The sequence below is a fragment of the Pipistrellus hanaki genome (assembly GCF_964339955.1).
Source record: "Pipistrellus hanaki genome assembly, chromosome: 9".
Taxonomy (NCBI): Eukaryota; Metazoa; Chordata; class Mammalia; order Chiroptera; family Vespertilionidae; genus Pipistrellus; species Pipistrellus hanaki.
Genome location: NC_140511.1, coordinates 26,112,192 through 26,223,851, shown reverse-complemented (window position 1 = coordinate 26,223,851; position 111,660 = coordinate 26,112,192). Strand labels below are relative to the sequence as shown.

At 40.7% G+C, this 111,660-nt stretch overlaps 1 protein-coding gene across 2 annotated transcripts; it reads right to left on the bottom strand.

Moving 5' to 3' along the window:
• Positions 1-29,254: 29,254 nt before the first annotated feature.
• On the bottom strand, positions 29,255-87,597 carry SESN3 (sestrin 3). Of its 2 annotated transcripts, XR_014795992.1 has the most exons (11): positions 87,156-87,597; positions 56,904-56,969; positions 54,166-54,363; positions 52,534-52,716; positions 47,804-48,040; positions 46,736-46,910; positions 40,940-41,058; positions 39,940-40,130; positions 37,591-37,735; positions 31,335-36,920; positions 29,255-31,303 (listed from the first exon to the last, which is right to left on the bottom strand). XR_014795992.1 is itself a non-coding variant. In XM_084895402.1 (10 exons), exons 1-10 carry the CDS (start codon positions 87,240-87,242, stop codon positions 36,834-36,836), a joined length of 1,488 nt encoding a protein of 495 aa, XP_084751528.1. In that variant the 5' UTR covers positions 87,243-87,597; the 3' UTR covers positions 29,255-36,833. The 2 variants fall into 2 exon arrangements, 1 of the variants encoding a protein (XP_084751528.1); XM_084895402.1 differs by having other exon boundaries at positions 29,255-36,920.
• Between the last annotated feature and the right edge of the window lie 24,063 nt (positions 87,598-111,660).

The window sequence follows — 111,660 nt, the reverse complement described above, 5'->3', positions numbered from 1 at the left end:
TGTCTCTTTAAAAATGTTATAGGAAAGCCCTAGCGGATTTGGCTCAGTGGATAGAGCATCAGCCTGCAAACTGAAGGATCCCAGGTTCGATTCCAGTCAAGGGCACATGCTCAGGATGCAGTCTCAATTCCCAGTAGGGGAAGGGGGAGGGGAGGGGACGGGGCATGTTCTAGAGGCAGCCGTTTGGTGATTCTTTCTCATCATTGATGTTTCTCTCTCTCCCTCTCCCTTCTCTAAAATCAATACAAATATTTTTTTTTAATGTTTTTGGAAAGAAATGAGCCAAAGTGGGGCTGCTTTAGCTCATTGGGAAGTCAGAGGGAAGGGTGCTTTGGAGACAGTTCAGGGGGTTGGCCTAGGATGCGCTGGTGCTGCCCATTGCTCCCCTAGGTGCAAGTCTCATGGGGACCCTTAGCGTTTAGGAGATGCATGCCTGTGGGGAAGAAGAGAGGGAAGGAAATGTGCGTGTTCTCCCCAGAGGGAGAGCACACCCAAGTCCTATTTTCTTAGAACTTAATAAATCGCATCTTCAATAGATTGCTCTGCAACACCTCATGCCCATTTGTTTTCCTCCTGTATGAGTCGGCTGAATCCCTAAAATATTAGGCATTGAATAGAGACACCAGATGAATCATAAAAGAATAAGAGCTAAAAACGAAGCAGGTGCCAGAAAGTAAAAAGTCACGGGGGGAGGGGGGGTGCGCCGGGCGGGGTCTCAGCACTGGCAGAAGTTCCCCAGACCTCTCCTGGCAGCCTGCAAACTGAAGCCAGCCCATACCTGCCACTAAGCCGTCCTTCTCCAAGGACACCAGGCAGCAGCCCCTGAGATTATGTTCTCTCAAGTGTGTGTTTCCTCAAGATATTTATTGATTGGGCAAATCCAGGTGTATCCGTTCACTGCATCTCGAATCAGACTTCTGGGGCTGTAGACATTCAGAGGTGAGGAATGAGCAGGCTGGTCAAAGGGGAGGGTGCACCTGGGACACGGAACACCCGAGTCTACTTCCTTTGAGTTACTGCACCTTTTCTGGATGTCATCATTGGCATATTGGCAAAACAGGACCGTTGTTAGCATCTTGCCAAATTGCAGGTAATACATAGTTGCTTTTGGACGAATACTTTTCTATCATTGAGGAGCAAGGTTATCAAAAGTCAGAGACATCCTCTGGGATACTATCAGGAAGGACAGTGAACCATCATCATCATCATCATCATCATCATTATTATCAGCACTCCTTCCCAGACTTGCAAAATTAATTAGCGGGGTTACCCTTAGGTAACCCGAGAACATTGAGGAAATATCCGAATGCTCCTTGCTCCCAAATAACTCCCCCAGAGGTCTGCAGTGTTACTAGAACTTTTACCCAGGGGCTCTCTTCCTTTAAAGTGTCTCTGTTTCCTATGGAAATGCAAATAGTCTGAGGCAAGTTACACATTGTGTCAGTATTAACTTAGAATGAATTTTCTTACGAAATCCTTCCCGGGAGCTGGAACACATGGTACCTTTGGCAGGTGAGAGACCTGGTGGGAAGCACCTTGCTGAGGGCCAGGGATATCCACACTAGACCAGAGCTTCCCAGAGGGCCAGAGCCTTGGCCAGGCTAGCCCTTTAATGTGAGGGCTGGAGAGAAAGCAAGGTGCCCTTTAAGAAATAACACCAAATGTTGCTCTCTCTGTGTCCATAGATCAGCCTGTAATGGATCAAAGCAGAAATACACACCTGCAAGAAGTAACAAGGCTGTTGGGCCTGCTGCCCTCATAACCAGCGGTGTGCTAGTTACTGAACAACCAGCTTTGGTTAGATTTGTAGTGTTTGCCAATTTCTCTAGTATAAATACTCCCACCACGGCAGATTTTAAGCTGCCAGTGTGACATCACTGCACACAACTTGTGCTCCTCATCACACAACCTTCTAATCCCTTGGAATGCAGTAAGATTTATATAAAAACACACATATTTCCAGCAGAAAAGGAGGTGGGTGATCAGCCATAGTATGGCAGAGGAAGAAAAATCAGTGAGGCAGACACTGACCATGCCATACGAGTCCCACCCAGGAGAGAGGAAGGCTTGGCAACTTTTATTCGCAGAGGTTACATAGCTAAGAGGTGAGTCTTGAGAGAAGAGAAACTTGGCCGTGGTGTTTCAGGGGAAGTTAGCCACGAATGTGCAGAATTCTCTTTGTTGATTTGACACCACAATCTGAGATATTTTCTCAGATTTGAAAGCATGGATATGGGCTCCGATAAGCTTCTAGAAGTTATGCGATCTAGAAAAAAAAAAAAAAAGGATTTACTCAAGGACACCTAAGAGGTTAAAGGCGACACCATAGTGATGTTTAATTAATTTACACTAAAAAATAAAAATGATGTATAGATTGAACACTTCTATTAGTATCTTAATACATTATGTTCTTAAGCTACATGGGAAACCAAAACACAATAGAAAGTTACTTCGTTAAAATTTGGTGTGATAAAGCATTGTCAAGCAGGTTTGAAATCTATATGTTCCGTGTACTCTCGAGATGGAGGTAAACCAACATAGGAAGGCAGCTCCGGATAGAAGAATGGGTTTGGGAAAAGAGTTGGTAGGTAAGTTGAGGTTTATTGGCATTGAGCTTAAAAATAATCTGATTCAATCATTTTACAGGGAAGGTGATATAGCCTTTAGAATTGGAAATATTCATAGTTCAGGGAGTGATCAGTTCAAGTGCATTCCCATGTTTGAGAGCAACTTCATCCAGATCAGCAAAAGAGGAGTGATCAGTGTGCAGATGGTCACTGGGCATCGCAGACACCAGCCGCAAACTCATCGCCCCTGCTGTTCGGCTGCTGGCATGGCACCCAGGGAAGAGGATTCAAGTCAGCAAGGAGCTTGGAGCTAAACTGGCTGCTTCCTTTGAAGTTTGTCAAGTCCATCTATAGTCATGAGAAAAAAACAGCTTCACTTGAAGCTTATAGCACTGGCCCTTCTCTTTATCTACAATTATCCCCGCTTCTGAGCAAAAGAAGATGTGTTTGCACACTGGGAAGGCCTGGTGTTCCTGAGACCACCAGTCGGGGATTACAGTGGCACCCGAGCCATACCAGCTTGGGCCGTGATGAATGGACCTGTGTTGGAGGCCAAGGACAGGAAGAGCCCAGCAGTAAGCTTTTGCAGAGACACTCAGTGACAGGCCTGCGGGAACACTGCACGTAGAAGGGCTCAGGCCAGATGAGCCCCTATGTGGAGGCCTTACCTCACTGGGGAGGCCTCAAATGTGTCTGAATATCCGAGCTCCCTTAGATATCAGCTCCTCTGTCCTCAGACCTGATGTCATGCTGTCAGCAGCAACTTGATGACCACAACCGTTTAAGGGTGATTTTGTGCCTTGCAGTTTTCCTTGCTCTGTAAGTAACCTAATCTCTCTTGCTCCCTTCAACCTTGAGGCCTGTTTAGCCGCAGACTAGAAACTGTCTATTTAGTTTTCTAGTGCATCGGCCTGCAGAGGTAAAATTGAGTCAGCTGAAGAACCTAATCTCAAGGAACTCACGGTCAAGTTGACTCTCTGATCCATCAGCTCATCAGGTGTCCTTGCCTCGTAGCTTGTTAGCTTGCACGGTCCCAGAACAATGTGACCCCGGAGAATTATTCACTTATTACCAGTTACTGTTGTGTTGTGAAGAACGAGGAGATGGGTGAACAGTGCGTGGCCCATTGCTGGGCACAGAGGACGTGCTTCCTAAATCGCCTCTGTTATGCAGCTGTGCTGTGAGCCATCCTGCCTGCTTCCTGACTCCCCCGGCGGGCTGTTGGCAGGAGGGTGTGTGTGATGCTGTTGCAAATGCTCACATGCCACAGCCCCTGGAGCCATGTTCCTGCCCAGAGAAGTGTTGGCACTGCTCTACCCAGGGCTTCACCTCCAAGCTGTGGGGCTGGACAAGAAGGTAGGGGAGGTGATGTGATCATTCACACACATCTGTCTCCAGCACATTCACCTGAGGAACGAGTCTCAGAATTACTCACTGTGAGAAGTTAGACATGGTGTAGGCATTTCTCCAAATGCTAACACTGTGTAAGGGCACGATATTGCTTTTTTCTTCTTCTTCTTCTTCTTCTTCTTCTTCTTCTTCTTCTTCTTCTTCTTCTTCTTCTTCTTCTTCTTCTTTTTTAAAGAAGGATGACTGAAAATCAATGTTAGGTGGTTGATTTTAACCAAGTCAATGAAAAGAGAAAAAAAAAGAAAAAGAAATCAACTGTTCAATAATGAAACTATATCCATCCATCCCCACTGGGGGAGGAAGTGTTTTGAGTATAACAAAAATGCAGCCAGTCAGTAAAGAAACTCCAGGATCTATTGTATTTCAATTTTTTTAAAGTATGTTATGTTATTTATTTATTTATGAATGTATGTATGTATGTATTTATGTATGTATGTATGTATGTATTTATTTATTTATTTAAGCAAGAGGAAGAGAAAGGAATAGATAGAAACATCAATGAGAGAGGAACATAGATCGTCTACCTCCAACACGCTCCCTACTAGTGATTTAGCCAGCAATCTGGGCATGTGCCCTGACCTCTTGGTTGACGGGTTGATGCTCAATGACTGAGCCACACTGGCTGAGCTGATTTATTTAAATTACTGAAAAATGTAAGCAGATCTTATCCCTGAAAACTATTTTATTCCCACCATTATCAAACAAATATTCTTTCTCTTGAGTGAGTATCTTAGTCAAGGAGCTTATCCCTCTGTCCCAAGAGTAGACAAGTGCTCCCCAACTCCCCCAAGAAGAGGTCCCCATTGCCTCTGAAGTTCCCAGAACCATTCCTCCCTCTGCCAGTTGTAAAGCTCTGCCTTTCCCCATCAATTTTTCTTTGTCTTCTGACTTCCTGTATTTTCCTCAGAGGAAAGCCTGGGTGAATTTGCATAGCCCTCTCCTTACAGCTGATTAAACAGAGTCCCTCCCCTTTCCCACTGTATGAATATCTTGTAGCAACACAAACACGATAAATTGCTAAATAAAAGATACCTTAACTGTGTTTTATAGAAACTACAATTGCAGTCATGCAGAGAAACAATACAGATGAATAAGTGATAACATTTTCAAATAAGGAGAAAGAGAATGAGGAGGAAGGATCTGACTTATGGTTAAAGGCAAACATAATAGGGAAATATGGGGGAGATAAGAGATCTACCGAAGGACTTGTATGCATGCAGATAAGTGTAACTAATGGAGGCAAAACTCTGGGGAGGGAGGGCATATATGGGTGGTGGGGGGGGGGGCAATGGTAAGATATGTACACATATAATACCTTAATAAAAAATGAAAAATAAAATAAAATAAAGGCAAACATACCTCAATGAACCAAACTTCGGTTTCTTTGTGCAAATTGCTCCTGCCCCCAACACCTGTGGGGAGTGGCCCTGGCTCCTCCGCAGGAGAGTGGGGCTGGGAGAAAAGGGCCCACTCAGGAGGCCGGTGCTCTCTCTGGTGGGTCATCCTGTCCTTCTGTTTCTCAAGAGTAGAAGTCAAGTGCTTTCTCAAATGTGACACAGAACTTGCGCTTACCATTTAGAATAAAAATTCTCCCCCCCACCCCCAGCTTCGTGTGAAGCTCATGGTATACAAACCATCTCTAAAGATAATCTCCAGAAGCCACAAAATGGCTATGTGTAGGAACCAGGGATGGCTCATACATTGGCTCTTGAACTACTGGGCTGTAGTGAACTCAAAGTGAACTCTTCTGGGGTTTTCAAAAACTGGTTTCACTCACTTATTAAAAACCCAGCCTATTAAAAACACAGGGTTGCTTGTGAAGCTTGAGGAAGCTTAAGCTGGTCATTTTCTCTGCTGCCATTGTTTGCAACAAACTTGAATTAAAGGCATGTTTGTCATTTTTTATTTTTTTTTTAACCCACACATAATGGGGTGCATATTTGAGTTGTTTTCTTCTTTAGGTTGCTCTAGGAGCTGGGGGCCCGGTGATGAATAAGACCCAGCTGTTGCCCTCAAAGAGCCTTCAGGCTGGGGTTCAAGTGCCAGGGGAAGCCCACCTTTCTGGAGCAGGGGCAGCTTGAGCAGAGATGGGTAAGTGGATGTGTAGATAGCTGACTGCAGGATATAGAACAAGAAGGAAAAGAACCCAAGGACTGCCACTCAAAATACAAGTCTGTGCACAGAAAATACACACCAGGGTTGGCCGGCAGTGAAATAACTCACCCCATTATGTGTCCCTCTCCTCTGAAGATGTCACGCTATGCAGAAACCGTCCCTGCGTTTGCCCCGGCGCTGGACTGCATTGTAATCATCTCTGTCAGCATTTCCATTCACTACACTTCTTGGCACAGAGCAGGGTTAATAAATAATTGTTGGGTTAAACAAACATTCAAGAAGGAATGTCCTCACTGGGTAAAAGGTTGAACTGGGAGAATTCCAAGATTCTTTTCTACTTGGAGATTTTATGATCCTATAGAGAGCCTGACAGGTAACAAGAGCCTGACATGTGATGCCTGTGTAGTATTGGGGTTATTTGTACCCAGGCTTTATCTCCCCATGTAATTAGCTCATCTTTTTCTGTAAAGGCAGTAATATTTACCTAGCACTATGTCAATCAGTTTGCATGCACTCTCTGATTCAATGTTCACAGTGACCCCAGGAAGCAGTGTTTTGGTTTCTGTAGCTGCATGACTATCATTTGCTGAACTGTTTCAGTGGTCCAGGTAGTTATACATTCTATTGTATACAGACCCATTTAATCCCCACAATAATGTTTTGTTTGTTTTGTTTTTTCCCCCCCAGATGAAAAGTGAAACTTAGGTTAAATAACTTGCTCAAATTCACTCAACCACTACATGCTAGAGCCAGGATTTTACAACAGGTATGTCTCAGTCTATGTCCCACGCTGTTCCATGCTGTAGAACAGGCTCAGCAAGCAGACTCTGGGATGAGATTGACATGAAGGACATTAATAAGGAAGGCTCAGGGGCAGCACCTGTGGGGGAAGTGAAGGACACAGCACTAGGCAAAGCAGAGGCTGGGCTGGGATACAGTCAGAACAAAGAGCTCAGCAGGCGCATGAGAGCTTTGAAGCTGGGGTAACCCTTCAGAGTTGTCCTGACTGGGGCGGGGGGGGGGGGGGTCTGGACTTTTATTACCAAAGCCCTGTGCCCCCAGCAGGCATCACAGTAAATAGTTGCCATATAAACAAGTGGATCAAGCAATTAATCCAGATGTCAGTTTTAAGGGAGGCAGCATTGCAGCCAGAAGGATCACTTCTGTGTCAAGGCAGCCAGCCTAGCTCTGGCCCAGGAGGGGTTTTTCCCCCACAGAATGCTAGACTATGTGGGGCCCTGACTCCCAGGCAGTCCTCAGGAGAAGCCAGATCTCTAAGCTCAAACCAAGAGCCAGATGAACACTGTGAGTCCACTCTATGACCTGCCCAAGGAGCCCTCAGCTCAGGCTGGTACATTTTTAATGTTGCTGAGTATAGGCATGGCCTCAAATAGAATCAGCTTACAGTATTGAGTTTATTTGCTGTAGGATTCCAAAGTGTGATCACACACCCAGTGAGGAGTTCCTTAAAGTAAGTAATTCAAGAGCTGGTCACTCACAGAGGCCAGTGGCGGGATATTATTAGCCGAAAGATGTTAAGAGCCAATCATCACGGCAGTCATCTTCAAAGGGTGGCGTCCAAAGAGGGAGGAATGAATCGAGGAACCGCCCATTTCCCACACCCGTTCCTCTGGGCCTGATCCAGCCTCGCCTTCAGTCTCCGTGGAGAACGGGAGGAAGGGGAAGCAGGGAGAATTGGAAGTCAACAGGGAAGAGGAAAAGATGAGATGACTTAAGGAAAATAGGACTAATGTATTGAATATGTTTATCTCACTTAATCCTTATCACAACGCTATACATTACTCCAATTATAAGCTTTTCAGATGATGAATTTGAGATTCAAAAGGACTAATTGAGATACAACGACTATGGGAAGAAACCCATAGGGGAGGGAAGAAGAAAGGGTGAAGGGAGAAAGGAGGAGACTAGAATTGGATACATTTATCAGAAAAGGGGACATTTTAAAAATTGATTTTGAGAGGGAGCGGAGAAAGAGATGAGAGGAAAAGAGAGATGAGAGAGAGGGATGAGAAAGAAAGAGAGAAACAGAGAAGCATTGATTTGTTGTTCCACTTATGCATTCATCGGTTGCTCCTTTGTGTCCTGACTGGGGATGGAACTTATAACCTTGGTGTAACAAAATGATCCTCTAGCCAACTGATCTACCTGGTCAGGGCCTAGGGGACAATTTTTTTAAATGTCACTAAAACATATTCATGCTGCCAGAGCACTGTGCTTCCTCCATCTGCACCCAAACTGAGAAACCAAAAGGCATACCAGTCCCTGAACGCTTAGTCCTCATTCTATCTCCCTTTCTCCTGTCTAAATATCTCCTGATTCTGCTGGAGGTGCCCATGGACCATTGATGGACTGTCTTTCCAAGGGTATTGACATGTGATGACAGGAATCACTTTTCACTTTATTTCTGATACAATTTTCAACAAGAAATGAACTAAGTGTACTTCTTATGCACCAGGAACTTTCAAATATGTTATTTCATTTACTCTTCACAACAACCCTGTCAAGATAAATAGTGACTATTTTCCTGTTTATGGAAGGTGAATCTGAAGTTCAGAGAGGTTGAGTAACAGCTGGTGTAAGAACCAGGATTCTAAGCCAGGCTGGAGCCCGCACTTTTCACCTGACCTTCCTGCCTCAAGGTCACTCAGGTCTGAGAGTCGTATGTTGATCCAAATATTCAGGGTCCATCAGAGATTGTAAATTTTGCATGAATCAGTTACCCTATTCCTGGGCATTTTATTTTTGTTTAATTAATTCCATTTATTTGATGATTCTTGATACCTAAATCGCATACAGGCCTCCCTCAATTAAATTAAACTTCCCACCTGTATTGAGTCTTTGGCAGGAAGAATTGGTCACAGCCGATGCAAATAGAGGAGGAGTGCAGGAAAGGGGAGGGGTGAAAGAATTTTGTAATGTATGGAGCTGTGAGTGCAAGCACCTCGTTTGTCTCCCCATCCCCTAAATAACCAGTACCCCCAAGGAGTCATTCAGTCTGTACTTTTGTCTGTGGTCCCATAGTGACCCCATACTGTGCACTTGGCAATCATCCTTGGTCTGGGACTGGCTCTAGCCTGTGTGGACAACTATGGATGCTGCCAATCATTCCCAAAGGGAGGGAGGGGGCTGGGTGACCATTATCCACTGCACCCTGAGGCCCTGCCTTTCTGCAGAGCGGATGGGAGGGCACATGTCCTCCAGGTCCTGGCAGTGCATTGAGGGAGGGCTGGCAACAAGCCAGAGCCCAGCCTGGTGTGTGTGTGTGTGTGTGTGTGGGGGGGGGGGGGGGGGGAGAGAGAGAGAGAGAGAGAGAGAGAGAGAGAGAGAGAGAGAGAGAGAGAGAGAGAGAGAGAGATTCTGGAGGCACACCCAAGTAGAAGGCACTGCCCACTCTGAATCAAAAGATGAGGCAAGGCCCATAAGTCAGCCCCCTGCCCCTCCCCTAAACCGTCATACTGTGGCCCTAAGTGCTACCATGCAATCAAGGATGTGGGCGGAGAGTGTGGGAAAATGTGATTTACTGGGGCATGTGGAAAAACTGGAGTCAAGCAAATGCCAGCTGAGTTTTGGATAGTCTAGAAAAGGAACCGTGTCAAAGGGTCAGTAATCCTCAACCCCGGGCAATGGAGAGAAAATACGTATTCATGTGTCTATGTTATGTACGTATGCATCTGTCATTTCTCTGAAACAGCGCTGGGTTTGAGACCCCCTCTGCCATTTACCAATCATGGAACCTTAACAAGGCACACACCTCCCTGCGGGTAATGATTGCTCTGGACCAGGTGTCAGGCAAGCTCAAGGGCCGGCACCTGCTCAGGGCCAGGAAAGCTCCCTTCCCCAGCGATTGGGAAGAGCACTCCGTCTCCTTCCGGGCGGCCCTCCAGCCAGTGAGGCTCCCGGCTGTCTTTGGCTCCAGGGAGCCCTGAGCATGGAGGGACAGCACCAGCCCATGGTATGGTGTGTGTGTGTGTGTGTGTGTGTGTGTGTGTGTGTGTGTGTAGGGGGAGGAGGGTTGGGGGACAAAGGGGCTTTGTTTGGGAAGGGCTGGCCGGCCAGGCGCTGCCTGGGCTGCGGGCCTGGGAGTGGGCAGCCTGCTCCCCCTGAGGGGAACTCCAGCCCAGCCCACCATGGCCAACCTCCAACAACAGTTTTGTTAAAAGTCAGGCAGGAATGCGGGAACATGACCAGGGGCCGTTTGCATTCCCCTGGGGCCGGTAGGGGAGAAAGCCGCTCCTCCTCTGGGACTGGATTGCGCCTGCCCTGCCTGTGGGGTGGTTGCAACCTGTCCCCAGGTCCCCAGGGAGGCGGCCAGGCGAGCACGCCATCCCTGGGTCTCCACGGCTGCGCTCAGCCTGATTCCTCCGGCCTTCAACTCATAGGCCCCAGCCAGGACCCCCAGGCCCCCAGCCGGGACGCACAGGCCCCCGCCAGTGACAAACTTGACTCCACTCCTACCCTCTTCAGACCCTGGAGCCTGAGCTGGGGCTCAGTCCTGAAAGCTGGCGATCCTGCAGCTCCGATTGCAGGAAAATAATTCTATTTATCCCTTGGCTCCTTTGACAACGCCCAGCCCCGCGAGGGCGCAGCGGGGAGACTCTCAGTGGGAGCGGGGCGCTGGTGCGCGAGGCTCTGCTTGGGGCTGTCTGCTGCCTCGGCGCCCCTTCTCGGGGCTCGGGTTCGGAGGAGGAGGGGATGCGGGTGTGAAAGGGTCTTTCTTCACTAGGATCGCAGTCCGCCCCGCAGACCCTGGGGTCTGCCCCGGCCGCCTGGGAAGGGCTGGGCGGTGCTAGCCAGGGAGGGTCACTTATAATTCACACCGAGAAAAGGCTGCCGGAGTCACACCTGGGCGTCCGCCTGGGGGTGCGTCCTGTCCCCGGAGTCCGGCCGGGGGGCCCGGAGCAGGCGAAGGTGCCGGGAGGCCGTGAACTCGGAGCGGGGAGGCGGGTGAATGCGCCGTGCGGTGGCGGCAGGCTCAGTCTGCAGACCCAGCTCAGTGTGCCCAGACTCTTCCGTGAGCCCAATGGGGCCCAACCTTACCTAGACCCGCGCCCCCCTCTTTTTGGGATGCCCCGCCTCTAAGATGTTACAATTCTTTGCGCAAATATCCCCGCGCTCTTCCACCGTGAGCTGGTTTTACAGGTTCACCGGCAGAGGGCAACCTCTTTCCAAGTTCTCCTAGCTGGTCTCCTCTGCCTGCCTGCCTGGGAGGTGGGACTGGTACTGCCCTGCTCACAGCCCCTTCCTCCCAGGCTGCTCTTTCCTCCTCCTCGCTGGCGTCCTCCAGTGGACACAGTGGGTCTGGCCTCTCCGTCCCGCCGTGAGGTTTAAGGGAGAGGGTCCCAGCCCATCTTGCCTCTAGCAGAGCCAGTTTGAACTGGCTGTGTCCAGGTGACTTGTCTTTTTATTCTTTAGGCCCTGGAAGCAGGGTGTGGGATGGATATGTGCAAGGGCCCAAGGCTGGTGGGGGGTGGAGGTAGGTGAAGAAGAGAGAGAGAGAGAGAGAGAGAGAGAGAGAGAGAGAGAGAGAGAGCGAGCGCGAGCAGAAGCGCTGGGCAGTCTCTGAAAGAATGAGGGAGGCTTTCCCAGTTTTCTGTTATCACCTCAGTTCCCAGTTCAGTTAGCACATGAAAGCGCCTACTCTGTGCCAGGCACTCCATTGCACACCGTCTTACTGGAACAAGCTCTGTGCTTGAAGCTATATGATCCAGCTAGAGTTCTCTTTCTATGGATTTACTCTTAACAGTAGCACATCTTGTCCATAGCACTTACCACTATGCAGCTAAACAATTGTATTATCATTTTAGGCATTGAATACATATTTATAAAGTGCCCACTATGTGCCAGTAAATGACCCCTTGCCAAGCTTATAGTCAGACAGACAATAATCAATCGATAGAATAAATCATATCCGTTGGAAGGGGACCGATGGTACAGGGCTTTGCAGGCGTTTATGGACTTCGGTCTTCATGTGAAAGAAGCGGGAAGCCATTGGTGGGCTGTGGGCAGCGCATGGCCTTCCTTGGGGACCACACCGGCTGCTGGGTTGGGAATAGCCTGGGGAGGTCACTGCGGGAAATGGAGGCCCGGGCAGTGATCCGGGTGAGAGGGGGTGCTCTGTCAGGCGGGGGCAGTGCTGGAGGTGGAGAGAAGTGGTCAGATCCTGGATTTTTTTTTTTTCCCCCCAAAGGAGAATAAAAAAGATTCCTGTTCAGTTGTGAGGTCTGAGAGAAAGTGGGATGGAAGAATGGAGCTGCTGCTGACGAAGCCTGGAAGGCTGCAGGGCAGAGGGAGAGGAGAGCTTAGCTTTGGACCTGAGGCTTCTTCTTTTTTTTTTTTTTAAATATATTTTATTGATTTTGTACAGAGAGGAAGGGAGAGAGATAGAAAGTTAGAAACATCGATGAGAGAGAGTCATCTATCAGCTGCCTCTTGCACACCCCCTACTGGGGATATGCCCGCAACCAAGGTACATGCCCTTGACCGGAATCGAACCCGGGTCCCTTCAGTCCCCAAGCCGACGCTCTATCCATTGAGCCAAACCAGTTTCAGCTGGACCTGAGGCTTCTATTAGAAGAACTAGGAAAGAGGTAGACCAGGGTGACCCTGTGTCTAGAGAGGGCTCAGCTGGTGGTAAGAGATGTGGGGTTGTCAGGATATGTATGAGCCTGGAGAGAGTGAATGGGACAGAGCCTGGGGCTCCCAACATGCACCTCACATCTGTTCCCTCTGCTCAGTCATAACTCCCATGATCCTCTCTTGCTCATGGCTCCATGCACAGAATCTACTCAGAGAACATCTATTAAGCTAACTTTGTTGTCAGGAAATAGACACTCAGTATTTTTTTTAAAACTGTAGATGGGATGATCTCATTCTCTTATTTATAGCTCAGGTTTAAAAGAACTTTACAGCTTACATAACAAGGATCTCTTCACAGTTAATTCCTGGTGCACGCAGGGCAAACACTGCTGCGGCATTCTCATTTTTGCAGGTGAGGAAAGCAGGCTTGGTGAGGTCAGGTAACTTCCTGACGGCGCCCATCTCATAGCAATACCAGTGGCTGACATATCTGAGCACGCCTGTCAGGCACTGTATTGATGATTTTGCTTGTATCTTGCAACACTCGGAGGTGGGTATTATTTTCCTCATTTGCAAATGAGGAACCTGAAGCTTAGAGAGGGTGATTAACTTAGCCAAGGTCACAGGGTGAGCAGGTAGCAGAGCCTGGGTCATGAAGCCGCCATCCTAACCCTGACTTGAATGTTCTTTTTCCAACCTTGTAGCTCCTCTTTCCCACTCACTGCTGCCAGGGCTGGGCCTTCCTATAAGTAAAGTGAGTGGCTGCTCACTTGCTTTGATGTTGGCAAAATTCTCTCCTCACACTCCCCTCCTCCCAAGCATGCCTTAGGATCTGGAAGTTCAGCCCCTCCTTGAGAACCGTATAGAGCCAGCTGGATCAGTGGTCGGCAAACTCATTAGTCAACAGAACCAAATATCAACAGTACAACGATTGAAATTTCTTTTGAGAGCCAGCTTTTTTAAACTTAAACTTCTTCTAACGCCTTTCCTTCAAAATAGACTCTCCCAGGCTGTGGTATTTTGTGGAAAAGACACTCTCAAGGGGCCAAAGAACTACATGTGGCTCATGAGCCGCAGTTTGCCGACCACGGAGCTAGATCAGAGCACTTGACTCATTGCTTCCTCTCTCTGGAATGTTCTTTCCCTCCTGTCTATACAGTGAACAACTCCTGGGTGTCCTTCCTCATTCTGGCGAACTACAGTGCATTTTTTCTAAATCCAGCCGATATGTCACTTCTATTGGGAAGCCTTCTGTGCTTGCACCAGAGTTAGTCACCACTCAGTTCACATGACACTTTGTTCACCCCTCTGTTGCAGCAAGTGTCACAACAAATTGACAGTTTCCTATGGATGTGAGTGGCCCCACTGTAAGGTTGTGATTTCCTCTGGTAGAGCTGCTGCTGCTGCTGCTGCTGCTGCTTCTTCTTCTTCTTCTTCTTCTTCTTCTTCTTCTTCTTTTTATTTTATTTTATTTTTTAAATATATTTTATTGATTTTTTACAGAGAGGAAGGGAGAGAGAGCTAGAGAGTTAGAAACATCGATGAGAGTCATTGATCAGCTGCCTCTTGCACGCCCCCTACAGGGGATGTGCCCCCAAGCCAGGTACATGCCCTTGACCTGAATCGAACCCGGGACCCTTCAGTCTGCAGGCCAACGCTCTATCCACTAAGCCAAACCGGTTTCGGCCGGGAGAGCTTCTTATTGTTTTCATGTCTTTGTATGAGACACAGGGTGTGCTTCATGAACGTCTAAATGAATGAATGGCCCATCCATCATCGCTATCAAGGCACTCTTATGGGTATGAGTACCGTTTTAGAGATGAGGAAACAGACTCCAAGAAGTGACTCTCCCAAAGCCACTCAGCCAATTAAATATTGGAGTCTGGGCTCCAGGGAGGTGATGAGGTCGTGTCTCATGAAGTCTCTTGACAACCGGTGAAACGCAAGGACTTGACACTGCTATTAGCTGCCACCCAGGGCCCTTGAACTCGCCCAAATGATCCTGCAGGTGGCAACAGAGGCCAAGAAAAGGTGCAGCATTGGGGTGGGAGCCCCTGTCTGGGTGTGTGTGTAGGAAGGCAGAGCTCCCTGAGGGCAGGAGCACGGGGACAAAAAAATAATTCAGGTAAGGGAGAACCGTCTCATGCCTCCGTCATTGTGACCCAGAGAGGAATTGTTTCCCCTTTCAGTAAACACATCATAAAGCTGCAGCCAAGAAAAGGAAAAGCAAGTAAAATAAAAGGACATCAAATAACAAAGTGGAAGCTTATTTTTGGATGGAAAAGCCAAACAATCTGTCTCAAGCCACAGAGTTAGAGAGTGGCAGAGCCCATTGCCTCATGTCACTTGCAGAGCAGGTCTCCACCTGACGGCAGAGCACAGAGCAATCAGGTGTAGGTCCAGGTAAGTTAGATGGAACCCAGAGGCCCATCGACTGATGGCCAGGAGGGTCGAAGCTTCTGGTTTGTGGGGCTCTGTCCCCAGCTCTGCCCTCCCAAACGTTTTCAGCCATGGCTCATTTAAAAAGCAGAGGAAAGGTCACCGAGATTGCCAAAGATTGGACACTGAGTAGTTCAAAGTGCCCATGCGAGAGAGTGAGGAATTGTACAAATCCAAGCGGTATGAGGGGATGGAACAAGGTGACATTTCACCCTTGGGTCCCAAATGATTGGGCAAAGTCGTCTTGGAAGAGGCCTGGCTTCAGCGGTGGAATATATGGAAAAGGACAGGCCTGGGGCCCTTCTGTCACAACTCATGTTTGTGTAGCATTTGCAGGGCATCTCCATAATCTCTTCACTCCTCAGGACACTCTACACAGGGGTCTTCAAACTACTGCCCTCGGGCCACATGCGGCTCGCAGAGGAGTCTGATCCGGCCCGCCAGGTTTTTTGGGCAGTGAGCGCAGCCGAGGTGTTACAGTAGGAATTAGTAGTTCATATAGTCCGGCCCTCCAGCTCTCTGAGGGACCATGATCTGGCCCCCACTTTAAAAAGTTTGAAGACCCCTGCTACTAGTTGGTGACAGGGAAACTGAGTCTGGGAGTATCTTAGGTGATTAAGTGGCGAGCTGTAGAGTGAGTTGTGTTTCTGTGACTCCTGGGCTACTTCTCTGCTTTTGGTCACATCTCCACGTGGAGTGCATGTTCTGCTCATTCTTTCTTCAGACCGTGTCTCACGTCCAGTCCAGCCCAGCCCGGCCACAGGGACATATTCTCCATCTCTTTGGCTACTGCACAACCTCCACGTTTGATCTCATTCTCCCTTCCCTCCCATTATTTTGATATAAGCAACATGAGTAGCATTGGGTTAAAAAACAAAACAGGATGTTCAACTAAACTTGAAATTTAAAAAAGTAATGAATAGTTTTTATTGTACGGGACCATGGTCGGCAAACTGCGGCTCACGAGCCACATGCGGCTCTTTGGCCCCTTGAGTGTGGCTCTTCCACAAAATACCATGGCCTGGGTGAGTCTGTTTTGAAGAAGTGGCGTTATAAGAAGTTTAAGTTTAAAAAAATTGGCTCTCAAAAGAAATTTCAATCATTGTACTGTTGATATTTGGCTCTGTTGACTAATGAGTTTGCCGACCACTGGTATGGGACATAGTATATTTAAAATTTTTTGTTTAACTGAAATTCAAATTTAACTGGGCATTGTTCTCTATCTGACAATCCTACATACGAGTGTTAGTTCTGAAACATTATTTTCATTATTCTGAAAATGATCAATGTCCCAATGACCCCTAGGGCTGGGGCCACACATCCAAATTCCTAAAGGGCCTAGGCAGATAATATAAATGTATAAATTGGGTGGTCAGGAATGGGGCTTGGAGCCAAATTGAAAATTGAAGAGCAAATTTTTCCCCATCCCAGACATTTAAATTCAGATTTTAAAAATATATAATAGCCCTAGCCAGTTTGACTCAGTGGATAGAGCGTCAGCCTGTGGACTTAAAGGTCCCGAGTTTGATTCTGATCAAGGGCACATGCCCCGGTTGTGGGCTCAATCCCTAGTAGGGGGTGTGCAAGGAGGCAGTTGATCAATGATTCTCTCTTATCATTGATGCTTCTCTCTCTCTCCCTTTGGTCAAAGTGCCCCTCGATACCGAGGGACAGCACTCTTGGTCACATAGTTTTCCTCCCCAGCAGTCCACGGGGAAGACAGGAAGTGATGTTGAGAGGCCCCTACCATGTGCCACGTCCTTTCTTTGCAGATATTTGCTTATTGTTGATCTCTTCTTTGTGAGATGGTGAACCACTCTATGGTAGCAACCCTGGGTCACATACCTCCAAGTTCTATATTAAGTTGTGGTATAAAGATGTGTTCTGTGTATATTTACCAAGAGGCCCAAGATCATGCAAAATCATGAACTTAGTTACTGCAGATTGGAAGCAAAACCATCCACTAGTGCTTCCCCCGACCCCACATTGCCTTACCAACCTCCTACACCTCCCAATTCTAGTTACAAGCATTTTTTTTTTAATCTGAAGCCTTTAGCACAATTTAAACCTTAGCTTAAAAATCCATTTTTTTTTTACAGAGCTGATTAGAACCTAAATTTAGAAGATGCTGGTTCTTTATTGGCCCTAATTCAAAAAAGTATTGTTCTATTGGAAAATTAGCTGTAGCACCTTCAAAGGCCTCCTCTTGTGCGTGTTGAACTGAGCCAGCTTTGGGGCTTTGAAAGGAATACCAGCTAATCTTGGCCGAGCCCCACCTTTTGTTTCTATGCAGGTGGGGGAGGGGGGAGGCTGGAGGAACACAGATGACTCAGAGCAAAGGACCAGTTGGCCCCAGATGTGGTCCGCTCCTGATGGGAAAGGGCACGGATCCTGGAAATATATGAATTAGACTCGAAGCTTGGAAAAAGCAAGGGCCAAGTGCCAGCCAGGCAGCCTTTTGGTTTTGCTAACTCCAAAGATTTTTCGAATATTCCCCGCCCTCCTCACACGATTCCTGGCCTCGCCCAGCTGCTCCAGCTGCGAGGTGCTGAGCGCAGGTCGGCTGGGCTGGCTGGGCTGCCACTCTGGGTCTGCTTTGCAGCCAGCGGTGCCTTCCTGGAGCTGCTCTCTCTTCAAGGCTTTCTCCTGCTGCATGGCGGCACCCAAGTGGCCCACGCAGGGCAGGAAGCGTGTGGAAGCACACACACACACACACACACACACACACACACACACACACACACCCGTCCTTTGGAATTTTTTATTACTCCTTTTCTTTTTAAATGGAGTCCCTTCCTTTCCATGGAAAAGGTTGTCATGACAAATAATATGTCTCTTTCTTATTATTATTAGGCTCCAAACTTCTCCATGGGGGGGTGGGGAAATGCTTTTCAAAAAATTGAAATAAACTTGAAGACGTTCTTTATATTCATCAACTTCAAAGAGACTCTACTAGGCTCCTTGGGCAGGACTCAGAGCAGAATTTCTAAATAAAAAATCAGGAACAGAGAGACAAGGAGACCAGCACACATGAGTGAAATGTACTGGATTAATGTTTTTCCTTAAATAGTTTAGTGTCTGGGGACAGGGAGAGGGAGTGTGCATGTGGGTGTGTGTGCCAGGTACTGTGCTGGCAGCTGGGGATGCAGATGCATAAATGAATGAAATAGTCCCTGGCTTTCCATGCCTGATGGAGGAACTGGACTTAGGCGCCCTGTGCCCAGGAGAAGCAGTGCAGTGCAGTGGTTAGGGGCACTGCCTGCAGAGTCAGAAGGTCTGGTTTGTGCATTGGCTCTACTGCTTGCTTAGGGGCTGTGTGGCATCGGGCAAGTTACTTAGCTTCTCTGTGCCTTACATTTTTTTGCATCCTAAAATGGGGTTTAACCCTACATGATGGGGCTCCTGTGAGAATTTAGAGTTACAATAGTTAAAAGTACCTTGAAGCACAGTGCTTGGCACTTGTGTTTATTACCCTCGGTTAGAAGGTGTGGAGAAGTGTGTGGGAGCACAGAGGAGGGGCAGCTGACTGCCTACATGTGGCAGGGAGGCTGCAAAGAGCAGGTGACAGCGGATCTGTACCCTGAAAGGTGAGCAGGAGTTTGGTAGACAAAGCTGGTGCCAGTGAACCTGGCTGGGGTGGGTGTAGGGAGGGTGCTGGTCAGAGGCAGGAGGAAGGCGGTAGCTGTAGCAGGAGCAGAGGCCAGTGAGGCCGCAGCCAAGGATTGTATCTGGATTGGGGAGGGAGTAAAGCACAAAGGAGTCTGGAAAAGCGGGGTCAGGCCAAACTGGGAAAGGCCTGGAGTTCTTTGTAATAGGCATTTATTCATTCATGTAAATCACCTCAACTGCATCTGACAGGCTAAAGGAGAGCTTCAGTATTAGCACGGTTATTACTACTTTTATTATCCAGTTCTTTACAGCCATCACCTCACTGAATTCTCAAGGCAGCCCTGGGAGGCAGGTCCTATTGTCCCCATTCTATAAAACAGAGAAAGAACACTTAGGGAAGTTACACAACTGGCCCAGCCTCACTGAGCCAGTAGGGGGCAGAGCCAGGAGGTAGTAGAGCTGGGATTTGAACCTGAGTCTGAGTCTAGGGCCTAAGCTCTTAACCATGACTTGGTGCTTTCTCACAGTGTTCTCACTGCTGCCTTAGAACAGTGCTTCCCATTTGCCTAGTAATGGGATTGTTTGTGAATGCCATACTGTTTACTTTGAAAGATATAAATCAAAGGAATCCAATAAAGCTGTCTGACAGGGACCTTGGGTGAATACATGCACTCTCAGCCTGGGTGTGTGTCAGATAGTCTTCATGTATGTCAGGCAGCCTGGGTGTGTGTCAGGCAGCCCGGGTGTGTGACAGGCAGCCCATCTATGTGTGTCAGGCAGCCCGGGTGTGTGTGTCAGGCAGCCTGGGTGTGTGTGTCAGGCAGCCTGGGTGTGTATGTCAGGCAGCCTGGGTGTGTGTGTCAGGCAGCCTGGGTGTGTGTGTCAGGCAGCCCAGGTGTGTGTGTCAGGAAGCCTGGGTGTGTATGTCAGGAAGCCCAGGTGTGTGTGTCAGGCAGCCCGGGTGTGTATGTCAGGCAGCCTGGGTGTGTGTGTCAGGCAGCCCGGGTGTGTGTGTCAGGCAGCCTGGGTGTGTGTCAGGCAGCCCGGGTGTGTGTCAGGCAGCCTGGGTGTGTGTGTCAGGCAGTCCGGGTGTGTGTGTCAGGCAGCCCAGGTGGGGAATGCTTGGGCTATATCTTCAAGGCTCAGGCCCCAGAGGAGAGCCGTTTGACCCCCTGGTGCCCTGAGCACAAAGACCGCCATGGCAGCCCCAGTTAGCATTTCCTTGCAGACTACTTGGCAGGGCTGAGCGGTACCTGATACCCTCTGGGGTCACTTCGCTTTGAGCAAGGACGTGGCTCCCTTAGGGGTCAGCACAGGCCAGGGTGTGCAGGTCTCCGGGCCTTGGACAAGAGCCCAAACATCTTCCGATTGGACGAGGTCCTGGGATACCTTCTCTTCCACCCTCTCACGGCTGGCTGGACACTTGTGCCCTGCGTCAGTTCTGCAGTCCACTCCCTTCCTCTGGGAGACACTCCTGGGTGGAAGGCACTGAGTCAGCGGGCCCCCGGCACCTGCCGGGAAGCAGCTGGGGAGGGAAGGAGATTCTTCAGGGGGAAGCAGGCAGCAGGCGCCAGGGAGTTCCCCTGCTCCACTTCCCTGTTCTCTGTGGACTGACCAATGACTTTAGTGCCAGGGGTTAAAGGAATCACCAGGGGCTTTTTGTGTGTGTGGCAGGGGGAGAGAAGAGGGGGATGGCAGGGGCATGGGAGGATGGAGACCTTTGCTTTGTGTTTGTGGTGTGTGCAAATAACTTGATTTGGGGAGAGAGGAACCTCACCTTGCTTTTTGGCAGTGGGCAGTGCTTTCCAGGCCCTCTGTTTAACAGGGAGAGTTGGTAAAGTGATGGCACTATTTTTTGGAAGATAAGTAACTGCCCTTTGGAGTGAAAGAGGGAAGAGGAGGAGAGAAATGCACATTCTCAGGCACAGCCCCAGATCTGCGTTAGGAACTAGTAGATGAATAGAATGAATGTGCCATTGGCCAGGTGGCCCGTGGCATTGGTAAGGGATTACAGCAGGCCCCAAGCCTGGGCAGGTCTATGAAGACGACGTGGTCCTTGGACCTAGGAGGCCCAGAGGACTTTCTCAGAATGCCTGAGTTGAAAAACTGAAACTAAGATGATACTTTCATCCTCAAAGTTAGTCTTCTAACCACATGGCTGGATGAACAGAAAGCAGAAGCCCATGAGAACCTAGATGTCCTTTTATTAAACATCTGTTTCTAATGTATTTGTTTACAGCAATAAAAAAAGAAAGAAATCATCAGGGGTCCCAGGGCATTTACCCTGGGACAGGGGCCCCGCATTGGCATCCCAGTGCAGATGTCCCTCAGAGAACCCTGCTCACCTCACAATTCACTCTTATTCTCTCTCTTTCCCTTTGCAACATTCATTCCAGTTTATCTGTATATGTAAAAGCCTAAGCAACCATACAACTGGTTTACTGTATGGTGTGCACTGACCACCAGGGGCAGATGCTCACTGACCACCAGGGACAGGAGCTGCCCCCTGGTGGTCATTGTGCTACCATGGCCAACTTCCCATGGTCCCTCCCCCCAGCCAGCCGTCCTGATCAGCCCTGATCGCAGGCCAGGCCGAGGGACCCCACCCGTGCACTAATTCATGCACTGGGCCTCTAGTAATTCTATAGTTTTATGGCTTTCTTACTTAATGTCCCTGCCCCTCCACCTGACTGTAAACTCCATGCAGGGAGGGAACATGCATGTTTTATTCCCTGTTGTGCAGCCAGGTGGAGCCCATGGCTCTTTTGTCTGCATTTCTGGCTGTTCTTTCTCTCCCTCCTTCTCTGCCTTCTCCTCTTTCTGGCCTTAAATAGCGAGTTCTTCAAGGCTGTCTCTTTGGTTACCCTCATCCCTCTTTTCCCTAAGCCATCTCACCCGTGCTTCATTTCACCTACTTGATATCTTTGTCTGTGCATCTGAGCGTCACCCCAGGTTGTCAGTGACCCAGGCAAACACATGGTTTCTTTCCTAGCCCCTGGCCCTTTCCAATGTTCTCGGAGTAAGTGGCTCCATTGGGCAGTCACATGGGCAGGCCAGGCGCCTAGGAGACACCCTGACACCTCCTTATTATTTATCCTCCCCCCAAATCCAGTCACTGTTATCTCTTATCTCCTCAGCCCATCTACTTCTCGCCATCTCCACAGTCCCCATCCTGGTCCTCGCCACCTGCTCCTTTTGCCTGCCTGGCTTATTAACTAGCCTCCCCACTTCTATTCTGGTCACCTTCACTCTTCATGTTCCAGCCAGAATGATCTTGAAATGCAAATTTGATCATGTCAGTATCCTTCCTCCCCTCTTCCACACACTCACTTGAAAACTCTTGCTAGAGCTTCCATTGCTCAGCCACAGCCCAGACCACACAATGGACTGTCGCAGGAGTGTGTTCTCTGGCCTGTGTGCTGGGGGCATCTCACTCAGACGGTGTCCCTTCAAGATATCGCCAGCCTGGTTACCTTTCAATTCGTTGCTCGGTCTATAGAGAGCTTGCACGTCCTTGCCATGATGAAGGCTGGAAGAGTTGTTTTTGCTGACCCCGCCCCCCTCCCCACCAGAGTGGCCTGCCAGTGAGGGCAGTTCAAGCCACAATTCTTTCTAATTAAATCATCTCTTCCTGTCTCTTTAACTTCAAGTCTTTTTTTTTTTTTAATCCTCACCTAACGATATATTTTTTCTATTATTATTATTATTATTATTATTATTAATATTATTTAGAGAGAGATTAGAAGGGATTAGGAGAAAGAGAAAGAAAAAAAACAAAACAAAACCATAGACATGATAGAGACCCATGCACCCTAACTGGAGCCAGGGATTGAGCCCACAACATGGTGTTGGCCAGAATGGAACCTGAGACCCATCAGTCTGCAGGCAGAAGCTTTAACCACTGAGCAACTGGCTAGGGCTCAACCTCAGTCTTTTATAGCCAGGAGTAGGGTTGAGGAAAGGGTTGGTTTTGCTTGTCCTGAGCACATGGACCGTCATTGCACTTTGGGATATGGGAGCACTTTGCCACATCCCGAATCCTTTTGGGGCGACTGGCAGAACTGAGCGGAAACACTGCCAGTTACAGAATCCTGTTTTATATAGAAGGTGCTCATTGAAAGCAGTTGGTTAGGATCTATTGTTACATAAGAAGGGACATGTTCCTTTTGGGGAACTTGGGTAGGCAAAGCCCTGAGCAGCTAGCACCCCATGATGGTACCAGGAAGTGGAAAGAGAGGGGATAAGGGCTAACTTGGCTCCGTCGCTGCCATGCCTGCTGCCTGAAGTTAGAGCTCAGGGTATCTGAGGCCCTCACCCTCACCCACCTCTGCTGACCTCCTTCCCTCTCAGTCAGTCCCTGTACCCCCATGGACTCCAGCCCCCTGTCTCAGCCCAGATGGGTTCCTTGTGGAGATGGCTCTAAGACATATCCACCAGCCAGGAGATAGCAATCTTAGAAATGTGTACTAAGAGCATTGAGTGTTTTTGCCTTTTGAGTAATTCCATTTTAGTAGTTTCCAATTCAGGAGTATTTTATAACAGGTTTATGATGGGGAGCTCATTTTTCCCATGGGGAATCCTCCTCCTACTCCTTCCTCTTCTTCTTCTTCTTCTTCTTCTTCTTCTTCTTCTTCTTCTTCTTCTTCTTCTTCTTCTTCTTCTTCTTCTTCTTCTTCTTCTTCTTCTTCTGTTAATCCTTTCTGGAGGATAAATTTTTTGGCATTGATTTTTAGAAAGAGGAAAGGAGGGCGGGTGGAAGAAAGAGAGAGAAACATTGATGTGAGAGAGACACATGGATTGCTTGCCTCCTGCATGGGCTCTGACCAGGACCAGGGATTGAATCTGCAACCCAGATACGTGCCCTTGACTGGGAATTGAATCTGAGATCCTTCCGTGCATGAGCCAATGCTATAACCACCGAGCAACCCTGGCCAGTGTAGGAATCCACCTTGGAGGGAACTTCTTCTAGATTACATTTGATTTGCTGCTGTAATAAGATGTGAGCCTTCTTTGTTTTCGGTCATAGACTGAACAGAGAGGGTGAGGCAGTCGATAAGGATTTAAGCTGTCAAGGGGGCCTACTTCCAGAAGGCATCGGGGTCTGAAAAGGAGATTGCAGTGGTGCTGAGTGCACAGAAATCTGTGTGGGGAGCCTGTAAAAAGGGAAACTGTGTGAGCCCGCACCTCCCACTCTGATTCATGAAGTTTGGGTGGTTTCCAGGAACATCTATTTTTAAGAAGCTTCCCTGCAGATTCTGATGCACAGAGAAAGGGTTCTGAGAACCACAGCTTAGACCAAAACCTACCCTAGTCCATTTCGTTTTTAAAGAAATCCCCTGGGTCTTATTTTTTCATGGAAATATGGTATGTCACCATAGGATCCTTGCATTCAAGAAATATCTGAAATACCAGACAAGCATTCTTGCCACACAGATATTGGGGGAAGAGTAGTTACAGAAGACGTTATGTAAACCATATACCATTTTTAAGCGCACACACTGCTAGATACCGAGAAATCTAGAATGACTTCCTGATGCAAATGTGTTCTGCTCACAAGCAAGGATGGACACTTGGCTTCTTCTCCTGGGGGTCATGGGAAATGGGAAATGGGGTCCATGTTTCCATGATCATCTTCCCGGCATTAAGATTCCACCGTCATGTAATTTTAGAAGCCGCGGGGCATTCCTTTTTGTATCTGCCCTATCCAGTGGTCTTTTCTGCATTTGGCCTGGAGTCAGTCAGTTAGGTAAATCAGGGCTGTAGTTCTTCCCACTGTTAGGACGATAGCTATTTGGTGGGAGGTGTTATGAATTTTGCCCACTGATTCTCACAATGTGCTGGGCATTGGAATCACTAGGAAAGCTTTTCAAAACCAAAATGGCCTGTATGCGCCTTAGATGATCCCATCAGAACCTCAGGGTGGGCATGGGTTCTCAGGTATCAGTATTTTTAAAGTCCTCAGGGGATACTGGGGGCAGGGTGGTTGAGAACTATTCATTGGGTCTAAATGCCACCTGAAATAGGAATAGAAGCATAGCAAGAACTTTCATTGAAAACCAGGAGAAAAATACTTTTTTTCCTTGCCCTCTACATTTCTGACTCCATGGTGACTTTGTGTCCACTTGTCTTTCTGTGGTTGGTTTTGTTTCTTGCTCTTGTTCTTTTTTCTCTCTTCACAGCCTTCAAGTATTACCTTCCATGTGGCTCCCAGGTACCTAAGATACACACACATACACACACACACACACACACACACTAGAGGCTTGATACACGAAATAGGTGCAAGGGTAGACCCTCGAAGCCCTGGTTGCCTTGCAGCCCTGCGGCCCTGCCCTCCCATCCACTGGTCTTTTCAGAAGGTCATTTTGGAAGGTTGTTCCACCGTCCAATCTAATTAGCATATTAGCTCTTTATTATATAGGATATCAATGGAAGTTCTTGGTCTCTGCTCCATACTCGCTAAATCAGAATCTCTGAGGGTAGTTCCATAAATCTGGATTTTTAATAAGATCCTCAATGATTCTTATGTACTCTAAAGTTTAGGTGTTTGGGCCCTAAACTCACTAGTCTAGTTATGGGTCCAAAATATTGAAGATGAAGACTTAAGAACATGCTTAATAGGAATATTATATATTTTATCCCACAAAGAGGGGACAAAGAAGAATGATCAAAGGGCTGAATATTAATTTACTACTTTGACTCTAGTTTAGAGATATAAGTGAAAATCCCTGAGACTTTTTCCTATTTTTTTCTTTTATTGAGTTTATTGGATGCCATCTATAATAATAATAATAAAAGTATAATATGCTAATTAGACTGGACATTCTTCTGGATGTCCTTCCAGGACAAAGCTGGGGCTGCAGCCGTGGGATCACAGCCTGCAGCTGTGAGGGAAGGATCCAGGCAGCCGTGGCTGCGAAGGCCTGTTCTTACATGCATTTCATGCATCAGGCCTTTAGTTGGTTAATAAAACTGTATAGGCTTCAGGTGTATAATTCTACTACATCGTGTTCATCACCCTGATTCAAGTCTCCTTCTATTTATCCCCCCATACCTTCCTGTACCTCCCCCTCCAAGGCTATCCTTAATAGACTGTTATATAAGGAAGACATTTCCCAATCCTGATTCTTAAGAAGTGCCAGCCACCTGCGGCATTTACATCACGTCAGTTATCCATCGCCACAATAATGCTGTGTAATGAACAACCATAAAACCCCAATGGTGCACAATAAACAGGGAGTTGTGCTCAGGAGTCTGTGGATGGGCTGGGTGACTCTGCTGCTCTGGTCTGGGCTTGAAGAGTCATTCCCATGAGTCAGCATCTGTTGCAGGTCTGCTGAACTGATCGATACCTGGGGCAACTCAGCTTAACCAGTTGGCTCATCCTGCAGCAGGCTAGCCCAGCGTGGCAGGATTCTAGAGAGTGGCAGCTTGCGAGGGGTCTTAAAGCACAGGTCTGCAATTCGAGTCACCCATATTCAAAAAGTGGGGAAACAGATTCGTCTTTGGATGAGGGAAGTTGTTACGTTACAGTCCAAAGGGTGTGGCTGCAGGGAGGACAGTAATTGATGCCTTTTTTGCAAACAATTGACCATATCCACCCCCTAACTTCCATTCGTTTAGGTAAAGTGTGGTTAGACAGCACAGTGTTCTGAAGGCTCTCCTCTTGGCCCTGGGCATGGGGGTGGGGATCTGTGTGCACATAGCGGGAAGGGAAGGCCTTGTGTGTCAGTATTCTGCTTTACCAAGCAGAGCCTGGTGTACATCGTCAAGGGTGTGTGTGTGCTCAGGAGATTATTTCAGATGTTCCTAACACTTCCCAAAGGGGCCTTCCCAGTCACCTTGCAGATCCTGTTTCTCTCCTGCCCTGGAATTCTAGTCAGACTCTGATTAGCAAGGGGCACATCCATCCCAGTGGTAAAAACAAACAAACAAACAAACAATTGAAAGTGGCTTTTATCTTTTCCAAATGAATAAATATAAGTGGTTTAGCCCAGTGGCCGACAATCTGATTAGTCAACAGAGCCAAACAAATATCAATAGTACAACGATTGAAATTTCTTTTGAGAGCCAAATTTTTTAAACTTAAAACTTCTACTAACGCCATTTCTTCAAAATGGCGTGGTATTTTGCCCAGGCCGTGGTATTTTGTGGAAAAGCCACACTTAAGGGACCAAAGAGCCGCTGGTTTGCCGACCACAGGTTTAGCCTAACCTTGCAGATCCTGCTTGGTCTGACCAAACAACACTTTCCAAAGCCGTGTCTTAATGTGAGTCCTACACATCCGCACTATCACAGGGGGCTTTCTCCATCTGTCCTCTCTGCCTAAATGTCTTGTTCCTCAGCCTCTGCAAATCTAAATCTTAGATATTCTGTGGGTCCCTGTTTATTACCTGCTTTAAAAGCTGTCACTGATAACAGCAAATACAGTGCTCTACTTCCGTGTACTTGGCAGTGGGGAAAAGGTTATTAAAGTCACACAAATCTGAGAACAGTTCAACCATCGAATTGTTTGATCTTAGAGATTGCTTAATTGTGCTAAGCCTATAGTTTTAACTGTCTAAAATCGGGATAATACCCTCTTACAGGATGTTTATAACAAAAATAATGTGTTTTAAAATTCCTAATACTGAGACAGTTCTTGATAAATGATGGCTATTTTATGACCCCATTTTACAAGCTATTACCTTATTTTTTGCTGTGTTGGCAGATGTCACCTATCTTTTCTTCTTCTTAGCCACACTTCCCCTTCTTAAGGACAAGGGCTGCCTTCTTTCTTATTACTGTTACCTGCATTTTACAGATGAGGAAACAAAGGAACCACAATGTTTGGTGACTTGCTCAAGGTCAGGTAGTTAGCAATGGTGGCGCTTAGATTTGAATTCATTCCAGGATCTGCTTTCTACCCCCCCCCCCCCCCCCCCCACTGCCTTATCTTGGCCTCAGCTCCCAGGAGAACAAAGCCTATGATCAAGGCTGATTTGAGACCTACGGGGCAGGGCTGCAGGCCAGGGGCGCTGAAACAGGAAAGGAGGGAAGACCGATGGAGCGGGCCTGGCACTCAACTCCAGCAGACCCTTGGAGTCTCCAAATCGGGGCCTGGGGAAATGAAAGGAGGAAGCACTCACGCATTGTCTCCAGTCTCTGCTCCTGGGTTAACCACAAACTCCCTGCACTTCTGGCTGTGCACACTCAGCTCAGAGGCCGTTCCCTCTGCATCCCGCCACAGACTCCAGCAGCCCCGAGGCAGGAAAGCAGACAGCAGTGCAGGGCCACCAGGTTCTTTCCCACCGAACCTGTGAACACCTGGCCACAGCCGGCGTGGGACTGGTGGCCGCAGCAGCAGGGAGAGTTAGAGGGACCAGGTGACTGCCAAGTGGGGTCTCAGAGGCATGCACCACCTCTGCAAATGAAGGTGAAAAGTACTGCAACCAGGAGGGTCCTGTGAACTTCACCTTGATGCAAAGACAGATGATTTACTTACATTTATTTTGGGATCAGGACAGCGTAGGAGGGAATATTAAGAATCCTTGCCTCACATTCCTTTTAAAGAATTCTATGGAAAGGCTTGGACTCCACCTGCATTTTGAAACATGAAGTATGTGAGATCCTGGGATAAGAGACAGCCTCTGAGGCTGACTTCCTTCTCAACTCACAGAAAGTTAAGTGCATAAGAAACTATGACTTTGAACTGGTAACTTCCACCATGCAGCAGCATGTCCTAAAAATAACACGGCAGCAGTTGCAAGCTTTCCTAAGTCTTCTTAGCATCAGGCTTCGGGTTGGGAGAAATGGTCAGCCTTCAAATGGACAGGTCCCTCTTGTCTACACTGGTCTGTGCACCTGCCTTCCCCTGTGGAACCTTCTTCTAAATCAAAGGGCCCGTTCAGGAAAAACTATAAAAGTTGCATGTTAGCCAGAGAGGAAAGTTATCTAACTTCTGGCTGGCAGTAAAACGCCATGTTGATAGCATGGTCATTTAGATCATTAAGCAAGCCACTTGGGCTTAGCTGAGGTAATGAAGTTCGGTGTAAAAGGCGGTCACATAAAGACCGAAGTACAAGTCTTCCCCAAGCCCATTCCAGGGGCCAGCTCTCGGGCAAACAGAGTTCTTTTACATCTCAATTCCCTATAAAATATCACTTCTTTACTACTTTAGTAACAAGAGATAATACTGAAATTAATGCGTCTCTTGCTGAGTTCACAACTGATTTGTATGTCAGTTATGAAATTAATTTGTCTCTTGCTGCGTTCACAAATTTTAAAAGGTAACAATAACTATATTTTGCCCAATGTATACTATCGTAAGTCTACTAATGTAATATTGAAGGAATGTAAGAAATGTCAGGAGACAACTGTGGGTCGGGAAGAAATAAGGGGAAAAGTGACTCTTGTGATTCTGATGTCTTTTAGAATGCATGCCTCTACTCAAGCAGAAACAAAGCCAGGCAAGAATGCTACTCCAATGTAAGTATAAATACGTATATAAATACACAAGAAAGAGCAAATAATCCGGGTTCAGTTTTGCCAATTTTATTGAACCAATAAAATTCCTACTAATAACAATGAAATAAACTTTTGCAAGTATAAATGTGATACAGTTTAACAAAACCCATTGTTCTGTACCTATAAATAGATTTTCAAAATGTCATAAAAAGTGCAGTTATGAATTGTTAACATGTTAATACACAGTTCCTTTATTTCAAATGTGTTTGTCTTTACTCACTAACAGTTCCTTCTGCATCTGTTCAAATAATATTACCCATCCCTCCAAAAAAAAAAAAAAAAAAAAAAAAAAGGGCATGAAAGCACTAGAATATTACACATACACTGATCCATTCAGGTCAGCTTTAGTCAGAGTTGTAAAATCAGCAACGTAAGAAAAATAAAACCTAGTTTTACATACAAAAAGCTTTCATGGGTTCTATAATCTCCTTAACTGCTAACTCATGTGGAGGGCATAACAGTGGAGAAGGCTTATATGGGTAACTACCTCAGACTACGTATATCTACAGCAGGGTCTGGTTTGCCAGAACACGTTTAAAGTGGCTGTTTCTCAAGTTTGCTATTTTCGGAATTGAAACTATAAATATAAGACTGCCATTTGACAATGCAAATTGTGTAAATCCTAAATTTCATCAATGATCTATTTGATATGAGCTTATTCTAATGGAAAACCTTATATAGTAAGAGACTGATACATATCTAGCAGTCTTAAGATCATCCGCCTCACATTAGTCCAAAGTCACGTGCTTCGTAAAAAAAACAAAAACATTACAGTAACAAAGCACAGGACTACAAAGGCAAAACATCACAGCTTCTGATTACATTGAGTAAAAAGTACCAAGGAACGCAAAAGATAGTTCTGCATTAATACTGATGAATTAAAGAACTATAATAGACATTTCACAGCATGCTACATATATCGCTCACAACTCAAGGATAAAATGAAGTCTAATTTTGAAAGTCAAGAAGTTGGCAACCTGATTTCATGTGCAATTCAGCTACAAAGTCTTAATATATACATTCATCGTGTAGCTGCCCTGCAAAATCAGGATTAAAAAAAAAAAAAAAATTTCAAGTTCAAATCCTGTTTCATAAGCTAAAGGATACATCCAGTTCTTCCATGACCAGAAAAGGTATTTTCAGGCTTGAAGGGGCTAATCCAAGGAGCAAGGCCATGTTCCACGCCGACCTGACGGGGTCCTTGCTGCCCTCGCTCGGACTGTGCCTGTGATGTCAGTGTTCCAGTGGCACGAAGAGGCCACACTGGCTTGTGGTTTGTTTTCTGTCTCTCCTACCTTAGGTTGAGAAGAGTAAATGTGAAGAGAAACAGGGAGGGGAAAATGGTCTTTTCTTTCCAGGGAAGATGTATCAATGCAAAGGAAATATCTGCATTAGATAGAGTTCGGATAACTTTCCTTGTGAACAAGGGTACCAGTGAACTCCTGCATTTTATTTTAGAGAAGCGGTAAAATTCAGGCAGGAGAAATCAGCCTCCACATTACAAAGGAAACTAGTAGGCCACCCAATTGATGTGTTTCCTTTAGCCTACATTTTGATCCTCCCATAGCAGATTCAGAAGCCAGATGGAAAATTTGTGAAGACTGATTAAGGAAGAGATGTACAATCCATTCCATTCGGTGTCATGATGGATATGTCTAGCTAACCAGGATTCAGACATTTGCTTTTAAGAGGTTAAATTGAGGGGTAGAAGATAAGACTGTTTTTGCAAATTTATATACCAAGAATTATGTGTTACATTTAAACTTACTAATGTTTGATACTGTCCTATGAGCTATAAAATGGGATGTTTGTTCTAAAGGTTATTTTATAGTATGCATTTCATTTTTTCCAGAAATTTCCACAAGCACTGCAAAGAATTAGACATTCTTCCTTCCCCCTATTTCTTATATCTCCTTTTTCAACTCTGTACTTCATGGTGGTGCAGCCATGATGAATTTAAAGCTAGAACAAATACTTCATGACATGCGATTTAGTAAAAACCATTCCTTCAGTCTCCATTACTGTCTCATTCCTTAGCTAGGCATTGCTCTATTCCTGGGCTCTTAAAGGCATTTACTAGACTCTGCTGACAGGTTGGGTTGCTCATGAATGGGAGTGGAAAGCATCCAGATGCCACCATTGACCATAACAATCGATACTTTCAAACAGGTGGCTCGTTGGTCCCCAGGCCATGCAGCCATCTACCGAGAAACCTGACCGGGTTTCCTCTGACAGCGAGTACACACTGGCGGGAGAGGAAGAACTCCCTCCCCTGCATTTCCTGCTCCTCACAGGCCCTGCCTGGATGGACCTAAGTGCAGCCAGAAAGTACAGATGGCAAAGGCAACGCATTCCCTCTCCATCCCATAGGACGTTCCCCCCAAGAGAACAACAGGGTCGGCATGGGGTGAGCAGCTCAGTCTAACCCAGGAAAGCTTCATCAGACTGTCACGCAATTTTGTGGTGGGCTTCCGTGATCCAATAGGACCACCTAAGCATCTTTTAGCAGCTATCCTTCTATTAGGCATGTGTCTCAAGGCCCAGATACCACCAAATACAACCAATGATCTGAAACACCGCCCATTTGTGTGCCAGAAACCCCCGTTTCACCGAAGGGTTACAGACCTGTCTGGACTCCTAGGGAACTTGTACTTCACATTCAAATAACTTGGACTAATACCAGTATTAACTACCTAATACAGATCCAGGTTAGAATGGCAATTCCATCACTTTAAAATCCTGTTAAATGCTAAGTTCTGCATGGTAGAAATAGTTCACTTTCTGTATCATGTATAAATATAAAGATTCCTACTTTGTTAGAAGGCAAAAACCTTCTATGATTTATTTTAACTATGGAAGTAGTATTACTGAACAACAGAGAGTGAATCCATGAAAAGGTTGGATACTCTGAATTTACAGGCTCTTTGGGGATGAGGTAGAGGAGAGCAAGATATTTTGGCAGCTGGGAAAAGTGGAACAGTCTGGGATGGACAGGATTACACATGGTGCCGTGTAATGTTTGGTAGGGCATCTGGGGCAAGGGTGAGCAAAAATATAGCTGGATGGTTGTGGGATTTAGAGGGAGCTGGGACAATGGAGAGAAAAATGACTTGGTAAAGTAAATGCTGGTGACTTATCAGCAGGTGGCTGGTGATGTTTGGTTTGTAGTGTGACAAGGCATTCAGATCAAGATGGGCTGAGGGAGACGGAGGAGAGGGAATGAGTAGAGGTTGAGGCACTTGGAGGATGAGAAAGCAGGCGGGAAGGGGGGATGGAATGCAGGCAGGAGCTCCCACGATGGGAAATGTCCTTTGTAATGAGTGTATGATGCTGAGGACAGCCACACTCTCGGAATGATGTCCCACATGTTCTTTGAAAACTTTTTCCTTCCTCACCAGGCTCTGCCTTGACATATACCTCTACCTCTATGGTCCATTTCACCCCTGCTGTTTTTGTTCTAGGTCTCACCTGAGCAGACACTGCTAACTAAGCCACATTCGCATGAAAATAAGCTGCACATCCAGGAGGCATGTAAGTTCTGTTGACTGAGATGAATACATTCATGTTACAGTACTGCTTCGAGGAAAGACTACTTATTTTGATTCTCAGTCTCCAGAGGAATATTATAGGGAAACACAGTTTATGATGATGACCACCTAGAATAGGCTCTGATTATACAGACGAGCTAACTTAAAACTTGATCTGAACAGTACAGCCATATGTCTTTCAGTTTGCTGTTGAATTATCCTAAGAACATTTCATATACTATTTATGTAACATTATGGTTGCCTACGTTTATTCCATGTAAGACCATCTATTTGCATAAAAAGGAAAAGTCCTATTAGATAAAGAGATTAAGGTCTTGCTTTCTGGAGGAATAATTCAGAATTGTCTTTAAACACAACTAAAACAACACAAAAACCTCATTCTACTAGTATAGTGCAGATCATTTTTATAATATGCACTGAAACTTAGTTTATTTCTCCCTGATGAATTTCTTTAAGAGTTTAAAAGAATGTTACCATCATATACGCATGCACTCTGCACTACAGTGGAGAACTATTTTTAAGCACAGATCTTTGTTGATTAATTTGGTTTTGATGTGGCATAAAAAAACTGTAAGATGGAAAAGGAAAAATAGTTCTTAAATAATGTTAGTTAGCTTTCAGAAGCACTGAAAAATTTTAGGAACTGTAACACAATTAAAATAGGGGTTCTGGTTCAAATAGCATTTTGATATAAAGCTTACACTGAGTACTCTGTTCTAGAACAGCCCTGTGAAGCTTGGCCATTATTTGGGTTTGAAGCCTGACTAAAGGCCAAGGCCATGCCTCAGATTCACACTGGCCATCTTTTATTTTAAAAGTACCCCAAAGGAGACAAAGATCCTTCCCCAGACTGAGACAATATACTTAGTTCAAAAAGGTGAGGAAGGTAATAAGTCGTCCTGTCTCAAAAGCCTCTATTCCTCTACATATTATGAGTCTGCCCAAGAGGCCTAATCTCAAGGATCTTATGAGGCCACTTCTGGCCATGCCCGCAGTGAAGGGATGGGGCTAAAGGACAGATTCACTTTCAGATGGCAGAGTATATAGATATTTCTTAAGGGGATCTGAGAAAGGAAGAATTACAATGGAAGCTGGAAAAGTTGAAATTCAAAGTAAATCGACATTGATCAAGCATTTACATCAGTGGGTGACTAAACTAACTTGAACATAACAAGCTAGGAAGGTAGAGAATTCACATTCGCATGTGCTTTTTATTTTTTCCCACGTACACTTGCACATTTAAAGTTTGGCACGATGTGAGCCCATGGGATAGGTTAGCGTCTTGTATAACCACATCACTTCACCAATTGAACCAGATAGCTCTTTTAAAAATATCACATTTTAATATAAAAAGCTATACTATAAATTACTACATAGTAAATTCAATACTCTGAAAAAATACCACCCTGGAAAACCGCATCGGAATTTCAAGTCTGCATTAGGTAAAGTCCACAGCAAGCTCGCTGTAAAATGGAACCCAAACCCTGGAATGCTGCACATGCGTCTGAGTAGGTGCTTAATGAAGCACCTCCAGAGGTCACCTTCTCTAGGCTGGTTCACTGAGGTTCATGAATAGATTGTTTTGTTTCTGTTTATACAATAGTTCCAAGCCAACTTATTTTCCTGATTACTGATGAGATGGATCAATGCTGAGCTGGAAAGAAACCTTGCTAGGAAAGAGATCTAATAAAGGCACTAAATTTCTGTAACCCAAATGCCAACTACTTAACATTTCTGAGGGAAAAAAGCAAAACAACAAAAATGAAGTGGCCATTGTAGTTTCTTAAGCCTTGTTTCCTCTTTTGGTCTAAAGCTCATATGGTGTTCTGTGAGAATTCCTCCTCCTTTTCAATATATAAAATTCATTTTCCTCCTATAATAGAGGTCTCCTGAATAAACATAGGGCTGTTAACTGAAGGACTCCTATTAACAAAACAAATGTCAAGACTAAAAGAGATCCTCAACTTGAAAGTTTTCTAAAGTTTGGGAAGTTAAAAGGACATGTATATTGTCGGCAGGGTTTTGCCATTCTCCTATATACTTTTTAAATACATATCTATATAATATGATTTGAATAAAGCCAATTTATGGCATATCAATAAACAAAACAGAAGAAACCTGGCACAAGTTCTTTAAGTAATCTCTTTAAATAAACCACCCTCGTCTTAAAAAAATTAGTAATTTTTTCCTCACATGGAAGTTTTCAAAGAAGATCCTGGAATCCAAAAATGCAGAACTGCCTTATGTTACTAGGCTCACAGTCTTCTTTCTATTTTCTCATCTGGGACAAAATATAAAAGAAAGCAACCTACTGCATTGTACCAGAAAAGGATGATAGATGGAAAGGGGTAAATCATTAAACAAAACACTAGCCCACTATTCTTTCATGAGAGAGGAAAAAGAAAAAGTCTTATATAATAAATAAGTCTAAGATGAAATCTTTGTGGAAAATCTAACAAAAAATGTTAACTATTTAATATTATTTACTAGGAAATTGATCTGTTTTTAAAAGATTAGCATGTTGGTGTACAATTCAAGTCACCATTAATTAACCACAAAGTGTTTAAGCCGTGCAGTTGTGTCCTACCGGATGGCTGTAAGCATCTCTTTAGGCACTTCGCTGGTTCGTTAACGTAACACAAATTAAAGCTATAAACACATAATGTTGTGCTCTGTGAAGATAGTCTAATCAAGCAACATAAACCAATGCAAAAATGTGACTTTTTGGATGCTTATATTCCTCCCCTAAGACTTGTTCACTTTTTTAAAACTTGTCGTCCAAAGAGATTTTTCTGGGGAAGGGGGTGCTTTGGCTTTATGAAAGGAACACTGTTCAACCCCAGTCAGGTGAAAGCCTTGTGCAATAAAGAAATCTGAATCAAATTTCTTTATGGCTCTGTCTTAAAGGACACTTCTGCAGTGACATAGTAGGGGGGAAGTTTAGTATGTTTTCTAACATATTGCACTCTTTTTGTTGTTGTTGTTCATTCACATTAATGCATAGAAACACAATTTTTAATTTTGAATAATAAACCATTTAACCTATTATAATAAAAATCATGGAAAATAAGTTCTAAAAGCCTAACAGGAAAAAAAAAAATATAGGTAGAGTAACCTTCTTTTGCTTACTGCAATATAGAAAACACTACAAGAAAAGAAAAATGTGCAAAGAAAATTTTTGGTCAGCCTAGTGTGGGTACAAGTTTACATGTGCCAATTACATGAACTATAAGCAGCACTGTGAGCACTGGTAACTGAAGATGGCGGAGGATTACTGTCAGTGATAGGAAGGATTGTGCATATTTCCACCTTTAACGTACACATCTGATATGGAAAACTGAAACTTCTGTTTCAGAAGAGAAAGAAAATAGCTGAATTTGGCATTTCAGTAGCATGCTATAGAATTCATCATGATTAATTTCACATTAAATTATGGACAATGGCTGTATCACATTTCACGTTATCGCCAATAGCAGTAAAAAAACAAAAACAAACAAAAATACCAAACAGTGCCTGACAATAATCTCCTGGGGACACAGAGCCGTGTCCTGTGAGCAGCTTAGTTCAACAGCGCATGCTTTTCCTCTACCAGGTTTAGGACACACCATGAAAAGTGGAGTGGCCAGAGGAGGTTATTCTTTGCTGAATTCCAATATCTGAATAAACAATTGCTTGAGCAGATTGTAAGCGCTTTTCCTTAATTAACAACAACAAAAGGCGGGGAGAGAAATACACGTACACACAAACCCCAAAGCGCTGAAGTTAAGCATTAACAAACCAGGTTCATGATTTATGATCCAGAACTCCAACTATAAACAATGCAAAGTAGTGCTCCTCAGTATTATTCTTGCAATTGTTAGTAATGTTAAGCATCAAGAAAAAGAAAACACATCATTGCACATTACAGCCGCCCCCCAAAACGGCTAAACTTTGACACAGAGAATTGAATAACTTTTGATGCTACATCACAAACTGCTTCTGATGTACATATCTTAAGTGAAAAGGTCTTTACACACATCTAACATTTTCCCTGGGTGAGGCTTCAGGTCAAATGCCGAGTTATGGCACGAAGAGCATACAGAAGTTCAGCTTGCATCCGTGCTTCCATTAACAGTAAATTGACGTGAACCTGGGAATGAAAATGTTATCAATTTAATGACCATTGTAAATAACTGAAAAACTTTATAAACTTTTTTCATATAGCATTCACAAAGGTTTTTCTTGTGTATGAAGACTCATTTACAAACATACACGCCTGGGCATTGCTAAACATGCACATGATGTGAAACTCATGAGAAAACTGTTTATAAAAAAATGGCTCTTGTGCTCGGCTGGTGTCACTCAGTGGAATGAGCATCATCCTAAGCACCAAGAGGTCACCAGCTTGATTCCCGGTCAGGGTACATGCTCAGGTTGTGGGCTCGATCCCCAGTAGAGGGTGTGCAGGAGGCAGCCAATCAACCAATCAATGATTCTCTCTCATCATTAATGTTTCTCTCTCTCCCCGCCTCTCTTCCTCAGGGATCAAGGTTCTAAACCGGGTATGTGTCCCTGACTGGAATCAAACCCAGGACCCTTCAGTCCGCAGGCCATCGCTCTATCCACTGAACAAACAGACTAAGGCTATACATAAATAAATAAATAAACAAACAAACAAACAAACAAATAAATAAATATAAAGTTGGCTAGACTATGCCATTTCCATTTCTATAATGGCACTAATTTATTAATATTTTCATAATCATTACTTCTCATATTGAACATCTATCTATGGTATAATGTTTAGTCATGAAACACACCTTCTCTGAGTGTTTGAACTGACGCCAGTAACTATCATACATGCGCTTGGTAGTCCTCTCAGGATAGCAGGTCACTGTCTTAATGTAAACCTTCAGGCTTCGTTCAAGTAATTGATTAACTTCTCCGTAATCATAGTCATCATACCTATGAGGAATGACAACAGCTTTATAATGACAAAATCAAAATTTCTGATTTCTAAAGCTTCAATAGAGACGCTTAGTGTCCAGTAATTAAATAACAAAAGCTCATTAATTAAATTCATCTAAAAATATTTATTGAGTGCCTATTATGTGCCATGTGCTTTCCATGTACTCTTCTAGGCAATGGTGATACACAAATGAACAAAACAGACAAAAGCCCACAGTCTTATAGAATTTAAATTCTATGGAGAAAAAAAGTTAAAAAGATAAACATAGTATGTAGATGGTGAGAACTGCTATGGAGATTAAGTGGAACTGGGGGCTAGGAGGAGAGGAACTGTGATTTTAGATAGGAAGGCCTCCCTGAGACATCAACATCTGAGCAAAGACCAGGAGCAAGTACAAAGCCCTAAGTAGGAGTCAAGTGTTTCAAGGAAGGAGAAATGACTCAAATAAGATGATAACTGGAAACTGACCACCAAAGTAGCATGTACAGAGATCACTGGCAACCTCAATAAGTGGTTTCAAGAGAGAATGAGAGTTAAGAGAATGGAGATAATAAATACACCACCAAAGAGATTTGCTGTGCACAGGAGCAGAAAAATGAGGCAACAGTCAGAAGGAAAAGCGGAACTGAAAGAAAAGATCTCTTTAGCCTAGCCAGTGTGCTTCAGTGGTTGAGCGTAGACCCAGGAATCAAGAAGTTTCTGGTTTAATTCCTGGTCAGGGCACATGCCTGGATTGAAAGCTTGATCCCTGGTAGGGGATGTGCAGAAGGCAGCAGATCAATGCTGTTCCTCTCTCATCCATGTTTCCATATCTACCCCTCTCCCTTCCTCTCTCTCTAAAAATCAATAAAAGCATATTTTAAAAATCTGTTTACAGATGAGAGAAATGCATGTTTATATACAGATGGGAAAGATCCACTAGCGAGAGTAAAGGTGATCACGCAGTAGAGGGGAGATTGCTAGAATAAGGATCTTTAGAAGAAGAGAGGAGATGGGACTTTGTGCCCACGGGCATAGGAGCATAGACAGTTCACCCACAATAAGAGGAGCTAGAAGAAGTAGGCACAGAGGCAGACAGGAGGTAAATGCAATAGTGGGGGTTTGTAGAATTTCTGGCCTATACTTCCAGTTAATATTTAAGCTAAACACAATACTTAAAAAAGAGTATCTCAAGGATTTCAAATAAGCTTTATTTAGTAGCATCTAAGAGATAAAGTCACCATAACATTTGTTATTTATTGTCATGAATAAACATTTATCACAACTGAATTAAATTCTATTGCTGTTTATTTTTCTTAATTAGGTAGGTACAATATCTGTTTTAAAATGTAATGATTCTGTGATAACTTATTGTCTAGGATGGTTAAGTGTTAACTAGCAATTATTATTTATCATCACAGTAGTGTCTTCTAGGTAGAATGTTGATTTTTCAGGAATTTTGTTTTACATTAAAATTATAGAAACTACTTCACTTAAATTCTAATTCCACTTCACAGAGACTTTCTGATATTATATCAGAAACAACATAATACAGAGTAAAACTGAATGCATCCACATCTGGGGATTTCTCTTTCTACAAATCTATCTCTATAAAAGCCTCAAAAAACAGCTCAAAAGGGTTCATTAAAAATAAAAAGCTTTCCTGATTACACCATGATTAGACTCTTCAATCTCATTTATTCACTGTCCTCTCAATGCTAATCTTTAAAAAATTGAGAGGCTATTAATTTACATTGACTGACAGTTTTCTTTCAGTGTTTTTATGTGAACTCATGCAAGCTTTATGAGAGAAGAATCTATTCTAGTTTTATTTATATCCTAATTATCATTCATTCAAAATTACTAACTAACCAGCATTTATTAAAGTGATCTAAAGGAATACAATATATGGTTTTTAACTGCTATTTCTTCTTGGAAAGATTCTCAAACTGAGTCTGATTTTTCCTATCTCCAATGATTCCTGATATTTTTCCCCTCATTAGTAAATTGTTAGTACTGTATTTACATATGCATATTAATATTCACAACAGTTAAACCATAGAGAAATTCTTTTCTATAAAATGGAATTAATTTTCCAAAATCGGAAGTCCACATGTAGTATTTTCTCCCCAAAATACATACTCCTAAACAGGACAGGAGTAAGGCTAGTGTCAGAATTTTCTTTCAGAAACGTGTAAACCGGTCTCCACAATGAGCATACCTGATTCCAAACATACAGTGGACATAGTTAAATAAAGCTCTGCGTAGCATGGTTGTGTCGACATCTTCGTGGGTGGCCATAGTGTTATAGGTGAGACTGTAGACCATGCGAAATTTTTCATCAAGAAGATGTCCAATGTCAGAATAAAGTCTGTTCACCAGGGAGAACCCATGGTTTTCCCAGGTATAGTCCTAGAAGAGTAAAATGTATACCCTTACAAAATGGGTATTCTTCACTTGAGTCAACTCTAGTTTTTTATTAACTATAACCACTTAAGCAAGAAAGTGATGATATTTCAAATTTATAGCTTTGCTAAAAAGCCTTCACATCAGTTTGTAGATTGGAGTGCCGTGCTATTCCCTCAGTGGGATTCAGGGGTTAGCTTGTTGGTGATAAACTGGCTACTTCCTGTGCTCAAGTGCTATGCAAACGACGCCCTTATCTGGAAGAACCCCAGAAGATCTTGGACTATTATGTGACCAAACCTGTTCAGTGACATGGACAGTTAGCAGGTCATCTGAAATAGGCACCATGGAGCTTGTCTTCATCCAAATTTGCACCCTCTTTAGGGGGTCCCATCATTATTGTGATTGTTTTTCTAGGGGTGGGGAGGGAATAACTCTGAAGCCATTAGCTACTGATATAGGACTGTATTATAAAGTGTCTTTTTATTATAAATGTGATGTGATACATCACTGGGTTTTTTCCCCTGCTATGTTCCCCCTCCCAAAATGGTATGAATATTATACAACTACAATGTAATAATGCTGTAACTTAAGGAAGCCTTTTCCTTTTGTCTTCTCAGTGGGGAAAATGTTAAAATAATAATCTACCTATTAAGAATCAAATTAAACTAGGCTGAAAACAAATAAAGTGATTTACAGACTATCAAAATGATTTCCTAATCTCTTTAGAAGTCAATTTATTTACATTTAAACATGTCACAGTTAAAATAACAGTATTTACTTTCTAGTTTCTCTGAAATACAGACATCTCATACCTGAGCTCGGAATGTTGGCAAATGCTCTTCTCCTCGTCTAGCAAAGTCTTCATACCCAAAACCGGGGTCTTCAATGTATCGGGAGACATCAGATGTTATAATCATGTCATCCTCAAAATCTAAGAGCAACAACAATCTAGTTAGTGTTAGGGAAACCACATAGTTAGAACAATGAAACCCCTCCATTTTCCTCCACTTTTTTAGCTTTTCCATGGATTTTCAGAGTGACAATATTGACTACCTGGCTTAAATTCAAATAAAATAGCTACTACTTAAGTTTTGAATACAATTTCATTACCAAATCCTGGCCATTTCAACATTTAACTATAGTTACTTAGTCAAAAAATGGATGAAATTAAAATACCCAAGTAGTAGTAGCACATTTAGACAAGGAAGATAGCCAGGCCTCTGGTTAAAATGTTTAAACTTTTTATCTCTCTGGGAATGAAGTAGGAGGTGGGGAAAGAGAAGAAGTGAAGGTAAAGAGCACTTTAAGTGAGCTGAATGTTAAGACAGATTTTGTTAACATTAGATAGATGGTGTTTCAATCTGGATTCACAGGGAAAATGAGTTCATTTTTAGTTGACCAGGAGGCATATAAGGAGAAGGAAAGAAACACAACAGGGAGAAAAGTGGGCTTCCAGGGGTCACTATTATTAGTTGATTTGCTATCAGTTAAAGAGGTTTCTGTTTGGGAAAATTCATTGAGTTTTACACCTAAGAGATGTGTGCTTTTCTTTTCACGGGATAGGCCACACTTTCTGTCATGGCTCCAACTGGGACTAATGCTAGTCTGCAAACACACTCAGAGGAGTTAGTGTGACGATCAAGAGAGGGCTTTTATACAACTACAATGAAAATTCACTGAGTTCTACACCTAAGATATGTGTGCACATGAAAAGAAAAGGTATACAACATATGGAGTAAATAATATGCTAATGAGATTGTGAATGGAATACTATCAAAGTGGCATTAAGATAGGAAGACTACAATACCATCGTAAGATAGCTAACTTTTGCATTCTTGATAAATTAAAAATTCACCCCCGAGAAACTGTAAAAACCCAATGCATGTTAATTTAATTTAAAGATAATTATCTTTTAACTCAAATTTTTTAGGTTAATCTTTATACTTTTCCCTGATTTCAACCACTAAAAGGAAATGAAACTTTACTACCTTCTGTTATAAAAAAATAAACATATATTTTTTAAAAAATAAATGAAAAAAACTAGATCTTTCCACACAAAGAATATTTTATCAGTATTTTAATATTAAAAATACATTAAATATTTAATAAATAAATAAATATATATTAAATAGTTAAAAACAGTTTTATGGCATAACAAAAAACAATAACTCTTAATGACAGTGTTGACAGGCTTAAAAAACAAGTGCAATTATAGTAATTCATTTCATGAAAAGCCTCACAATAAGTATTCTTTTCCAACAAGTTTTGACCTTCCTTGGGTCATTAGCAGGGACTAATTGGAGTGCTTGATAATAAGGCAGGAAAGATCAAATGCCCAAACTACCCAACCCAGGAAATAGTGTATGAAATTCTTACTTAACTCCTTTATTACAATAGACTGTCATTGTTGAGTACTTACTCTATATCAGGTAGTATGCTATGCACCTGTTATTTATTTTTTCTTTGTTTCATTAACAGTAAAAAATTACAGATACTATTGTTGGTACTGAGTGTCAGAAATACAATGTGGGCCAAAACCGGTTTGGCTCAGTGGTAGAGCGTCAGTCTGCGGACTGAAAGGTCCCAGGTTTGATTCCGGTCAAGGGCATGTACATTGGTTGTGGGCACATTCCCGGTGGGGGGTGTGCAGGAGGCAGCTGGTCGATGTTTCTCTCATCGATGTTTCTAGCTCTCTATCTCTCTCCCTTCCTCTCTGTAAAAAATTAATAAAATATATTTTTTTAAAAAGAAAGAAATACAATTTGGACTACTTTAAGATGACGTGGAAAACTTGTAAACGTTAAATCACTGAAATTGGTCTGAAGCTTCCAAGTGACTTTCAGCTCTAAAGAGAAATCTCAGGCTCCCCTGGCCCACTTCTCAACCACTCTGTTACCTCCTCCTTATGCTCCAGTTCTCTATTTTGGGTAAATAGAAATGCTTTATAAATGGCGTTTTCAATGCATTATCTCTTAACATTTACCAACGAGGTTAATTAAGCTTGTACATCCCATAATAATCAACAAAATAAAGCAGAAAAAAACAAAAGCAACTGTTGAGGCCACAATGAAAGCGAGAAGTTTTGTGAAGTGCAAAGTAAAATTAAACCAAGCACAGTGAGCCGCCCACTGTACAGCCTGGTGGTTTCATTTGCCAAAAACCAATACTGGAGTTGACTATTACTTAACTAGTTCCTTTGACTTTAATGCTAGTTTTTGTTTTGCTCATGTACATTTTGGGATTGTCATATGACTTTTAAACATCTTTAAACAATAAAGAGTAACTAACCAAATAACATAAAAATGTATCCTATGAATACTATCCATTCATTCATTTTTAAATTAGAAGTCAATTGAGACTTGTTTTTTAGACAATTTTGTCTACAGAAAAAATATACACAAAGATCTCTCAAAACACACATATCTTTTTCCTAAATTTATCTTAAGATGTTAAAGTTTAAAAAAAATTAAAATTAGTATTAACAAATCTAAAGCTCTCACTTTAATTCTACCTAAATAAATATTTCAAAGTCTGAACTGAAATAGTATTTTGTACTTTGCCTGCACTCTTTTGCCCCTAAGACGTAGCCATTAATAAAATACAGAAAACATTATGCTATAGTAACGAAACACCTTTCTAACTTGAAAAAAAAAAAAAACCCCACACACACAACACAATAAGAGCTAGTTAACTCTGTTACCAAGCTACAGAATATCACCCTCATATAACACTCTAAATATTTATTTTCTTCAAAAGACTTGAAAAACTATTGTTAGAATCTCCCCATAGAATCTGGAATGCTTTATCACACTAGTTAAACCAAGAAGTTGTTTACTTTTTAACTGTTTTTAAACCAAGAAATTTTGCATAGGAAAAAATAAATTTCTATTTTAAAACTTTGCTAAGTTTATAAAAATGACTCAATTAGCCAGTGTATGAAGTTATTTTTCTAACTTATCTTTGTGTGACCAGCAAATTTAGTACTGGGAATGTTTAAGAGTAAATAATGAAATGATTTATTTCCTTGAGTTATTTACAAATGATACAGCCTCTACTGTTAAAATTAGAACACAATTTTTGGCTAGGGTCTAAGATTTGTTAGTCAAAAATTCATTTTAGAAGGCAATAGTCCTTCCTGCTCAAGGGACCAGGAAGATTGAAACTGAGATCCAGGAAAGATTTTCAGTAGTAAAAACATAAAAACAAAAACCTATCTTTTAAACTCTAGTGATCTTAGAGAAGCTCTTAAAAAGTAATGTCTAAAAGCAAATAGATATTAGTAACTTTAATAAAATGTTTATATTTTAGAATATTGGCTTACTTAGAAGGTTAACTCTAGGCTCATTATTATTATTACAATATTTATTTCTGTATTGACTTGAGAGACAGACAGAAAGGGAGGGAGGAAGGCAAGTAGGGAGAAGGAGAAGCAAAGGGAGAGGGAGAGAGGGAGAGAGGGACAGAGAGACATGGATCGGTTGACTCGCCACCTTTTGGTGTATGAGACTGCGTTCCAACCACCTGAGCCATCCAGCCAGGGACCTACGCTCATTATTTTTCATTGTCTCATTTGTTCTACCTGGACAAATGAGACATGATTTTTACAATCAACTAGAGGCCCGATGCATGAAAATTCGTGCAAGAGTAGGCCTTCCTTCCCCTGGCTGCTGGCACTGGCTTTCCTCTGGCACCCGGGACCCAGGCTGCTTCCTTCCGACTTTGGTTTTGTCTAGAAGGACATTTTTTTAAATTAGCACATTACCCTTTTATTATTATAGGTTGTTTTGATTTTAACACCAAATATATACTGAAAACTTCTAAAACTTTATCTTGAGCTAAAAGCCTTCTGATGGTCACACTAACTACTCTGAGTGTGTTTGCGGACTAGCATTAGTCCCACTTGGAGCCGTGACAGAAAGTGTGGCCTATCCCATCCTAGCCCAGACGGACTGCACTCCAGCCAGATTCCCCAGTGACTCCCATGCACAGTAAAGTTTGAGAAGAACTGTGTAGACATCCCTGGCCTGGATGTTGTAAAGGAAGTCCACATGTCCAAACTAAGGCAGCTTCTCTGTTCCTTAAGTTTAGAAAGATCAATCACTATGATAAGGCCCCTGTCCACCTACCCAGCTCCTTGTCCCATTAGCTATCTCATGATTTATGTCCTAACAACACGGCCATTTGTTCCTGAAGCAAGCATCCTCTTTCCTTACCACCGTGCCCTGGCTCAGGTGTAGATGCTGTTTACACCAACTCCCCTATCCCCCAGCCACTGCCTGACATCCCTGCACTCAGCTTACAGCCAAAGGGTTGGAGAAAGTCATCTTCTGGGCATCCCTTCTTGTCTACATTCCTCCCCCACGAAGGCTGGGTTCAGGGTCCTCTTCTGGCCACACAAACCTTCCACATTCCACTATGTGTTATAATTACTTATCTTTCCCACCAGCAATGACAGTTCCCCGAAAGCAGGAACCGTGCCTCCTGTAGGCTGAAAATCTATTTGCCACAGTGCTGAGAGTATGTGGGGCTCTCAATAAATATTTATAGAGTAAATATTAAACAAATAACTAAAACACCAGGTTTCCTTTTTGAGGGGGATTTCATACTGATTAGAAGCTCTGAGAAACTAGTACTTAATATACTCAATTTTGAAGATAAAATCTTCATTTAAAAAAAAAAAAAAGATCATCATGAGAAATGATAAAAAGAATTCCTACTTTTCCTGGTAAAATTTCTGAGAGCAATTGGTTGATGCTATGTTTAAAGTTAACAAATATGGGTAAATCAATTACTCTCAGAACTTGTGAGACTAACTAGTCTTAAGACTAGTTATTTTAAAGCCCCATTTTAAACCAAAATGGAACTCCATTTAAAAATAAATGTTATGTAGATGGATGACTTTGAAGGATTCAAGCTTTCTACTGAGTCTATGCTATTTTAATAACATTTACTACATGGTGTTTAATATATTTTTTAGTCATAATTGAAAAGTTTACCTCCTTCTTCAAAGTCTGAGTATTAGATAAAAATGTGTTTTTAAGACTACAGCAAAGAAGCCTAGCTTTAAGTATGGAATAAAGCCCTCCAAATTCAACCCAAGAAACACCCAAATAATACATTTTTACAAATTCCAAAGATTTCTCCAAAGAAATGCAAATGCAAGTGAAATGTAATTTTAAACTAACCTGGAAAAGCAGCAGTGTGAGAATAGTCGTACACACTCCACCCACAAAAAAGGCAGTGATATTTTTAAAAAATTATATCTACTGAAACAGGATTTCACTGGTCAGGAAAAAAATCACAAAAGTAGGATGAATTAAATATTTCTATCTAATTTTATAAGCACCTGATCTGCTTTGAATTACATTTTATGTAGAATAGAGTATGTTTGGAGTATTCCTCCCAACTGGATCTGAAATATATTCAAAGATGCACCAACATAACAGAGAAAGCAAGTAGTGTCAGATATACCATCTATAATACAGAGGATGAGAAAGAAATAAAAGGAATGTGTAGCACAATTATTTTTACAAATCCACATGGAAAACACTGAAGGTGGTCTGTCAGGGTTCCAAGAACAACCAAAAGATAGTGAGAAAAAAAAGCACCTGAATGAGGAAATGAATGAAAAGTATCTCCAGAGACAACGAAAAGACTTTCTTTCGTCTCCTTCTCAAAACGAGTGGTCATTTCTTCCTGAGATGTGTCTCCATCTTCCCTTTCTTCTTGAAGCATTTTCATTCTTTCCATTAAGGCCTCCAGCTCACTTAGGGAACCTACAATCTGAAGCCAGGAAGGATTATGGTGTTATTAATAGTAGAAATGGGTCCAGTAAACATCTCCACCTCCCACGGTCACCTTGATATGTACAGAGGTATCAGTACTATTATTAAGTTTCTAAGTGGGTTTTCCACCAACTCCAAAGAAAATCATATCATAGCTTTAAACATTTTCAGAAGTAGGATGTTTTTACATCAGTTAAAAATTTAGAAAGTTTATAGATACATTCGATCTAGAATTCTAGCATTTGGCATATATTAAATCATATTATGGTTTATTTTTTAAAGTAAGGCAGTTTCAAATTCTTTTTCTGTCATAAGACGTATTTGCTATTGGTTAGTCCAGCATCTATGGACGAAAGATAAACTGTTCTAGGATCTGCTGTTCAAAGAGTCTAACATTAAAAGCCTAGGATCATTGGAATGCAGCCTTGTTTTAGTCTTTATGATTTGTAATGATATCTATCTGCAGTAAAAGCCTCTTTAAGAAAATTAAGAATTTCAGGTACAGGTTACATTTTTATAGTAAAAATTATGCTAATATATATATATATATATATATATATATATATATATATATATGCACACATATATATCCCTTTTAATCAGAGAATAAATTCTCTGTAGATATTTTTTTAATGTTTTTATTGATTTTTAGAGAGAAAGTAAGAGATAGGGATAGAGTTAGAAACATTGATGAGAGAGAAACAGCACTGATTGGCTGCCTCCTGTATCGAGCCCAACAACCCAGGCATGTGTTCTGACTAGGAACTGAACTAGTGGGCCTCTTAGTTCATGGATGACACTCAACCACTAAGCAACACCAGCTGGACCCTCTAGATATTTTTAATGTTAGAAATTATAAAGGCAAAACAATAAGGAGAGGAGAAAACTGACCCCGAAGTTGTTGCCTGTAAGGGATGCATTCTCTATGTTGTTGTCATTAGCGAGGTCACAAACACAGAAATTGTTGACTGATATTAGCCTGAATCCATTGGAGATTTCTGGATCTCTCTCCGGATTAATGCCACTACCAAAAACAAAGCTTGCCAAAGCATGATAATGTGTCAGTAGGACCACAGCATGTACCAGTTCGGGCAGAGACCAATTATTTTCTCCAGTTTTGACAAGTTTCTAAAATGAGAAAGCAAATCAGAGTAAAAATAAAAATCACAGAATGCTATAAAGCAATAGAAAGCATAAAAAAAAATCTATTAAATTTCATATATGTTCATTTATATGAATAAAACTTAAAATTCTCTTTTTAAAAATGTTTCCTATATTCAAAATGTGGCTATAATCAAATACTATTACATTAAAACTATCTAACCTAACAATATGATTTTTGTTTGGCTTCGCCTAAATTCGTATGTATATACTAGAGGCCCGGTACATGAAATTCATGCATTCAAGGTAGGGGGGTGCAGGTCCTTCAGCCAACTGGGGGAAGGTACAGGCCAGGCTAAGACACCCCACTGGGGCCTGGGAGAGATGTGGGAGGTTGGCCAACCAGGGAAGGGTCAAGGGAGGGCTCCAGGGTGTGTCCAACTCATCTTGCTCAGTCCCCACTGGCTGGATCCCAGCACCAAGCTAACCTACCCAGTTGGAGCGTCTGCCCTCTGGTGGTCAGTGCATGTCATAACAAGCGGTTGAGCAGCCTTATATCATTAGCATAGTACAATCTGATTGGTTGAATGGACGACTAGACAACTGAACACTTAGCATGTTAGGCTTTTATTTTATTCATATATATATATATATATATTAGAGACCCGAAATTCATGCACTCAGGGGGAGTGAGGGGTCCGTCAAACCAGGCTGTTCCCTCTTGCAGTCCAGGAGCTTTCAGGGGATGTCTAACTGATAGCTTAGGCCTGCTCCCCCTAAGCTAGCATTTGAGCATCCTTAGTGCTGCCGCGGAGGTGGGAGAGGCTCCCGCCATCACTGCTGTGCTTGCCAGCCATGAGCCCACCAGGGGGCAGTTCCTGCATTGAATGTCTGCCCCTTGGTAGTCAGTGCATATCATAGTGACTAGTCATTCTATCATAGTGACTAGTCATTCTACCGTTCAATTTGCATATTAGCGTTTTATTATATAGGATGAATTCATATATGCAGTATCCCCTGAAATGTGTATGCACTTTAACAGCTGATAACTGTTATATAAAAATGAAATGTATTTTAATAAACATTGCCTTTATAATTATTCTAAGTGTATGTATACATTTTTGGGACATTACTATATAATAAAAGGCTAATATGCAAAGTAACCGAAAGGCAGAACAAATGGTCGTGATGATGCACATTGACCACCAGGGGGCAGGCCTCAATGCAGGAGCTGCCTCCTGGTGTGGGAGCGCTGCTCAGTCAAAAGCCTAGAAGCCAGGCTTACACAGCAGTGACAGGAGCCTCGCCTGCCTCCTCGGCAGCACTAAGGAGAGCAGGGAGTGGCCTAAGCTGTCAGTCAGACATTCCCCAAGGGGTCCTGGACTGAGATGATGCAGGCCAGACTGAGGGAACCTCTCACCCTGATTGCATGAATCTCATGCACCGAGCCTCTAGTTATATATAAAAGTGCTTCCAAAGCACTTTTCCATGTAACTTTATGTCAATGTAAATGTCTTGAATTCTTTGAAATATCTTACTAAAATAATCTAGCACAACCATTCATTCAAACTTTTTAAGGTAGAGACTCTACCTTTAAGAATCATATAAAAGTCAAATTAAATAAATCAACATTCTTAATCCCTTCATCCCTTCTTCCCCCAAGAACCAAGTCCATCCATTAACCCATCAGGGATTTGTTCTCGTCAGTGTTTGCTTTCTCTTCTGTCTATCCGCATGTGTGTGTGTGTGTGTGTGTGTGTGTGTGTGTACACTACAGCTCCCTCCAAATCTAAAGTATTGTTGAAAATATCACAGATGCTCCCCCTTTTACCCCACTGACTGTTTTATCCAGCACCTGCCCCCTCCCAGGCCTTCACCACACTATTGTCTGAGTCCATAAGTTATGCACATCCTATATAATAAAAGCCTAATATGCAAATTGTCCCCTCAGATGGTCATCTGGCTGCTCGCTATGATGTGCACTGACCACCAGGGGATGGCACAGAACATGGTGAGCCTCGGTGACACAGTGCTGGCAGCAGGTGGCAGTGTTGGTGCTGCCAGCCAGGATGGGCCCCAATGAGAGCGGGACCATGATGAGATGGTGGAGGAGGTGAGTGGGCGGCACCAGGTCAAGGTGGGTGCAATTGGGGGCCCGATCACCCTGCCCAACAATCAGCAGTGGCAGTGGGGCCGCTGCCTGGCTTCCAGGCACTGGGGGAGTTGAGCGGGGGGGTCTGGCCCTGACCAGTCGCCCTACAAATGGGGATGGTGGAGCAAGTAAGAGGGCTGTGCCAGGCCAAGGTGGGGTGCCCGGCGGAACTGCAAGGCTGGGGTCCAATCTCCACAGGCCACCCCGAGGGACCCCCTCTGTGCATGAATTCATGCATTGGGCCTCTAGTAGTCATATAAATTCTTTGATTAATCTCTTCCCAACCACCCCACCTTTCTTCTGAGATTCGCCAGTCTGTCTCTTTCATGCTTCTATGTCTCAGATTTATTTTGCTTATCAGTTTATTTTGTTCTTTAATTTGGCTAATCTCATGGCTAAAAACTAAAACCAAAACACTGCTTTTGTTTTACTTTCCATTATTTAAACGCGCGCGCGCGCACGCGCGCACACATACACACACACACACACACACACACTCACCCATAATTTATTACCAAAAACAAAAGCTCAGGGAAAAGAAAAGAAAAAAAAAACAAATCAATTATATTCTACCCCCTTAATATAACTTTTACACATCTTTTATTTTAATAGGCATGATTATATAATCAGAGTATACATCTCTTTTTTTCTGCTTTTCACATTTCACATTTTGACAGGTTCATTTCTCAAAGGCGACAGTTTTATATTAACGTTGAAGCCTGGGCTACACTGTCTAGGAGTGAGTGTACAGAACCACTTCTCCATGTCCTACTATCAGACACACACATTGCTTCTAAATTATTGTTGTTTATTTGCTACTATAGCTTCATGCTATAGCTTGGTTATTATTTTAGAAACAATTCCTGGAAGGAATGTTAGGGCACAGGGCATTAATAGTTTTATGGCTTTTGATAATACTGCCAAAGAGCTTTCTAAAAGGATTGATAAAATTTACAATACTTTTGTCAGTTTTAGCAGGTTTATCAGTAAACCTAAAATGATAGCCAATATTCATCTTTCATATTTCTCACCTCATATTCACTTTTTAAAAATTTATTATAATCTGATTTCTTTTTCAAACAAACTCCTGAAGCTATTTTCTATTTCTTTTTAGTCCTTATCCTATTAGATTAGAATTTATGTTTTCTTCATAACCATCTCTCCACTTAAGTAAGTAAAGTTGCTATCTACTTTTCCAGCATATCGTAATATTCCATACTCTGCTCTCAGTCTGGAATGTCCTCCTCTACTCCAAAACTCCCACTAATTCTTCAAGCCATAGCTCAGATGTGACCTCTTTCATGAAACCTCGGGATCAACTCTCTTTACTCACACATTCATACGCTATTACGCTGTGATCACTGTCTCTCTTCCTCTAGACTCCAAGGAGGCCCTAGGCAGTGTCCATCCTTTTAGACCCATCAGAGTTTCTGACACAAAGAAATTAACACGTGACATAAAAATAATGAGTGACTCCTTTATCTAATGATCATATTGCAAAGCCAGAACATAAGCATCAGGACAACATTGTTCTTCAGCGATTCCCAAACAGGTAATTGAAATCGGAGCATATACAGATTGACAAAAATTAAGTGAGTGTAACTAACAAATAATTAACAAAAACGTAATCTAGTAATATTTTTTCAAAAGGACATCTCAATACATTAGAAGCAGAGATTTTAAATGCCTTAGACTTGTATTGATAATAATTTAGATGATCACTCCTATTTATTAGTTACTAAGTGCCCCGCACAGTGTTAAGAATATTCTATAACCACTTCACCCTGCCAGCCTTTGATGAAAGGTCCTTTTGAAGTGCAAGTGCTTTAGTCCATCACAACTCTAAATACCATCATAGGCATTTAAACATTCACACACACCAGGTGGCAAATCAATTCTTACCTGTAAAACCATTCTGTGAAAATCTTAAAATGATTAAATGTTAGAATTGGAAAAGAGCTTAGAACTCATGTAATCTAGGCCTCTTATTTTATAACAGGGAAACTACTGAGGCCCAAATAAGTTAATTTACTGAAGGTCACAACCTTGTGAGTAGCAGAGGAGAGACTAGACCCCAGGTACCCTATCATGCTTGTGTATTTTCTTTCTTCTACCCACTGCTTTTCTCATAGCCACTCAAGCTAATGATTGATTAACTCAAAGAGAAGCATTCATTCATACTTAGAGTAAACCCACTGACTTCCTAAATTTATTTTTCTACATATATTAATATTCTATTTTATTTTTCAAGTTCCTAATATACGCAAGTTTTAAAAATTGAGTCTTAAGCAAAATACTTAACTAGAAAACTACTCAGTTGGAATCATTAGTAAATATATTTTTTATTTCAAAGAGACATCCCCAGTACCTGAATGTGCTCTTTTGTGATCAGCCAGGGTCGGTGTGCCAGCAGCTTATTTATTTCATTAAGGTTTTTCAGTCTTTGTGGTACATATTTCAAACCATTCAACCACTCAGCGATACCTCCTGTTTTTAGGAATTCATCCACATGCATGTTTATTAGGTAAGAACACTGATGTCTAGCTGCAGCCTAAAATACAAAGAGTTAGTTAATAAAACATCATTGTAAAGTCTTATTCTACTATTTCTAAACAAAAATATAGATGGAATTAACCATTTTTGTAGCCAGTAATTCTTGTCTTACAGAATATTCATCCTTCTAAAACTTGCATCAGAATGATGCCATAGATTCTTGAATCAATTCAGGAAGCTGACACTTTAAGCCCATGAATTGTCACACAAAGCCAATTACTTCCTCATCTAGAAATTGGTGCCAGTCAACTTAAAAGCTACTTTCTTGTTTTGTGAAGAAAGTACGTGTTTGTTTCATTTTGGTAAATTATATCAACTGTAGTGTATTTAAAACAATAAAATCTCATTAACTTGTATTCTACCAATTCAGAATGTATTCTAATTTGGGTAATTCTCTTATTGCCTTTGGTATAACTGTGACATCAGTCTTATCTGTGCACACCACTGAGAAAAAACTGAAGATCACTGACCCTTTCCTTCCTCTGCAGCCAAAATCAGCCGTGATTCTGAAAACTAGATAATCCACACACAGCAAACTGCCACAGCTCCTTTCCTCAGGGCTCCTCTGCAAAACTGTGTTGTTCTATTCTTTCTGTTTTCTATATCTTATTTCTTTCTTAGTTTATGACCATTCTAGGTCTGTTTTCAGCCTTACTGTCATCAAAACCTTAAGCTAAAATTACATTCTTAGTCAAGTTCATCATTCAATAAAACACAGAATGCTACATTTTCTGTTTGTTTAAAACTACAGTGAGAACATAACAAGATAATCAAAGTAAACCTGGTAAGACCAATCTGCTAACCTCTGGCCATCTCTGCTAGCTCTGTCAGCCCAGCTGGTCTAAATCTCCAAATAGAAAGCACTTGCATCACACTCATTCCTCTTTTTCTCTGGTAATAGTTCAACTATAATGCTGCTTCCTTCTACCCTTCTCATTCCTGCTGCCTAATACCCCAATTTATAATTCTCTCCTACAAACATTAACTAGTTAACTAGTGCCAAGCACTATACTTAAAAGTATTATCAGTCACTTAAGAATTCTTCTGTTCTCCAGAGTACCTCCATTGGTGCAGACTGATACTTTCCTCTTAGCCAAAATAGTAATTATTTTCATGTATAAAATGACTAAATAAAATGTCACAAACTGGTTTTATTCTAACAATAAAAACAAGATATCAAGAGCAAAAACAAAACGTGTGGGATATTACTTTGGCCCCTACAAGCATCTTTAATCATAAGAGAGTAAGTATAGAAGATGATTTTAGTGAAAATTAAATGAGAAAATTGCAGTACATTAAGTGGTTTAAAGCATTCAGAATATACCCAAGGGGCCTGGTATCCAAGAGGCCGCAGCCTTCTTGAATTCTTATGTCCTTAAAATTATACTTAGTTCCACACACCCACACTCCTAGTGCTAAGGGAAGAAGGAGAAGTGAGTGCAGTCACCATTATTGCGATGTAGTGCCTGTGTGGCAGAGGAAGGGGGCCGTCCATGCGCAGCATGTAGAACTGGCTCCGCAGGAAAGACTCCAGGTACTGGGTGTGCAGACTCATGACCTGGGTGATGTTGTCCAGGCGACCGGATGTAGAGTATTCTTCCACAAGAAAGTTAGTACGTTCATCCGACGTGTTTGCTTGAGCAACCTTACAACCAAGAAACACAATACCAGATAATTATTGAGAAGTAAACACATCCTTGGTTTACATAAATTATGCCACTACTGAAGCAAATGAATGTTCTTTTGATATTAACAGATGCTGGAATTACACAGTTGCTCATATGGGAAACAGAAGTAAAAAGAAAGCACCACTCATTTTTGGCTCTGGTGCCACCATTTATTAAACAACAAATGTCAAATTATCAAACATTACACACACAGCTATGAAATCGGAGAAAAGAAGCTTCCATCTGCTTTTCCAGGAACATAAGGCAAATATTTCAGAGCCCACATATGTGGCCATTGTCACACCAATTTGTGGTGAGGAAAAATAGTGGCATTTGATTATATACATAATTTTATGTCAATAGCCTATGATGTTATTTAATCACCTTATCTTTAGACAAGTATTTTCCGTCTGATCCTTTGCTTGTTTTTGTTTTTCAAAATTAAAAAGGGGCCTTCTGAAGTCTTTTTAAGGAAAATATGATAATTTGTAGGGAAGTGTTAATTGAAAAATTAATAACATGATAATACTGTCTTCCTATTTTGAGTCTATCATGTTAATTATAAAATCAAGGTAAGTTATTAAAATGGACATCCTCCATCATAGGGAATTAATAGAGCTTACTCAAAAGTAGGTTATTTGTACTATAGTTTTATACACAATGACAGGTTGGGCATCACACCAAGAATTGGCTTGGCAGGTGTAAAGAGCTTATTAGCACCTTGTAGAAGGCCCCAGCTCTATGGGAATGAATAGGCATGAGATGCTATTTCTAGTATTGGTTCATTACTTATTGATTTTAGATTAGAGTTCTAGACTTAAGAAGAATGTATTCCTTGTATTAAATTCAAGATTAAATTCAAGCTCACGCACCTCGTTATTAGCAGAGCCTGATCTGGAAACAGATTTCCTAAAAGCCAAACTAACTGTCTTTCCAAAGACCCACACTGCTCATAAGAAATCCTGTTAACTTACAGGGCTGGATCCACAGTCTCTTCTTAAAGGAAGTTATATAAAAGGCACCACTGACAGAAAAATTTAATCCCAAAGAAAATATGTTTGAAAAGTGTAAATTGCAAGGAAATGCTAATTACAATGGTGTAAAAAAAGCAATTTCACTTTGGTTCAATAGAAATCCAAAATATATGTTCATTTACCCGTTTCCCCCATTTTGTTAACTATAGGGACCAAATGATTATTAAAAATAATAGGATCCTGATAGTATACTAGTATTTGTTGTTTTTGTTCTGTTTTCCCCAGCAGAAGTTTCTTCTGTTAAGTGATGTCTAACATATATTAACAAATGATTCATATGATGCAATAGATCCTGAAAACAGTGATGGCTTTTGCAGATCAAATTATCTTCAAACACATACTGTGAAAGTGATTCTTTCAGGAAGTCTTTATATATAACACCTATGCTCTATGAGGGAACTAGGTGCTAGCACAGCAGTTTCTCTAATGCATGGCCACCACCTAGGTCAGCTATAGTCACTGAGCTCCTAAAACATTACTGTTATCTTTCATTTAAATGGCAAGGTCACTAAAAAGGTGAAATGAAGGTAAAGGAATTGCTGACTTTGGCAATGACCCAGGATGTCTTATTTGAATTCCACTCATCCCTTAAGACAATGCCTGGCACAAAATAGATGCTCTACAAATATTTATTTGTTGACTAATTTCAGAACAATATGGGAATTATGTTGGTGCTTTGAGAAAAACGCTATCTTTGCAATACATAGTGAATCAGTATATATAACCATATTCAGTATGAGTTAATAACCCCTTGAAGCAGAGAAAAATTCCTAAATTAGTGGTTCCCAAACGTTTCTTAGCCCACATGTATCAGAGACATCTAGGAATCTAGAAGGTCCTGCACATTGCTGTGATCCTCATAGAGATGCACACCCACATAACGGGCACAAATCCTGTCCTGATTTTAATTTCCTTTGTGTCATTCTACAATTTTTCCTTCTTGCATCCGCCACTTGACTCCACATCTTCACCAAAGGTATAGATTTTATCAGGAACTCTAGCATTTTGTACAGTTAAGACTTAGAAACAAATGAAAATAATAAGTACCAGTGATGTAATACCATGTTTTGTTTAATAAATGGTTTAATAAGGAAACTTAACAGGTTTAGTTGGGAAATTTACTTTTTCATTTCAAAATATCTTTTCTTAACATTTATGTAAACTATAATCAACATGACAGTGGCCATTTAAAACCTAAAACCTTCAGATTAATATTAAATTTTATGACTGTTAGCAGCTTTGCTCAGAAAAGCTGTATTTGAAATCAAACATGTTAAAATTTGTTTCTAATCTTACTAATAATAACTATTATTTTGGGCAGATTATTACAATATTTTAAGCGAACTTGAAAAGCAAATATTTCTGCAGTTTTCTGACAGAAATAAGAAACGAGCAAAACACATTTACTTCCATATTAAAAATGGAGATATTCTTTGATATAATTATTATTCATCACACTTTCATGTACTTTATGACAAACTTACTTCCTTCTCTGGAATAAAGGCACTTGGTCCTCTTGTCAAGGGCTGAGATACTCTGATTCTTTTATCCTGTTTTTAAAAGAAAAGTTTTATGTATTAATGATGACTTCCTAAGAAAAGTTAAATTTTATTGCTAAAGTACTAAAATAGAATTATGTAAAATCAAAGTGTTAGGTCTCAGATCAACAAAAACCCATACAGCCACTGGATGAATAAGATAATGGGGCCAGCTCCTAACCAATGCTGCGCGCACAGTAGGCTTCCAAAGTGTCACTTCCTCAGGCACGTTCTACAGCGCCATAGACTTTTAGTCCATAGTTGACATGACTGAAAACTATCAACCTCCATAATAAAAACCTTCCTAAGTAGTACTTCAAATTGAAAGCTAAAGGAAAGGTTAAATTCAAAGAATTAAATTCCATGCAACTCCCCAAAGCAATGAATGACCTGACCTGTGTGGTTTTTAAAAAGAAAATAGAAATAATTATATCAAAGATAAAGTTGAGGTTTAAGTAAGAAAAATGTAAAACTTGGAGAAGTAGAAGTTAATTTAACCTAAGAAATAGGAGAATGCAAGAATGCTTATTGTTACACTTGCTATTCTATTTAGTATTAACAACTGGTAGCTTGCCAATGACATGTTGATCTGTTCGATTATGTTTCAAATCATTGTGTTAATTTTTAAAAAATATATTTTATTGATTTTTTACAGAGAGGAAGGGAAAGAGATAGAGAGCTAGAAACGTCGATGAGAGAGAAACATCGATGAGAGAGAAACATCGACCAGCTGCCTCTTGCACACTCCCTTATGTCCTTAAATTAAATTAAAAAATATCTTGGTGTTCCCATGTAAGTGTGATTATCTGTAAGTAACTTCCTTTTCCATAGGCAAATGGAAAAAACAGGAATAAGCAAGGGAGGCCCTCTGGCTTTGAAGTTCTTAGACAGGAGAAGAGATTGGAGAAATGGCCACTTAATTTTCTATAATACAAATAATACTTTAAAGCGCTGAAAAAAATAGGGACTATGCTATGGTTTATAAAGATTATAAACACTAAGTGGGAAATTACAGAGCATGGGAACCGGAAGAGAGTGGAGTAAGCTTTAGGAGTCACTAAGCCCTCCTCAGGAAGCGTCTAAATGGAGGAGGTAGCTCCAGGTGATATTTCTTATCTGAGGATGGCAATATCTCTTGCATGGCCACAGCTGACTAAGCAGCGGTTTTCAACACTTTTTATCTCACGGCACACGTAAACTAATTACTAAAATTCTGCAGCACACCAAAAAAACGTATTTTGCCGATCTGACAACAAAAGAAAGGTATACTGATTCATTCACAGTAGATAGCTATTGTGTTGGCTGATGTTATTTTTTTTCTTGACAATCTAGGGGAAGAGAAGTCAGTGCCCTGGATGAAATAGTCAGATATTATATGTTTTAAGAATTCTTGCGGCACAGCGGTTGAAAAATCGCTGGATTAGATCAAAATAAACATAGAGGCTGACCTGCAGCCATAGGTGCCTTGGTGAAGGAGTTCTGCCTAAACAGTTGAGGTTAATTAGCTGGAGCAGTAGGATTCCAGAACACTAGCAGTCACTCTAGAGCACTGGAGTCGTACAAAAGCAATGTAACCTGATGAAGAGGAACAAATAGTGCTCAGAAGCAGGAGCAAAGAGAGAATAATGAAGAGGCACCAGAGTAAGCATCAACCATGCCTGCTTCGAAGGGGAGAACCACTAGTTTCCATGGATTCACTAGAGCCTAATCATAGCTCTCTTCTCTCCCTTCCTTCCTCCTTCTTTAGCTCTGCACAAAGTCATCCGAGTCTTTTTGTTCCTTACAAACAGCCTACCAAATACAAAATAGTGGCTTAAATCCCTTACTTAATCAGGAAGCAGTCACCATACACATTGGGAAAAGTAGGCAGTCAGGCATTCCATGATTTTTTTAAAGAGCTTAATCAGATCTTTAATCACAGGGTGAACAAAACAGATATGGTCGCTGCCCTGATGAGTTTGGCACAAAACCATCATTAAATTTCAGGGTTCTATAGAAATAAATAATGATAATCTTAAACTGCTACATTCTCAGAAAGAACTAGACATCATCTATGTTATATTTATAAAGTGATGACAACTATATCTCAATTTACTGGTCAAGTACATTAGAGGACTCCATGTAAAAATAAGTAATTTCAAATTTTTAATATTGGCATTTCTTGCCTACATCAACCAGAATCAAGATTTACCCAGAAAAATAACTTCAAAAATAAGAACAGATTTCTTCCCTTTGCTACTCTCTGGAAATTATAGAAAGTAAAAATTTAAATTCTCTCCATTTAATATAGCCTAATTCACTATTATGTAAAAAGCAATTTCCTTTACAATTGATCATTTCAAATAAACAATGTAGTCAGAGAAACTGATTCTGAGGACAAATCATAAATTTGAGGAGAAAAATGCCAATAGGAAGGTTAATGGAATCTTTCATTTATTTATTTTTATTTTTTAAATATATTTTATTGATTTTTTACAGAGAGGAAGAGGGGTAGAGAGTTAGAAACATTGATGAGAGAGAAACATCAATCAGCTGCCTCCTACACCCCCTACTGGGGATGGGCCCTCAACCAAGGTACATGCCCTTGACCGGAATTGAATCCGGGACCCTTCAGTCTGCAGGCCAATGCTCAATCCACTGAGCCAAACCGGTTTCGGCAAGTGGAATCTTTTAATTACATTTATAAAAATACATAAAATTCATAAAAATACAAAGAGAAAAAATAAAAGTGTACAAATTTGAAGATGCAGAATGATTTACTACTAAGGTGATTTGTTTATAAAAATTACTATTTGATACACACACATTTAAATTTACCTTTAAATGTTTGAAATTGTTATTTTGCTTACAAAAATATTTTCTGGAATAAAAGATGTTTGCATTTGAAATACATTTTCAGATTACTGAAAATTACTGCACTTATAAGAACATCTCTTAGTTTTAACCAATTAACAAGCAACTGAAACAAAATTTCATTTGTGTCAACATTCATTAAACATTTACACTGTGCTCGGCCCAATGGGAACACAAAGAATGGTTAGATGGGCAGAACTGCATACAACTAACTGTATATAGCATATGATATATTCCTCAGTGGATGCATACACAAAGTGATATGGGAAGACATAATTTTAGCAATTACAACTTAGTACTTTATTTCCCTGCTGTTGAATATTACAGTTGTGTACAGTTTTCACTATTATAAATAATGCTATCCTGCAGGGCATATTTTGTGGCATTTAGGCTAGTTTCTTCCGGAAGACTCCCAGATGTGAATTTATGGGGTTTGAATTACAAATATAGTTAAAGTTCTTGTTGCCAATATACTAACAAAAATGCCTGGGTAGCGTAATTGGCTAGTCATCCAGATATGCCAAGGTTACATGTTCCGTCAGTGGAGTAACAAATTGATCTCTCTCTCAAATCAATAAATAAGCATTTTAAACAAGTTTTACTAAGTTTGTTTCCTTCAGCTGAGTAAATAAATGTCCACTTAGCCCATTAACTACAAAAGTGAAAAACAACATCCAAAAATGTGTGTGAAACTTTTTATTATAAACTGATTTGAGGTAAAATTTCTTAAGCAGAACTGTGGACAAGATCTGTTTTCAATAATATAATTCTGGGAGGTGATGCAGCCCCCCACACCAATGTCTCCCCCCCCCCCCCCCCACACACACACACAAACACACACATACACACGGGCACAAAAACAGCTGGGAAGTTACTGAAACAGCCCAGGGAGAGATGATGTGGCCTGACCTAAGAGCTGCTTAGACACTGAAGAGAAGGAAAAACTAACATTATTTTTAAGTTTCACCATCATGTACCCTTCTCCTGGGTTGCACTTTTGAAATGGCATCACTACTGGAAAGATCAGCCTAGCTCCTGCTTCTGTGTAAGGAGCAGCTTTTCTGGTGAGGACTCAGACACTGTGTCAGCTGGTTGCTTTGGATGTTTATATGAAGGTGAAAAACAAAATTTTAAAAATGACCAAGCAGCTAATAAATCCTACTATAAACTCATTTTACTGAAAGTTTCTTTTCTCCACATACTTTCTATCAACTTTTTAAAGTTGATAAATCAAACACAAAAGAAAGAGGATTGCATCATATCCAAAGATTCACTTTTATATCATAAGCTGAAATTCTGGTCTCCTTTCTTCAGCTTTTATTTCAAATCCAAAATGTTTAGGACTGAATTTCTACTTCATTCATACCCCAACTAGTTGTCTGAAGTCCCTTGACCCATGTTGCCTTATATGGTAGCAATCAGCCACATGTGACTAAATTTAAATGAATTAAAATTAAATAAAGTTAAAAAATGCAGTTTCTCGCCCTAGCTGGTTTAGCTCAGTGGATAGAGCATTGGCCTGCGGACTGAAGGGTCCCAGGTTCGATTCCGGTCAAGGGCATGTACCTTGGTTGAGGGCACATCCCCAGTAGGAGGTGTGCAGTAGACAGCTGATTGATGCTTCTCTCTCATCAATATTTCTAACTCTCTATCCCTCTCCCTTCCTCTCTATAAAAAAAATCAACTATATATATATCGATATATATGTATTTTTAAATGCTGTTTCTCAGTCACAATGGTCACAATTCTAGTGCCTAACAGCCACATGTGGCTATGGCTACTGTACAGGAAAGGGCAGATGATTCCATCTGGCATTGCAGAAGGTTCTACCAGCTAGGGATGCTCTAGACACTTATTTTCAAAATCACATCTTCAGGCATTTTAATGTCTTTCTGAATTGTTAAGTGACAGCTCTGCAGAGTTATTGCTTTGTTACTCCTACTCAATCCCATAACCAAGCATTTTAATGTAATTGCAGAAATCCTCTCAACCAAACTAAGAGTGAATCCATACAGGAGCAATGCAGGGGGGAAATTAAAATTTTTTTTAAAAAAATCAGTTCCAAAGGATCCTTGTCTCAATTTTCTACTCACATTACAGTCTCCAGAAAAATATCAAGGAATTTCCCCCCTCTCATTTGTCCATTTTAAACAATGATGGTAAAGACCACACGAGGTCTAACTTCTTAACAATTTAATGTACAGTACAGTCTTCTTAACTGTAAGCACAGTGTCATACAACAGATGTTTAGGATTTTTTCATCCTCACTGCAATTTTATACCATTGAACAAGAACTCCTCATTTCCCCCAGCCCTTGACAACCACTACTTCCTGCTTTTTATGTAAGCACACTCTTCAGATCCCAGCTGAGAAGCTGTGTAATCACCAGCCTTCTTCACCTCCCACCACCATTCAGATCTGCCTCTTCCTGTGCAACTCCCCCCCCCCCCCCCCCCCCCCCCCCCCCCCCCCGGTGCTGGGCTTCCATAGCACCAAACCACCCACTCCACTTCTTCGGTCACTTTTACACTTTCCCTAGATGTTCTCTACGTTTCTTTCATCAACAGTCATTCTCTCAAGTGTCTCTTCCATGGCTTACCACTTTTATTGCACGAAATTCTACTGAATCGTGTGACAGTCACTATATTGGGAGACGAGAGTAGAGAGGGTAAAGGAGAAAAAAAGGGATGTGTGGTATGAAAATGAGCAAGCCATACAACTGACCCCTCCATCTTTTATATCCATCTCGGAGCATAGCCTTTTGGTCTGGCTTTGGGCATTCTGAACTGGTGTGACAGCATCTGCTTGTAATACTAGCACCTTCAAATCAACATATCTAAAACTAATCTGCTACCCCAAACCAGCTGTTCCTGCTTGCTCTCCCCTATAAGTTATAAAATCACACCCCCTCCCTGTCCTCCTCCTCCCCCCTCCTCCCAGGAACTCTGGCTCCAGTTTACAGCTATCCTTGACTCTTTATCCTAGGAGTCTGCATTCAAACAGTTGCCAAATCCTATCATTGCTCTTACCAAACTAAATCTCTGTCATCCTTTCAACAGACCAGACCCTTCAACAACCATAAGAGTTTCTCTTGGCTGAGGAACACTTTCCTCTCACAACTGAGAATAATATCAACATTAGGCCTTGGCTTCCCCTCTTGCTTGGAGGCTTTGAGAAGACAACATGTAAAAAATGTAAAAAATCCGAAGCATAAAACAAAATAAGGTCCTATTTTTACTTTTCTCCTGCCACTTTTCCCTAACGTAAAACAAAACACCCCAAACTGGAATAGCCGTCCTTTCCCCGCAGATGCCACTCTAACAGAATAACGGACAGCTGTTCTGTAAGTGAATAACCGGCCGCTGCTGCACTGGTTCTGAAGAACACTGCCACTCCTCCTCTCCCCTCTTAGTTTAGTATAGAGCTAACATCTTATTCTGGGGAGCAAATGGCTTTGCTCATACTAGTGCTGAACCTTATACAACAGCTTTTGAATCATAAGCCTTGTTTTGTCTCTATGAAAATCCAAAACCAACAAGTAAGCCCTTGAGGCTTTTTTAGCTGTATTTACAGTAGCCACTAGTCACATGTAGCTATTTAAATTTAAGATGATTAACATTAAAGTTAAAAACTTAGTGCCTCAATTGCACTAGTTACAATCATCCTTATCATCAGAAGGACCAGATAAAATTCCTGTTTATCCTCAAATAGCAGGTTTCAGCTCCCTACCAGCCTATGAAATTATTCAAACAAGCCAATATAGCTTCCCACAGGAACCCTCTACAAAGCCTTTCTCCCACAGCCCCTAAATTTTCACTCCTGAGTGAAAGCTCAATATAGCCCTGCATGTTTTCTTCTCCTGTGAGTCCTATGTAACTAATAAACTGTGGATCTTATTTGTTCAGTGTTGAATATTGTGGTTGACCACCCCACAGCCCAAAGTTGGAAAGAAGGAGCACACCAATGGGGTGAACAGGAGGCTCGTGAGACTATTATATGAGTTAATACCTGAAGAGCTCTTTAAGCAGGGGTGTATTATTTACTAGAAGCCCGGTGCACAAAATTCGTGCACTGGGGGGGTGCATCCCCCAGCCTGGCCTGTGCCCTCTCACAGTGTGGGAGCTCCACAATTGATCGCCATAAAGAGGTAGGCCCTGCCCACCCATCCGGGCTCTTTGATAGATTGTCCCAAAGAGGTAGGCTGAAGCTGGGGGTCCTGCTTCCACAACATGTGGAGCCACAGGACCACCAGTCCTTGCACACAGTGTCAAGCCCCCACCCACCTGTGCATGCACACAGCTCCAACCACCTGCAACCGCACACAGTCTCCTGGTGATTGCTGGTTGTGGCATGAGGGCGTCTTGGTGTGAGGGCATGATGACCACACAGTTTTTTTTTGTTTGTTTGTTTTTGTTTTTTATTTTTTTTTTTACAGAGAGGAAGGGAGAGAGATAGATTTAGAAACATCGATGAGATAGAAACATCAATCAGCTGCCTCCTGTACACCCCCTACTGGGGATGTGCCCGCAACCAAGGTACATGCCCTTCACCGAAATCGAACCTGGGACCCTTGAGTCTGCAGGCCGATGCTCTATTCACTGAGCCAAACCAGTTTCGGCCACACAGGCTTTTATTAATAGGATAGGTATTTGCTATTATAACACTGAATTCATAAAACATAAACTAGTTCATAAATGTAACTACCGGTAGTAAAAATGCTTAAACATTATCTAACAAGTTAAAGAAAAGATTTATATAGTAGATTAGTTGTAAGAAAACTATTGTATTAGTTGGCTCACAGTAGTCTCTTAATTCAGTATTTTGCTCAACAAATGATGCTAAAAATTTAAAATAGAAAACCAATTTGGAAAATAAAGCCACTTAAGTGAGAAACACACATTTATAAAATAATTGATTATAGATACTCTAATGAGCAGATGATCATTTCAATAATTAAAATTTATATTTAAAAATCATTAAAATGTAGAAAGTCATCAAGATTACATCTCTTGACCTTAAAAATAAAAATAAGTATTTAATATTTAACTACCATGCTTTTCTATATAGTAGCATATTTATTTGGATGATTTGAAATTTTATTCATGCCTTCACAGTTGTAAAAGACAAATAATAGTCTATGAATCCCTATAAAAAGCCAAAAAGGTATATATTTTTCATTTTTACCTCCCTTCACAATTATTTAGTAAACATCTTTCTCTCCAACCACACATTAAGTTCTCTAAAAACTAAGGCATATTCTATATACCTTTTTTTTTTTTTTTTAAAGTATGATTTTATTGATTTTTTTGAAACAGAGGAAAGGAGAGGAATTGCGAGAAACATTGATGAGAGAGAAACATTGATCAGCTGCCTCCTGCACTCCCCTTACTGGGAATCCAGCCTATAACCCAGGCATGTGACCTGACCAGGAATTAAACCAATCTCTTCTTGGTTCATGGGTTGATGCTCAACCACTGAGCCACACCAGCCATGCTGTATACCTTTTTATTATTCAAAAATCCTAAAAGGTTGTCCTGGTCAAGTGGCTGTTACTTAGAGCATCATCCTACACACTAAAAGGTCTCAGGTTTGATTCCTGGTCAGGGCACATAGGTTGAGGGTTAGACCCCTGGTTGGGGCAGGTACAAGAGGCAGCTTATCGATGTTTCTCTCTCTCTCTCTGCCTCTCTCTAAAACAAAAAATGTGCCCAGCTGGTGTGGCTCAGTGGCTGAGTGTCAACCTATGAACCAGGAGGCCACAGTTTGATTTCTGGTCAGGGCACATGCTTGAAGTGTGGCTTGATCCCCAGTAAGAGACGTGCAAGAGGCAGCTTATTAATGATTTTCTTTCATCACTGATGTTTCTATCTCTCCATCTTTCTTCCTCTCTGAAATCAATAAAAATATATTTAAAAGAAAAGAAAAAAGAATTAATAAGAATAAACATTTCCTTGGGTGAAGATTATAAAAATTCCTAGAAAGCAAATATTAACTAAAATAATTTCATAAAACAACCATCTTGTCCTATGTGACATTCTAATTGATAACATCTGTAGATTAACATGCAATGTTCAAGTTATATGTTTGATAAATTTATTAAGTTTATATAGTATGTCTTTTTTAAAAATTTAAAAATTTTATTGTTTAAAGTATTACATAAGTCTCCTTTTCCTCCCCAGCCCCCCCTCCCCAGCACATGCCCTCACTGCCCCCCCCTCCGCCTGTGTCCACTGGCTATGCTCATATGTATGCATACAAGTCCTCTGGTTGATCTCTTACCCCCTCACTCCCACCCTTCCCTTATAGGTTGGACAGTCTGTTCGATGCTTCTATGACACTGTCCAACCTATAAGGGATGGTTCTATTTTTGTTCATCAGTTTATGTTGTTCATTATATTCCACAAATGAATGAGATCATGTGATATTTATCTTTCTCTGACTGGCTTATTTTGCTTAGCATAATGCTCCCCAGTTCCATCCATGCTGTTGTAAATGGTAAGAATTCCTTCTTTTAAGAAAACAGAAACACCAATCAGAAAGGATATATACACACCCCCTATGTTCATAGCAGCACAATTTAAAATAGCTAAGATTTGGAAATAGCCTAAGTGCCCATCAGCAGATGAGGGGATTAGAAAACTGTGGTACATCTACACAGTGGCATACTATGTTGCTATATATAGCAAGTCTTATCTATCAGAAAGAGTAAAGCAAAAAATATTGTAGCTATCTTTTAAATTCAATATTAAAGAGAAAAAAGTAATTTCCTGATTAAATATTATTAAGTACCTCTGTCCTATAAAGAAACCTGGAATGATTGATACAGCATGAAGGAATATGTTATAGAGACAGTTATACCATCTTCATTCATTTCCTGATGGTGTTAAATCTATGTCTACACATCTGAGTTCTTATTAGCCACCTATCCAGACATTATTATTCCCTTGGCAATTTAGCCAGAGCTTGTATGAGTAGCTATTAAATCTATGAGCTTTTGTTTTATCTCAATGTATCTTTAATTTACTATCCCATTTAATTTACCATCTCATTTGAATTTCCTCTGTACTCTATCCTTCACTTAATTTGTTGTACTCTTATTATGTCAAAATAGAACCCTTGAATTTTTATCAAATACATGTTTACTATTAAAATAAACAAAAGAGCATGAAGAGAAGTAAATGGTAATAATAATTTCCAGAAATTCCACTACTAGAAATTAATACTTTAATTTTGGAGTACATTCTGTCTATATCTTTTTACTTTTTTAAGTGCAAATAAAAACTTCACACCTTTAAGGAAAAAAACAAACCTATTATGGACCTCTGTTCTCTTCAATACGTAGATCTACATCCAGGCATCCAGTACTCCATTGTATTTATGTCAAATCATTCGTTTAATCAAATTCCCTTGTTAACAACAACCTCAGAGTATTAAGCATTTACTGATACTTTATTTTTTTAAAATTTGTATTTTATTGATTTTTTAGAGAGGAAGGAAGAGGAATGGAGAGTTAGAAACATTGATGAGAAACATCAATCAGCTGCCTCCTGCACACTCCCTACTGGGTATGTGGCAACTAAGGTACATGCCCTTGGCCGGAATTGAACCCAGGACCCTTGAGTCCACAGGCCAATGCTCTATCCTCTGAGCCAAACGGATCAGTGCTACCGATACTTTAAAAGTGAGAGATGATTAAACTGGAAATTAGCCCTATACTGAGATAAGGCTTAGTTAAGGAGGAAATAAATATAGAAAAAAACAAAAGAAGATTACAAAGGATAATGTGTTATATTTTAGTTCTTAATGCAGTACTGGCCCTGACCTTCACTGAAGGCTTGGTGGCCTCACAGTGAGAAGCAATGGGTTGTGCCTCTGCAGTGGGGGTGGCTGCAATAGGGAGCAAGGGAGGCAGGCTGCCTCAGAGTCTTTTAAGTGATCCTTAGACCCCAAATTGCAGGTACCAGGTAGGGGAAAAATGACACAAATTGCTGTTTTGTTTTTAATCTTATCATTGCTCCCAGTGTTCCAGAGATAATTCTGTTTAAATATAAGCAAAAATGACATCATTTTGTCAGTATTTTTATTTTTATGAGAGCAGGACTACAACCAGAACTAGGCAATTTCCCCCCCTAAATTTATACCTGAGCTTCTCGAGTTTTCTATTAACCTAAAGATATTACCACTTATTAATTAAGGGAAGGAATTGGATAGCATTTTGAAATACTCAAAATAAAAAGTGCTGTTAAGAAACACACACACACAACCTTATATTATAATAGCTTAATCAGTCATGCAAAACTAACAGGAAATATTCTTATACCTTACTTTGCAAACCGTAGTGTTATTTTAGGCCATGAAAATGCTTTTTAAAATTTCCTTTTTTATGAGTCTCAAAGTCAAAAGCTGACTGCCCATTGCCATGGAGACAGTTCTATTTAAGGTATTATATTAGTTCTCTCCTCACAGAAAAAGGATAGGAAAGTGGTCAATAGAAAAACATCACTCTCCGGGGTTTAGAATTAAGTACTACACATGCTTCTGGGGCAGCTGACGCATAAGGAATTGGAAAATGGGGTTGGGGGCATAATTTAATACAGTCCCTTACGTTTCATAAGTAAGACCAACAGAAGTTAAATTTTAATACTAAGCTAGAAGCAATAGGAGGAAAACTCTCATTACCTCAAAATTATATGCAACAAATAGTAAAAAGAAATTACTTATAGTCAGTATCCTAGATAGAACTGCAACTAACTGAAATAATCTCTCCTTTTCAAGAGCATTCTTTTATCCCTTTGCTTTATCTAAGCAGATATGATATTCATACCTTAGGTTTGTTCTGTTTTAATTTTCAGGCTTCCTGATGTGCCTTTCTGACACCCAATTTGTAATTGTAACTGAAGAGTAAGCTACCAGTTTACAGGTGAAAAAGAATATCCATAATTTACATGCATATTTAATCTTATCTAAGAGGCTAAGAACAATAAAAAGACCCCACAATGTATCAATACTAAAACTATCTTTAGAACAGACATTATTGTTTTTTCTGTTTAAAAAAAAAAAAAAAATCCTTGAGAGGTATAAATTGCCAGTTAGATAAATAGTCACTGGAATGTAAATTAAAGCACAGCATAGGAAATCTATACATATAAAAGCCTAAGCAATCATTATGACAAATCACTATGATGAGTCCCTGATTGAGTGACCATCAGGGGATAGACACTCAGTGTAAGAGCTATATGGAGTGTCTGCCCTCTGGTGATCAAAGCGCTCCCGCAGTCCTTCCCCCTACTGGCCCTCCCCCTGGCCAGCCAGCGATTGGGACTGAGAAAGATGGCCCCAATGGCACTGATCACTGGCCAGGCCAAGGGACCCCACCTGTGCACGAATTTGTGCACTGGGCCTCTAGTATAGTCAGTAATATAGTAATAATATCTATGGTGTCAGATGGGTACTAGCATTAAAACACTTACTTTTATGTAAACAAGCAATTCCAAGAAAAACTGTCACTTGATTTCAGTCATAGCCAAGTTTTCAAAGCCCATCTCTCTTCTTTTTCCTTAAGCTAAAGTTTAGAATTTAGCAACAATAAAATAAGACATATTTTTCTTAAGGTTAGAGCATATTCTACCTGAAGGTCCCAATTTATAATTATTTTTCTAAAACTGGCTCAAGGAATCTTGAATCTCCCTGATTCTAGAGCTGGCACTGCCATTATTATCTATAAAGAGTACTGTATTGATTTAATTTCCTGTTTTCACAATATTGCTCAAACAATTGATAATGCATACTGAAAGTAAAATGGATATATATAATTTTGACTTGAAGAAGCATTTGGTTAATGATCCTTGAACAGTGGTTCTACTTTTTCACTTGAAAGCTTATTAAAATACCAATTATTGGGCCCTGCCTCCAGAATTTTAATTCAGCAGTTTGGGGTGGATCCAAAATTCTGCATTTTTAACAAACACCCAAGTTGTGCTAATGTGGCTGGTTTCAGGACCACACTTCAAGAACCACGGTCCTAGGCATTTAACAAGCTTATTAGTCTATAGAATTGTTACTCCTTGCTAATAAATTACTTCAATTTTTCCCAAAAGGAACCACTTTCAATTAAACAATAGCTCTAATCTCTGGGGGGAATAAACAGCCAATTTGGAAAGGATATTAATTCAATAAGAACCAAGTTAATTCCTAAAAATTGCTATCCAGTGGTTGGAGAACTGCTGTGAGTTACAATGACATTCAGGAAAATAAACCCCGGACCAGCAGTAAATGCCTGTGTCCCCTGTGAATTCAACTGGCCCTGAAAAGCAAGTAACTATGAGGAATTTAGTCTTTGAATATAAATTTTTCTTAGAAATAACCATAAAGCAATTATGCATTGTGTTCCAGAAAAAGGCATATACCAAATTTCTATGAGTCCAGTCTAACTTCCAACTGACTTACATCTTTATTTCAGAAATCCCTTATCTTAAATTGATCTACAACCATGGGAAACATTACATTACATTTTAGTTTTCAAGTGCTCTATAACTCATCAAATAGTTAATTATCCATAGACACTAAACTGCATTAAAATGGCTATAAAGATAGAATAAAAGGAAATGGCTTTGTACAACAAGAAACTCCTCTTTTCTTTTATGGTCGTGAAATACATACCTGCCACTGAAAAGTAATGGAGGAGTTCTAGAGGACAAATTACTTTGTTTTTATGACATCAGAGTACCATTCATGAATGGTAACAGTGTCTTAGTAAAAGTTAGAATTAACAAATGCACACTGCTACAACAGGTTCTAATTTTAGAGGCACTAACATTAAAGAGGTAACACTCTGTAGCACATTGCTGGCAGGATCCTAAGTTAATTTCTTACTTGGTATTTTTAAAAATCCAATTGTTTCTAAAAATATCTGAAGTTAAATGGAGTTTTCATAAAGATAATCATTAATGATCCATCCATTCTTTCCATTTACCATTGAGGCAAACATGCTCTCTGCAATAGCTTTAATAATAACCAATAGTAAAGGACACAAGAGAAAAAAACATTCCAATGAAAAGTAAGATATTTTCTACTAATGGTTGCTTATACATCATGGGAATTTGCTTTCTAAAATCAAGTGCATCAGATTAGTGCTTACGTCATAAAAGAAGACAAGAATGATCAACCCTATCAATGAATGTGTTATATACTCTTAATTCTCCCATATATAATCACTGGAGGCCCAGTGCACGAATTTGTGCACAGGTGGGGTCCCTCAGCCTGGCCAGTGATCAGGGAAGCAGGCCAGGGCTGCCCAGCCAGGGGGTGGGGCCACAGCCAGCCAGGGAGGGACTACAGGAGATTGGCCAGCCACAGGAAGTTGGCTGTGGGAGCACACTGACCACCAGGGGGCAGCTCCTGCATTGAGCGTTTGCCCCTTACTGGTCAGTGTGCATCATAGCTACTAGCTGGTCACCTGGTCCTACTGGTTGCTTAGGCATATATATATATATATATATATATATATATATATATATATATATATATATATATATACACACACACACACACACACACACACACATACACACACACACATATATATATATACATACATACATACATACATATACATACACACACACACACATATATAATACAATCATAACAAGAGTTGGTCAAAAGAACTCCCTACCAGATCTAGTTTGAACCACATATTATGAAAATGCATACTAATAATTGTCAATCTTCATTTCAATGAAAATTCCAATTGACTGAACAGGGTTTGAACCTTGCAACAATACACAGCGTGTGTCACTGCTCTGGGTGTCATTAGACCTCAACCATGGAAACATTATATAGGCTGATGCTTTTACAAAATGTGCAACTCAGATAAATGGTCCCATATTATACTTACTGATTAAGTGCTCATAATACTTACTGATTAAGTGTGAAATTTTTAAAGCTCATCTCCATAAAAATATTTCGAATAACTAACCATTTCCCATTTTTAAATTACTGACAGCCATCATTTCTGCTCATTAGAAGTGTCTGCTTCTATTGAATTATACCCTCTCCTCATGCACATGACCCAACACAAACATTCACGTATCTGTCTTTAGGTATATCCTCCCCTTGACAGCTCCCAAGTATGTGTTTGGTTCACTTATTACATAGTGGCATTTCTTGAGTGCCACTATGTTAATGTTGATTGAGGAAGTCAGTTATGGAATTAGGGCTTCAAGGAAATAAGACAATTATTTACTGTGGAAAAACTACTCTGCCTGCTTCAAGCCCATCTGTAGTCACAGAATGTCTATATAACTACTGCATATTATCTTCACCAGATTCCTCAAAGACAACATGAATAAAAAGAGTTCTGGAATCCTAACATGGGGACTCTGAACAGCATAAAACACAGCCTGATTCTTAAGGGATTAATTTTGTATTAGGACATATCAATCAAACCCTTTATATAAATTAGGTTTTGGGAAACAGACAAAATGTAACTTTAATTAAAATCTAAAGCTCTGTAATACATAATGTCACTTTTACTGAAATCAAATACTAATAAGGTATGACAACCTCAAAAGAGGTAAAAAAAAAATGTGTTTATAGTGCTAAATTATCTGACATATGTACTTTCAACAGATTTTTATTTTTACTTATTTATTTTAAAATATATATTTTTTATTTTTTACAGAGAGGAAGGGATAGTTAGATCAATGAGAGAGAAACATCAATCAGCTGTCTCCTGCACACCTCCTACTGGGGATGTGCCCGCAACCAAGGTACATGCCCTTGACCAGAATTGAACCTGGGACCTTTCAGTCTGCAGGCCAATGCTCTATCCACTGAATCAAACCAGTTAGGGCAGATTTTTAAAGTTTCACTTTGGACCCATCCAAATTATATGGTATTTATCCAGGTACTATGTAGATGAGTCACTCAAATTAAAAGTTTTAACAAATAACAATGTTTATCACATAGCTGCCTTTTGATTAAATTTGCACACCAATAAAAGTATAGTTAGAATGATACAGGAAACCTTTTTAAAAAAATAGGCATTATAGCCCTAGCTGTTTTGGTTCAGTGGATGGAGTGTCGGTCTGTGCACTGAAGGGTTCAGGTTCGATTCCAGTCAAGGCATGTACCTTGGTTGCAGGCACATCCCCTGTAGGGGGTGTGCAAGAGGCAGCTGATAGATGTTTCTCTCTCATCAATGTTTCTAACTCTCTATCCTTCTCCCTTCCTCTCTGTAAAAAAAAAAAAAAAAAAAAAAAATCAATAAAATATATATATATATATTTAAAGAAAATAGGTACTATAGCTATCTATATTTTAATAATGAGCAAAACACAATTTAGGAAGGTCATGTACCCTAGGCCTCTGATGCCAAATTCATTGTATTTTTTTTTATTCCAAGTTAGCAAACTATGGACTGCTAGCCAAATTCAGCCCACTGCCTCTTTTTATACTGCCTGAGAACTAAGAATAGATTTTATATTTTTAAGTGTTTGAAAAAAAAATGAGAAAAATGTTCAAGAAAACTGTATGGAATTAAATTTTCAATGTCCATAAATAAAGTTTCATTGGAACAAAGCCACATCCTTTCTTTAATGAGCTGGTTATGGCTGGTTTCATGATACAAAGGCAAACTCAAATAGGTGTCATAGAGACAACTGTAGGTTGTTCTTCAGGCCCAAAGCCTGGCATTATTTACTATCTAGCTCTTTACAGATAGAGTCTGCCAAACCCTATTCCTAGTCTTTGTTAAGTGAGGGGCATAATCTTGAAGATCTCTTTATGAGATCTCTTTGCAACTCACCACACTGCTTGGGCAAGAACCCTGATGTCCTCACTGTCAGTGTTCTTTCAGTGCCTAACATTAATGCTGTTGAATGACTAAGTAAATAAATAAAACATATTCACACTAGTGGCCCAGTGCACGAAATTTGTGCACGTGTGTGTGTGTGTGTGTGTGTGTGTGTGTGTGTGCGCGCGCGCGTCCCTCAGCCTGGCCTGCATCTCTCTTGCATTACAGGACAGCTGGCTCCTAACCGCTCACCTGCCTGCCTGCCTGCTCACCCCTAACCATTCTACCTGCCTGCCTGCTCGCCCCTAACCACTCTGCCTGACAGCCTGCTCACCCCCAACTGCCCCTCTTGCCAGCCTGCTCACCCCCAACTGCACCCCCCAGCCACCTGCTCACCCCCAACTGCCTCCCCGCCAACCTGATTGCCCCCAACTGCCCCCTGCCAGCCTCCTTGCCCCCAACTGCCCCCCTCCCGGCCTATTACTCCCAACTGCTCCCCTCCTAGCTTGATCGCCCCTAACTGCCTCTGCCTTGGTCCTGCCACCAAGGCTTTGCCCAGAAGGACATCCAGAAGGTCTCCAAGCCTGATTGGCATATTACCCTTTTATTAGTATAGATAGTGTGTGTGCAGCTGGTTTATAAATGTGTACAGCCTTTACATTTCTTAATTGCTTAAGAATATGAAGGCCGTTAAAGGGTAAGAGCACTAAGACATAGAATAGGCATGTAATGGTAATCTCTCTCTCTCTCTCTCTCTCTCTCTCTCTCTCTCTATATATATATATATATATTTTTTTTTTTAATTGATTTTTTACAGAGAGGAAGGGAGAGAGAGAGCTAGAAACGTCAATGAGAGAGAAACATCGACTAGTTGCCTCTTGCACACCCCCTACCGGGGATGTGCCCGCAACCAATGTACATGCCCTTGACCGGAATCGAACATGGGACCTTTCAGTCCGCAGACCGACGCTCTACCGCTGAGCCAAACCGGTTTCGGCTAATCTATATATTTTTACCAAAAAGAAAGAGAACTGTTTCTACATTCTCATTTGCCAAAATATATATCTTCCTTCATTTTTAAGGGCACTAAATACTAAGTAGGTATCTTGCATAATCAAAAGAATACTTATAAATTCATGCTAATCTTGGGTGTTCAACAACCAATGCACTTTGCCTAAAGAATATTAGAAACTGTACCTTGTAGTTATTTAAAGCTACACAATATAAAACTAGGGGCCCAGTGCATGAATTTATGAAGATAAGTGACATGAATGCATCTAGAAAGGAACTAGGCCGTGAGGCTGTGGTGGGCACAGGGGTGGGTCTTGGCCCATCCTCCTCACCCCCACCTGGCCTCTCCTGCCATGGACCCCCGCCCCATCTGCCAGCAGTCCCGCTCCTGCTGCCACCACTCCCATGCGCTGACAGTGGCACTGGCCCTGCTCGCACTTCCTGATGGCATGGAGCAATTGGGGCCAGCGCCAGCAGTGGCTGCTCACACCTGCTGACGGTGCTGAGCAATCAGTGCCAGTGTCGGGCACCAGCAGTGGGTGCCAGCGGGCCGGCACTGGCAGCAGGTGCGAGTGCTGGGTGAGACAGCAGTGCATGGGAGCAAAGAATTTCAGTAACCACAAGAGGCTCGTCCTGATGACAGTGAGTAGCATCTCGCCTTGGTTTAGAGCCTCCGCTCACCTGCTCCACCATCCTGCCGCAGCTGACGCCTGCCATATTCCATGCACGCCCCCTGGTGGTCAGAGCACATCATAGCAACCGGTTGTTCTGCCATTCAGTCTATTTGCATATTAAGGTTTAATATATATAGATGTCTCAAAAGACTATATAGATCATACTCCATTAGAAAATAAAACAAATACATATTCCATAACCAAATTAGATATTCACTAAATTAAAGTAATATATTATACAACAAGTTTTTATAAAATAATTTTCACATTACTTGGGGTTCAGTGCTAAGGTACCTTTAGGTTAGGCAATTTTGTTTTGTTTTCATTCTTTTTTAGTGGAATAAATTTGCTGGGCTTGTTTTCCTTTATTAACTTATACCCCAAATTAAGTTACACACGTTAAATTCCTTATTTCATATAAAAAGAAAACTTCCTGCAGAGTTCAAATTGATTATTTTTTTAAAATTTATATTACCTTAAAGACAATGATGGGTAGCAAAAAAAATACAGCACCTCATTTAAAATGCTGGGCCAGAGCCTTAGTTCAAAGTGAACAAGGATAAGCCAGCTTGATGATGGTTCTTGATTATCTCAACACCCTGATTATCACCCAATTTTTCTTCCTTCTTCATTTCAACTCCTCCCTGAATACTGAATACAACTGCATTAACAGTTTTCCTATTAGTCACAACAATAAACAAACATATCCTCACAGTGAATATATTAAAAATGTTTTTGACAAAACCATCACTCTTTTTATAGTGTTAAGTATAACAAATTAGGAAAGATACCTCCAGTGAATCAATTACTTAGATTTCAAGAAGCATTTTCACCTGGAAACAATGTTGTACCTAGTGGTTAGGTTTGCAGGCTAATCAGTAAATGCCTATTAACTATACCTGTCATATTAATAATTCTCTGGAACATAACTAGATATTTCACTGTGTTTCCATGGAAAACTCTCAGGAGTTCTAATTTACAAGTAGCACAGCCACATCTCCCCACAACTACCATAAGCCCTTTGTAAGACTGGAAACTTAGATAAGAGTTATTACAGGGGCTGTAAGTAAAGAAAGGCCTATGGGAGAATACCAGTCCCAGGATTTCCTTCCTTTGCCACTATTTTTGCCTTAACATAGAAAGCAAAAATGAATGGTGGAAATGAGCATTCATGTTACTTATCTTCATAAATAAAATCATTTTTACTGCAAAAACTTTACGAGAAAGTGAGGACTTTTCTTAGAGGTCGTATTCAAAAGACAATATTAAACTCAAACTGTTTCCAGACAGTTCTTATACCACAGATACTATAGCAACACTGATCAATGCTATGAACTATTAAATGACTGATTGACAAAAAGAGGAAGCCAAAATTTGCTGAGAAATTAGGAAAAGTATATCCTGGTACTAGAAAAAAAAAATGGCCACCTAATTAACAACAGACTTACATAGATAAAAGAGCTAGCTAGAGGGATCAAATTGTGCAATGAGAACTTCAATTTGTTTCTCAATTGACTTAATATAGATAGAAAAATTTGCATTTCTAATGTAAAAATAAAGTAGAGAATATCTAAATTTGAAATCACTCCTATTATTCTTTCAAACAATCAGGTCCTATTTAGTTTAATTTTACATTTTATAACTTTTGTATAGTAGAAAAACATGTATAATGGAAGGCAATACAGTGTTTATACCAGTAAAATGAGCCGGGCTTTGAAACTCAGGTTTCAAAGTCTGCCACTTATTGGTACTCTGACCTTAAGCAAGTAACTGAAGTTCTCTGAGCCCTAGTTTCTTCATCCACAAAACGTAAAATTCTTCATAGGTTCATAATAAGTAAATATGATACACAAGTAGGGCTTAAATACTTAGCACGGTCTATGACACATAAGCAGTAGGAAAGCTATTGTTATTGATATTATAAAATGCATTTCAAAGCTAAGAGTTACAGTACCAGAGAATTACAATAATATGCCACAAAACCTAGCTTTAGTTAACCATGAGGTAAATCTTACACATCTCCATTATTTGGAAAGACATTCCATTTCTTCCACTGACTAGTTCCATCACTACAATAGAGGAAATTGTAAAAACTAAAATATCTAAAAACAAGAACATATACTTCCATTATAAGTAGTTATTAATTAGTAGAGAAAATCAGTCTTACACAAATATATATATATCGTGTTTCCCCTTAAATAAGACATCCTCCGAAAATAAGACCTAGCACATGGAAAGATAAGACATCCCCTGAAAATAAGACCTAGCGCAACTTTGGGAGAAAAAATTAATATAAGACACTGTCTTATTTTCGGGGAAACGGTGTGTGTGTGTGTGTGTATACACACATATATATATACATATATACATATATATATATATTTTAATACATTTTATTGATTTTTTACAGAGAGGAAGGGAGAGATAGTTAGAAACATCGATGAGAGAAAGACATCGATCAGCTGCCTCCTGCACATCCCCCACCGGGGATGTGCCTGCAACCAAGGTACATGCCCTTGACTGGAATCGAACCCGGGACCTCTCAGTCCTCAGGCTGATGCTCTATCCACTGAGCCAAACTGGTTTCGGCCACAAATATATATTTTATACTTGTTAAGAAATCTCTGGTTCAAGAAATAGAATCGCCCAAACCAGCCATTTTTAAAATATATATATATATATATATATATATATATATATATATATATATATATATTTATTTATTTTTTTAAATTGATTTCAGAGAATCACTGTTGGCTGCCTCCTGCACACCCGCAAATGGTGATCAAGCCCACAACCTGAGCACGTGCCCTGACCGGGAAATCGAACCTAGGACCCTTCAGTCTGAAGTCCGATGCTCTGGTCAAACTTATTAAAAAATAGACTTAATACATTTGTTATGAAACATAAATCTAAATGCCTGCCATTCCTCTCAGAAGCTTTGAGCAGCAAAACACAAGGTATTTCAAACCATCATTGAATAACCCATAATATTCTTCATGTGTCCCTCAGAAGGCAGTCAATATCTTGGCCCACAAACCAATGAATGACTCACTTCTGGGTGGATCTAAAAAGTAAAGGCTAGCTAAGGGGTAGTCCAGGCCTATGAACAATTCTCTGGTTCAGTTATGAAGGGAGTGCCTGCTGGCCAAGTATATCACAGCTGGCTTGGGATGCTTCCAAAGTAAAGGACTTGAGGGGTGGGGAAGAGGGGAGGTGGAAGAGGAAATGGTTTAGACAGAACTCCATGGGGAAGTGAATCTTAGGAGATGGCCTACAGAAAATCTTGGAAGTTTGAAGGTATGCCTTGAATTACTCTGAAACAGCCATTCCTTACAGAATCCTAGAAGATTCTAGGAGGCAGAGTGTATGTCCATATCAAAGCAATGGCCATTTTACATCTCAGAGGAGAATCAACAGCCAATGCCAGTATCCCGACCCTCTTAATGGACTAACATTCTTTCTCCCTATCAGAACTCTGTCCAAAACGTTGTATAATCCTATATACTAAAAGGCTAATATGCAAATTGACCGAACGACAGAATGACCGGTTGCTATGATGCACACTGACCACCAGGGAGTAAACGCTCAACGCAGGAGCTGCCTCCCGGTGGTCTGCGCACTCCCACAGGGGGCGTGCTGCTCAGTTAGAAGCCCTGAGCTAGGCTCACGGCTGGTGAGCGCAGTGGTGGTGGCAGGAGCCTCTCTCACCTCCACAGCAGCACTAATGATGTCAGCTGCCGCTTAGACCCAAGGGTGCAGGCCAGGCTGAAGGGACACCCTCCCTCTGCCCCCTGCAAGTGCACAAACTGCTCATGCACCAGGCCTCTAGTATTTAATATTAATAAAACAGTATAGCAAGTTAAGTTTACTGGTGGGGTTTTAGATCCTACATGGCAACTAACCTTCAAGAAACTCTACTTGTCATGTTTTGGTGTGATACCAATGAAGAATATTCACAATTGTCTTTTTTTGTTGTTCAACTACATATCTGTGGCAGGCCATATTTTCTTCACTTGAAAGCATATCACAAGAAATTGAATGAAGAAGCAAATATGAAATTCAGCTGTCTTATATTAAACAGAGATTTGCAAAAAATATAAATGCCACTCTTTACTGTTTTTGTTTTGGAAAATTTATTTGTATAAAAATGAGTTAACATTAATGGATTATTTAAATGAATCAAACATCTATATTTTCCTCAGTTTTAATTTCTCATTAAATAAATATTGACAGTTATAACCCACACATAACCAAAAGTTCTTTGGGGTCTTCAATACGTGAGAGTGTGAAGGCGTTTCAAAGCCAAAGTATTTGAGAACTACTCAGCCATTTGTCTGTCTTGTACTTTAAATGGATTTTTTACCCATGTATGATTTGGATAAACATCTTCTCAAAAATGAGTTAAGTAAGTGATCCTGAAAATTCAAGAAAAACAACCGACAGTATTTATTCCTGTGATAAAAAGAAGAGTCAGATGGCAAAGATTATGCCCATTGTGCTTAACCGGCTGGTTTTATATATTGGTCATCTGGAAGATATTGATGATTAAATTATTCAGATCTTCAAAATGTTGATACAGTTTATTATATAGCATCAAAAAAGCATATCCATTAACATCACCCAAGAGAAAGCCTTTAAGAATTGGGAAGCTTTCAAGCTAATGATGGCAGATACACATTTCCTAAAATTCTATTTCCTTGAAAGTTTGAATTTCTTCATGGCAATGGATATTGTCAGTTTTTTCTGTGAAATTTTACGGTCACATTATTCTTTTTTAAGATTCCCTCCCCCCCCCTTTTTATTGAATTTATTGGGGTGACACTGGTTAATGAAATTATAGAGGTTTTAGGTGCACAATTCTATAACACTTCATCTGTACACTGTACTGTGTGATCACAACCCCAAGTCATCCCCCCAATAACCTTCTAAACCTTTCATGCCCCACGTGAACTCCCCTGGGAATCACCACACAGTTGTCTGTGTCCACGAGTTGGGTTTTTTTTTTTGTTTGTTTTTTTTAATCAAATATCCAAAGTTTGTTCTTTTAAATAAAAATGGGGTTACAGTTTGAAAACTAAAATTAACATACCATAAAATTAACTTTTTTGTATGTGCAGTTCTGTGTGTCTTAACATATTTGTCTCCCTACTCCCACAGTCAGGATACAGCAGTTGCATAACCCCAGAAAATCCCCTTATACTGCACCTTTCTAGTCAAACCTTCACCACCAATCTGTCCCATTAGATTGGCCTTTTCCAGAATGTCACATAGAATCACAAAGGATGTAACATCTGGAGACTGGCTTCTTTCAGTGTATAACATCTTTGAGATTCATACATGCTTGCTTTTTATGGATAAGTTTCTACTGTATGGATGTAGTTTGTTTTACATTCACCCACTGAAGGATATTTGTGTTTCCAGTTTTGGGTAATTTTGAATAAAACGGCTAGAAACATTTTTTCAAATGTGGTTACATTTTTTTTTTTTAAATGGTTAGTTTAGCTTGTAACCAAAACAACTGCACAAGTTTTTTCCCCATAGAAATGAAGAGTATGCTATGCAATAGAAGTGCTTTATATACTTCTCATTTTGTCACACAGGATAGTTTAAAAAGATGGACACTCAAGGATTAAGGTAGTATTAAATTTTAAATTGTTACTGCTTGTTCAAGGTCACTTTTAAATGAAACTGGCATTTTTTTTCACTGAATATATGGCAGTGAAGAATACAATGGTAACTGTTTGGTGCCACTACCTTAACTTACATTATGGGGCCAGCACAGTTTTATTTCTAATGCTTTTGCACAGTGAAAAAGGCAATAAAGTTTTATTATGATCATAAAAATAGTTTGACCCCTTGATACCCAAAGGGTATTGGACATCCCCAGGATCTGAAGATCATATTTGACGAGTGCTACTTTATCTTATTAAGGAATATACCAAACAACTGTTACAGAGATAATAAAAATAGCCAGCTATATCCTCTCTTTTCCCTCCCAGTTGATCTGCAATAATGTGTCAGGTAGCTAAAATTCATACTTCCAACCAATATTACCTGGAGAGTTTTAGGTACCTATAGACATTCCCCAGATGCAAATCTGGGAATGGAGAGATTCCCCCAAAACCACAAGAGACAATAGAAATATGGAACTATGGTTTAATTATTATAGAGGCAGTAATGAGAATTAAATGGGCTTCTTACTAGTTATATGGCAAAGTCCATGCCACTTGAATTTTATTAGTTTGTGACAATCAAGTCTATGTGAAAACACTCTAAAAATTGTAATGGCCTAGAGTCTAGGCCCTAGACCACATGTGTCAAACACAAGGCCCGCGGGCCAAATCCAGCCCGCCAGGCCTTGCAATGTGGCCCGCACCGCGCTGTCATCACTGCACTCCGCTGTCAGTTTATGACATTGTCAGTTTATGACTGTTCAGTAAACCATTCGGCCCGCGATTTAGGCTGGATTTTAGATTTTGGCCCCTTCTCTGAATGAGTTCGACACCCCTACCCTAGACAAACATAAACTAATCCCTTCAAAGGGGAAAAAAAGGAAAGGGAAAAAAAAGGATAGGGGGAAAAAACCAGAGGCTTTTACTTCCATAACTTTTCTCCCAAATTAAAATAATTAAAAATTACTTGCTTTATCCTAGATTTGCCCCAACTTCTATTAAACACAACCATCCTTAACTATTAGTCTTTTAAAATTGAGTACCAATTTCCCTCAACTGTTAAAAGTGTCCAAAAGGCAATTTTATTTAATTATTTGAAAAACCAAAAGGTACTCAATGAATTATTATTTAAGGGGGAGTTGATACAAATATATATGCAAATTTTTAAATGCTGATCATTCTAACTGAAGGCATATCTTTATTTCTCATTTACAGGCAATAGAGAAACAGGACAGAAAAGTGAAGACTAACCAAATTACTCAGTATGTACTGAAATATATTGCCATCACACACATATAATTAAAGTATCTGGATAAGAGAAAAATAAATAGGTTTGACTTTTTCTTTCTTATATTTAGAGTTGTACTTTATGGTTTATAAAGTATTTTGACACTCATTACTTCTCTCAAGCTATACAGCTAACTATAAAATCAGTAGAAATTATCTACATTTTACAAAGAAGACTAGGCTTCAAGGAAGTTAACTAACTTGTCCAAAATACAAGAACTTATCAAAGACCTAACTGAGAGCACATTAGCAGTTGTTTTAGGAATTTATTTGGTGATTGAGGAGAAAGTGGGAAGAGCAGAAGTATCCCTTTTACAAATGAAATCTTATATTGAGCCTGAACTATGAAGTACATAAATATATAGAACCATTATTTGTATGTCTTTTTGTGTCGAAGTAACAAGTACTGATAATAATAAGTTTTTGTTCTCACAAATAAAAATTTAACATAGTAGTTATGTACAGAATTGAATTTTTATTAAAGGCCAGTGCCTTCACAATCAATGACAATCTTATCAATGTTATATTAACAAAAATGTTCAAATAGCCAAAACCGGTTTGGCTCAGTGGATAGAGCGTCGACCTGTAGACTGAAAGGTCCCAGGTTCGATTCCGGTCAAGGGCATGTATCTTGGTTGCAGGCACATCCCCAGTAGGGGGTGTGCAGGAGGCAGCTGATCGATGTTTCTCTCTCATGGATGTTTCTAACTCTTTTTCCCTCTCCCTTCCTCTCTGTAAAAAAATCAATAAAATATATATTTTTTTAAATGTTCAAATACATACACAAAGGTAACAGAATGTTTAAGTCAAGCCCTGTACCAGAATAATCTTATAACAAAAGATAACTTCTTAAACAATGTTAAAATTTGATAAAACATATTTTGGGGCAGCAATATTTTTAAATTATAATTTTAAAATAATTTAAAATATACTTAAAAATTTAATTCAATTCAAGCATTTTTGAACACAAGCATTTTAGAGCTCCATAAAAAGCAGCTTGCAAACCATTGCATATTGGATTACTATCATAAATTCACTGCTTAATCTCTGCTTAGTTCATCCTATATAATCCAATATAATAAAAGCATAATATGCAAATCAACCAAAGGGTAGAATGACAGGCACTTATGAGGTGCACTGACCACCAGGGGGGCAGACGCTCAATGCAGGAGCTGCCCCCTGGTGGTCAGTGTGCTCCCACTCAGCTAAAAGCTGGGCTCACTTCTGGAGAGTGCAGGCAGAGGGGTCCTGGACTGTAAGGTGGCAGAGGCCGGGCTTAGGGGATCTCCCCATCTCACCCCTATCCCCCACCCCAGTGAAAGAATCTCCTGCACCGGGCCTCTAGTTTAAGATAAAATGAAGGAAAAACTGCTTTTGACAATCAAAATTATGTACATAAGAAACCCGATTAACCGAGGTAGACTATAACCACTAATCAATCCTTAGTCATAGCAATTCCATTCTATTGGTTGAACCATATAAAATTGCTATTAACTGAAAAATTTGACTAGAAAAAATGAGGTCCATATAGCTCAATCCAATATTTCCCATTTTATTTTCACAGTCTCTTCACTTATAAATCCATTAAAAAAAGGTGTCAAAATAAGCAAAGTGGAAAAATGCACCAACCAACAAACACGTACCACTGGAACTACTGAACATACCGGTACTAAGAATTTTTAAATGTTTAGTCCTTTAACTTATGGTGCAGAGTTTTAGTCACTCCAATAGCAATGATTGCTTAATAGCCTACTGTAATAGGCCACCTTTTATTTATTGAAAAATGAGTGGACTGACAGTTACCTACCTTTCTTAATGTAGTTTAGCCCTCCACTTTAAAATATATCTAGTTGTTCCTGGAACTTCTTCAAGTAAAATGTATAACACTTCAAAAATTCATTAACTTTTCCTTAATAAATGCAGGCATTTCCTCTTTTATTAGAAACCTTGTTGAATTATTTCATTGATAACAGAGCACGTTGGACTTAGTAGGAGCTACAGATTTGAGGACAGGTTTTTTGTTTGTTTCCCTCTGTGGTTTACTTCTCCATTCTTTTTACTGATGGCAGGTTACCAAATTATATTCAATATTTTAAGAAGTATCCTTATTTTGGAGGACAATGAATCAAAATTATAAAGATACTTCTAAGAATAAATGTGATTCTCATACAATATGCAATTCAATTTTTAGATACAGAGTTAAACCAAATTATTTCATGTGAAGGTGAATCCAGTTCCTTTTGAAGATACCCCCAAATCAACACACTGCAACAAATGAAGCCACTTAGCGAAAGGCATCATGCCACATAGAAAGGTGACTCTTCCCCCATCATTAATGAGGATTATAACTGCAAAGAGTAATTTATACTGGGTGTGCATGAGTTTCATTCTTCCCAACAAAAAATTCAAAATGCTATGACTCACTTGGTTATTACTGAACACATTATTAAATAGAAAACAGGATAAATTTGGAGAATAACATTTTGAGAGTTGCAGATGAATTTTAGAGTTATATACTTTGTATCAAAAAGCAAACCATCTCTTTATTAGAAATAAACTCTTACCTGCTTTTAGAGTGATAAAGAATTTAAAATGCTAAATACTTGATATTTTTAAAGAGCACTTAAGAATACTACTCTTAAAAAGCTACTTATGTTGCCAAGTCATGTCATAACTGGCTCAAACAATTTCATTTCCATCTAAAGCTATTTCATGCTACTGCATGAATCAATATTAAATACCCCTTGGATTTGTTAACAACTGGAATATTGGCAGAGGTATGCATGGTAATTATAAACTATGAAAATGGTGAATATCCATTTTCCATCTACCCTTTTCCTTTAATAATGGCTAGAAATGAGGATGTTCTTTCTAGGTAAACAGAAATGATTTCCTAAAAGCTAAGAGAAAGACATAAAGAATGCTAGCCAAGTATGATGAATCCATAGCCATGGTTCTCACAAAAGGAAAAAATATATATATTTTGTAGCCTAATATCACCTCCAAACATTTTATTAGCCTACTAAATTGAGAGAGCCACTTAAAAAAAAAAATCAAAATCAATATAGCTCTTTTCCTTCAGTTAAAAAAAAAAATACAACTTATTTTAACCAGGCTGGAGTGTAATCAAATGTGTATCAAACAACTTTTTTTTTTTTTTTTCATGTTAAGGACATAACTTACCACTTTTAAAGTTAGGAAGTAATAATCATTATTTTTTAAAAGGTTAAGTTCAGAGGACATCTGGCCCTGAAGTGAAAGAGTTAACATTCAACTAAGCAGAGCTGCACTTCTGATCCATTACATTTCTCACAGGCTGCCCTACAATGAGCTGAACAAGTAGCAACTGTAATTTGATCCCAGAGTTTATGGAAAAAAATAACTGCACATACTCTGCATGAATACTGAATAAAAAAATCTGTTTCAAGAAAAACATACCCCATAAACTCAATCTAAGACATACTTTACTGTTAGATAACTTCAAATCTGCAATCTCTTTGCTTTCTTCAGGCTCTCCAATAAAATGAATAAAATGGGGGGGGGGGCGGGAAGAGGGGGGTTGAAGAGAGAGGCAGCAGCCCTACTGCAGGGAAAAAGAGGCTTGAAAAACAACTTTGATTGGCACTTGGCCTGACCCACAGAGGAAGAAAAACAGTTTTTGGACAAAGAGCACAAATATTTGAGCTTGCTTACTTATATGCTTTCTTTCTTTCCTTTTTTAATATATAAAGAGCTGAACTGAACTGTAGAGAAATTGACTAAAAAAAACCGGTGCCCTATTCATCTCAGTCCTTGAGTCCCGACGCATTTGCACAACTCAGCAATTTTAATTCATTTGTACCGGGCACAAACAGAAGCACCTCAACTAATATTTCCACTTAATGAAACGTAACAACAGAGTTTGGAAAAGAATAAATTGATTATCCTATTACCCAGTGGCCAGTGTGAAAGTCTGATGAAAAGCTTTTCTCGGTCTCCAGCGACATGCCCCCCCCCCTTTCCTCCCTCCTCCCTCTTCCCCCCTTAAACGGAGCGATTCAGCCAAGAGGGCTAAACAATGCTGGAGTAAACTTTCTATCAGTCCCTCGGAGGAGAAGCAATAAGCTGAGGGTGCATCTGATTTTTTTTTTTTTCTGGACAAACGCGAGCGGGGGAAGGGTTGCTGAAAAAGGGATAACTCACGTTCACCCCAGTCTCCTCCCTCCCCCGCCCCATCCCTGCCCGAGGGGAGCTGTGAGGTCGAGTCGCATTTCCCATCCCATAGGCATAAAGTTCAAGCTGCTTCACCCATTCTTTTCGCGATTGAGTTCTGGACACAAGACGACCATCCGAGAGAATGTAAGAAGGGGGGTGTTTAGTTGGAGAGCACGCCAAGGAAGGCAGAAAGGAACCGAGTAAACAAAAAACACCCGCAACCAGAGACAGCGACAGCGAAGAGGGAGGGAGGGAGCCAGGTTCCTCCAGACCCGACCTGACGGTTCCGATTTCACACCGGCCTCCCTCCATCCACTTGCACCGGAGGCAGAGGAATCGAACAGGTCCCTCGCTCCCTGAGCCCCAGGAGCAGGCTGGCTAGGAAAGATGAGCCGAATGCACAGTGCACAGCACTCTCTTACCAAAATAAAAAAATACAAATAAAAAAATACAAATAAAAATCCCCAAACCCTCGGGACTGTAGCCCGCCGAGATAAAAAGCAGCAGCAGCAGCAGCAGCAGCCTCCACCCTGCACCCTGCACCCTCCACCCACGCCCCCTCGCTGGGTCCCGGCGCGGGGAAGGTGCCCGGGTCCCTCTGAGCCTCCGCTCCGGGGCAGTGCGCCCGGCCGCGCCGCCCGAGCCCAGGCGGCGGAGAGAGAGCGCCCCTCCGCGCCGCGCCGCGCCGGCCCCCAGGCCGAGCCCGTACCTTCCGCAGCACTTTCCGGCAGTTGGTACAGATCAGGTAGTTGGTGGCGGCCGCCGGGCTGCCGCCGCCGCCGCCGCCCCGGTTCATCGTGGCGGTGGGCACCGAGGGCAGCGCGGGCGGGCGGCGGGCCGGGCCGGGGCTGTCACTGCGGCCGCCTGCGCCGCTGCCGAGCCGGACACCGGCCGGCCGGCCGCGCTCCTCTGGCGGCGGGATACCGGGAGAGGAGGCGAAGAGCCTCGAGAGCAGGCGGCGCTGTCCGAGGCGACCGCGACCGCGGGCGGCTGCTGCCGAAGCGACGGCGGCGACGGCGGCGGCTGCTCCTCACCGGCCCGTTGTCCCAGCCGCCCCCATCCTCCGGACCCCCGCCCCCGCCAGGCTAGGACGAGCAGCCGCCACCGCTGCCTCCGCCGCCGCTGCCGCCGCCGCTGCAGCGCCTCAGTGCGGCCCCGCCCCCGCCGCCCCACCACCTTCACCACCTCCACGCTCCGGGACCGCCCCCTCCCGCCAATCGGACAGCTCCGGCCACGCCCCCGGGCGCGAGCCCTCCGCCTATGAGCGACGACAGCTCGGGTGGGAGCGGCGCCGGCCAATCACAGAGGCCGAGGAGGCCTTGAATCTCTGGGCAAGTTAAGTTCATCCCCGCGGCTCCCTACCGAAGGGAGAAGGCGGGTTCGTTAAGGCTGTGAGGTGGGCGGGGATACAGCGTGTGCTGCTCCGCCAATAGGAGGAAGAGGGTGTGTCGTATGCAAATGAACTCGGGAAGCCCAGCCCCTCCCCCCCGAAACCAAGCCACGCCCCCCCTCCTCTAGGTCCCTGCAGGAATAGGGAGAGAGTGAGATAAATAGCTGGGAGCTAGCTAGAGCTTGCTAGTTGATCTAAAACTGAACTAAATATTTCCCGATTTCTTGAGAAAGGTTTGGAAGGTGGCGTGGGGGTGGGGAAACTAAAATTTTCATATCATCACGTCGGTGGGTAGCCTTTTTCTCTCAGCCCCAATGTTAGCTTTCGCTGTAAAGAAGACTGCAGTCACGTAGCGCTTTGCACCCAGGGAGCTCTAAGAACTTTATGCATCATTTATCGTGCAGAGAGTCTCGATTTGCAAAAGACCAGTTTACCTGAGGCATCGGCGTACAGTAGGTAGGGGAATGCTTGAGGCATATTTCCACCCTTAATCAGTTAATTGGGGGGGAAGGACACAGAACCTCTGGTTTCCTGGTTTCCTCTGCGTCTGAAGCCCCTTTTCGCAGTCCTTCTCGGTAATGAAAGTACCTTTATTTGTCTAGCACGAAAGGGGCAAAGAGACAGGTTTATTTTCTCACCCAAAAGTCCTTTATAAAGCAGCTGGTCAAATACCCGCAGAATGCACAGCCCTGTTCCCCAAAGGTTCAGAGAACACATTGCCTTTTAAAACTATGGGTCTGCACCGGCCTCTTGCACAGCTAAAAATGGTGAGTCAGGATTTTTTGCATTCGCGCCCTGGAGAGAGGAGGCAGATGTAATTGGGGACCGGATGGGACAAGGCCACTGGGAGAGTCAGTTCGCCCGAGGAGGCCAGCACTGCGCGTGCGGGTCGAATGCGGTTGCCGAGGCTAGACGCCCCGAAACCTGTTCCCCCGTGAGAACAAAGGCAGGCGCCGAGCGAGAACCTGATTGGTGCAGGGTCCGCACCGGTGTGCTGGGGCCCCGGAGACAACTTGTTTCCCCCGCTGACGCGGAGCTCTGTGCTCCGGCTCCCCGCCCGCCCGGCCTGGGCTGCAGCCATACAGGACGGTGCGTTATGACATCACCTGTTTTCCCTCTTTAGAACACGATCAGTATTCTCGGCTTCTCCTGTTTTAAAGGTCGCTAGTACGCAGATTTGTGAAGGCCTGCAGTTAGCCAGAATGAGTCTGTGATGATTGAAAAGAACCGTCTCACTGGTTTGCATTTCTTTTTTTTCTTTTTAATTTTAAAAAAACGACTACCCTGGTTTCCTTTGGGATTCAGTGTGGTGTTGTGATGCAAAATCAGAAAGGTACACTGGGAGGAGCTAGCAAGTTTAGCATATCAAAGCTATTAGACCAAACTGTGTGGTTAAAACTGCCAATCTCGGTTTTTTTTTTCTTTCTTTTTTTCAACAGCTGCCTCCTCTCCTTTTTAGAGACCAAAAAGCATAAACCAAAGTCTACACAAGGAACAAAGGAAGTGGAAATCTGCCAGTGTTGGGTTTAAATAAGATTAAAATAGACTGGAAAACCCCCCAAAAGGTCTAAGTTATGTGGTTGGGTAAATATGTTGATCCATTAAACTAGTGATAGCTAAAAGTCTCTTAATGCTATGTGGACTAGAATATAGCCTAGAATAGCAATAGAGTGGTCAAGGTGCTTAAAATTCAGGTAGAAAAAACTGTAAAAGCAAGAAAGTTCAGCAATGGGAGAAATTACCACATACTTTCCAATGGTGGGAAAAACACACACAAGAAATTCAGGAAGAAAGTAACCAAGGCCCAGTTTTCCCAGAACTAAAATATGTATGTGTCTCAATTTAGTGGTAAATTTCTTGGACTATATTCCTAACTGGTTCTATCTTATAAAGCAGATTTTATGTGGATACATTTTAAAGGAAAGAAGAAATGGAAAGATTAAATCAATATTTGTGCTGAGATAGAAATTCCTCAAATAGCACATTAGCTTCTAATTATTTTATTTTTTGTTTGCTTTAGAAATAAACACTTCACAAGCTTTATTGATTGATTGACTTTTGGAGACAGAGAGAGAGAGAGAGAAAGAGAGAGAGACAGAGAGAGAGAGAAAGAGAGAGAGACAGAGAGAGAGACAGAAAGAGAGAGAGAGAGAGAGAGAGAGAGAGAGAGAGAGAGAGAAACATCAATGTGTTGTTCCACTTATTTATGTATTCATTAGTTGATTCTTATATGTGCCCTGACCAGGGATGGAATCTGCAACCTTGGCATATCAGGAAGATGCTCTAACCAACTGAGCCCAAATTATTTTCTATCATATTCTTTTAATAACATTTCTTTTTACTTAATAGATAAAATTCTTTAACAATGAAGCCCTTTAAGTTCTTCAGTAACTAAATTTCCCAGAAAGAATGGCAGGAGAGTTTATCGCTACACAGTTATTCTCTCTAGCAAGATTGTTAAAGGGAAGTTTTAAAGGAATATTGTCACTAATACATGGCCAGATACATGTATGTGACCTAACGATGGCTCTCTCCACCAAACTTCCCCCAAAACATCAATAGCCTGTAATGCCATTTATTGACAGTTAACCATGTACTGTATGTATTGTGGCATTTCTTATGTTGAACTGTTACATATGTTCCACTCCTGAAGTTTTCAATCTAGTAACTCATTCTCAGCGCACAGCAGCCACTCTTTCTTCTGGTTCTCACACCCCCAGGCCCACCACACCTTCTTCTCCACTCTATGGTAATTTTCAGCATCTGGACCCTTTCTGTTTCATCCATCCCTCACCTGGTCTCCCTTCTGTTCTTAGCTAGCCCGGCTTAGAAAATAAGTGATTTGCAAATAAATTCTAGATCACACTTGTCTAACCAACTCAAAAAGAGTCTGGGGCTTAGCTAGAAATAACTGATAAAGATTTACCATATTAAAAATTCTGAGTTTGTAAACTGGAAACACAACCAGGCAATAGCCAGAGTTCTCCAAAGGAGAAAGAAAAGCTTCGGTTCTTAAAGCAAAAAGTACATTCTTGAGAAGAATCAGTCCTGCCATCGTAGCCTCTGGATTGGGGGGAAATGGCAATCCTCTCAATGGCCCATGGTCTGGACGCTGGACATCAAGGGGGCTGGGCACATGCGCATTCTTTCTTTAGTCCTTCAGGGCATAATCAGAGGGCCATCTGGAGGCTTGATATATATTCAGACATTGACACAGCACAAGAAAGTTAGAAACTGTTCAAGTTTCCAGGCTGGTTAGAACAATAATAGATTGTTTCCTCATACCTCAACCTACTTGATTTTAGTAATTCAGCAGTTTGGCTATATTACTCTCTTTTATTTATTTACTCTATCCCTCATTTTCCCCTTTGGTCAGGATTTTCCTCTCAGAAAGCATCATAGATCCAACAAGACATTGAAGTCTTCTGATGCCAAGGTGACTTCCTTAGGTTTATCAGAGGGGCTGTATGGATTATAGACATGCTTGCTGTATATGAATTTATAGTCGGCTCAATAATTTAGTTTGAGTCATTGGGAAAGGACCAATGGAGACATTATGATTACATATCAGTTTTAGGAACCAGTCTCAGTCTTGAGAATAGGTCAGTTCAATTAAACAGCTGTCTCTCATCTCAGGAGTCGACGATGCAGGTGGCTCCCAAAGTTAGGCCTATGGTGCAAGCAATCAGGTATCTAATAAGAGGCATCTCTATAAAAACAAAAGGAAAACAATGTTTGATTTAAGCACACTATAATTCTGCTTCCTGAGTGTTAAAGGTAGCTAGTTGAGGAGATTTTGAGATGTCTGGCTTGAAGCACCTTCAGATGGAGTGAAGGCAGGCAGTGGCAATCTGATATATTCTCCTGGTTTGCAGTTTGTATGGCCCTGGTGATTTTTCTGCAAAAGGCAAAAAATCATCTCTATATGAAAAGTTTATATTAAGTTGTCCCATTTTAGCTTGCATCATGTTGAAAAAGGGGCAGTTTTACACTGAGTGGCCAGATTATTATGATCTCTGAATGCATAATAATCTGGCCACTCAGTTTATATCCTATATAATATAAGGCTAATATGCAAATTGTCCCCTTGACCAGGAGTTCAACCAGCAGGCAGGCTGGCCAACCGTCCATGTCCCCTCCCGCTGGCCAGGCTGGCCAGACCCCACCCATGCACGAATTCATGCACCAGGCCTCTAATACACACATACACACACACACACACACACACACACACACACACACACACACACTGAGTGGCCAGATTATTATGCATTCAGAGATCATAATAATATGGCCACTCAGTGTAGTTTTCAATGATTCCATATCAGAAGGGTGAGAGAAAAACTGGAAATATAATTTGGAGAATAAGCAAGATGTTGGGAGAAACTAGAAGAATTCAAGATCCAGTCCAGTTTATGGGTAGGAGCAAAACCTCAAGACATATGAACAGCATTAGACTCTAACATCCACGAAAGTATATGATTGAAACAATTTCTCTCTCTAAATTATTCTCATTTTTACCACAGATAGCCAAATTGATACTAAATTGTTTGCAAAACGGGCCTACTTTCAATAAACAGCCTGTTATTGACATAGAAGCAGAAAAATAATAATTAACCTTATAGGCTCTATTAAATCTATCTTTCTGGAATTTTCCATGAGGAAAACTTGCCTGCAATACCTCTATAGTTGGGTGAGTTCATCTCTTCTCATATCTTAAGATTCCTGCACTGCCAGGAACTGACCTACCTGACTCACCTGGTCAGGCTGCAGGGAATCTTGTAATCAAGGTACCAAGCTGATATACCCAAAGGTTTTATTGGCTTTTGTATGACAGTTCCTTAAAGCTGTCTGCTCATAGCTGAGTCTATGCATGTCTTCTTCGAATATGACATTTCAGTCAAAGCCTTGGTAACATAACCAGTTTCCAATTATGTCCTATTACAAGGAGAACAGATTCTTATTGAACTTAGGCAAATTTGCCATAAAAAATAAGAAGATCACTGAGCGTTTCTGAATTCTGGAGGTATTAAGTAGGGATAAGAAGACAAATCTTTCATACCTGCTTACGTAGGGTAGTTTACCAAATTTCTCTAAGTCATGGGTAGCATAAGAGAAAAGGTTGCCTTGTATTTGGTAAACAGAAGACTAAAGACCCAGTGATATTTCAAACAAAAAGTCATAAAGTGATAATCATTCTTATCAGTCCCATGGTATTAATTCTTGTTGATCTTGATCTTCTTGTTAACGGTTTTATGAATCCAGTTTTTCCATTTGTTCTCTCAACTTTGCCTGATGATTAAGGGTGTTAGTGTCTGTGATAATTCCAGGAAGTTTGTAAGGCTTTTTTCCATCACGGCTTGTATGATTTTTTTCTCAGTGAACTGTGCCCTGAACACTAGAAATTGTGGAAGATATATCCCAAGTGGAAAATACATTTTCTAATAGTTTCTTTGCTACTGTGAGGACATAGGCCTTACCGCAGAGGAAGGCTTCAGACCATCTGGAAAGCATTCATACAACAAGAACATATTGATAACCTATACTGAGTGGCAGTTGGATGAAGTCCAGCTTACACTCACTATGCTGGATGAAGGAATGCAGAAACTGAAAATGGGTATGCCATAGGTTGTCTTGGGTTTCCCATAACTCCAGCTGATCATTTAATGTACAGCCACTGTGTCTCCATCTTAGTTTCTCTGATTTAAGAGCAGACTGTTGCCGTGGTACAAGGGCATCAAGACGGCTAACGTCTGGCACTGAGGGGTCATTTTTTTACAGAAGCAGAAGAGACTTCAGCCACATTTGCCTCAGTCTTTATAGATTCTGTTGCTGCTGCTTTTGTCTGAAAGCCAACCAGGGCATTTCCCTGATACTCAGGTTCAGTCCCTTTAAGGTGATCCTCAGTTTTAAGGACAGAGGGCTTATTTCAGAACATATCAGACTTCCAGATGTTCACGCAATTTCTGGAGCAATTATAACATACACTTGTACAGATATAACATAAAGAAGGCTTAATGTTTACACATGTAAATAGAATCACAAATTATTACAAAATAACACAATGATCTATATGACCAAAGTAACAATAAAAGATTTCAAAGACATAGAATGCTAGCACTTATCACTGAGAAGATTCACTTTTCTTAACTAATCAAAGACTTGATTAGGCAACATAAAACATAATTTTTTTTAATAGAACACAGAAACTTTGCTTTATTATAAGAAAACCTTTCACAATATCTTATCAGGAGCAGAAGTACACTATTGATATTAAAGCTTATTTGTAAAAAATCCTTTTAACAAATTTCTTCAGTCTTATTCAGCTTGGTCACATATTAGATTCCACAAATCTTCTACAACTTTCCTTGTCTCTCTTAGCTTGTCCCTTCTTACTCATTCAGAAATAATCTATTTATTTTAGAATAACCATTTTCTTTTAACTTTCTCAAAAATGCATTTCCATACTTTATTTAATTACATATATATATATATATATATATATATATATATATTGATTTCAGAGCGTAAGGGAGAGAGAGAGAGAGAGATAGAAACATCAATGATGAGAGAGAATCATTGTGCCTTCTACAAGAATCCACTTGGGATGGAGCCTGAAATCCAGGCATGTGCCTTGATGGGGAATTGAACTGTGACCTCCTGCTTCATGGGTCGACACACAACCACTGAGCCATGCAGGCCGGGCAACATTTCCATACTTTTTACCTTCTTCTGCTGAAAATGCATTATTTTCCTTCATATTAATTAGAAATCCTAACCTTTAGAAACCTTAATTTCTAATGACAACTAAACAGTAAACAATTAGCATTCTTCATAGCTTTTAGAAACAAAGTTTCTTTTAGTGACAACTACTATATTTCCTAATATTTAGAAACATATGCTTCCTCAACAAAACACAAGACATATTCATGAGCAAATCCAAATTTATCTTATAGCTTCTCTGTAATAAGAAGTCAAAAGTAGATAAACACATTTATTTATCACAACAATTAATAGTTCAGTATTTTATCTTACTTGAAAATTATCTTGATATTCAATGAATTTAACTTATTTAACTTAGTAAAACTAAAGTTTCAAAAGATTTTGGGAAACTATTTTAAGTATATATAACATAATTATTGCTAAAACATTTTATATAAATTTTTTTCATATTACTTAGGTCTATTTAGATTATTAGTTCTTAATAGTTATGTTTAGATTACCCATTAAAACTCCAGGAGATATCAGGCAATAATTGTTATTGACTAGTTATTATCCCTGCTAGGTATTTTTCCTGCTGACAAGTTTTGTAATAGAGATCATATGAACTTCTTTTTGTAATCCCATAATCCCAGGTAAAATAAAAGTATTATACTTAATTCTTGTAACTCTAAAGATATTCTTATTTAATCAGACCAAGCACAGAACAGCTTTACTATGAAATATTTTCTCAGATCAAGTGATTGTGAAAAGCATGTGGGTTAGTTTCTGTTATTTTTGAGAATTTTTATATAAGCAGTTAATTCATTTAATCCAAATAAACAGCTTTACAAATTAGCAATATCATCTGAAAGTAGAAGATAGCTCACAATACAGGCAGATGTAAACAGATACCTGATAGATTTGTTTTTAAAATTTTAGCCATGAGAGAGGTTTAATAAGGCAAAACCCACTAATTTATAACAGTTACATTTATTAATTCAGATGGTTAAGGCTTTTTTCTTATTAATATTTGTGCAGAAGACAATTAAGATTTGTATTTGCCCTTGGCAAGAAGTCTTGGAGCCGGATCAGTTTGTGTTTTTAAAAACCCTTGTTTTCTTTTTCTCTTCAGTCTGAGGAATTGAGGATGGTAAAGATGGATGGGCTTTGAACTACGCTTAGAGTTGCATTTCTGGTTTCACAAAGATTTGTAAAATTATGACAGTTGCTCTCAATTCCTCCAAAGAATTGGATTGTAACTTAACAGTCATGTAGTTTGGATATCTACCCACTCAAGCACAGCTTCCTAATTTGCTTCTTTCCCCCTGGAAACATAGTTTTATTTTAGCTTAAGAGAAAGGGCTTTAACATTTTTTTTCTAATAGGCTTTGAATCTTTATTTTTTAATTTTGCCGAATTTCTGATCATAGAGTTACTACAATTTTTTTTTTTTTTTTTTTTTTTTTTTTTTTTGAAATATCAGGTTTCAGAAGGGAGAAATAGTCAGAAACTTCAAAGCACCTGCAAAGTTTCTTTTAGGGTCCTTTCAGAACTATTTTGAAAGTCAGTTTGTCTTTTAGAATCTGTGCCTGTCAATGAAAGAATGCATTCCGCTGTCCCAGAGAAGTCTGGACTTCTCTCTAAGGAGGGCCCTTGAGGTGTGGACTTAAAGGATTTCCTGAATGGCCATTAGAGTTTTAAATTATTTTGGCTAAGTTGGTCCATTTGATTAAAAAGGCACAAGAGAAGGAACCAAAATGTCTGTATATTTAGCTAGCTGGAGCTCCCAACTAAAGGGTGAAGGTCCCTGAAAGTTGTCATGGCTGGTCACAGAGACAAAGGAGCAGTTAATGCGATCGTCTTTGAATCATTTGATTTCTTCGAAGCTTCTAAGTACCAATTGAAAAATGCTTCTCATTCGGCTTGTTTAACATTTCTAAGATTCTCTAATTGTGCGCATAAATGTGCTCATTTAGGAGTCTCAAAAAATCCCCAGAGTGACCAGTGTAAACCCAAATTGTCCTTCCTATCAGAAGCCCATCTAAAAATACTCAGCAGAGAATGGACCAAAATGGGGTTCCTCCTCCATAATAGCCTTAGAAACAGGGCACCCCATTTGGAAGAACAAATATGAAAAGACCCAAGAATAAAAGCTCTGAATCTCAACAGAAGCAGGGAGATTTAGAACTGAGAGAGCTCTCCACTGAAACCCCAAAGCCGCTGGGGGAACAACAGAACACAAGGGCTCCAGTCCAACCGGTGGCATGGGAACCGAGGTGGAGGGCCCTTCAGATTCCATCACACTGACACCATATATGCCCAATGAATGGAAAAAATGTTCGGAAGCTTGGCTATCAACAACTGATAAAGATTTATTCAAGGGTCTTAGGGTTTGCAAACTGGAAATACAACTAGGCAGTGCCCAGAGTTCTTCAAAGAAGAAAGAAAAGCTGAGGGTTCTTGATTTAAAAAAAAAAAAAAAAAAATTCTCAAGAAGAGTCAGTCAGTTCTTCAATCAAAGCCTCTGGCTTGGACCGAAATGATAATCTTCTAGAAGACTGGTATCTGGCAACAAGAACATTCTTTCCTGAGTCCTTCAGTTGGTAATCAGAGGGTTATCTGTAGCTTTGGTGTATTTCCTGGAAAACAAAAAGTTTAAGTTCCCAGGCTAATTAGAACAAGAATAGAATTGTTTCCTCATACCTCAATGTACTTGATTTTAGTAAATCAGCAGCTTGATTATAGTGACTCCATTTCATTTTTTCACTCTATTCCTCATACTGTTAAGAGAAAATGAAACAAAAGCCATTCCTCAAGATTTCACAAGCAAAGAGAAATTCCAGCCCTCTTGTTGTTTGATATGTCTAAACAACAAAGAACTTTACAAATGTGGGATATGAGTGTAAATTGTAACGAATGTTGAAAACTACTTAAAATTTAAATATATATATATTGTTGATTTCAAAGAGGAAGGGAAAGGGAAAAAGGGAAAAAGAGATAGAAACATCAATGATGAGAGAGAATCATTGATTGGCTACCTCCTGCATGCCCCCCAGTGGGGACCAGCCTCAACCTGGGCATCAAACCATTGACCTCTGGGTTCATAGATGGATGCTTAACCACTGAGCAATCCTGGCTTTGCTTAAAAATTTTTGTTATAAGATTAGGTAATATTTCATTAAATAGTGTACACCATTTAAAAATATCAATTTTGTTTGTCTTGAAATATTCTTTTAAAATGTTTGGGCTTTTTTCTTACAAGTACTACAAAAAATCACATGGCTTGGATGTACCATAACTTATCTAACCACTACTCCCTTGTTGAACATGCAGGTTGTTTCCAGTTTTTTATGATTATAAATAATGCTTTGATAAGTTTCCTCAGACATAAATTCCTGACAGCATCTCTGATTCCTAGACATGGAATTTCTAACTGAAAGGATAGGAATATATTTTTTAAGACTCTTGATGTAATTTGCTAACATATTTTGTGAAAAGGTTTGGCTAATGTCAGAGTGAATAAGAACACCAGGGAGCCTTTGAAAGCGAATCTGACTTGTCATTCTCCTTCATAAGGCCCATCAATAGCTCACTTCCCTCTTCTTCTAATGCCTTCTGCCTGGTGAGTTTCTTTTCCTGTTGAAAGATCCCCTGGAAGAGTCAAGCACTTGTTAAGTTGTCCATGGTGCCGCTCATACCTCTTCTTTAGTATCAAGCTCCTATTGAAATGATTGATTTAAATTCTGTTTTTCTCATTAGATTGTGAATCCCTTGAAGATAGGAATATAAAGTTAGTCATTTACTTTATATTCTCAACTCCTAGCTCACAGAGAAATGCTTAAAAAGCAGTAGAGAAAAATAATGAGGTTTTGTTCTTGCTTTCCTAAATACACCATACATTCTTCTAATCCAGGGCAGTGGTCGGCAAACTCATTAGTCAACAGAGGCAATTATCAACAGTACACCGATTGAAATTTCTTTTGAGAGCCACATTCTTTGAACTTAAACTTCTTCTAATGCCACTTCTTCAAAATAGACTCGCCCAGGCTGTGGAATTTTGTGGAAGAGCCACACTCAAGCGGCCAAAGAGCTGCATGTGGCTCGCAAGCCACAGTTTGCAGACCTCGGATCTAGGGAATCACTTTTGAATCTCTAATCATAGCTATAGGATCTTATAAAAGGAGATTGGATTTACATCCTTTTCTGTCACCAGTTCTTTCTCTGATATTGAATGTAATGATTATTAAGGCCCTGATTTGCTATCTCTTTTATAAAATAAAAGTTTTTGGCACAAACTAAGGTTGGGGGTAAATTGTTAGGTTCAGTCCTTTTGAAAGAAGTTATGCTGTTAGTAACAGGCTTTGACTTTGGATTTGAAATTGTTTACTTCTCTAGATATCTTCATTCTACTGACCTCAGAATGGGGCTCCTTTATAGTTTACTCAATGAGGATTCAATTGAAAATCAATTGTTTTTAAAATTCCATTTCTTGAGACAATAGGTCATTTTCTAACATTTTGCCTCCTCAGACTTCTTTGTCTCAGCACCCAAAGCCTTTGGACTACAGGCAAAGTGCTGTATTATTTGCTATTTGTTTTGTGCACAAAGGAATTTGCATTTCACACAATTTTAAATTGATTACTCCCTTTGAGCTGTTAATTAGAGTCCTGCTATTTTTTCCCCCCCTAGGGCCCAATACCAATATTACTCCAAAGGAGAAAGGAAGAGGATCTCTTACAAAAAGGCCACTGCTTTGGTGACCTTTCCCATCCCACCCCCTCAGTCCTCCACCTCCACCGAGAAAATTATTCATACCAAAGCTCATTTTTCAAAGAGCAAATATTCCACCAGGATCCAAGTTTCTGTCAGTCTGCTCTTCTAACTTCCCATTTCAAGGCTTCCTGTGTTTAACCCCGTGTAGGGGAGACTATGACTGAGAGGCCTAAAGATGTGGGGTTTGTTGTTGTTTGTTTGGCCTGCACGATATTAGTCAGCAGAGTGCTTTAAAAAATCAAATTACTTTAAAGTATTTACCATTTAGGAGATTTTACACCAAAAATCTAGAATTCTAGTTTCTCTTGAAAAAAAAAAAAAAAAAAGTGACATCTGGCCACACTGAACTGATACTGCCACGTGGCAACCATTTACTGGGGCCTCGTACCTGCTATTTGGGTTTGGATAAATACTTTCTAGTTTACCAAGGTTTCCATCACTCCCTGGGGGCTCCATTTTGCCATTTTATTTACATTATGGTAAGAATTTGCCCCACCTCCACAAACTTTCTCCAGTGTCTAAGTTACTGATCTGCTGGTTGTCACTTAACTTTATCATAGAATAGAAATTAAAAATAAACTTATCATCTAGGTAACAGCAAAAGTTGAGGACCGGAATCCGATGCAATATTATAATGCATAGCTCGGCATCCTGACCCCACATATATGTTTGTGTGTGTGTACACAATGTGATATATCTTATCTAATAAAAGAGTAATATGCAGATGGACCGTCACTGCAACACACAATATGGCTGCCCCCATGTGGACACAAGATGGCCACCACAAGATGGCCAGCAGGGGAGGGCAGTTGGGAAGGACCGGGCCTGCAAGGAAGGGTAGTTAGGGGTGATCAACGCTTCAGGGGAGGGCAGTTAGGGGTGACCAGGCTGGCAAAAGCGGGAAGTTGGGGGCAAACAGGCTGGCAGGGGAGCAGTTAGACATCAATCAGGCTGGCATGGGAGTGGTTAGGTGGTGATCAGGCTGGCAGGCAGAAGCGGTTAGGGGAAATCAGGAAGGCAGGCAGGTGAGCAGTTGGGAGCCAGTAGTCCTGGCTTATGAGAGGGATGTCTGATTGCCCGTTTAGGCCCAATCCCACTGGGCATCCCTCGAGGGGTCCCAGATTGGAGAGGGTGCCAGCTGAGCTGAGGGACACCACCACCTCCTCCCCCAGCCCCCCACCCCTGCCCCGTGTACAAATATAGTGCACCAGGCCTGTAAAAAAAAAAAAAAATAAAAAAAATAAAAAAAAAAAATATATATATATATATATATATATATATATATATATATATATCTTAAGAAGAAATTACCATATTCTTTATGCTGCTAATCTCACTCCTTTTTCTAACTCTGATCACATTTCCATTCTAATTGTAGGTTTAGGAAAAGGGAACCACAGGGAATGGGGCAATAGTGGAAGGACACTGGGGATGTTATCTATGATGGACATAATCATGTGTAGAGACTAAGAGCCCTGGCTCTGGAGTCAGATGTGGGTTTGAGAGCTGACTTTACTCTTTAGTAGGTATGTGACTCTGGGAAACTTAATTTCTCTATGCTTGAGTTTTCTCATCTGTAAAATGGAATAACAATGCTACCTATCTTTAAGGGTGAGTATAAAAATTGAATAAGATAATATACTATGGTTCTCAGCAAAGTGACTAGAACATTGTAAGCCCTCAAAAACTGTTTGCTGTTGGCACCACAGTACGAGAGATGTTATGCTCTCCGCATACTGTGTGGCCTTGGTCAACTTACTTAACCTTTCTCTGTATCAATTTTCATCAGCTGAGAAACAAGGGTATTAATATTAACTTAGTCATAGAGCTGTTTGAGGATTAAATGAGTTATTTATAGAGTCCTTTAAAACAATGCCTAGCATATAAGAAATGCTATTTAAGTGTTTGCTATTATTGTATACTATGGTCTTTTATTTGTTTCTCCCTCCACCCCCAGGAGAAATCTTTGATTGTTGAGGTACTCCTCAAAACTTAGAAAATGTTGGGTAGTAGAAATAGTAATAGACAGAAAGTCAGGATACCCAGGGTTCAGTTCAGTACTGCTGTGAGCTATGTGATTTTGGGCTTTGGTTTTCTCATGTTTAATATGGAGGGGTGATTAATTCAAGGCTCAGGGGCAGATTTAGATTATAGGGTTTTTCTTAATTTTCTCTAATCAAAATTATAAAACTAGAGCTGAAAAATTAATGAATACACACTTAAAATGAGCAACAAAAGCACAGTACATTTTTAAAAGCTGAAAAAATCACATCAGAAAAATCCAAATAGATAAATGACGGTTGTTTGTTTGTTTGTTTGTTTGTTTGTTTTCAGTCCTAAGGGAGAATTTCCTTTATTTGGAGAACTCTACCAACCTCCTTGCTGCTCAATAAATAACTGATTATTATTTACCTGACACAACCTAATGTTACTTTTTTCCTGCAGGTTTGGGGCTGTATAATCTGATTTGCTCTTCATGTGACAATGATGTTTGCAATATTATTATGGAAAGAATTAAAAGATTATGTTTTCCCTAGCACACATTTCTGGTGCTGAGTGCTCCGGGACATAAAAACATCATGAAACAAACTTGAACACTACATTTTGGTGACATGATGCTGGTGAATTGGCATGTTGGGCAGTGGAAATATTCCTAGAACCCCTTCTTACGTGGGAACAACTTGAAATAGCAACCACACACTGAAATGATTGACTCACGTATATCTCTATAACTCACTAAACCTGAGCTAAAAGTATCCCATCTCAACTTCCCCTTAGCCAGATAGCAAAAAATACCCATAGCTTCCCCAATTTATCCAGCAGGAGGGAGAGTTTAAAGGAGATGAGTGGGAGGGCAAAGAGACTGTGGTCTTTACCAACCATGGTTAAAATATCTTCCTTTTGGCATTTCATAAAAAACCTGGCCATGTGAACACACTGCCCAGGCCTCTCTCAGGGCCTTGGAAGGCACCCATGCCAGTGACAGGCTCTAAAGTTTAAACTTCATTGAATGTGCGGTTAACCCCTGTCTGACTAGAGAATTGCAAAGATCTTTGCAAACTTTAAAATTTTGGGAAGTTGTTTTGACTTGGCATTTTCATGAGAACCTAGCATGGGCAGGATGTAGGAGAGGTGGGAGAATTCCTCGAGGAGGCAGGAAGAAAGAAGGAGCTCCTCCAGCCCCCTAGTTGTGCTGGTTTCCCTCGGTTCCCTCGAGGATCATTTTTTTCCTGTTGATCTGTTTATCTCCTTGATATTCCAAACTCACTGTCCCAAATCCTCAGTATCCTTCTTTTGGAGTCGAGGAAACCGAGACCGAAATATTTCATACGTGTTAAATATCATTGTGAAATAAGCTGGCTCTCTAGGTGTTAATAAAGTGAATGAATAAAGTTAAAAATTCATATGCGAGGAAGAGAGTTTGGGAGTAGGCTCTAGTTAAGGGAGAACAAAGGATTTGTAATTCGTAGACTCAGAATTTAGATGTAATAATGTTCTATCGGGAGGGACTTGCAGGGAATCAACATGTTGGACTGAGTTGAGATGAAGGGGCCCTTAGAATAGCCTGTACTTCAACTTCCAAACCCCCTGAATGTGACTATGGACAGTAGAGACTGAGCATCTTCAGGGATGCATCTTATTCATCTGAGTATTCTAAGTACTGGGAACCTAGGAGGCATTCAGAAAAGCTTGTTGTGTGAAATGATTAGCTGTGTTAGAGTTTAACTAGAAAGGAAGTGGACATATTATTTTTACCAACACAAGTTTCCAAAATTGTCTGAGAAGTGTAAAAATATTTTCAATGCAAATGTGAAATGTGCCTTGTTAGCAAGGAGAAACTTTCAGCATTTATGTGCATAGTAATAATAAAGACAGCAATTTCAAAGATAACATGTTGGCTTGGGATAGCGCATTCCTACATGAATTGCAAGCTTGGAATCACAGTTTGTGAGATTCTGGAAGGCTGCAAATTTGGAAGAACCTGCTTCGAAATATATTCTATCCAGATATTCTTTTATTCACTCACTTATTTATTGGACCCTTACCAGGTAGTGAGTCCTGGTGATAAAAATAACAAACAGTTCATAATCTAACAGTGAGACCGATGTATAATCTCTGCCTTGGTAGGAGATAAATAGAAAATGGAAACTGGAGGTAAAAGGATTATTAGCAAAGAGCTCAGAAAGCTCTTTTGAGCACTTAAACGAGTATGCCTGTAACCAGATGCCTCTTTGTAGCAGTGATGAAATCATGATGCAGAAAGTTTGTTGTGTCTCAATGCAATTTATAAGTCAACAGGAAGATAGGATTAACTCTTATAAGTGTTAGAGAACAATACAGCCAGTGTATGATGAAATCACCTCCTAATTCCATGTTCATTACTTAATTCATTCTTGCATTCATGCATTCATTGACTCAGCATATCTTTGTGGAGTATCTACCATGTGCCAAGCACTTGGCTAGCCATGGAGAGATAAAGTGAAGGACTGAGAGTTGGGGTCTTATAGAACCAAAAACCTATGTAATGGCCATATGTAGTGAGTATCAGAGTAGAGAAAACACAGGAAGGGAATATGCAGCGGGGAAATCTAACCCAGCCCAGGCTTCTCTAAGGAAGTGAAATGGAAACCTGAGCGGGCTATCCCCTAGTTTCTGACAGTGACTTCCAGTGAGTAGGTCCTTTCCATTTGCAACTCTCAATGTTTCAATTCTCCCTTTAAATAGACTTCATGCTCCAGTTATAAAATCCTTAGGAATCCTGGCTTTTTACATTACAATAGATACACTTTCATGCTGGGGAGCAATCCTCTTTCTTTTTCTAAGAGGTACTATTCACCAACATTTTATTTTATCTTATTTTTTATTTTTATTGATTTCAGAGGGGAAGGGAGAGGGAGAGAGAGATAGAAACATCAATGATGAGAGAATCATTGATCGGCTATCTCTTGCATGCCCCACACTGGGGATCGAGCCCACAACCTAGGCATGTGCCCTGATCAGGAATCGAACCATGAGCTCCTGGTTCATAGGTCAACATTCAACCACTGAGCCATGCCAGCCAGGCACCAGCATTTTAAAAGAATATTGATTAAAGAATATCACTGAACATCTTTATTTCATATTTAACATTCTCATTTAGTTTACCATTCTGCTGAGTTCTACTTGTGTATGTGCAAGTTACATGTATATACCATTTCTAATATATTCATTTATATTATATGCCTTAAGACTGGAAAGTATTTGATTATCCTCATATTATTAATCTCTATCCTCTGATCCTCATAACACCCATGATAATAATATTATAATCATAATAGATATAGTTATAGAAGAGACTACTATCATGTACTAAGTGCTTGCTATATGCCAGTTTTGCAATAATCTACATAAATCATCTTGCTTGATATTTATAAAAATCTATGAAGTGGTTATTATTATTTCCATTTTATAAATGATTTATATGTATTAAAAGTTTGGTCAAAGTCACACCATTATTACAAAACAGAGCTGATTTGAACCTAGATTTGGTTGATGCCAGTGTTTATAGTGTTCTACAATCCTGCCTTGGCATTATGTAGCCAATCATCATTGTAAATATTCTTTGAACTCATTCTCTGTAGTAGGCTACCAAACTGTGAGGTCCACTGACTTAGATCTCCCAAACATGCACCAAATATAGTTTGGCACCTCTATTATTTGGATTCTTATTGAAATAAAAACTATGGGAGTAGGAAAAGAAGTATTCTTTATTCCCTAGTTTAATGTTTTATTGTCCATTGGCATATTACTCTAAAATACAACAACTGAGTGATCCTGAGATGTGAAAAATACTTTTGTTGATCAATCTAAAGATTCCTAGGGACTTGGTTAGTCTAGAGCAGTGTTTTTCAACCTTTTTTTGGGCAAAGGCACACTTGTTTCATGAAAAAAATCACGAGGCACACCACCATTAGAAAATGTTAAAAAATTTAACTCTGTGCCTATATTGACTATATATAAAGTAATTCTCTTGAATAGGAATCAAATAAACACAAAGAAAGTATTTTATAATTACTTTATTATGAAATATTAAGTAAACAAAATAGTGAAAAATTATAAAATTCTTGTCTTGTCTGCACCTACGGCACACCAGGAACAGCGGTTGAAAAACGCTGATCTAGAGAGATGGATGTAAAGGAGGTAAAACTGGTAAAATTGAGGAAAAGTGGAGAGGAAAGAAGATGCTGTTGCTACCCTCACGATATAGGCTATATCATGGGTCCCCCAGGACTATTGTGAACAGCTGGGATGAGCTCCTTTAAGAAAAAAGATGAATAAATTGGTTTCCAATTAATCTACCTGTCCCATCCATATTCTCCTCCAAAGAAATCTTTCTTCTTGTGGCCTCACTTTAAATAGTCAGACTCTATACTATGCGTTTTGCTCCTTGTTTCAGATGAGTGGACCAAGGGGTAGACACTTGACTTCAAAGACAGCCATTCTGGGACCTGGCCAGCCATCTGTATGGACTAACTTAAAATGATCATCTGGGCCAATCAGATGCCTTTCTTGGAAACTTGGCAGTGGGAGACTAAGACACTAAGTCAATTGGCAGCAAAGTCAGTTTTTGAGAGGATGCCATGAACCATATGCAAGCTAAAACTAGGGGGGAACAGAGGAGATAGAGAGTAAAGGTTGAGGAAACTGCTGGGGACAGGAGAAGGAGGCAATGCATAGAAAAAAAGAAAAGAAAAAAAAGAAAGCAAAGACACTACCCCACTAGTGTCTAGAGCTGCCTTCAATCATGGTGGTTTCCAGTTCCTTTCCCTGCTGTGTATTCTTGGAACAATCCCTCCTGCCCGCCCCAATCGAATCTTCTCTCTGCTAATTTTGGGAAGTAAGTTGAGTGTGTCTTTGTTTCTTCAACCAAGAGACAGACTGAAACAACCTTCATTTCCATAGCAAGAACTTACAAATATATCACTCTTAGTTCTCATTACTACATGGATGTGAAAGTCAGACACTCTAAAAGAAAAAGAAAAAAAAGAACAACTAGAACTCACTGGGCCAGAAATCCCTGTTTTCATGTCTGCACATAAAAAATTCCCACAGCCTATGTTTTATTAAGAAATTCTGCTTTGCAAAAAGCTCAAAAGTTTCAGGACCTTTTTGTGTTCCCAGTTGGAGAATGGAGATTGGCAATCTCTTACCCAAACTGCTTTTCTGCTCCAGGCTTAATGTCAAAGCAACTCTGGTGTGTCTACAATAGCAACTACCTCTGAAGAAAACTCAGAGAGAAAGCTTTCTCCCTTTCTACTTTTTATCCTTCATTCAAATGTCATGCCTGCCAGCCCAGTTTAATGATCTCCTAAGGGTTTTGAACCAACAATATTTTCTAAAAAGTAAAGATAAACGAATCAAAATTAAATTTCCTTGAAAGTTTCCAAGAACTAAGTAGTCAAGAAAAAGACACAATGAGTGAGGAGGGCTGTATCGGTTTGCAGGTTAAAACACTGTGGTTGTCTTTATGGGGTGTAAAGGGGACCAGGCATATTCAAGAAGGTCATCTGCTTTAGAAATGTAAACGGGTATAAGTGTGCTAATTTGATCCAGTTTCCCAGATGTGGAATGGGCCTTCACAACTGACCTGTTGCTGTAGAGCCAGCCACGAGCCTTAGAGGAGCTCATCTCAGCTAACCACATAGATCTGGGCTTTTCTTGGCTCCCATTAATCTCTGAGCCCCTCATTCCTTGTCTCTATAGGAACCACTGCTCTTTCTTCCCGTTTAAAGTCATTCTCTCTCTCTCTCTCTCTCTCTCTCTCTCTCTCTCTCTCTCTCTCTCTCTCTCTCTCTCCCCTCCTCCTCCTCCTCCTCCTCCTCCTCCTCCTCCTCCTCCTTCTTCTCCTCCTCTCCCTCTCCCTCTTCTCCTTCTCTCTCTTCCTCCCCTTCTCTTTCTCCCTCCTCCTCTCCCTCTCTCTCTCCCCTTCCCTCTCCCTCTTCCTCTTCTCTCATTTATATGTGCTTATTCTGAGCTCAGCAGTCCTTGAATCTGTTCTCTATCTTACAGAAAAAAAATAGTTCCTGGAATTTTCTATGACCTTGGAAAATAAAGGGGGCACTTCACTTTACCAATGAGGAACATCTTTTGCCAGATCTCTGAAAACTTTGTGTTTGAGGAAGAAAAGGAAATGGTGCTTTTCTCTGGGTAATACTGGCTAGGTTGTGGTTGTTTTGGACTTGCTGTTAATGAGGTAATTCTATTGTTATTTCTGTATATAGAAGACCTGACACTTTGCATTTTCTATTTATCTGAGAAAACATGCACATTTAGAGATGCACATGGTTAGGAGGAACTAGAATGCTGAGGGACAGAAGCAAATGGAAACATTTTGTACAAGTTGTTTTTAGCTGTGACTGGAAATGTGTTACCTAAGAGTTCTATAAGAGTGAGCTTGAAAACTCTTCTTTCTATGAGGATTTTGTATAATCTAGTGACTGTTCAAAAAGCCTTTAAATTTCATTTTCTAGTACTTCCTTTATAGGGTTGGTTTTTTTTTTTTTTTGAGGATTAAATGAAAGAATAATGTGTAAAGTGGTTAGAACAGTGTCCCTCCTATGAGAACTCAGTGTTAGCTATAATTATTTCTATAAGGTTTCACACCACAATCATATATATATTTTTAACAACAATTGAAATTTACTTGAATTTTAATGTTTTGGGTTCCCTCATACCATTTACCACTGTTGGTTTGATTTAAAAGCCTCTCACACCCCACCATATACTTGATGTCATGCAAGGTTTATCAGCAAGCATCTTTATTACACTTGTATTTGAAAGTGCACTTTTGTCTTCTGTTAGTTTACTCTGTCACATCCCAAGATAGAGAACTCTGTTTCAAAGATACTATTGAATAATGAAGAACCGAACTGCTTGGAAAAATTAGATGACTACCTTTCCCCCTCATTCTAGCCTCTCTAGAAATGAAGAAAGACAATCTTCTTTACTAGTAGAAATTGGACTTGAACTTGAATGTAGGTGAGTGTGTTCACACGCACATACCCACAGACACTCACAAAGATGAATATGTATCTTTGTGTGTCCTGCTCTCAACAAATTCTTTTTTCTATGCTAGCGATAGCATGTCATAACCATCCTTTAAGCTTTTAACTGAAGATTTTCAGTTTGCCAGTTAATGAAAAGGAAATAATATTCCTATTTAAGAGCTGGAATTCTGAGACAGAGAGCCTTGGGATACTAGACCTTTTCCTGCTAGCCAATAGCGTATGCTTCCCAGTTTTACTCTTCTAGTGGTGACTATCTTCCATGATACGAACAAAATCAAGAAAGATCATATACCTGATCCATCCTGTATGACTCAGGAAAGAACCTAACCATAATTATAAATAGGTCTGCTTTTTGGAAATACAGGTCTGGGTGGTATAATGGGCAGGATATGGAAAGCATGGACCAGGCCACAGGTTCTGTCATCCTTGCCTTTTACAAAGATTGCCTTCTGTTTATAGAAGCCTATTTGTGAGTCTGCCTTGGTCATCAGGCAAAATGCCTTATTTATTTCCTGGTTGTTTATATAACCAAGGAACCAGGCTACAGGATATTTATACTGTTGTCTATCAAAGCATTCACTGCGAGAGGAGATAAGCAATTCCTATGCCAAAAATATTGTGGCTTACAAAGTATGAATGCACATGAAGAAGGTCATTGCATTACCAGGTCATAAGTAAATGATTTTGTAATCTTGGGTGACTGACGCAACTCATGTACATTGATTTCACCTTCTTCAGATGTTAATTTTTTGCTGTTTCACTATCATTCTGAGCCCAGAGTGCGGTCACATCTCAGATAAAAAGGGGCTGAAGCAAAGTCTTGAGTTGGATCCTCCTGAGAGCATGCAGAAGAGTTTCTCCCTGTTTCCAAAGAACTGAGGAGTGTCTTGAGCCAAACAAGGATACAGTTCTAGATGTGGATGGTGACAAGGAGGCGTCAGATTTTTCTAGGTAGAAAACTCGAGGACGCATCTGTTTGGGTGTGTTGATGCCATAGTTTCTGTAACCCGGCTGCTGCCCAAAGTAGCTTCTGAATGAAGACCGGTAGTCTGCTCCCTAAATAGGACAGCAATCCGAGGTGAGCACAGGCTCGAGCCCCACGCTGCCAGCACCTGAGCTCCTTTAGCACCACCTCCAGTCTGTTCTCATTGCCCTCTGCCTTCAGCAACACCGTTCCAGCCTTATTCTGGAGTGAGGTCAGGTGAATTCCTCAGGTGAATTCCTCAGCTTCCAAGGGCATGTTAGTGACACTGACTTTGTGCAGCTGGATCAGCTTCAGGGCCTCCAGATTTAATAAGACCACACGACTTCAAAGCCTTTCACTGTCGCTCGGCTTTGGTCTTGTCACTTATCTGACCTAATTCCAACTTTCCATGTTCCAGCCTCCCATCCTATTTATTTATTTATTTTTTAATTAATTAATTTATTTATTTACTTACTTACTTATAATTATAAGTGCTCTGTGTTGTAACTATTCTAGTTGTCTATGGGGCTGTGTAATAAATCACTTCCAAATAGTGATTTAAAAAATATTTTTATTGATTTCAGAGAGTAAGAGAGAGGGAGAGAGAGATAAAAACATCAACGAAGAGAGAGAATCATTGATTGGCTGCCCCTTGCAGGCCCCACACTGGGTATTGAGGCTGCAACCCAGGCATGTGCCCTGACCGGGAATTGAACCACGACCTCCTGGTTCATAGGTCCATGGCTCAACCACTGAGCCACGCCGGTTAGGCTCTCATCTCTTTTATTAATCTGCTTATTTTTATTATTTTTTTTTTTATTTTTTTTTATTTTTTTAAATCAATCTTTATTGTTCATATTATTACAAAGGTTCCTCATTTCTTCCCCCCTCCACCAGGTTCCCACCCCACCCTCCGCCCCCTCCCCATCCCCCATTGTCCTCATCCATAGGTGCATTATTAATCTGCTTATTTTCCACATTATCAGCCCTACTTCCTGCCACCATCTAATTATAACAAACTGCTAAAACCAAGCTCCTTTGCTCTTTTGATCGTAATCTCCTCAAAAGTCACCCAAAGTCTCATGGAAGCAAAATAGTGATGACTGACCTCCAGCATGGCCTATTTGCCACTTGATGTAATTCTTGCTCCTGCCAGGGGGAAGGTACAGGTAGGATTTTCCCAGACACAGGTTGGCTATTGCGTTTAGTGCTACCCATTCTGAGTCAGCATTGTTTAATCAAACGAAGGCAGGCGTCCTTGAGGAATGGTCATGGAGGCATTGGTAGCATCCACAGGGCGGGAAATTTACAGCTTACCTTTGGCCTTGTTCACGAACAGAATCTCAACTCCAGCCACATGCCTCCAAAAGAAAAGGTCACTTTCACTCTTAGAATGTAAGCTCAAGGGCACCCATCTCTGTGGGGCTGCATTCATTCCCGTCCCTCACATGCACAGAACAGAGCCTGTCCCACTGGAGGTGCTCAATAAGTCAGTTAACTTCAATCCCTACCTGATGAAGCTGTTGCTCTAGTACTGGATTTCAAAATGGCTCTTCTTCATTAAACAGCACAGTGTCAAACGGGTACGGCAGAATAGATTTTGATATGCTCATTAAAACACACAGAAAAAATATGATCATTGTTTCCATCATGGGCCTTTGAATGAACATGAACTTCCAAGGGCTATACATGTGTCTTGGGGGACAGAATTAGGCAAAGTAGGAATATCTCAAATGTGAAGGGGAGTTGATAAATAGAAAATATAGCTTTTAACTATAGAAATGTTAAAATTGATAGTTTCTTGTTTATCTGAAATACTTACTGTTTTTCTTAGGCCCTTAATATGTTATTTTTAAAAAGGGGAGTAGGGGTTAAACTAGATAAAAAATAATCCCTTCCAAATGTAAAAAATTATAAGACTGCGATTATGGATGATCAAAACTGTAAAAAAAAAAAATAAATAAACTGAGGACTTTTTTTCTGGTTACCTCCCAATTTCTTTTTAATTTAAAAATTTTTTTATTATTATTATTATTATTATTATTATTATTATTATTATTTTACATATGTGTCCTTATTCCCCCATTACCTGCAACCCCCATTATTTTCTCTCCTGGGAATGGGTCTAGCCCTGGAACAGAGGCTATTATGCTAAATTCTATTACTGTACAGCCTGTCTCTCCGAATCCCTGATTCTATGTGCAAAAATCTTGTATATATGCTTTTTTTTTTTTCCTTGAGAAACAAGGACCCAGAGTTTTCATTAAACTCCCATGGTAATTTGAGACCTCAAAAACTTGATAAGCCACCGGATGTTAACATTTGAGCTTGTCTTCTT

Bases quoted from the DNA above. Each gene is read 5' to 3' on its own strand.
- SESN3 (XM_084895402.1), bottom strand. From the start codon at position 87,242: ATGAACCGGGGCGGCGGCGGCGGCGGCAGCCCGGCGGCCGCCACCAAC. The intron at 52,717-54,165 runs GTGACTGCACTC...TTTGTATTTTAG, and splicing joins GGCACTACATCGCAATAATG to GCTGCAGCTAGACATCAGTG. The intron at 40,131-40,939 runs GTATGAGATGTC...TTACTCTTCTAG, and splicing joins TGCCAACATTCCGAGCTCAG to GACTATACCTGGGAAAACCA.